The 144,179-nt window shown below is 40.2% G+C and overlaps 2 protein-coding genes, 1 long non-coding RNA gene and 1 pseudogene across 15 annotated transcripts; 2 read left to right on the top strand and 2 right to left on the bottom strand.

The window, feature by feature from the left end:
- The first annotated feature begins 3,117 nt into the window (after positions 1 to 3,117).
- Positions 3,118 to 25,863, top strand: TMEM243 (transmembrane protein 243). 3 transcript variants are annotated; one of them, XM_081536527.1, is made up of 5 exons: positions 3,118 to 3,315; positions 3,844 to 4,132; positions 22,761 to 22,811; positions 23,852 to 23,956; positions 25,270 to 25,863. In XM_081536527.1, exons 2-5 carry the CDS (start codon positions 4,055 to 4,057, stop codon positions 25,390 to 25,392), a joined length of 357 nt encoding a protein of 118 aa, XP_081392653.1. In that variant the 5' UTR covers positions 3,118 to 3,315; positions 3,844 to 4,054; the 3' UTR covers positions 25,393 to 25,863. The 3 variants fall into 3 exon arrangements, with proteins under 3 accessions (XP_081392653.1, XP_081392654.1, XP_081392652.1); XM_081536528.1 differs by having other exon boundaries at positions 3,118 to 4,132; XM_081536526.1 differs by lacking the exon at positions 25,270 to 25,863 and having other exon boundaries at positions 23,852 to 24,923.
- DMTF1 (cyclin D binding myb like transcription factor 1) lies at positions 25,692 to 73,589 on the bottom strand. 11 transcript variants are annotated; one of them, XM_081536518.1, is made up of 20 exons: positions 73,487 to 73,589; positions 71,575 to 71,714; positions 63,296 to 63,418; positions 62,675 to 62,958; positions 61,822 to 61,938; positions 60,116 to 60,238; positions 55,554 to 55,648; positions 50,865 to 50,979; positions 49,937 to 50,013; positions 42,576 to 42,733; positions 41,425 to 41,457; positions 40,439 to 40,548; positions 36,354 to 36,582; positions 34,716 to 34,867; positions 33,072 to 33,281; positions 30,205 to 30,290; positions 28,677 to 28,832; positions 27,799 to 28,173; positions 27,157 to 27,304; positions 25,692 to 26,993 (listed from the first exon to the last, which is right to left on the bottom strand). In XM_081536518.1, exons 5-20 carry the CDS (start codon positions 61,928 to 61,930, stop codon positions 26,884 to 26,886), a joined length of 2,286 nt encoding a protein of 761 aa, XP_081392644.1. In that variant the 5' UTR covers positions 61,931 to 61,938; positions 62,675 to 62,958; positions 63,296 to 63,418; positions 71,575 to 71,714; positions 73,487 to 73,589; the 3' UTR covers positions 25,692 to 26,883. The 11 variants fall into 11 exon arrangements, with proteins under 11 accessions (XP_081392644.1, XP_081392646.1, XP_081392645.1 ...); XM_081536520.1 differs by having other exon boundaries at positions 73,102 to 73,589; XM_081536519.1 differs by lacking the exon at positions 71,575 to 71,714.
- Positions 73,590 to 81,370: 7,781 nt separating this feature from the next.
- Positions 81,371 to 87,520, top strand: LOC145524394 (uncharacterized). Its single transcript, XR_014067462.1, has 2 exons — positions 81,371 to 83,043; positions 87,309 to 87,520. It is a non-coding gene; the product is annotated as an uncharacterized LOC145524394 (long non-coding RNA).
- A 25,828-nt stretch (positions 87,521 to 113,348) lies between these two features.
- Positions 113,349 to 114,376, bottom strand: LOC145522776 (methylosome protein WDR77-like; annotated as a pseudogene).
- Between the last annotated feature and the right edge of the window lie 29,803 nt (positions 114,377 to 144,179).

Here is a 144,179-nt window from a genome sequence, read left to right on the forward strand (position 1 = left end):
ATGCTGAAGCTGAAGCTCCAATACTTTGGTCAACTGATTCAAAAGAACTGACTCACTGGAAAAGACCCTGATGCTGGGAAAGATTGAAGGTGGGAGGAGAAGAGGATGACAAAGGATGAGATGGTTGGATGGCATCACCGACTTGATGGACATGAGTTTGAGCAAGCTCCAGGAGTTGGTGATGGACAGGGAAGCCTGGCATACTGCAGTCCATGGGGTCACAAAGAGTCAGACACGACTGAGCAACTGAACTGAACTGAACCATCCTCATGGGGGTGGTCCCTAGATAATGTGTTCTATGTGGTCCCACCTGTTGACTCTTGGGGATGGAGGACCTTATCCAACTAGAAATCAGTCTATAATCTGGACTGAGCCCATTGAAATTTCTCATGAGAATCTGAACTCAAAGAAGAGAGACTGAGCCCCCCAAGCAGTGGTGGGCACTGGAGCTATAAGATCCATTTTCTCTGAGTTTAGCACTAAAATCAAACTAAAGCCATTGGTTTATTGAAGTTTTGGGTGAGTAGCAGTCATGAGGAAACTGGGTTTTAGGAAAAGAAATGGAACAGAGGCACAGAAAATTGATGAGACAAGAGAATAAGCAGCTAAAGAGCCAGAGGGTCACTATTCCTGACTCAACCTTCCTCCTCAAATACACCCTACATGAATATCTAGTCTCTCTGGCCTGTCTTCTTGACTCTGCTCTTCACTTTGGCTAATGTATGCTCTTTTTGGGGGGTTTTGATTTAAAAGGCTCCTTGGGAAAGCTTTCTCTGCCACCAGAATAGGGTGAGTGCGCCTCCATAGTATGGGGTTTTCCTGATGGCTCAGTGGTTAAGAATCCACCTACTAATGCAGGAGATGCCAGAGACGCGGGTTTGATCCTTGGGTCAGGAAGATCCCCTGGAAAAGGAAATGGCAACCCACTCCAGTATTCTTGCTGGGATAATCCTATAGACAGAGGAGCATGGCAAGCTACAATCCATGGGATTGCAAATGTTGCAGGGAGGAAGCCAATTCTGACTCCGTGTTGGAAACTGTTTCTTTAACTTGCCTTTATTATTATAATCATACTCAATGGCTTGTTTAGAGGAACCTGCCCCTCTGCTTGACTGTAAACTAATGTGCCTTTGTTCAGGAGAGATTGTTTGTCCTTGCCCACCAGTGAATAGAAGAGATTAACACACCCCATCTGAAGGCTGGACATCCCTTTGGAGATGTTTTGCAAGACTGAAGAACCTTTCACTTTACTTCCCCACTGCCTCTCCCTCTCTATTCTGCCTTTTGACTTCAGTTCCTCATGGCTTCTTTCTGATCTGTAAAAGAGCCTGGCATCCAGACCCCAATAAGATGGCTATTTTGAGGCACTACTCTGCCGTCTTCTCAGTCTGCCAGCTCCCTGATTAAAGTCTCTTTCTTGCCGCCAACAGCTGTCTCTGGGATTCAGTGGCCTATCATGCAGTGAGCAGAGCAAGCCTGGACTCAGTAACAGAGTCAGACATGACTAAGGAAGCATTCAAGCAAGCAACCATTTGGAAACTTACTTGCCAGGTGTCTTAAATATTTTCTATTCAATTATTTTTTTAAAGGTTGAAGTTAGATATTGTAGTTCCATTTACTATTATCATCTTCACTTTTTACATCGGAAGGAGCTCAAGAGAGGTTAGATATTAGATAACTTTCCCAAGATTACATAGCTTGTAGATGGTGGCATCAAGGTTTGAGGGCAGATATAATCAACCTCAAAGCTTGTGCTATTAGTCACTCCACTGTGTCACATGTCTCTCTCTGCCACTCCAGCCTCAACACTATGACCATGACTGTCTCTTGATGACTGTATTACTCTATTTGGTGGTTGCCTGGTACTGAGCAGGTTCTCAGAAGTATTGTTGAATGAATGTGGCCGTCTGTGAGTGAATAAAATTACTCATTGGGTCAAACGTCTAACAGAACTGGGTGCAGGATTGTGTGGCATTCCTCTTAGAACAAAAAGTCCTGACAAAGAGATGATCCATAAAATACATAGCTGGTAGATCGATATGCTCCATACCTGATTCTACTGTAGCTTTGTGGTTCATAGTCCATCCCTTATCCTAATTCTTTGTTCTAAACTCTAGAGGGACCACGTGGAAATTTGTCTTGGATTCTAAGTGTTACAGTGCTACTGGAGAAGGCAATGGCACCCCACTCCAGCACTCTTGCCTGGAAAATCCCATGGACAGAGGAGCCTGGTAGGCTGCAGTCCATGGGGTCGCTGAGTCGGACACGACTGACGGACTTCATTTTCACTTTTCACTTTCATGCATTGGAGAAGGAAATGGCAACCCACTCCAGTGTTCTTGCCTGGAGAATCCCAGGGATGGTGGAGCCTGGTGGGCTGCCGTCTATGGGGTCGCACAGAGTCGGACACGACTGAAGAGACTTAGCAGCAGCAGCAGTGTTCCAACATGCGCTCTCCCTGCGAACAAACCTAAGTCACTGCACTCTTCAGTGTAGGAGCTGTAGTGTCCGGGTTACCTAGCGTGGTTATATTTGTTCTCTAATACTTACAAAGGCTCCCAAACGCAGAGTGACGCTGGGTTGCCTAGGGTGCCTGTCCACCTCCGGTTCTCCAGCTGCAAACCCGAAGAGGCTGACATAGGACGCATTTCTCCTCTTCGGCTACACACATGCTTCTCAGCAGCATCACCAGCAGGATGAGTGGACAAGTCGAAGAAATACCTAAGCATGGATTACCTCTTGACCGACTCTGCCCACGACATAGGTTCCCTATCACAGAACAAACCAGACACACACAAACATGATAAACAACTAATTTATCAACCACTCCCTTTCCACCCTAGTGGTGCAAAGACTGGGGTGGTTAGAGCAGGCTGGTTGTTTTTAAGAAGCTTTCAGCCTAATGCGAGGCTATCTTCCCGAGATGTGCTCTGCCCACGTGGGTGGCGCAAGCGCTAATTACTAGGAGCCAGAGAAAGCTAGGAGCCGGGAGATCCACTGCCTCGCGGGGAATAAACTGGCCCCTCTAGAAATAAAGCTCCGTAGCCAATGCGGCGCCCCGGCGTGCGGGATTGGCGGCCTCGGCCGTGACGTGGCCTGGGCGGGCCGAGTCGGTTTGCGACAGTGGCCGCGGGTCCCGGCCGTGGGAGCGGACCAGGGATCCGCCGCGCAGCACACTCTCGCCGCCCGCGCGGAAGGTCTCTCTCTCTTTCTCCCCGACGCCTGGCACCGCATCCCCGCGCCGGCGTGGACCGGGACCCGCGCTCCCCAGTGCGGCCAGGACTCCCGAGCGTGCGGGCGGCTGGAGACGCCGAGGTTTGGCCTGCGGGCGCGGGGCGGCTCCGGGAGGGTGGCCTGTCGGTGCGGGGCCGAGGCAGGATCCCCTTATTCCGCCGCGAGAGCGCGCCGGCCCGCGGGTGCCGGCAACACCTGAGCGGGGATCCGAGCTGCTCGGCGCGGCCGCGACCTGATCCTGCAGCGCCGCGGGAGGGACGGGTGGAGCGCTGGGCTCTGCTCCGACAGCTTCCCTGCTCCGGCCGCTGGCCGCGGGGGCGAGAGGGGCGGAGCAGTGCGGAGGGCTGGTAATGCCTTCTCCCGGGAAAACTTTTCCCCGCCTTCGAGCGTGGAGAGATCCGTGCTCACCAGAACATTTAGAAAGCTCGGGAAATGGTCGTGTCACGGAGCGGAGCGGCGAGGGCGGGGAAGCGGGGAGCCCCCGCCAAGCCGATTTGCATCGCGAGCTGCGGAGACAGCCGGGCGGCCCGGGGCGCTGAGATTGGGGGAAGCGGGAGCGCCCGGGCGGGGCGGCCACGCGGTGTTGTTTCTTTTCACTTCCTGCGGCAGCTGCTCACGATGAGGAGGGGAGCGAGGCTCGGGCGGAGCGGCCTCGTCCCGCGGGTCTGAGCGCTCACCCCCGCCGCCGGGACGCCGGCCTCCCTGGGCTTCGGCGATGAGCGCTCGGTGACCGGCGGCGCCGCGAGTCGTAGACCCGGGACTCCGGGAGGCAATGCTGGCTCGGCTTGGAGTGGCTCGGGGACAGTGAAGAAACCCTAAAATGGAGGACTTTTCCACCAGGACCTACGGCACAAGTGGCCTGGACAACAGACCTCTGTTCGGAGAGACGTCAGCCAAGGTGAGTGCGGCCCCGGACGCGGGGCCTGAGTGGCGTGTCTGTCCAACTCCCCGCCCCCGGGACCCCGAGCCTCGCTGGGTCCTTCTGCGGCCCCTGGAGGGCACTTGCAGCAAGAACCCCCTTCATCCCTCTAAGGATACTCGCCTTGCCCCTCGGCTCCCTCTTTGGGACTGGGTTGGCTAAGAGCCTTTGAAGATTGAGGGTGGAGAAAAGTTCAGAAAGTTCTGGGCTGTTAAGGACCCTAAACGGGAGTGCGGAAGCCCGCTCCCTGCCTCTCCTCCCAGCCGGGTGGTCAGGGTGTTTGCACATCCGCTGGTCTACCTGGCGTGCTGACTTCCAAGAGGCTTCTGAGGCTTCCGTAAGGGCCCAAAAGTGGTGCTTCTGATTTGTGTTTATCTAGAGCCCTTAAGGGTTTACTGCTGAGGCAACCAAGCAGAGAAAAAGAGGAGAGGCATGAAATTAAATTAGGGTTCCTTTGATGGGGCTCCATTCCGGGAAGTGATCAAAGGGTCTCAGACCCATACACGCTCTAGTGCCTTATTTCAGGCTTTTAAAAAGTATGATGTCCTCTTACAAGCTTAATCCTGTGATGTCCTGGGCCAGTAATTGAAGAGAGCTCTTTTCCTGTCCCCAGCATTAACTTTCTGAGTTGTTTGGGCAAGATTAGGCTGGTTTTTTTTTTTTTTTTTTCCAGTTAGAAAGTGACACTAGTGATCTTTGACCCCTGACAAAGTACTCTCAGCCTCTCATAGAAAGTAGGGCACATATGGAGTCCAGAGCTTCCTGGGTTTCTCGGCTGAGGCTGCTGCTGCTGCTAAGTCGCTTCAGTCGTGTCCGACTCTGTGCGACCCCATAGACGGCAGCCCACCGGGCTCCCCCGTCCCTGGGATTCTCCAGGCAAGAATACTGGAGTGGGTTGCCATTTCCTTCTCCAGTGCATGAAAGGGAAAAGTGAAAGTGAAGCCGCTCAGTCGTGTCCGACCCCTAGCGACCCCATAGACTGCAGCCTACTAGGCTCCTCCGTCCATGGGATTTTCCAGGCAAGAGTACTGGAGTGGGGTGCCATTGCCTTCTCCGCTCGGCTGAGGCAGGGACCTCTTTAGCAGAAAGGACAGAAAGTTTGTCCAGCCGACAACCTGGGGCATGACCCTGAATTTGGAAGCTTCCAGTCTGCCAGGAGACCACTACTTTGTTGTTTTTTTTTTTTTTTTACCTCCCTGTGGATTTTGCTTTTTCTTCTCAAAGTGTCTTTACAAGAAAATGTTTTAAGCTTGATGTATAGGAAGATGCTTCTTGTTTATTGTGTGGCTTTTGCATAATCCCAGAATCCAGTAGATATTCCTATTTCTGCTAATATTGTTTTTCTTTTCTTTTATTTTTGGCCGAATGGCTTGTGGGGTCTTAGTTCCCTGACCAGGCATTGAACTCAGGCTGTCACTCATCACTGAGCAGTCAACCACTGGACTGCCATGGAATTCCCATCTGCTGACAGTATTGTGATAGGCCTGGGGGGTGGGGGGGTGGGGTCCAAGGAATCTAGGTAGGTGGGGGAAATATGCAAGCACACGGTGAGGCAGCTGGATCTGTGCTATGACAGGGCATAGAGGGGACATGTTGGGGGACAGGGGAGAAAGTGGTCACTTTGTGAAGCTTGGGAAGATCTTAGAGGATGGATTCTCCATTCTGAGCATTTGGTAGCCTTCAGCTTTCAGATATGAAGGCCCCTACATTGGGGGTTGACTGGAAGAGGATTTGGGGCCTGGAGAGTAGAGGCAGCTGACTGCTTGAAGGGATAGATTGCCTCCCCATCTTTTTTTAATTATTTGCTTATTTGGCTGTGCGGGGTCTTAGTTGAAGCTCGCAGGATCTTTAGTTGCAGCATGTAAACTCTTAGTTGGGGCATGTGGGATCTAGTTTCCTGACCAGGGATCAAACCTAGGTCCCCTGCATCGGGAGCACAGAGTCTTAGCCACTGGGCTACCCAGTGGCTGCCCAGCTTGCCTGAGAATGAAGAGGTTCAGTTTCTCCTCCACATACCTTGGTGCACAAGGGGTTGTGGAGTTCTGGTGATGCAGACCTCTGACCTCCTTTAGCCCCTTAATACTGATGTAGATGAATTGATAAGGGACTTATTGATTTATAGAGACACTTAGAAATATTGATGTTTTCTGACTCACTTGGGCCTAAGTAGTCAATGACTATAAGTTTCCCTATTGCCTATGATCCATTTGAAATCCATCCAAGAATTTGACTATTCCAAATACATCTCTGTTTATCACAGATTTATTTAATCCAAGAGCGTATACTCCTAGCATTACTTAGGCAGTTTTAGACCTCATAACAGTAGGATCAGCTACTCAGAGAAAAAAAAATTAAGAATAATATATATTTCCAGATCTCTCAGAATTCCTCCCTTTAGCTTCTTCTGTAGGGCTGACAGGGTGATTGGACATACAGAAATTAAACAGAAAGAAGAGAGACTTTGGTCTTAGGATAGGAAGAAACATCACATTTCGTATAAATTGCTGTATCGGAGGAAGAGGAGGCATCCGTCTTTAATGACGGCAAATGATTTATTTGGGACGTGAGTGAGCAGGGCACAGGATGGGACCTCAGTAGTGAAAGGACAGGACATGTTACAGTGGAGCCATTTCCATGGAGGACAGTCACTGCCAGAGCCGGGTGGCTTCCTGGGGACCTTGGGAAACCGCTGATGGTCGCTGTGTGAGTTGGCTCCCAGAGATTCCCTGGAAACTGGACACAACAGCCAATTCATTAATGAAGTGTCGCCTTTGAGTAAAAAATCCAGAAAGGGGAAAGCCCACTTCCTGTCCTAGTCTGACAGATCTTCTGAGCTTTTAGTCCTCTTCATTGCCTTTTGATGGCTGACCATAGGTAGCCTCTCACTTTTAAGTCTAGAAAGGACCAGAGGTTGAGGTCCAATCTCTAACTCTATGGCCAAGATGACCAAAGCCCGCAGAGCAGAGTCAGGAGGGAAGTGGTGTTTCCTCCGTCCCAGGCAGCGTGCCCTGCATCCAGCATCACCTTGTTTGATGCCCCAGTTCCTTTGTGCGATGGATGTTGTCACTCCTCTTTCACAAGCAGGGAAGCTGAACTACAAAGCAGGCTATGTGTTCAGTCACACAATTGGTTCTCCTCTGGTGATGTTTCACGAGTTGACTAGGACAGTAAATGTTGATTTTCGCAGTCTGGGTCACATGCTCCAGGAAGCACTGTGGGCATTCACATACTTGGCCCTTTCATAGGAAATAGGTGAATTTATATGCCCAAAGTCATGGAGTATGTGGAAGATACTAGAATCTGCCATAGAACAAGAAATACACGACCCAGCAGGTCTGGAGCAGTGCCCTCATGGGCAGTCCCTAAAGGAACTTCTGTCTTTACGTACTGTTTTCAGTTACCAAACCCCGGATTTATTCAGTTGTTAGCATGATGTTTAGCAATAACTTGATAGATACAGCCTTGGAGTGAATGGTAAAGCGAAATAGTTCTCTGTTGTTACATAAATGTCTAAGGGATAATAGACAAAAGCAGAGATACTCATTCCTTGATACCTTTGGAATTATATATTGCTAGGTGGACTGTCTTACCTACCCTGGTCTGAATATCCAGGTACATTTCTCATCTGTTTTTATTTCATCCCCATTTCTGGGATGCAGTACATCTCTTTCAGGGAAAAAACAAATGTGGTACATACGATACGATAATATGATCTGTCTGAGGTTTCTGAGCATGTGCTGTTGCTTAGCATTTTCTGAATTTTGAGCACTACCCCAATAGAAATATAAGGTGAAGCATGTATGAGATTTTAAATGTCCTAATAGCCATATATTTAAAAAGGGTAAACAGATGCAGTTAATTTCAGTAATTACTTTATTTCCATACATCTAAAATACTGTCATTTCAGTACGTACTCAATATGAAAACTGGAGAGATTTTTACATCCTTTTTTGTACCAAGCCTTTGTAATCCAGTGTGCATTTTCACTTAGAACCCATCTCAGTTTGGACTAGCTGCGTTTCAGGTGCTCAGTAATCACACAGAGCTGGTACTTCAGACAGTGCAGTTCTAAAGTGAATTTTTAGTCATGGTAGTTCCATAGTCACGTTTGTGAAACATTTTTCTTTACTGAGGGACTTCTCAGAACCTTTAATGTGCTCATTTTCACTGAGAGTCTAGTTGGAGAAGGGGGATGGTAAGTAGTGCTCTTTTGGTGGCTGACCTCTTGTCACTGGCACAGTCAGTGCCTTACTGGAGTCTTACCCTGCATGCCTCCACCCACAGCAGATTTGAACTGAGTGTCTACAGAACTCCCTTCAGGAAATGTCACTCTAGGAATCTGTTCCTTGCTCCTCCCTTCCTGGTATGAACTATACCCTGGAGATATTTGTCCCTCTCTTGCCCACAGCTGCCTGTAAAAGTTTCCTTTGGGCCATCTTTCTGTCTGGGTAATGAAATGCTTTGAGTTATCCTCAGGGCTTGTGAGTTGATGTTGATTTCCTGATTTGCTAGCTGGCTGCAGAATCATCTGAAATCAATTTTAGCCAGTGGATTGGTGAACCTACGGGAACAAGGAGGATGGTTCTGTCTGGGGTGGAAGGTAAACCTGCCTCCCACAACCAGTGCAGTGGGCCGGGGTGGGAGGGTGACAGGGGGAAGGGAGGGGTAAGTGAAAATGCACACTGGATTACAAAGGCTTAGTACAAAAAAAAGATGTAAAAATCTCTCCACTTTTCATATTGAGTATGAACTGAAATGACAGTATTTTAGATGTATGGAAGTAAAGTATATTACTGAAATTAGCTGCATTCCCTCCATGGAATGCAGTGAAAGCCGGTTCCTGGACCAGCCTCTTCTGTTGGTTTTCACTAATAATAAATGATTCATCCTCTAAGAAGGGTGGTGACCATTCTGTCCCTTTGTTCCTGCTTGGACGTGATGTAAGAAGAGTGAGTGACACTGGAGGAAGGCGCATACACTGGACTCATAATATGGAGGGCCTCTCCATGTAGGGAGCAAATTAGTGGGTCCCGAGGCTCATATCTTTGGTACCAAAGGCAAAAAGTTTCATGTTCTATTGCATATTTCTGAATCCCTACCTCCCCTCCTTGCAAAAGAAGTCAAAAAACAAAAAGTGAAAAACAGGTCTTTTGGTGACCTGTAGTCGAATTCAGACAGTTCAGACTTGGAGCATTTGACTTTGCAAATAATTGTGTTGAGGTTAGAGTGCTACTTCTTGCCTTTTGCGGGGTAGGAGTGAGGATTGCTGCTTCCTTAAGGACAGAGCTGTGGTTAGGAGTGTTGGGTCTGCCTGCCTCCCCTCCCCCTGCCCAGAGCCCCAGGGCCTCTCACTCTTGCCTTTTGACACAGCCTCCCTCCTGGTGATTCTCTGATCTCTGAGCGCACCTGTCTCCTCTCCCTCAAAGTGGAGCTAGTCTCTCCCAGGACGGATCCTTTGTCCCTATGGCTCTCACCCAGCCTGCCAAACCACTTTTAGTTGCCATTTCTTGTGCTAGAGAGATGGTTCCAGATGATAGATGCCAGGACTGGGAAGTTTCTGAGGGATGGGCTCAGGCGATTGTATGTTGAGAAAGCTCTTCCAAGGATGCTGGTGCACAAGGAGGCTGACAGCCCTGGTCTTAACTGTGCTCTGTGATGCCCAGTCTGGGCTGACCCCTCTCCTTGGGCCTCTTTCTGTGCATGAGCTGCCTTCCTGCTCTGGGTAAATGCTCTTCTACTTTGTGTAGCACGCTCTTGTCTCCAAATACCTGAATCCTGGTTAGTCTGATTTTCCACCTTGGAGCCTTCCTTTCTGTCCAGCCTACATCCATGCTTCTCTCCTATGAGCCTGGTGGTCAGAGATGCCTCCTGGTATTCACTGCTTGTGCTGTGAGGGGTTCATATAAGTCTTGCCTTCCTGGTCAGAGTCTACACTCCTTGAGGGTAGCAGCCAATTGCTTTATTTCTCCAGCCTTTTTAGCACTTGGCACAATGCTTTACCTAGTTCTGGTTTTTATGTATTTTGTTGTTGTTGAAGTATAGTTGATGTGCAATATTATATGAGTTGCAGGTATGCAATAGAGAGATCTACAATTTTTATTTGCTTTTTTAAAAAATATTAACTTATTTATTTGGTTGTGTGAGGTCTTAGTTGCAGCATACAGGATCTAGTTCTCTGATCAGGGTTGGACCTCCGGCCCCCTGCATTGGGAGTGTGGAGTCTTAGCCACTGGACCACCAGGGAAGTCCTGAAATTTACAGTTTTAATGCTTATATTACATTTATAGTAATTGTAAAATATTTGCTATATTCCCCATGTTTTACAATATATCCCTTATTTTATACCTAATAGTTTGTACCTCTTTATCCCTTACTCCTGTCTTGCCCCTCCTTCCTTCCCTTTCCCCACCTGTAAGCGCTGGTTTGTTCTCTGAATCTATGTCTGCTTGTTATGTTCTTAGGTATGTTAAGTTTTAAGTGAAGTGAGCATCTAGCAGCACCAAAAAGTAACCTACTTTCTTGGGACCTCCTGAACCATCAGCAGAAGGTGGGGGCTGGTGTTCAGAAAACTGGGGTGCTGGGTACTAACAGGCTCTTGTGCAATTAAGGGCATCACTCTCTCCTCTCCTTGCTGAGCTTCATAAACATAATACAATACTGTGTAAAAACTTAAACTGAGGCCTGGTCTCTCAGAAGCTGGTGGTTTGCTGTGTTTTTCTTTCCATAGACAAGGTTTTTGCAGCTCTGTGGTAACAGACTAGGTCTACTAAATTAGTCTTTTTTTTTTCCCTTAGGTTCAGTCCATAGTTTGTGTGTAGGTATAATGACCATGGGGCTTCCCTGGTGGCTCAGTGGTGAAGAACCCACCTGCCAGTGCAGGAGACATAGAAGACGTGGGTTTGATTCCTGGGCCTGGAAGATCCCCTGAAGCAGGAAATGGCAACCCATTACAGTATTCTTACCTGGAAAATTCCATGGATGGAGGAGCCTGTCGGGCTAAGTCCATGGGGTCGCAAAGAGTTGGACACGACTGAATGACTGAGCACCCATAATGACCGTACTTTTTGTGCTGCCATGGAGACACTTGGTGTCTTAAGTGTCCCGGTGGGGATGATGGAATGCATTTGAAATTGGGCTGCTCTTGAAAGGGGGACCAGGCTCTGGGGCCCACTCAACTCACACTCATCTCTCAGGACCTAATCCCATTAGTGAATGACACCCGATTAGATGTGGTGGAAATAATACTAATAGCATGTGAGCAGCTGTTTAGTGACTCTTGTAAATGTCTCTCTGTTCTAGGGCTTTACTGTAATATATCTGAATCTTTATGGCATCCCCGCATGTTAGACTGTTGTACAAATATGGAAACTTTGGCTTCAGTGTTCCATGACGTACCTGAGGTCACAGGCAGGCGTGTGGCAGGAGAAAACACAGATGTTGGGTGTGTCATGATCCTGACGTCCTAGCCCTTGTTCTTGGTCTCCCAGTTCTGAAGGTGAGAGCACATGAAGACCTGGCATTTCTGGGACTTCTTTGGTGGTCCAGTGGTTTGGATTCCATGCTTCCAATTCTTGGGGTAGGGTGGGGTACAGGTTCCATCAGTGATCTGGGAAATAAGATCCTGCATGCTGTGTGGTGAGGCTAAAAAAAAGAGGAAGAAAAAAAAAGGATCCAGCACTTCCTATGGTACCAGCACTAGGGATCATTTTGTCCCCTAAACATGTGGAGTAGGTTTGTTTTCTATTTTTACTGTGATCTCATTTCCCTAAGTGATGCTTCAATGAAATAATATATTTCAAGTACGCCTCACTGTGAGGAGGAGAATCTGGCAGGAAGGGTATCATAGAAATATTCACAAGTGAAAAATGCTTCAGAATGTGAATCTGTGAAATAGGAGAGATGTTTCAAGGCATCCATAATGTCTGCTTTCTCTAGAAGGGTCTGAGGCAGAAGTGGGCGTTCAGAGCTATAGGCGGCTGTGGAGGCCCTGGTGTGTTTGAGACGGTGCTGTGCTCAGAGCATGAGAGCTGGCGAGTGTGGGTGTGTGTGAGTCTCATACGCCTTCTTCACGTGCCTCTGCCCCTGGGGTTCTCTCTGAAGCCTGGGGACAGCAGCCCTGTGATAAGAGCTCTCTTTCCCAGAGTTATCCGGGGAGGCCGACTGGCCCCTGGCTTCACCCCCAGGAATGCCAGTTGCTTCTGGCCACAGCTTTGGGGGACGCTCCTGTCTCCTCAGGACCGTGCAGCTCTGGGGGCTCCGAGGAGACCCACCGGCAGGGCTTGACTTTTCTTGCTTCCACCAAACCCAAACTTCCTCCCACATGTCGGGTCCTCTCAGCGTTTCTGTCCCTACATGGCTGCCCCTGGGGCTTCTTTCTGACTGGGCCACTGCCACAGCTTTCCTGACAAGGTGTTTTCCACTGCGACTTGGAAGAAGAAAAAGGAAAATCATTTCTGAGAATTGGCCTTTTGTTTCTGGTATCAGGACACTGAGATGTGATGAGAAATGTAAACCTTTGCACGTGGAATTGCAGGATGCGGCCTGCGGGCCTGAATCCCTCAGTCCCAGGTAACAGTGAGAGGAAGTGTGGGCTCCTGGTGTGTTTAATGCATGGTGACTGGTTTGCCTTTCTCCTCTCTCCCTCACAAGAAAAGATAATCCTTCTTACGGGACCTGAGGGTCTTGTGATCTAGGAGGACTGACGTTGGGTGGAGCCCTGTAATGACAGGAGGCATAGAGTTCCGGGGAGCACGGCAGAAGGGGATATTTATTCTACTGGGGGCATCAGGACAAAAGACTTCTAATTCTTAGGCCCAGGAACGTGAGTCAGATTTGACAGGAGGAGGTGACTGGGAATCCCAAGCAGGAGGTCCAGCTGGTTTGAAGGGGTGGGAGCAGGAAAATGCCAGAAAGGGGAGGGAACCGAGTGTCCCATTGTGAGCAGACGCTAGAACTTGGAGTTGCTATATGAAGTACACTTTTCCTCTGGAGGCTGTCAGTGGAGTGTGCATGTAATGTATGCTTTGTCAACACTTAGTTGTGTGCATACTGTGTCCCAGGGAGTGTGCTGTGTGCTACAGTGTATCTTTTCTTTTTTTTTTTTATTTTTTGCTGCACAGGGTCTTCGCTGTGGTGCATAGGCTTGGTAGCTGTGGCACATGGGCTTAGTTGCCCTACAGCATGTGGGATCTTAGTTCCCTGACTAGGGATTGAATCTGCATCCTCTGCATTGGCAGGCTGCTTCTTAACCACTGGACCACCAGGGAAGTCCCGAGAGTCTATCTTTTCTTATGGAGCATGTGTGTACTACATAGAGGAGAGAAAGGCGCTATACAAGCCCTTGTTCTTCCCTCTCTTCCTCTTGTTCAGCTTCAGTCATTCTAGCCTTCTTTGTTTTCTTCCAGTTTCTAAGCTCACGCCTGCCTCAGGGCCCTTGCAAGTGCTATACTGCCTTGTTTGCAGTACACACCTCCTAGATCCTTGGGTGTCTCCTTCCTTTTTCTTAGAAAGGTCCCTGCTCAAACAGGATTCCTTGACCTTCTTTTTTAAAAATAGCCCCTCAGCTCCACCCTAATCACTCTTCACTTACCCTGTTTTAATTCCTTCCTGACTTCCTCACACTTAGCATGTAAAAAGGGTGGAGAATGGATGATGAACTTCAGAATGGAGAGCAGGATGGACAGAAGGTTCCTCTGATGTTAGAGGAGTTGAGATTTGGGGGCCAGAGGTGGACTCCACAAGGGAGAGATTCAGCACAGAGAGGAGGACAGAGGTAACTGATAAGACCAGGGTTGGCAGAGGAGCCAGCTGCCCCCTGGTCCTCTGCATGCTGGAGGAATGGGGGGTCTTCTTTCTCTTGGTGTCTCTTATAAGAATCTCTGCTGATGGACAGGCTTCAAGAGTGAGATTGTAAACCTGAGATGAGGTGGAGCTTCAAACCGCTTCCTGGAGAGAGACAGGGACAATCAACTCAAAATGAAAGGCCATGAAAATACAGAGAAGGCCCAGCTGTGAACGTGTGAACTTGTAGTAAACCAGTTAGTTTGTTCTTTCAGCTAATATTTGAATATCTCATATATGCTGCTGCTGCTGCTGCTGCTGCTAAGTCGCTTCAGTCGTGTCCAACTCTGTGCGACCCCATAGACAGCAGCCCACCAGGCTCCGCTGTCCCTAGGATTCTCCAGGCAAGAACACTGGAGTGGGTTGCCATTTCCTTCTCCAGTGCATGAAAGGGAAAAGGGAAAGTGAAGTTGCTCAGTCGTGTCCAACTCTTAGCGACCCCATGGACTGTAGCCTACCAGGCTCCTCCATCCATGGATTTTCCCGGCAAGAGTCCTGGAGTGGGGTGCCATTGCCTTCTCCAGTGCATGAAAGGGAAAAGTGAAAGTGAAGTTGCTCAGTCGTGTCCGACTCTTAGCGACCCCATGGACTGTAGCCTACCAGGCTCCTCCGTCCATGGATTTTCCCGGCAAGAGGACTGGAGTGGCACAAAAGGGAAATGACCCGCGTCCCCGCCCACTTGTACAGTTAGAGGAATGTTCTCTCCACCCTGGCTGGTGGCAGCTCCCACAGCCACGTGGCTTGGCTTGGTCTGAGTTAGAGCTGCTCCCACCTCTGGGTGGGCACTGGCCCACGGAGGGGCACACAGTTTGGAGAGGGCACCGTGGAGCTGGAAGTCAGCCATGGGTAGTGGCCCAGAGCTTGGCTGTGAACAAGGCGGACATGGCCCTCAGCCTCCCAGGCCTTACAACGTAGAGAAGACAGACGAGTAAACAGTTACAGATAGGATTGTTGAAAGGCTCCACAGCAAGGCTTAGCCCCAGAGCCTGGAAGTGATTTGGGGGGGTTTGGGGGTGACTCAGGACTGGATTGTCAAAGCATCGAGAGCAGGGGGGTTCTGGATGCTCAAACTGCTGATTGCATGGTCCGGTCAGGGCTTTGGTGACACAGATTGGGAGTGATCTAGTTAGTGGATACAGATGAAGACTAGGCTCAGGGGCAGTGGAGGAGAGGGTTGGAGAAGAGGGATTTGGCAGAGCAAGTGCTGAAATAACTGTGAAGAGGAAGGGAAGAAGTTGGCATGAGACTGCCAGGGACATGCATCTTAAAAATAGAGGATGCTTTTGACTATCTGCTTCACAGATGGCTCAGTGGTAAAGAATCTGCCTGCCAATGCAGGAGATGCAGGATGCCGGAGTTCAATCCCTGGGTCAGGAAGACCCACTGGAGGAGGAAATGGCAACCCATTCCAGTATTCTTGCCTGGAAATCCCATGGACAGAGGAGTCTGGCTGGCTACAGTCCATAGGGTCACAAAGAGTTACACACGACTGAAGCGACTTAGCACGCATGCAGTCCCATTCATGAGGGCTCAACCCTCGTGACCTACATACGTCACAGAGGCCCCACCTCCTCCTGTTGTCACATTAGCCATTAGGATTTCAACCTATGAATTTTAGGGGGACACAAACATTCAGAACATAGAGGATATTACTGAAGTTGCCATCTCTCTCCAGCTTGGGAAGCAGGACGTGCCCTGTCCCGCCTCCTTCCTGGCCCAGTGAACCTGGGAGGAGTATGTGGGTGGCACAGGCTCTGTTGGGTAGAAAGTTGAAAGGCAGAGGCTGCAACGGAGATCCAGGGCTCATGAGAACTTTCTGTGTCCAGGTTGGCTCACATGGAACAGGTTTCGGTGGGTGTGAGGGGTGATGATGGAGCTGGAGCGCACCTGGGGAGGGATGAGGTCTGTAAGGCCGCCGGTGGTGATGTCTGAGGAGGACTTGGGTGGAGTCGCAGAGAAAGGGGGAAGTGACACAGAAGTGGGATTCTTAGCCTTCCCCTACCTCTGCCCCCTCCCTCCAGAGCATGTCAGGGAATGTTCTCCTGGCATTGTCCATCCAAGGTTTTCCTTTCCCTCAAGAGGCTTTCTGTGGCTTCTCCCTGGGAGTGCTAGGGAGCATGGCGTGCGGACCAGTTCCTGGGGAGGAGTTGCTGTCATGCCTCTGAAACCAGGGCCGGTGCTGCTCTGGCAGGAGATGAGTGACCAGGCTTTTATCCTCAGGCTTAGGAAGCCTGGACCTGGAGGCACCCGAGGCTCGCTCCTGGCATTTCCGTGGGGTTGCTGACACCTGGCCTGGGAGGCAGCATGAGGGCTCGGCCCCTGGAGCTGGGGAGAGCCTGACCTCGTGGGCTGCAGGGCCAACCTGTGGCTTCTATGGTGCGGCTGTGTCTGTCCTACAGCAGCGACCAGAAGCTGGGGTTTCTGATGAGTCAGGCCCCGGCTGAGTGGCCTCTCCTGGTGAGAGGCTCTAAGGAAAATGCCATCAGCCACTTCTGTTGATGATTCTGTTCTTTAAGCATCATTCACAGGGCACTGGCTGGCAGTGTACCAGGCTCCAGGCTACCTTCCCCATGGTTAATAAACTGCCAGTCCTAATGGAGGAGGTGACAGGCAATAAATACAGAAGTGTCACATGTGGACCATGTGACCCGGGAAACCTGAGACAGGGACAGCTCCCATCCTAAGGGGTGCCCGAGGAAGCTGTCTGGATGGGAGTTACAGTGGAGGCGATGTTTTGAGTTGAGCTGTGAAGGAAGAGCAGTTAAATTGGGTGTGTGGCATTTCAGCCGTCCCACTTCTTACCCCACAGCTCACTCTTCTGGGGACATTATGCCTTCATCTATTTTTACGTGTCAATATGAGAAATAATTATGTATGAAGATGTGCTTTCTGCATCTGGGTACCCCTGCAACAAACTCTCCTTAGACCCAGGAGATGCTTGCCTCTTCTCATCATGCAGAGTGCTTACTGTCATCAGTGAGAGCTTTGAAATCCACTGGACTTCTTTCTTGGCTGCTCGGAATCTTAGAACTAACATTTGAACTTAGAAAAGTTTTCTTCAGTCAGATATATATATATATATTTTTGACTGTGCTACTTGACTTGTGGAATCTTAGATCCCTGACCAGGAATTGAACCTGGGCCCTTGGCAGTGAGAGCTTGGAGTCCTAACCACTCGACCACCAGGAAAGTCCCATAGTCAGATTATTTCTCATAAATCCTTTTACTTCTTCTTTCTACTCCCCAAATCCCTTTAGAAATTTTGCCTTGCTTTTTTATTGTTGCTTGAATGGGTTATGATTTTGCTAAGATAGCACAAGCTTTAGGTCCATTTTGGAATAAGGCAAAGCATAAATTACTGTGGCAGTGGAAGCATGATTTTACCTGTCAGCATTCTGAGCAGGGTGTTTTGGGTTGCTGAGGACAAAGGCCGGCTTTTGGGATGTTCCCAGAACCTTACCACCTGAGCACTTGAAGTGAATTTGAGGTTCTCTGTTTTGTATCAGGATGCTGGTTAATGTGGAGAAGGCAGTGGCGACCCACTCCAGTACTCTTGCCTGGAAAATCCCATGGACGGGGGATCCTGGTGGGCTGTAGTCCATGGGATTGCTAAGAGTCGGACACGACTGAGCGACTTCACTTTCACTTTTCACTTTCATGCATTGGAGAAGGAAATGGCAACCCACTCCAGTGTTCTTGCCTGGAGAATCCCAGGGACGGGGGAGCCTGGTGGGCTGCTGTCTTTGGGGTCGCACAGAGTCGGACACGACTGAAGCGACTTAGCAGAAGCAGCAGCAGCTGGTTAATGATGGACCAAGGAATCGGGGGGGCTCCTGTGCTTTTTGATTGCTGAGGGATAGGCCTTCTCCTCTGGCCCGGGTGCTGACTAAAGCTGATGATGACCCAGAACCATAAATGGTTAACACTGGAAAGGACCAGATATCAGCCCAGTCCTCTCACTTGATAGACCCAAACAGGTTAAGGGGTCCTTTTGAAGCCATCCGGCTAGCCAGTGAGATGAGAACGTTGGTCTCAACTCTTATTTCAGGGCCGCCACAAACATGTCTAAGGATTCTTAGACCTTTTGAATTGCTTGTTAGCCTTGCATTTTGCAGACAGCTTTGGGGGAGACTTTCGCCACTACCTGGCTGTATGATCTTGGGCAAATAGGTTTGATTGAACCCAGTTCCCCACTGCTAAATGGAGATAGCATATTCCTTACTGCTGCACAGAGCTACCTTGTCTCACCCCAGATACAGACACTGCAGCCACAGCACTCTTTTCTCCTTCGTTATTTCAAAGGAAGATGTGCCTCTTTTGGACTGAGGCTGCTGTCTCCACCTGTGCATCGCAGCCCAGCTTCTTCCCTGTCATGATGTTTGCTCTCCCTGGGTCTCTATGGAGTCCCTTCATCCTGAGCTACGACGTAGAAGATACTTTTTTCCAGCTTTATTGAGATAACTGAGATAATGTTTAAGTGAATAAATGACTTGAGGGAATATGGGTTTCCCTGGAGGCTCAGTGGTAAAGAATCTGTTTGCCAGTGCAGGAGATGCAGGTTCAATACCTGGGTTGGGAAGATCCCCTGGAGGAGGGCATGGCGACCTACTCCAGTATTTTTGCCGGGGGGAATTCCTTGGGCAGAGGAGCCTGGTGGGCTACAGTCCTTGGGGCTGCAAAGAGTCTGACACGACTGAGCACACAAGAGGTAATAATATATGCAGATACGCAGTTGTTGTTTAGTCACTAAACTTAATCCGACTCTGTTGCGACCCCAGAGACTGTAGTCTGCCAGGCTCCTCTGTCCATGGAATTCTCCAGGCAAGAATACTGGAGTGGGTTGCCATTTCCTTCTCCAAAAGATCTTCCTGACCCAGAGATCGAACCTGTCTCCTGCATTGCAGGCAGATTCTTTACCACTGAGACACCAGGGAAGCCCAACATATGCAGAGTCCCAGTCAAAACTATACTATGTATGTTTGTATATGGTTATGTTTATGTGCTCATAAATTCATACATGAGTTAAGACAGTCTCGGCTATTGCTGAGTAGATGTCTGAGGAAGGGCTGTGCTGGGCTGTGAAGGAGAGAAAGAGTGCTGTGGCTGCAGTGTCTGTATCTGGGGTGAGACAAAGTAGCTCTGTGCAGCAGTAAGGAATATGCTGTCTCCATTTAGCAGTGGGGAACTGGGTTCAATCAAACCTATTTGCCCAAGATCATACAGCCAGGTAGTGGCGAAAGTCTCCTCACCAAAGCTGTCTGCAAAATGCAAGGCTAACAAGCAATTCAAAACGTCTAAGAATCCTTAGACATGTATGTGGCGGCCCTGAAATGAGAGCTGTGTCTGACCCTTTGCCCCATGGACTGTAGCCCGCCAGACTTCTCTGTCCATGCGGATTCTCCAGGCAAAATACTGCAGTGGGTTGCCATGCTCTCCTCCAGGGGATCTTCCCAACCCAGGGATCGAACCCAGTTCTCTGGGATTGCAGGCGGATTCTTGACCCTCTAATCCATGAGGGAAGCCCCTGAGGGAAGGGAAGACAACCTGTCCTGTCATCTCTGTGGGTAAAGATCAGGGCTGATTCTGATCCTGCTGAACTTTCTTGGGGAGTGAAAATAAGTAACAGTATAAAGTGTAAAGATCTGGTAGGGAGAATGGTTTTGTTAGATGGAAATACAGCAATAATAAAACTGAGGAAGAGACAGCTAGTTTTCGTGAAAAATAGAGTAGCTGAGTTAATAGAAACTAGCTTTTGATATGGAGATAACCTGAATTTCAATTCATTCCATAAACAGCAAATTTAAATGCAATATTCCCTTTTCTCCATGCACTCTGTTCTGACTTGGAACATATTAGCCCTAACACTGCCCTTTGAAATGCTAATTAAGGGCAATTTAATTATTCCCTATTGTTCTATCTTTGGAGACTGGGAGGGTGGGGGGAGCTGCTAAAGTTCTGAAAAATCATCTCTGGGCCTAGGGAGGGTCTCCACCCTAAGATTTGAACTTAGCAATGTTCAAAATGGTTTAGATTCTGACCTTGACAGTTGTGCACACAGATCATGTGAGGCTCTTGTTAAAATGTAGATTCTGATTCAGTAAGTCTGGGGCAAGGCATGAGATTCCACATTTCTTACAGGCTCTCATGAGACCAGTGCTGCAGGGCGAGAGCACTCTGCATAGCACGAGTTTAGACGGAAGTGGGAGGTCTTCCAAAGTTAACTTTGCTGTTTCTTTGGCCTGCATTCAAGGTTACTTCAATAGCCGAAGGCCTGAAGCCAAGACCTTGGCTTGGAGAAAGGAGACTGTAAGAAATAGTTCTGCTATATTCTAAATACTTTGTCCCATTTTGGGAGTCCTAGTTGTTCAGTCACTCGGTTGTGTCCGACTCTTTGCGACACCATGGACTGCAGCACACATGTCCACTGAGTCCCAGAGAGACTGCATTTTAATGATTGAATACCTGATGTTCATGAAGATGAGTTGGGATTCTAGACAGTAGATTGTCTAGAAGGCAAATAGGGAAGTAGTCATTAAAGTTTAGATGTATTTTCATGAATGACTGAAACCAGTTAGGCTTCTATGGTTAAGTTCACCAATCTAAAACAATCACTTATGAGGAAATCTTCATTCCTGAAAGATGAACACTTTACTGTAGTACTGTTGTACTTTGCTAATAGGCTTGTTCTTTGCAACTTGCTATCTTTGTCTAGGAATTCCCTGGTGGCTCAGATGTAAAGAATCTGCCTGCCAATGCAGTAGATGTGGGTTGGATCCCTGGGTCGAGAAGATCCCCTGGAGAAGGGAATGGCAACCTACTCCAGTATTCTTGCCTGGAGAATCCCATGGATAGAGGAAACTGGCAGGCTATAGTCCATGAGGTCACAAAGAGTTGGACACAACTGAGTGACTAACCAACAACAATCTTTGTCTAGACCAGCAGTTACATGCTACACTGCTGTTTCTGTGAAAAGGAGAAATGGAATCTCTACTCTGTTGCATTGAATCCTGTTTCCATTACTTATTGAGATTTGGGGCAAGCTCTCAATTTCCCTGAGCTTGTGTTTCCACTTGTAAAATAGTCATGCTAGCTTTTCATCCCGGGATTTTTTAGAAGACACAAAAAAGCTCTGGCATAGTTGCCATCTGTTCACCATTAGACTCCCCTCTTCTCCCTGTTTTGATCCTGGCTGGCAAACCTGCTGTACCATTTGGAGAATAGGGATTCTTGTTGGCTGCCTCTCACCTGAAGCTCTTCAGTGGCTTCTTTCTGTTGGTAAAAACTCTCGTGACATATGCAGACCTTCAAGAATCCCTGGAGTTTATAAAGAGATGGGAGCAAACATTCTTTACTTCTTAGAATAGACCAGAGTTTAGTTGAAACTTTTTCACAAGGCAGAAACAGTAGGGTTCTCAAAAATCGGCTGTCTGTAAACACATTTTACGTTAACTACACATCTGTCTTGTGCAGGACTGATAGTGACCAGTGCTTTATCCCTGGGTCACTTTCTTAACAAGAGGTTCTGGTTTCACTCTTGCGTGTGCAGTGTGGTCTTCTCTAGCTGGTAAGATCTGTTCCGAGTCCTCAGGTTTGGTCAGGGTACGGCTGGAGTTCAGTTTCCTTTGTTCTGTGTGACATTTAATTTGCAGTGGCCTTGGCCTGGGGTGTGAGGTCAGACACCCTGGAGAGAACACTCGGCTTTGCGCCACTCTTCCCTCCCAGCTTTGCCCGCCCTACTCTTCTTTGGGTTCTTATCTTCAGAAGCAGACAACTTTGTGCAAGTTCCCGTGCCCTTCCTACCTCTGAGCTTTTGTTTATTGGCTGCTCATATTCCATATCCTGCTGATCCTAAAGTGCTCAGACGTTACCAACACAGTTTTTAAAACTGATTCATTAAAGACTTCAGCTTTGACTTTTCCAGACTAAGATTACTTGATATTCCCATTGGCCATAAGGTAGTATTTCCTAATCAGGTCTTAAACCCTTACCACTTCATTCTGTAAGGTCTGTGAATAAGTGCTATCAACCTAATATACATATTAGTACATACTATTTTTATATATTACTTTAACTTTTCAGTTCCTTTAACTGAAACTATCTAACCAGTGACCCTGATTTGGATATCCTGTTTCAAGCTGATTCTAACTTGCTGTCTGACTTTAGGCAAATAGTTTAACTGCACTCACTGAATGAAAATTTACCTTTACCAGTAAAATGAGGATTGGATTAGATTAGTTTTTCAAAGCATTCTTTGGAGTTGGTTGGGGCCGGGATGGGTATAAAAAGAGATCTTGATAGGTAGAAACCCCAGGCTCCTCATGCAGGTGATTCTTAAGATTATTGAACAAGGATACCATCTGTATCACAAACAGGTTGAAACTCATGATGGGAACAGACATCATCTAAGTCTGGTTCCTGACTGTTTTCACCAAGGATCTGGACTGGCCACCCCCACACTCCTGTCCCTTTTGCTTCTGCTCATACTGTTTCTAGCAGCAAAAGTAGATTATTTGTAAGCCTCCCTTTCCCATCTTCAAAAGGCCCTAATGTAAAAATGCCAGGTCCCTTCAAGAGACTTTCTCTAAGCAGTTGTCCAACTTCCCCAAACACCTTTCTTTACCCTAGTGGCTCAGTACACTCTGCCTTTCTGGCAGTTGTTTGTGTGAAGCTCAGAGGGGCAGAGTACTGCTTTCTCCATTGTCTTGCATTGTTTCTTTCTAAAATGCCATGAGTTTATCATGTGGCTAAAAAACTCTTTCTTTTTCAGGATCGAATCATCAATTTAGTTGTTGGCAGCTTAACATCTTTATTGATCCTAGTAAGTATCTTTTGTGTGTCAGCCAGAGTCTTAGCCAAAGTTTTGAAAACCTTAATACTGCAGTTCAGTCAACTCTCCAAAAAAAAAAAAAAACTTAAGGGGCCAGTACATGAGCATGTGGAATATTCCAATTGTAATTAATGCTTTCAATCTTATTAACACTTGAATAAAACTGCATTTGGTATAAGTGGAGTAGCTATTTGATTTCCACTCTCACCCCCTAGTTGAATGTGGAATAGCACAAGTCAAATAAACTTGGTTTTCTGGGTTTGCCTAATAAATTTGTAGCATGTGAGTGGCTACTAGTAAATCCCTTCTGTATATAACCCACAGCTCTGCTAGTATCTTCACATTTATTTTGTTCCTTGAGTTTGTTCATTATCCTTTGGTTTTAAAAGATTGTTTTCTCATTCTGTATACTATAGCTTGATAGTATAGCTTTGATAGCTTGGTGCTACCAAAATAAAACAAAGCTACATTTCCCAGTCTGAGAATGACCTTTCTTTGGCACATTTTTATTAAATCTAAGAGAATTTTAGTGAAGTCTCTTTCTATGACTTCTTCATAAAAAGAATGGGTAACGTTATATTTAAGGTAGAAAGAGAACTATAGGGCATTAGAAACCTATTTTTTAGTATTTTTCATGTTAAACAAAAATAGTTTTTTTGCTGGTATACTCAAAATAACAAAAAGGTTAGAACTTTCCCCAGTATAATCATTAATCCTGGGGAATGAGGTTTAAATGCTTTCTAATCTTTGTTGATGAAGAGGTTTATTTTGAGGTTAGCTAGTTTTATTGCTTCATGGTGGTTTGTCTCCTTTCATAAAGGAGGAGGTCGGGAAGATTAAGTGGAAGTACTAATAGGAATAACACAATTGAAAAGATTTAAGTATTAAACATTAACATTGCAGAAGACAAAGTGGTAGATAAGATGCCATTTCACCATTTGGAGCATTTTATAATGTTACTTTGCCCAGATGCCAGTCTAACGAAGTCTTGGAATTACTCCTGAGGCCTGATACACTTTCTTTTCATACAGGTAACGCTGATCAGTGCTTTTGTTTTCCCTCAACTACCTCCAAAACCTTTGAATATATTTTTTGCTGTCTGCATCTCTTTGAGTAGTATCACTGCCTGCATACTTGTGAGTACTATTGAGAATTTAAATTCAGTATCCTTGAGGGCTGATGGTTGCAGTGCCTGGGACAGAATTCCCAGCCCTGGTAGAAATCTGTATGAAAAGGTGTCTCTAATTATACACCACTCCTCTCCCCCCAAAAAGGATGTCACAATTCTCATTGTTAAAATCCCAGGGTGATTTTTTTTTTTAATTTGTCTCCTTTTCTCTTAAATCCCAAAGTTGTAACCTTGTAACCCTAAAAGGCAACTCTGTTCCCTTGATACCAAAAAAAAAAAAAAAAAAAAGACTTAGGTCACCAAAGATACAATGTGATTTAATTTAACTCCTCTTCCTTCAAGGACTACACACAGAGCCCAGCAGTCTCTGGGAAATGGCATTACTCCTCTAATAATTACAGAGCTAGTCTATTTTAATCTTTGAGTATTATTTCCCCAAATGAAAGTAATTAACACCAAAACCTCTTGAGAAACCTAAAGCTACAGTTGTATCTTTTCCACAAGAATGTTCAGTTATTATACTACTCCTAAGAAGCCTTTCTGTTAGGTGAAGAAACCAAGGCAGTAGCCAGTCCTCAGTTGGGTGTTTGCCGAGTCATCATTAGTTGGCAGCTGTTTCATTTCCCTTGAGGAAAGCCAGAATCAAAACCCTTAAACATAATTGTTTTGACTCACATAGAGGTTAAATCATAAATAATAATGTGCTTATCTGAGTTAAAATTAAACCTGGGGACATTTCCCAGTTTCAAATTCACTGACTGTTGTATTCCTTTGGCCTGATGGAAGGACTGGCCCCTCGGACTTGGAGAGCCTGGGGAACACAGCTCCCAGAGCTGCTCCCTCCCACTCCCAGCCTAGAGCCGGAAGTGGCTGACAGTGATCTGTAATAGTTTAAACTAGAGGTATGCATGGGTAAAGCTCTGGTTTTGTTGGCAATTTGAATCAGTTAAAGGAATTTAAAAGTTGTCCTCCCTTCCAGTACTTTAAAAACCTGTACCTTTTACTTACATATAATTAAAATATCTCTAGAAGATAGATATATATTCTTGGATGACTCGCCAAATGATTGGTGGACTCTTGGTTTAAACATTGAACAAAATTAACTGAGAAAGCAAGAATATAGTATGATTTTGGATATAAACTCAGCTGGTACTACTTGAATTACAAAGAATAAAATTCTGGCTGCCTTAGCCTCATTTAGGGGGAAAAGTATGTATGGATGAACCTGGTCACAGTGGAAAAGAATTAGTTGTATTTTAAATTTTTAATATTCAGCCCAGTGCTATTATTTAAACTTCTATTTAATTCTTCTTCTTTTAGATCTACTGGTATCGACAAGGAGATTTAGAACCGAAATTTAGAAACCTTATTTACTATATCTTATTTTCTATCATCATGTTATGTATATGTGCGAATCTGTACTTCCATGATGTTGGAAAGTGAGGCTGCCAAGAGATACACTCACCAGGTCTCTTCAAAGCAATACATTTGGACTCGAATAAGAGCTGGACAAGGTATGCTGGAGAGTCTCCTGCAGAAGTCTGATACATGATTTTCATGTTAATTGTAAATCTAAATTCCCTCTTGCAGGGGAGACATATCTTAAATCACTTTGCTTTTTCTTTAAGGAGCTGATGTTGCACTTAAACATTACCCCTTAAAGCACAAGTCATTTTCACTTTTGAAATCTTTTTATATAAAGTAATTGCATGGCACAAGGCTATGTAACAAACAATCGTGCATTTTAAGACAAATATTCTTTTATTTCTGTTAAACTGAATATACAATTATTGTTCCCTAGGCAACCAACTTTTGCTTACAACTACAATTTCACATTAACAAAACACAGACGGTGAAAAGACAACTTTGATTGTGTAGATCTAATTACAATAATAAATAAAATAATTTATACAAGTTTTTTTTCCAACTTTTTCTATAGGGGTCATATTCATTAAAGCCCTAGAGGCTAATTTTGGCTTAACCTTCTCTAGTATAGGAATGACTCTTGGTTTGTTTCCTTTCATTAAAGAAGCAAAATTTTGTGTTTTTAAATTGCCTGAGAGGGAGAAATTATATCAAACCCCCACCAGTTAATGCACTAAGTGAACGGCAAACTCTGATACTCTGCTATTTCCTGGGTAATTTACATAGCAAAACATGTAATAAAAGGTCATGGTACAGGATAGGCAACTTAGTACTTCCTTTCCCATTTAATTTTACTTCAAAGTGCTAACTTTGTAAACTGGTGACAGTGGGTTCTGAGGGATGAAAATGCTTAGCTTCTGGTGAATTTTGTTTTACTACTCTCATCCATATTCCCTTTAAAAAGTAATAAAAAAAAAAAAACCTGTAGTGAATTTTCTAAACCCTTTTAATACTCTTCTCATTACCCAGCCCAAATCAGTTCCCACTGCCAGCAATGGGTAAACCCAAATAACTCCCACACAATCACCTCAAGTCTCAAACTACTTAGAAGATATCTCTGTGCAGAAGATCACTGGGAAGCTCTAGAGCATGTTAATGTGACTCCTCTGAAATATAAACAGGCCTACTTGAGACTGGACAGAGTGCCATGTCTGATCTGTAGAGATGAATATTACTGCTTTTAAAACAGTAGTTAAGCTTTGGCGATTTAAAAATTCTCTCAGCTAAAGTGAATCAAATTCCCTGCTGACAAGAAACACTAATCACTGGGATCTCTGCACTTAAGACCCTAGTGCTCCACTCAACTACACACTGTTGTAAGACTAGACCTCAGATGATATATTTAAAGAGGTAAAAAGTCATAGCAGCAACACTGTATGTGGCTTGAGCACTGTAGCTATTCAGAAGCCAGAGGAATGGTAAATTAAGCCTCTTGGGGGTTGCTCCTATCTCTTTGGAGATATAAAGAACAGTGTGGCTTTGCCTGAATGGCTTGTTTCTAAGAATTACCTAATGACAGTGTACCAAATCCTCAACATCTTTTGAGTCTTCTGAGACAGGACTGCCCAGAGATGATCCAATGATGTTTGATTCTTCTCGATGATGCTGGAGTATGGGATCTGTAATGAGATAAGTTTCAAGTTCATCCTAAATGTGTATATATCGTCTAATCCACGTCAAAGAATTTAGAATAAGTGTTTCTACCTAAGTGAAAATGTAACAGGACTCACTGCCTGATTTCCCCCTTAAGATTTTATCAGGCACACGATGGAGTTACAGTACCTGTTAGTGTTGTCAAAGGCAAGACGGATTCAGTATCTGTAACATCAGATGTCTGGATAAAGCCATGTGGTGAAGGAACAATAAGTATCGTCTCATCATCAATTGTTGTTTGATGAACTTGCTCTTCTATGGTAGGAGACCCTAAATCCTAAGTAATAACAACAACAAAACAAGATTCTGTCTTATACTCCTTGTTTCCCTTAAGTCCCCAAACACATTTAGGCTTGAAAGGACTTTCAAATATTATCCTACTTTAAAGTTAGAATATAAAGAAATCAAAGTTAAGGTCTTAAGACAGACAAAAAACAATAAGAACCAATTCAGTGACAGGTACTGCTGTTTCACTGTGGGATGAGGTTCCTAAGCTGAAGCACGAAGATTTGTTACAAACCACCCACAGGAAGATGGTTTCCACAAACATTTCTCAATCTATTGGGGGGTGGTGAGGGAAAGGCTTCAGTGAGGAACCACGGGAAGAGCACAGAACTGCTGGATGAATGACACCTGTCAGGGAGAGATGTGTACTTTGAGTGTGTGTCTAAAAGAAAATAGGAAGGTTCTGAGGACATCTTTCCATAAACAATTTCTAGGCTTTTCCCAAACTGCAGGTTTGAGGCTTAAGGCTGTTTAAGTACAACTTACCTCAGTAACATAAGCCCGGGCTAATGGGGAGGGTTCGTCCTCTTGTTTAAGGTGGGTGTCAGAGATTTCTTCTTCTGTTCTGACCATAATACTATTCATCAGTTCTGTGCTATTTTGGTCACTGAATTTGGATATGTGAGCATCATTAAATGACGGCTCTACTGTAATCTTAGGCTGATGAATTTCATCTGGGAAAGTGTCTGCTTCTAGGGCATCTGGAGGCTCAGGAAAATCAGATGAGTGAATATCACTATCCACTGTTAGTTCCGCTTGGGATATGGAAGAGGCGATGTCCTCTGTGGCAACTGTCTGAATGATGACTCTTGGGGCGTGACACTGCACTGTGACGTCACTTGTGTTCAACAAATGTTCTGGCTATAGAATGTTAGCAAAAACAATCAGTGGCAAGATGAAAAAGTACATACCAGCCTAAAGTTATAGACAACAAATGACATTTACATGTGGTACCCTGATGTCCCCCTCCATGCCTCTCACCTCTGGATCTGCAGTGTTCTTACCATGTTCCTCTAGAATTCCTGTTTCTTGACCTACTGGGGCCTCTGTGCTCCTAAGAGCCCCTTTCCCCTAATGTACGTCCATCTCATGTACAGGAATGAGGGAGGTACCCCAGTGAAGGTGTAAAACATGCTCCTGAGACAACAGTGGTAGAAGAATAGTTTAAATCCATGGATTACAGTAGTATTGGCTCTTAATACTATGTATCAACTAATTCTGGTCCCTAACAGGTCCTGAAGTCTTGGAGCTCAAAATTTATCTCCCCCACTCCCCTCAAGTATGAGTTCTATCTCTGGTGACAATTTAGCCAGTCTTTTCTATAGAAACTAGAAAAATCAAGGAATTTATGTAAGATGACATACAGATAAAGCATGAACAATGATCTGTTCAGGAGAAGCAGGAGCGGCAGTTGCCAGGGTGACCGTGGGACTAGCAGTCAGAGTGACGGGAAGGCCTTGGCTTGAGCTTGTCTGAAGCAGGTAGGTGCCTGGAGTGCCAGTGGGCTGTAAATGGAAAGACTAAAGGAAAAAGAAAAATAAGGTCAACACAGGTGCATCATATCACTGCTCACTACGTCTAGCTTTACATCCAAAATGGGGACTTTACTAGCCACAAATGTACTTGATACCAATCATGAAGGTGCAAATAATAAAAAGCATAATATTCTGGACTACTTATGTGTTGTAAGTCATTTCTCAGCCTGCAGGTTTAACAGAGAGGTAAGGCCTTGATCCTGCTCTTCACACCCTGTGTGTCGATGGTCTGGTTTCAGCTCAATTTCAGTACAAGACACTGCCTCATAAACCACTGTTTCCAACGCAGTAACCCAGCACACCCTCTTTATCCTTTCTCTGTAGCACATAAAACCTAGCTGTCTCCCAGTTAAAAAGCTTCACATCTTTAAAAAGGCACTATGGCAGTGTTTACTTACTTGAATAGTTTTTCATAGTATAATTTTAGAAAATTTTTATGTTAGGAGAAAATGTACAGAAATAGCTATTAGTCTTTTGCTGAAAGAAAAAATTTCTAATTGAAAACTGCTTAACTGATAGTATGTTGAGATGTTTTATGGAAGTGTAACAAAACTACTGAACAGCAACACACGTTTCACAACCATAAGCTTCTCCCTGGTAATGTGAGTTTGGTTTACCCTAAAACTCTGAAGGAAGAACGTGGAGGTGAAGGTCATATATCCTGGTCTCTAATCCGACGTGGTCTTGTGGACTTCCTCCACAGCAGCTCCACTGGCTCCTGACTCACTGAATCTAGGTTTCTTAAACACGAAAGCAGGGATAATAACTACTTCTCACAGAAACGTTTGTTGAGGATTAGAAATGATTGTGATGGTGCCTGGCACACACATTGGGGATTCAACTCACCTCTCCCTCTCCCTCTTCATAAAAGTGAAAGCTGACTTTTTCTAAAGGTTGTATTTATTCATCACATATCATCAGGTGATAGAGTAAATACTTTATATGTACATGTATAAGCATTAAATGTATTTAAGTATATTAAAATATGCATATATGATATACATGTACATAAACTTTTCTTTCCTCAACCAATAGGAACTTTTTAAGTATATATTTGTTTATAACTTGATAAAAATATATAGCATGTACCCTATGTGTTAGCATTGTCATTTTCATCTATATAAGAAAAAGATGTTATTGGTTTATATCAGGTTGAAAATGAAAGACTAAAATTAATTATAAAAAGTAGAAGTCTGATTTATGTTGTCTTCTAACCAGCTGGCTTCCAAAATCTTGGATATAGTTACATTTAATGACAATCAGGTTAATTTTTATATTTCATTTGTTTATGTAATATTGCTAAAACTGATACCAACTGATCTTATACGTAATATGGCTATTTAAAGTAGTTACTCACTGGAAGAATCTCAAATGTCTGTAGTGTTCCACTGTTTAGTGTTATTGTTTCCGAATCAACAGTAGCAGCAGTGGAGTCTGCTGAAGCTGTGTAAGAACAAGGACAATAAATAAAACACTTTCTAAATTTCAATTTCCTTAGTGTATTCAATTAACTAGGAGGGCAATCTCATATTGAATAATTGGCCTGGAAACCCACAATCATTTAAATTTAAGAGATAAGAAATCTAATGGATCTGTCTGGGATGGCATAGGTAAGGGTCAGCAAACCATGACCCACGGCCGGATCCAGTTTTTATAAATGAAGTATTATAGTCAAGCCTGCTTGGTTATTATTTTCTGTAGTTGCTTTTGCACTACAAGGGCAGTTGAGCAGCTATGACAGAGACAAAATTTGCTAACCCTGGCATAGATCATAAAATATTTCTAATGTTAGTAAGAAAGAGGAATACACTAAGGCTAACAAGAACTTGATAAAATGCTAAGTTTTCCTGTACCTTTTGGTAAGAAGGTATAGATGTCTGGAATATAGAGATATCTGAGAACATGAGGCTTTAGTTCTAGTGACATCACTTCTGGCAATGTAAATCCAGGCAAATAACTTACTTTAATCCAAACTAATGTTCAGAGACTTAACTTGCCCTGTCTCATACAGTAGTTGTGAGGATCAAAAACATTAAATACATACAGTATTGTTTCAGATGACTGTACTGGGTAAATGAATAGCACTTTAGAGATCAGAGAGGTATGTCAACTGAAGCTCAGACTTCGTCATGTCTGCTCAAGGTTATACAGAACTACAGCAAACTAGAAGAAATGTGAGCTCTTTTGGTGCTTTCAGTCCCACTTGTAGGTACATCCATGTGGAAAATGATTTGAAATTGACTTCTAATGTATAATGTTTATTGTTTATTATATTCTGACTATATTCTGACTTAAACTTCTCAGTTTAAGAGAAATGCACTTAATTCCTGTTATTTCTCTGACTAGTTCATGGATTCTTAAGATCATACTTAGAATAATTTGATTTCAGATAAATAACCTAAATCAAAGGTAAGCAAATTATGGCTGGGGACAAATGTGGCTCAAGGCTAAGAATGGTTTTTACATTTTTAGAGGATTATGTAGAAACAAAAATAGAAAATTCCATAGAGATCTATCTGGCCTTGGCCTGCAAAGCCTAACATGTTTACTGTTCTGGCCCTAAACAGTCTGCATCCTTGACCTCTAATAAAGAAAGAAACAATCATGAGATTTTAGCTCAAATGCCAAGAATAATGGGTGTCTTGTAAAACTCTTACTGTACCCGTATTTCTTACTGGATGAAATAAAATTATTCTAATACTTAAAAAAAGCATGCTGTGAATGAATATTAAGGCACCATTTATAAAATGTTTGCTATTTTCCCAATAAGTATTATCAACCCAGTAGCCAAGGAAAATTATAACTTTCTCCATGCATAAATAATTTTTAGCCAACAGAATCTCTCTTATTTATGGTGGATTAGTAATTTCAGTTGCTTTGCAATTCTCAAGACTATAAAACAAAACAAGCAGGGTTAAAGAAAATAAATTCTTCACGTTTTACTATACTGGTAGAAAGCTAAAGCTAATAAGCACATTTAAATTAGAACTTTAAGAATAAGACAAGCATAATTAAACATCTGCCATGGAATTTCCAGAAATACAGTATTAATAATGCCAATTAAGTGGTCCAGAGATTCTCAAATGGGATCATAAAGTACATACAAAAACCTGCAAGTTGCCTGTATCTGTCATACTGACTGGAAAGCACCGTTTGGCATTTTATGGCTGACGTCAGGGGACCCTACACATCCTGCAGTGTGTAGGAGGACATCCTGCCAACAGAGAACCATTCAAAATGCCAATAATCCCTGGACTGAGAATAACACCCAGTGATTGAAAAACTCTAAGCAATGGCCTTTCTGTAGGCAAATAACATTGTGTAGGGGGAAAAAGTGAGATGATAATGAAAAAATAATATGGTTCTGAGATTTTTATCCTCATTCTTACTTTTCTGTCCCTCTATAATAGAAAGAAAGGTAGATCAACTTGGCTTAGATCTTAGAAAATAAATTTCTCTCCCTGTAACTCACTGGGTTCTCATCTCATTAAAGCACAAGAAGATGTCAGTCAGAGGCTAAGGGAAAGAGAAAGCTGAAAGTCACTCAGTTGTGTCTGACTCTTTGTGACCCTATGGACTGTAGCCCACCAGGCTCTTTGGTCCATGGAATTCTCCAGGCCAGAGTACTGGAGTGGGTAGCCATTCCCTTCTCCAGGGGATCTTCGCAACCCAGGAATCAAACCCAGGTTTCCCAAATCACAGGCAGATTTGTTTACCAATTGAGCCACCAGGGAAGCCTCTCAGTTTACACCAGAGAGGTAAACAAAACAATCCCTGTAGGAAACTGGGTCTTTACTCCCTAAAGAAAATCTTTTTCAACCTCATCAAAACCCATTTCTTTTACATTTCGCCTCAAATCCATTCCTCATTTGTATGTCTTCTGATGAATTACTACAAATGATGTGCCATCCTAGGGACTCTATGTCCTTGCTTAGCTGACAGTATTTTAAGTAGTTTTCTATTAACCATTTATTCTTTATAATATCTAGAAAGTAAGATGATTTAAAATGGTTTATAATGGCTGGGCAGTTGGTTATCAGTCTTTCCTGTCACACATTCATCCTTTGCAAACATCTATCAAGCTAATAAACATAAAATGCCTTAGATCCCCTTTAATTCATCAACTTGGATAAATTTCTGTCAAAATTCTAGAAGACTGAAAGGTGTCAGAGCCATTCACTAAATCACACAGGTCAAAGAGCAAGGAGTGCTGAGGTTACTTACAGACGTGGGTGATCTGGACAGGAATCTGTAGGGCTGTCATGGGGCTTGGAGAGATGGCAGCATTGTCTTCCAAGCGGGCAACTCTGATCTGAACATGCTGTACACTGGAATTGGAATTACTGTTTGGAACTCCAGGTCCTGATTTATTCTCCAAAAGCGTTGGGTTGTTTTTTTGATTTTCATGTAACTGTTTAAGACCTTTTATCAAGACTGAAGGGAGATGGGTAGACAAAAAGAACATTGATTCTCCGACAGACCACCATCTAAGCAGCAAGGGAGGTGGGGGGTAAGGAGGGAAAGTATTTGGAATAAATAGTTGTATATAGGATATGACATCTTACCAAAATAATAATAAAAATATTTAAAAACCATAACCTGTCTGGAAATTTTTGGAAACTTTTATCTATCAAAACAGAGTTTTAAAAAAATTCACAACCGAATATTGTTCTTGCCATCAAAGCTACATTAATAGCTATTGTAAGGAACATGGAAATAGAACATTTTCTATGTCTTAGGGCTTCTTGATAAAATTCTTATTTAGGAAGAAAGTGAAAGTGAAGTTGCTCAGTCATGCCCGACTCTTTGCGATCCCATGGACTGTAGCCCACCGGGCTCCTCAATCCATGGAATTTTCTAGGTAAGAGTACTGGAGTGGGTTGCCATTTCCTTCTCCAGGGGATCTTCCCAATCGGGGGAAGAAAAGTAACTTATTTTTATTCAGTAATGAATGCTGTACCCACCCCCTGCCCTGACTCAAATGGCACTTGACTGTTTTAGCCACTGCAGGAACAGTTGGCTGTCATCTAACTTACAACCCCAGAGTGGCAGCTGAGCTTTTCCCAACAGCAGTATGCAAACAACTTGAGCTCTTGTAAAGCCAGCTCCTCTACTAATCATGATAAACTATATCAGTCATCCCAGGTGATGCTGCATATGGCTGGGTTCCTGTTACATTAGTATTCCTTCCCGGTTATACTATAATTTTTAAAATGCAAAATAAATTTGTAACTGGGTATTTAGGGAAAAAAAATGGACATTTTCATCAAGCCAAATTCCTCAGCATTTAATTTTCCTTTGCAAAAATGAAGCTGGAGGATTATATCAGAGTAAATTTGATTACCTAAATCAAAGACTGTACTACCTGGTTCAGTGCCTAAGTACAGAGCAGATAGTGAATGTGAAAGTAAGCTATACTTTTAAGCAAACCTAAGATCTCTAGATTTACACAATAAATGAAATTACAAACTTACCAGCCTTTGTTCTACAAAATAAATCTCCACAGAATTTCTCTAAATAATGCAGTTAAGTAATCGAAATTAATTCACAAAAGTTGATTTAAATGTAATTTCTTAAATCTTTGTATGCAATGAAAACACATGTGAAATTTATTTCCTCTTCACAGTTTATGTGAGAAGAATGTGTGTAAATATGTGTAATTCCATCCTTGGTGCTTTGAGAATCACAAATCATATTAACTCTGCTCAAGGAAAGTTTGTTACCCAAAGAAACAGGACAGAGGTTGAAGTAAAAATCTACCACGATTCATCTCTCTTCAGCTGAGGCAAAGAACTTCTAACTGCTAATTCCTTGAGTACTAAATATGGTAAGATAAGGTCAGGACTTAAGGAGCAAATAATACATTACCAGGGAACGAAACATCCTTATGGTTTGCGATTTGCCTTTTGATGGTCCACCATTTACTTCGAAGCCACTGTGGTGAACGGACGCTGCTCCATCCCTCCGCTAACAGATCCCAGTTTATGTCATTTTCATCAGCTACATCAAGCTCTGCTATCCTATAGGTTACAAAATAAGCATCTGTTAGATGTTTGTTTCTCTGCAAGAATCCTCCTGACTACAGGTGATGGCACCGGCAGTAAAGGGAATGGCAGGGTGTGTCACTGAGATGCTAGGTACATGGGAAAGGATGGACTGCGGGAGTGCAGGCCTGCTTCCTGAGCTAAGAGCAAAGATGCACCACAGTGATAGCCTTTCGTTAATGGTACTACCAATATGCTGAACCATAAATATGGTCAGAACCAGAACTGTGAAGGAAAGGGAAGAGCTAAAGGTTAGAACAGAATAAAAACAGGTTTAGTTGTATAGTGTTCTATAATGTTTTGTAGTGTGTTATATAATGCTATTTCCTAGATCTAAGCTCTTCCACTTGTAAAATAAAATAACTTAGAAAAGAATAGGGCTTCCCTCGTAGCTCTACTGGTAAAGAATCTGCCTGCAATGCAGGAGAACCCGGTTCAATTCCTGGGTCGGAAAATCTGCTGGAGAAGGGATAGGCTACACACTCCAGGTGGCTTGGGTTTCCCTGATGGCTCAGGCTGAAGTAAAGAATCAGCCTGCAATGTGGGAGACCTGTGTTTGATCCCTGGATTGGGAAGATCCCCTGGAGAAGGGAACGGCTACCCACTCCAGTATTCTGGCCTGGAAAATTCCATGGACTCTATAGTCCATGGGGTTGCAAAGAGTTGGACGCGACTGAGCGACTTCACTTTCAAAAAAGAACTATAAAGAGGACTAGCTGGGGAAAAGCTGTATTAAAAATAAAACAAAGCAAAATGATAAAAAGATAAAACAATGCTTGAGCAGCAATCCCAAACCCCACAATTAACACAAAATAGTACAGCTAAATCTAGGGTTTAAATGGTCTATATGTTTTCTAGTTAACTGTCAGGATTTTGATTTTCAGTAGGGAGTAGCCATAAAAGTTCTTGCTGGTATTTTTGGCCACTGAGTCACTGAGTCTTAAACCAACTAATTTAACAATAAGCTTAGGATTATTATCTAAAAGCTATCTTTGGATATGTATGAAATGGAAGTGTCTAATTTGGTCCAATTTGAAGGTGGGAGATAACTAATGTGGGTTATCATATTAGCACAGTAGCCAAAGATTGAAGGGCATGGAGACTGACAGCCCTCTTACCCTCAACACGGTCCCTCTCGGCCAGGACTGAGGCACAGTGGTGGGACAGTGGAAAAGCTGCACTGCCGCGGCCTGTGCCACACCTGTTCTGCGGACAGAGGGAGGACTTCAGTCTCCACGCCTTCAATCTGGTACTTTGCACGAGCACTAAATCCACTAAAAGAGGAACAAACACAAAACAAAAAAGAACTCAATATGAAATAGTTAGGATTTTAAACAGTGGCTCTCTATGGAAAAGATGCTTTTCCAACATTAGGCATCTATGGAAACCAAAAGAGGAAAGTCAATCTAGACAGCCACGGCAGTTCTGCAGCTTTTGTCATGAGAAGATTTAGGACACAAACCTGAGGATGAGATTGATTTCATCTTCCTTGGTCCACTCGGTACCTCCACTCTGCTTCCAGTTCAGGTAGTTGAGCCACTTAGAACGACACTGCTTTTCTGAGCGAGTACCCACTCGTTCTGCCACAGCTGCCCAAGACACACCCTGTGTGACTATGTCACCTGGCTCGGTGCTTGTCAATTCATGCACCACCTCTGCAAGTCTCTTTTCTTCTTCTTCTGTCCACTTCCCTGAAAGGAGAGCATCCAGATGACCACTGCTAACTTTTTCTTATTTTGCAAATCAGATTCAGCACTGTATTTCAAAGCACTGATCGGAAGTATGCAGTAGTTGTCAGAATTATTTCTGAATGACATACGGAAAACCTGTATGTACCTACTAAGACAGTTACTAGCCCAGTAAGGTCCTTAGTGGGCTTCCAGGTGGCTCGGTGGTAAAGAGTCTGCCTGCAACACAGGATTGATCCTGTGTTGATCCCAGGTTGATCCCTGGGTTGGAAAGATCCCCTAGAGTAGAAAATGGCAACCCACTCCAGTATTCTTGCCTGGGAAATCCCAGGGACAGAGGAGACTGGCAGGCTATAGTTCATGGGGTCACAAACAGTTGGACACGACTTGGCGACTAGACAACAAAGGTTCTTAGTACTACAAATGAAAATATAGAATCCTAATAGAAAGCACCAACTGACTCTTTAAGGAAAGAAAAACTATCTAAAACATAGCTAGAAAGAATTATATTCTCTCAAGTTATACTGAGTCCTAACTGGGAAGTGTTCCATTGATGGCTTGATGGACACAAAAACTCATACTTTTTTCTTAGTCCCACCAAAGATTCCCTGCTGTGCAGAAGCGAAGTAGTAAGCTCAACAGAGACCTTTACTCACAGGAATGAATGAAGATGGACAAATAGAACAACACCTATGGCTTCCCACCCATTTCAATAAAAACAAAAACTTGGTTTATACCATTTCTTTTCCCAACTCCAAGCTGTGATAAAATACAAGTCTGAGACTGGTATTCACACATATTTCTATTTCAGTTTTTTTGAATCCATAAATCCACTAACAATATCACATGTTCCCTTTGGTCTTTTTCTTTAAAAAAGCTTAAGCAGAAAAATAGGGAAAAAAAAAGAGAGACTCTTTTAAAACTGTCTTCCACTCTGTTTCTATTTTCTTACTAGTAGCTGCAAATTTCAGAAAGGCTATGTGCTTGCCTTTCCGGGATTCATTCATTCAACTGCTAAGCACAGTTCTGGATACCAGAGATTCAAGACAAAGTTCCTGCTCTCCTATTTTAGCACGGCAAAAGAGTAAGGGGAAACTCAGACTGCCATCTCATGGTGTGGTCAAAAGACAAAACTCCTGATCCAAAACAATACATAGCAACAAGGAAAGGTAACAGGTACAGCCTTCCTTGGCAATCAAGGAATGCCATAATGTTTTTCCATATGCTCACAAAAGGGCTTCTATGCTCAATGACTTACATGAACCTCTGGGGTCCCACTGTAAACCTAAAGCTCCCATTTCTGCTTCATTCACTCACTACACAATAAGAGTTGGTGAAATTTATGTTTTCACTGCCTTAGAGGTAATAGTGCTGGTGGAGTGGTTAAGCAGGAAACATCCCTGATTCCACTTTAGGGGGCGAGGTCAAAAATATATTCCCTGGAAGCTCAAGCCTAGCTTGAGAACTAACTGAATTTACTTCTAATTGAAAGACTGAGCACAGGTTGTGGATCCTTCAGATAATTTGAGGGCTAAAAAGGGAACTATGAGATCATTTATTCTACCTTCATCATTTTACAGAGGAAACAGGTTCAGAAAGTTAAGTGAGAGTTGGTGGTGGAGCCTACACATTGCTGTTGGTCACAAAAATTAGGTTTAACAGTATCACCAATCAGTAATTTATATACATGAACTGGGTATCTGTGGTCTGGCCTGGGGACTGAAACACCAATCACATTTTTTTTCTATGGAAAAAGTTCTTCAGGTTTGAAATAGGCAAAATATGTATAGCCTTTGGAACACAGCTTCTTCCTAAGTTGGCACATGCCTGAACTAAAGGTTTTCATAAATATGAGTTGATAAGCTGTTGCCAACATCAGTTCAATAGTCAGACGGACTTAAATTAAAATTACTTCCTGCACATATACCTTAAAAGTACCTGTATAGGGCAAAAGAAGAGGTGGCAAGAATACACAGAAGAACTGTACAAAAAAGATCTTCACGACCCAGATAATCATGATGGTGTGATCACTCACCTAGAGCCAGACTGCCTGGAATGTGAAGTCAAGTGGGCCTTGGAAAGCATCACTACGAACAAAGCTACTGGAGGTGATGGAATTCCAGTTGAGCTATTTCAAATCCTGAAAGGTGATGCCATGAAAGTGCTGCACTCAATATGCCAGCAAATCTGGAAAATGCAGCAGTGGCCACAGGACTGGAAAAGGTCAGTTTTCATTCCAATCCCAAAGAAAGGCAATGCCAAAGAATGCTCAAACTACGGCACAATTGCACTGATCTCACACGCTAGTAAAGTAATGCTCAAAATTCTCCAAGCCAGGCTTCAGCAATACGTGAACCGTGAACTTCAGATGTTCAAGCTGGTTTTAGAAAAGGCAGAGGAACCAGAGATCAAATTGCCAACATCCGCTGGATCATCGAAAAAGCAAGAGAGTACCAGAAAAACATCTATTTCTGCTTTATTGACTACGCCAAAGCCTTTGACTGTGTGGATCACAATAAACTATGGAAAATTCTTAAAGGGATGGGAATACCAGACCATCTGACCTGTCTCTTGAGAAACCTGTATGCAGGTCAGGAAGCAACAGTTAGACCTGGACATGGAACAACAGACTGGTTCCAAATAGGAAAAGGAGTACGCCAAGGCTGTATATTGTCACCCTGCTTATATAACTTATATGCAGAATACAACATGAGAAATGCTGGGCTGGAAGAAACACAAGCTGGAATCAAGATTGCCAGAAGAAATATCAATAACCTCAGATATGTAGATGATACCACCCTTATGGCAGAAAGCGAAGAAGAACTAAAGAGCCTCTTGATGAAAGTGAAAGAGGAGCATGAAAAAGTTGGCTTAAAGCTCAACGTTCAGAAAACTAAGATCATGGCATCTGGTCCCATCACTTCATGGGAAACAGATGGGGAAACAGTGGAAACAGTGTCAGACTTTATCTATTTCTGGGGCTCCAAAATCACTGCAGATGGTGATTGCAGCCATGAAATTAAAAGACGCTTACTCCTTGGAAGGAAGGTTATGACCAACCTAGATAGCATATTAAAAAGCAGAGACATTACTTTGCCAACAAAGGTCCGTCTAGTCAAGGCTATGGTTTTTCCAGTGGTCATGTATGGATGTGAGAGTCGGATGGTGAAGAAAGCTGAGCGCCGAAGAATTGATGCTTTTCAACTGTGGTGTTGGAGAAGACTCTTGAGAGTCCCTTGGACTGCAAGGAGATCCAACCAGTCCATCCTAAAGGAGATCAGTTCTGGGTGTTCATTGGAAGGACTGATATTGAAGCTGAAACTCCAATACTTTGGCCACCTCATGCGAAGAGTTGACTCATTGGAAAAGACCCTAATGCTGGGAAGGATTGGGAGCAGGAGGAGAAGGGGACGACAGAGGATGAGATGGCTGGATGGCATCACCGACTCGATGGACACGGGTTTGGGTGGACTCTGGGAGTTGGTGATGGACAGGGAGGCCTGGTTTGCTGCAATTCATGGGGTTGCAGAGTTGGACATGACTGAGCGACTGAACTGAACTGATAGGAGAAAAGTACTTTCCCACCTGGAGCAGTTTTGAATTGCTACAAAATGGAAACATGCTAGACCTAAATAAACCTTTGAAGCTGAGGAAATGTGTCCCTATGAAAATATCACCTTACTACACAAAGCTCAAAAATAAAGGATTAGTTGGGTCTAGTTGAAAAGAAAGGGCACTAGAAGAAAAAATCTAAACTTCAACGAGTAATAAAGCTCTTTCCACAACAGAAGATAAGGAAGTATGTGAAGGGGCAGGAAGGCTGAATGGTGACAAAGAACAACAGTGGTGCTCACAGTACCTGTGTTGCAAGTGTCCTTCATCAGTCGGCACCGATCTTTGACGGAAGAGGCACTCCTTCCTAGCGCCGCCCCTATTGTTGCCCAGTCATTGCCATGCTTTATCCGGAGCCTAAAACAAGAGTCTGCCAATCAGCATTTGGTTCAACTGTTTTCTCCCTTTAATTTCATCATTTATTCTTCATTCTTCTTCTTCCCATTTGACTGGTTTGGAAGTGGTGGGCAGCAATACTTTGAGAGCCAAAGTTTGAAAGTGTGGCCTTTTTTTGGGGTCCACAGTTGTCTGTGGGTGAAAAAAAACAGGCAGCAATTGCCTTTTTCCTGGGTCAGAGAAGAAATAAGTAACTTGGATATGTGTTCAAAAAAGATCAAATTTCCCCTCAGGTTACTGACACAATCTCCCAGGCAATCCCCAGATTTTTCCCTTTTGAGTACTCCTAACAAGCTCTTCTCAGACACCTGAAAAATTTCACAAGTTCTTATTATTATAAACTGGATCAGCCTTTTTTTTTTCCTTTTATGATCAACACAATCCGTTAACCCAAACTTTATGGTCCTCAAATTATGTTTCCTACAAAATAAGACTGTATATAGTAGTCAGTCCAGACAGTCAGTGAAACATCTGCCAATTGTCAATCATTCTAAACTAAGCCATTAGCACAACCTTGGTGTTGATCCTGGTATGTAAGTTCCCCCAATTGAGTCTTCAGGTTACCAAGAATGGCCATCTAATCTCTTTTGTAACCCCTATTAGTGGTCTAAGGACAACAAGAGAAGACTGAATTTATGGACATGGCTACTCTGTGCAAGTAGAGATTTGATAAGGTCTTTATATGGTCAACTTTGCTTAACAGCAGGATTAAGTTATATCAGTCTACCAATAATCTCTTGACATTTTCAAAGTAAAATTTTAGAAAACACAAAATATTTAAAAAAGAAAATTAAAACTCAACTATCAGAATTAATGGGGAAAAAAAGTCAAACTTACTCCTTGAGCTTTTCAATTTCTTCGGGTGTATATCTAGAAATTTAAAGAAATTTTTAAAAGATCAATTAAACAAAGAATGCTAAAAGCCTTAATCAGAATTTCACTTAGGGAGCCAAAAGTTAATCACTTGGCATATTCATAATATTTTTAAAGTAACCAATTTCTAAGTAGATTAATAAAAATTAATGCTTTTTTTCCTTAAAAAAAAAAAAAACCCAACAAATATTTTAAACTATTAATAAAAGCACTGTAACAATTTTCTCTAGGAAAATTCAACATTTAAAATGTATTTTCTCCTATGCTGCCTAACACTTGTGTTATTTCAAGTTAGATTCAGGTACTCTAATACCATAGCTATTCTGAAAGATGATGACATGGTAAACTGGAGCTAAAAAGAAAATCTATGGTCAACTCTTACAAGTCACTGAAAAAGTTCAAGTTCTCTTTCTCTACCCACGCATGGACAACTGATATATTCTTGCTCCAAAGTCAAGACTTTTTTTAGTAGGAAGTACTCAACGTAACCACTGCAATGTTCTTTTTAAAAGCAGTATCTAATACGCCACACTACTACCATCTAAAAGTTCCAAAAAGAAATTTAAAATGTCAATAACACTATTATTATCATTGCATTGAAGATATGAAGGCTTCCTTTGGATATTCTCTATGACAGAAATCCATGCATTATATCCAGAAATTTAGGTATTTTCTGTTCTTTTATTAAAAAAAAAAAAAAAAGTCACTGACTGCCCTAGGAAATGTTATACTATAAAACTGAATAGGAAAAACATTACCAATGAATTTAAGAGTTTTTTTTACATCTCCTAAATTTTTAACTACTTTTATAATTTCTTTAACACTACTTTACTCAAAAGCAGATTTTGGTATCTTAATATTAACTGAGCGAAGTCTTAAATCAAACCTATATACGGTATTTTAGATTCTAATTTCTAAAAGACACCTTATTGTAATGAGGTTTCACCATATTTACAACATGTACCTGGAGAATAAAAATACTAACATCGCTCAACAGTGATTTGTAACTGTCTCCAATTAGGCTTTGATCATAATTTTAGTTAAAAAAATGATAGTTCCTTAAATATTTCCCATCTAAGTTACATGAAAACATGCAGTATTACAAGTTTTCATACTTTCCCACATGGTTTCTGTCATCGTACATGCGAAGCACTCTTCTATAAACTGCAAACAAAGGCCGGTTCAGACCCCATGCTATAGTCCTGTAGAAATCTTTTCTTTCGTCTTTTGACATCTCAAAGATGATTTCTGTAGCATCTTTTATTCCGCGTGCCTAAATGGGTACATTTCTTTGATTTAGGGATTTCTGATAAAATGCATATGGATATACTATGCTTTTTTAAAGATTTTTTAATGTTAAAATCAATGGCATTTAGAAAAATAAGGTATTGCTAATTCATTAAGTCAAACAAGAAATAATGATACTTAAATATTCCAAAAATAAGTTGTATATAATTCAATAAAGTCCTGCAAACCACTTTTAAAATTATAAAAAATTATATCTAAATAAAGTAGAAAAGGAAGGAGTCTTAAGAACAAAATTAATATAATCAAAAATAGAAAAGATAAGCAATGCTAAAAACTGTTTCTTTGAAAAGATCCACAAGACTAAATAAAAGACAAAAAGATAAACTTACAACAAACCTTAAAAAAAGAGCTTAGAGCCTAGAGATTTGATAGTTGAACCTCATGAAAATTTTATGGCTATAAATCTGAAAACTTTACAAATTCCTAGAAAAAGTCAACTTACCAACTGACTCAGGAAGAGAAAGAAAATCTAATAAGCACAGACCATGAAGAAAATTTAACCAGTTATTAATAATTTTCCCACAATGAAAACAGTAGGCCAAGATGACTTCACAAATAAATCCTACCGAACAATTAGGAGAAACATAATTCTGCATAATTCTGATTTTAAACTATCCTAAATATAAAAAGGGGGATAATTCCCCACTCATTTTATTAGACTAGCATAATCTTAAAAGCAAAACCAGACAAGGAGAGTTTCAGAAAAGATTTTTCAGGCCATTTCAGTTGTCAAAATAGATCACCTGAATCCTCAAAATCTTTTAGCACACTGAACCCAGTAATATATAAAAAGGTTAATACTCAATGCAAAAAGTAAGCTTATTCTAGGAATGAGTTTGTATTAATTTCACAAAAACTAGTAATTAATTACACAAGTAGACTTACAGGGAAAAAAGTAAAATTTCAATATGCATGGAAAGAGCAATCATAAAATCCAACATTCAAAAAGCATAAAGACTGTAATAATCATAAATGGAGTATAACCTTTAAATATTGTAAATCGCTATGTATACCCTAAACTTATATAATATTGTACACAAACTACACCCCACTTTTACAAAAGCATAAAGATTAGAAAAGAATCATTTACAGATGTTATACATGTAGAAACCCAAAAATCTATGAAAAAATTATTTAAGAGTACTTACAAGAATGCTGGTTACAAAGTTAACAAAGTCATTTGGATTTCTAGACAATGCTGATAAAAATCTTTAAAACTGTTCACTAATAATGGCATCAAAATTAGGACTAAATCTTAGGTAAATTATACAATTCCTTTATAAGGAAACATAAAACTATCAAGTGAAATTAAAGAAAGTGAAAGTGAAAGTGAAAATGAAGTTGCTCAGTCATGTCTGACTCTTTGCAACCTCGTGGACTGTAGCCTACCACGCTCCTCCATCCATGGGATTTTCCAGGCAAGAGTACTGGAGTGGGTTGCCATTTCCTTCTCCAGGGGATCTTCCCAACCCAGGGATCGAACCCGGGTCTCCCGCATTGTAGGCAGACGCTTTACCATTTGAGCCACCACAACGAAATTAAAGAGGAACTAACTAAAACAGAGCTATAAAATGCTCTTCGGTAGGAAGTCAGAATATTAAAAAGATGTTACTTCCTTTCATAAGACTGTTCTATGCATCTGTGTCTCTTTTTCTGTCTCGCATATAGGGTTATCGTTACCATCTTTCTAAATTCCATATATATGCATTAGTATACTGTATTGGTGTTTTTCTTTCTGGCTTACTTCACTCTGTATAATGGGCTCCAGTTTCATCCACCTCAATAGAACTGATTCAAATGTATTCTTTTTAATGGCTGAGTAATATTCCATTGTGCATATGTACCACAGCTTCCTTATCCATTCATCTGCTGATGGACATCTAGGTTGCTTCCATGTCCTGGCTATTATAAACAGTGCTGCGATGAACATTGGGGTACACATGTCTCTTTCAATTCTGGTTTCCTCGGTGTGTATGCCCAGCAGTGGGAATGCTGGGTCATATGGCAGTTCTATTCCCAGTTTTTTAAGGAATCTCCACACTGTTCTCCATAGTGGCTGTACTAGTTTGCATTCCCACCAACAGTGTAAGAGGGTTCCCTTTTCTCTACACCCTCTCCAGCATTTATTGCTTGCAGACTTTTGGATAGCAGCCATTCTGACTGGCGTGAAATGGTACCTGATTGTGGTTTTGATTTACATTTCTCTAATAATGAGTGATGTTGAGCATCTTTTCATGTGTCTGTTAGCCATCTGTATGTCTTCTTTGGAGAAATGTCTGTTTAGTTCTTTGGTCCACGTTTTGATTGAGTCATTTATTTTTCTGGAATTGAGCTGCAGGAGCTGCTTGTATATTTTTGAGATTGTTTGTCTGTTGCTTCGTTTGCTATTATTTTCTCCCATTCTGAAGGCTGCCTTTTCACCTTGCTTATGGTTTCCTCTGTTGTGCAAAAGCTTTTACGTTTAATTAGGTCCCATTTGTTTATTTTTGCTTTTATTTCCAATATTCTGGGAGGTGGGTCATAGAGGATCCTGCTGTGATTTATGTCAGAGGGTGTTTTGCCTATGTTTTCCTCTAGGAGTTTTATAGTTTCTGGTCTTACGTTTAGATCTTTAATCCATTTTGAATTCATTTTTGTGTATGGTGTTAGAAAGTGTTCTAGTTTCATTCTTTTACAAGTGGTTGACCAGTTTTCCCAGCACCACTTGTTAAAGAGATTGTCTTCTCCATTGTATATTCTTGCCTCCTTTGTCGAAGATAAGGTGTCCATAGGTGCGTGGATTTATCTCTGGGCTTTCTATTTTCTTCCATATGAGTATACTACCCAAAGCAATCTATAGATTCAATGCACAGAACTAGAACAAACAATTTCACAATTTGTATGAAAATATAAAAAACCTTGAATAGCCAAAGCAATCTTGAGAAAGAAGAATGGAACTGGAGGAATCAACTTGCCTGACTTCAGGCTCTACTACAAAGCCACAGTCAAGACAGTATGGTACTGGCACAAAGACAGAAATATAGATCAATGGAACAAAATAGAAAGCCCAGAGATAATTCCTTTCAAACTGATTTCAGATTCAATGTCATGTCTGACTCTTTGTGACCCCATGGACTGAATTCTCCAGGCCAGAATACTGGTGTGTGTAGTAGCCTCTCCCTTCTAAAGTGGATCTTCCCAACTCAGGGATCGAACCCAGGTCTCCTGCATTGCAAGCAGATTCTTTATCAGCTGAATAGCCTATCCCTTCTCCAGTGGATCTTCCTGACCCAGAAAACGAACTGGGATCTCCTGCATTGCAGGCGGATTCTTTACAAACTGAGATATCTGGGAAGCCCAACTAAAACAGAGAGCTAAAAAATGCTCTTCAATAGGAAGTCAGAATATTAAAAAGATGTTAATTCCTTTCAAACTGATTCAGACTCAATGTAATCCCAATAAAAATTCCAACAGTTTTTCATTCTTTGCAAGCTGAATCTAAATTTATAATGGGAGAGCACATAGCCAAGAACAGCCAAGACATTGATGAAGAGACCTGCCTCATCAGATAGGTACTGAGGCTTCTGAGACAGTGCTGTACTGGTGTAGGTATCAAACAGAACCTAGGAACAAATTAGAAAAGCTAGAAACACATCTGTATAAGTTTGAGTTAAGACAGAATGGGTATTGTAGACTGTGAAAGGACAGACATTCCCTAATAATGCTGTAACAAGTGTCATCCATATAAAAAGAAAGCAAAAACCACCACAACCCAGTAACACTGAAACGATATCTCATAACCATAGTAAACAATGTGAGAGGCAAAACTATAATATATGAGAATATCTTTATGCCCTGAAACAGAGGAGGATTTCATAAACAAGCACACAAAAACACAAAAGTAAAAAGATGATAATTTTGACACTGAAATTAAGAAATTTTTTTCATCAAATGATACCTAGAGAGAAAAGACAGGACACTAACTTGGGACAAGATATCTGTAACATAACCAAAAAAACATCAGTATCTAGCATATAATAAGAACATCAAGAAAATTATAAAGATGAACAACTCCATAGAAAAAACTGACAAAAGACACAAACAGGAATTTCAAAGAGGAAACACAAATGCCCAACAAGCATATAACAATACATAATCAGATAAAACACAAATAAAACCCACCAGAATTAAACAAATTAACAGGAAAAAACTAAAAAGAACCCAAATGACTATTAACTGTGGAATGGATAATGTATATATTCACATGATGAAACACAGGTTTCAATTAAAAACAAAAACCAATAGGGGATGAATCTCAAAATCACAATACTGAACAAAAGAAGCCAGTCACAGAATACCCAGAGAATAAACCTACTTATGTAAATTTTAAAACAGGTAAAATTACACTGAAATGCATTATATACACTCTTTTGACTGTATTAAACTTTACAGTAAAATGTTTCTAAATTTTAGAATCTTTTTCAAAATTCTTTTATGCAATTTCAAGTCTGGAAACAATTAAACCTAAATATTTACAAGTACCTAGATGTAAGGCACTGTGTTGCAGGATGATAGTACAGTGAGATGAAAAGATTTTTCTTTTTCTTGGCTCCTTGTGACAGTATCTTATCTTTTTACCCAAAATATGGAATATATGACATCTAATTAATTGCTTTAAAAACAGCTCCAAAAAAATAAATAAATCAAACAAAAAATAAAAACAGCTCCATAATGTTCTTGCAAGAGCACCACATAATAAAAAATCATAGTCAAAAATCAAAATCAAACAAATTATATCTTCCCAAGATCAGTATATGTTTTTTGGACATTTCTTACTTCTGACAATTCTATCATCATCCTCCTAAACATCCTCAATTAAAAAAAACTCTTAAATTATTCCATCTCCTCACTTTCCTTCTTAGCCAGTATTCAGTCACCAGGCTTCCTCAGAAGACTACTTGCTTATCTGTCTTTTCTCTGCCAATTCTACTTCAACTACTGTAGTTTAAAGTTCTTACTACTCACAACCTGGTCAAATGAAATGGTCATCTAAAAGGTCTTAATCATAAAGCTGCCCTTTAACCAACAAGTTGGAAGAGTCCTTGGAAATCATCTACTCTAATTTCTTACATAAGAAATCAGCTTCTTAATTTCCCAAATTCACTGTTTTTTTTTTTTTTTTTTTTTTTACCAACTGGTTACTAAACCTGTAGCATTTCCCCAATTTTAACTAAAGTGTGTGTGATCAGTGGGCAACTTTTAATACACTTTTGGATATATTTCAATAGTCACTGAATTTCTGTTTCTTTTAAAACAATTAGCTTGGTGGGAAGGATCTTCCTTCCCTAATAAAGAAGTAAAGTTTTTTCTCTTTATAACTTATAAAGTGTAGTTTGGGAGGAGTGTAGCTTAAAATTAAGCTTAAGAATGTGGACATACTAGGCAGCAATGTATTTAAAATAGTGAAAAACTATACATAAACTACCAGAAAATAGGAGAATAATTAAACTTCAAAGCTCAAGTTCTAGCAGCCAATTATCTTGGTTCAAGTTAAAGGGGTTATGTTAATGTACTCTGGGTTTGAACTCTGAATCCTTAACACATATCATTAACTCATATGTTCCCTCCAGCCCTCAGTTCAGTTCACTCAGTTGTGTCCAACTCTTTGCGACCATGAACTGCAGCACGCCAGGCCTCCCTGTCCATCACCAACTCCCAGAGTTTACTCAAACTCATGTCCATTGAGTTGGTGATGCCATCCAACCATCTCATCCTCTGTCGTCCCCTTCTCCTCCTGCCCTCAATCTTTCCCACCATCAGGGTCTTTTCCAATGAGTCAGTTCTTTGCATCAGGTGGCCAAAGTATTGAAGTTTCAGTTTCAATATCAGTCCTTCCAATGAATACTCAGGACTGACCTCCTTTAGGATTGACTCGTTGGATCTTCCTGCAGTCCAAGGGACTGTCAAAAGTCTTCTCCAACACCACAGTTCAAAAGCATCAATTCTTTGGCTCTTAGCTTTCTTTTTAAGTCCAACTCTCACATCCATACACGACTACTGGAAAAACCATAGCCTTGACTAGATGGACTTTGTTGGCAAAGTAATGTCTCTGCTTTTTAATATGCTGTCTAGGTTGGCCATAACTTTCCAAGGAGTAAGCATCTTTTAATTTCATGGCTGCAGTCACCAACTGCAGCGATTTTGGAGCCCCACCCCCCCAAAAAAGTCTGCCACTGTTGCCCCATCTATCTGCCATGAAGTGATGGGACCGGATGCCATATTTGTTTTCTGAATGTTGAGTTTTAAGCCAACTTTTTCACTTTCCTTTTTCACTTTCATCAAGAGGGCTCTTTAGTTCTTCTTTGCTTTCTGCTGTAAGGGTGGTGTCATCTGCATATCTGAGGTTATTGATATTTCTCCTGGCAATCTTGATTCCAGCTTGTGCTTCATCCAGCCCAACATTTCTCATGATGTACTCTGCCCTACTCTACCCCTAAGTCTTACCCCTTTCTTTGAAACTCAGCTCAAATCCTTACTCTTGGTAAATATTTTCTGTACCTGTCCTAACCCTGAGAATAAACTCTTCCTTCTCTGTTCTCATGCAGAATTCACAATATGTTATCCCTCACATTGTGCAAACAAAGCCTTGTATCATTCTTCACATGTTTTCAGAATTACCACATGGACTGTTGGCACTTGAAAGGGCAACACTATATATTAAGGCAATTTCTATGTTTAGTGCTTTAAAAATTGTTTTCATCAGTCGTTTAATGAAAAGGATGACTAAGCCTGAATATGAAACAGGATATAAGCCTGAATATGAAAATGAACTAATTTTTTTTAAGGGAAAGGACTAGTGCAATGTCATAAAGTCAAAGACGCCGCATCTCTTAGGCTTTACACAGCATAAACTTAAATTCTAATTTATAGACTGCCTGAAAAGATAGAGCTTTAAGATTCTGAGAGACTATTAAAATTCTGTCTTAACTTTGGGGTGTTACCTAAAGCAATAAAGCTGTTACAAACTGAGAATTCAAAATGTGTAAATATACTATAATACAACTGAAATTATTAAGCTACAACATGTTAGCCAATTATCCATTACATAATTACTGAAAAGTGCTACTTTGGTATTTTTGCAACTGGCAATCAAAAAATTAGTGAAAGAAAAAAATATGCCATAAGATACCTTCAAATAGCGTTCAATATTGTTCATCAAAATATCAATTTCTTCCTTGGACCACATTCCCTGCTTCCATTTATGTCCTTTAAAAGAAAACAAGTAATGCTATTGATAATGTTATTCTTTGAGAGGAAAAGAATGTAGCTAATTTAATGTCTTATTCATCTGAAATCTGAAAAATCCCTAAAGTTGCTTCTGTGACCTCTAGTTTTTAAGAAAGAATACAACTGACCCTAGTAAACAGGGGTAGTAAGTAAACGAGTCATAAAAAATACTTCCTCTCAATTACATCTCTTACCCTTTCAGCAGGACAGGACTTATAAAAAGTGTAAAAGTCAAATCACACTCAAAACTTTCTGAAAAATTTCTACAGTGAAAAATAAGTTTTATGGGAAAAAACTACATATAAAAGATTCTAGGACAAGGTAAACATTAACATATAGAGAGTAATTCATTCTTATTGAGTAGTTACTGTACAGGGGTTGAAAACAATCTATTTATGTATTCTTTGTTTCCTTTCCTTACTTCAGAGTGGCATATACACAACCCCCACTTTCTTGAAGTAGCTTCCTAGCAATCCTTACAAGCGTGGTAGCACTATAAACACTTAAACTTCTAAGCAACTTATCAGATCAAAATTAGTAGAACTTTGAAAAGGTTTGACTTCCTTCTCCCATAAGCAATAACTGTATTGACTTAAATGGTAACACTGTGCATTTGTTTATAACCTACTTCATATGGGACAAGTGACCAATTATTATAAAATGAATATTAGTTCCCTAGTCCCATTCAGAGCCAAATTTAATTCAATTAGGTTCAAATTACTGTAACTATTCAACCATAATTATGAAGGCCCAAATTAGGATCCTTATGACTACAAGCTCTTTTTGACACTCACTTTTGCCACTGGTCACTGAAATTCAGTATATCTTACCTTTGTTAGTTAGAGAATCCTTATCTTCTTTAGTTGTAAACCATGCTTGGCTAACTGCTGAAACCTCCTCGTTACCCAAGGGAGATATTTCATCTAGTTGCTCATTCTGTAGAATCTTGAAAAGGCAAAAAAAAAAAAGTAGCAGCTTGATTTAACACCCAACCTGATTCATCTTTGTAATGCTAAGCATTATAAAACTCTGCTGTATCTAAAACAAATGAATTTCTAGTAACATGAAATTCATTTGTTTTAGATATAATAAAACTACACTGAATTCACAGAAAGACAAATATTTTCTTGCTTTTAAGACAGCATGAAAACAAAATTATCTTCAACAAAACAAAAAGCCATTTGTATATTTATATGTATAAAACATGGAGAAGGAAATGGCAACCCACCCCAGTATTCTTGCCTGGAGAATCCCACCGACAGAGGAACCTGGAGGGCTGTAGTCCATGGGGTCACAAGAGTCAGACATGACTTAGCGACTAAACTACTACTGCTACTACTATGTATAAAATAAGCTCATATAAAATAAAATGGAAATGCCGGGGTCAAGTGTCATGATATTCATGTTTTCACAGGTAGTCTGCTGCCTAAATATTAATATATGGTCATCTGTAATGTAACCTGTTGATCAAAAAGATCAACAGGCTAATTCAAAAGACGTTATTGCAAAATTGCAGTCTGCGTATTGTTTACTGACAACTTTATTTTTACATTTAGGAGGGTAGGTATTTAGAGCTGATATCTACCCTCCTAAAGGTATCCTCTTTTCAAAGAACCATATGGTACTAATTTATCATTATTGCAATAAAATAGCCTGTATTGAGAAACATAGTTAAATAAGCTTTATTAAGATACAAGTCACACATCATAAAATTCACCCTTTAAAGTACACAATTCAGTGGCTTTCAGTGTATTTATGTAGCTATCAGCAATTAAGGACATATCTAATCTAGAAAATTCTGCAGGAACAAAGCTGTTTTTAAGAAACTTGGCTGTGGGCTAGAGAGAGCTATGGTATAAGTGAGGATGATATGGCAACAGTGCTACTATATCAGGTATGATGAGCCTGTTATATGCAGACCAGGACAAGAGGAGAGTCACAGGCCTAGTGACCACTCAACCCAGCTGGGTCTCTGGCCTGGATCAACTACTAAGCTACGTCATTTTCTGGAGGTAGGTACTAACAAAGATTCACTGTTTCTTGAGTAGGTAGAAACTGGATCTCTATTTTCAAGAGGAAATGAAACATCTCACTTAGAAAAGAGAGACGCTGTCAATGAAGAATCAAGGCACAGTGAGGAGAAAAGCCATGCCTATTGTCACCTGTGATTTTTATACCTGGTGGTAGTATCTTGTATTTCTTAGAGTTTTTTTTTTTAAAAAAAACCATGGGCAAAAGCTAGAAATCACTAGAATAAACGAGAAAAGTTTTATAACCCGGCATTTATGTGTCATATACTTTAAATTTTTTCTTTTAAAGGTTAAGAGGACTTTATAAAGCTGAGAACTTAGACTAGTCAGACAATATCCAAGGTCTCATATTCTGAGGATCACAATTCTATAAGATTTGACATAGGAGTTACTTATCAAGGACAATACGGAGAGCTATCAAAAGATCTTGATACATACAATACTTTTAAGAAATGTAGAAAAATCTCCTGAGATGACTTTCTCTTATGTTAACTAGTTTGTTGAAAGAATAAAATCACCATTTTCCAAAGTAAGTCTAAATATATAGCAAAGCCCCCTCTATGAATCTCAGGAATAAACCTTTCATGATTAATTACTGTCTTTGGGTAAACACTTAATGCCTTATGGTGCAAAATTTCCTGAAGACTTATATTACTGAAACCATGTAATGTTAAACATGACAAAAATCATCAAATGAAGTAAATAATTACTAAATTCTAGCAGTAATACTCAACACAGTCAATCAAAGTGAGTATATCAGGAGACTTAGGTACCTAAGAGGCTATCTATCTATACTTAATATACAGATAGTGATTAAGTTTTTTGGTATTTTATCCCCATTTCTCACTACTTTAGAACTTCCCAGGTGGCACTAGTGGTAAAGAACTCACCTGCCAATGCAGGAGACATGAGACTTGTGTTCGATCTCTGGGTTGGGAAGATCCCTAGGAGGAAGAGGGCATGGCAACCTACTCCAGTATTCTTGCCTGGAGAATCCCATGGACAGAGGAGCCTGGCTGGCTACGATGTCTAGTGTTGCAAAGAGTTGGACATGGCTAAAGCAACTTAGCACCAGCCACCTTCCTACTTTATATATAAATCTTTTCAAGTTACTCAGGCTTTGTTTAACTTGCTGTTGCTTTTTCTAAATGAAGTCTTTGTGAATTGGTTGTTGGGTTTCTTATTTATCATATATACAGGTTTAGAAATCTTAAAATAAATATTTCACTTACTAAATACCTCTTGCAACCACAATGTACTACATACATGGAAAGTTTATTTTAGTTCCTAATTGTTTTTCAAGTTAGTCTCACCACTGGAATGGGATAAGAGGCATTAGCTACTAAACTAGGTGAAATAACTACATCTAGTTTGACACAAAGGGCACAGCAAAAATGACACTATTTCTGAACTTTAAACTGTGCTGACTCTCACTCCCAACCTAAGGCTAATCTTATTTAAAAAAACATTAGAAATTATTAAAAGTTTTTCATTCACTAAAATGGTAATTAACAAACCAAGAGGTTAGTATTAGATTGTAATTCATTAACTCTTCAGAAATAATCTAAACAAAACCACCCTAAAACTTGTGTACATTGCCACTGATCAATCTGATAATAACTAGGTTGTAAACCAAATCAGACCTATGTATATAGTTATTTTCAACACGCTAAAAATGGAAGTGAGACTACAATACAAATGAAATGAATTTGACAAGAACCATTTTTAAAACCTTTTTCTTTTTGGCTCTCTAGTGCAGTGCACAGGCTTCTTATTGCAGTGGCTTCTCTTGTCGCAGAGCATGGGCTCTAGGTTGTGAAGCTTCAGCAGTTGTGCTTCCCGGGCTCTAGAGCACAGGCTCAATAGTTGTGGTGCAATGGCTTATCTGCTCCACTGCATGTGGGATCTTCCTGGACCAGTGATCAAAGCCATGTTTACAGCACTGGCGGGTGGATTCTTAACCACTGGGCCACCAGGGAAGTCCTGCAAGATCCATTTTGAAGAAAGAATGTGCCCTATTGTTTCTGAGGATTTAGAAAAAATTTCTGTCCAAATCCCCCAGCCTGCCTCAAAGATGTCTGAAGCATTATTAGAGACATGCTTCTCTGGAAATCCTGTCATTCTGGGACTGCTCTGAAGCTCCTCACTGCAATTCACAGTACACCCTTCTGAAATGTCCTTAGTCCCGGATATGTATCAACTTGTACCTACTTCATAATGAAGAAGGGTCATTATGATGCTTCGCATAAGAAAAATAATGGTACAATGTCTCTACTGTCTGCTACAAAGTATTTTATCAAATGAAGAGACAGAGCAAAAGAACAATCAGCCAGAAATAAACTTACAAGTAAAATAGATTTAAGCTGCTGGCCACTGAAGAGAGCTAAGAATGATGATTTCTTTTGGCAGAAATAACACGAGACAATTAAAGAAGTTCATATAGGAAAACAGGCTAATTATTTAACCTCAACACATGGTAAAATCTATCTAGTCATACAGGTTATCAAAAGGAACTATGACTACCACTGTTATAGTTAAAATGTATTTGAGATGACCAGCTTTCATTCACATTAGGGCAGAGAACACATGGAACCTTTCTAAATCAGTCACTACAGATAACTGCTCGGTAAAGCTTACTTTTAAAAGTTTTATATCCCAATCAATATCTCATATAACTGGTAGATAAAATTTAAAGCTATTTAACAGCTCAAAAAAGATCACTCTAGGGAGATAAAGAATGCACATGCATTATCTAGTTCAACAGATGTGAACCACCCTACAAGGAATCAGCTTTAAAATTCTATCGTTGTTTACAATTCTGAGACTCATGTATGTGGATGAAACTTGGATGAATAATAAGTCTTACTTCCATTCTGTGATCAGAGAAGGCACTGGCGACCCACTCCAGTACTCTTGCCTGGAAAATCCCATGGATGGAGGAGCCTGGTGGGCTGCAGTCCATGGGGACACTAGGAGTTGGACACGACTGAGTGACTTCACTTTCACTTTTCACTTTCATGCACTGGAGAAGGAAATGGTAACCCACTCCACTGTTCTTGCCTGGAGAATCCCAGGGATGGGGAAGCCTGGTGGGCTGCTGTCTATGGGATCGCAGAGTTGGACACGACTGATGTGACTTAGCAGCAGCAGCCATTCTGTGATTGCTACTTTTTCAGACTCAGGGCTTCCCAGGTGGCACTAGAGGAAAAGAACCCACCAGACAATGTAGGAGGCATAAGAGATTGGTTCAATCCCTGGGTTGGGAAGATCTTCTGGAGAAGGGCATGGCAACCCACTCCAGTATTCTTGGCTGGAGAATCCCCTGGACAGAAAGCCTGGCAGGCTACAGTCTATGGAGTTGCAGAGTCAGATGTGAATGAAGAGATGTAGCACTCACGCATATTGTCAGACAGAATCTATTCTCATCACTTTATCACCTAAGGTTATGTACAAAGGATAATCTTCTTGCAGTACAAAGACTTACTATACCTGGATCTGTGTCACAGTTCCCTCAGTAATCTCATCATCTGCCACCTCTGTGGTTGCAGTCATGGTCACCTCAAAGCTCTGATCATTTTCTGAAACTTCAAGAAAAGGAACAGTTTATCTCCAGAGTAATAAAAGCAGGTCCTAATTATTAAAAAATATACCCAAAGAATTAGGATGTGAACATCTAATTTCTTAACATATTCCTTGCCAATACATCCACACACCTAAGTGTGTGTGATATACATATATACATACTTGCTTAACAAGTATCTGTTGTGCACCTAATACATGCGAGGTACTGTTCTGGGCAATGCAGAGACAACAATAAACAAAAAACCTCCAAAATTCTGCCTTCAAGGCACTTTAGAGTCTAGAGGGAAGACAAAATTAACACAGTATGTTGGAAAAGTGTTAAGGAGAAAAAATGAAGCATGGGAAATGTGTTGGGAGTGGGGACAAGTGTTTGAAATTTTAAATAGGACGCCAGAAAAAGTAACCAGGATTTGGAACAAAGTGAGGAAAAGGGCTAGTCATGAAGGTTATCTTGAGAGATAGCACTTAAGGCAGACAGAAAGCCAAGTGCAAAAAGGTTCTGAGGGCCTGCCTAGATTGTTCACAGGAACAGCAAGGATAGTGTGGCCAGAGTAGACCAAACAAGATATTGTGTGGGATTCGAAGGCTACTGTAAATGAAGACTTTGGCTTTAATTCTCTTCCACTGAGGTGACCATAGTTAAGATTTAGAGCAGAGGAGTGATATAAACTGAGTTTTATTTTAACAGGATCACCCTGGCTGCTAAGGGGAAAACAGCCTGAAGGACAGCCCTAGCTGGAAGGAGATCAGTGATGAAGCTAATTCAATAATCTATTACTAGGTAAGAGGTGTCGGTGACCTGGACTAGAGTGAAGGCAAGTGAGGGTGATAAGTAGTTCAAATTGTGGATATATTTTGATGGTAGAGCCAACAGGACATGCAGATAAACCAAATAAGAAAGAAAGTAAAAAGTCAAGAATGTAATTTAAAAAAGTTTTTTACCTGAGCTACTGGAAGAATGTACTTACCAACAATGAAATGGGGAGAAGAGCCTAGAAAGAAGCAAGTTTAAAAATGTAGCTCAGTTTTAAACATACTAGATGTTTAAACCCACTAAACATCTGGAGTTAAGAGAGGTATAGACTGGAATAACCCAGGGGATTTAAAAGCATGAATTCTAGGGAGTAAAAACAGAAAACAAAAGCAATTAAGACTGAATCCTGGGTACTCCTCATTTAGAGGCTAGGGAGATGTGGACATGTCAGCCTAAGAGACTAAGAAGAAATGGACAGAGAGAAAACTAGAGAAATACATTCCCTGGAAGTCAACTGACAAGTCTTTGAGAGGAGTGATAAAAAATGTAGGGAGATCAAGTAAGACAAAGACTAAAAAAAAAAATCACCACTGGATTTAGCAACAAGAAAGTCTATGGAAAAAAACTTAAAAAAGAAGAAAAAAGTCTCTGGAGACAACATTTATAGTACAGCGTTAAAAAGCTGAGAGACTGGAGTGGGCTTACGGAACAAAGGAATTAGAAATGAAGGCAAGTATAGGCAATTCTTTCAAGGTACTTTCTGTTCTAAAGGGAAGTAGAGAAACTGAATGGGAGCCCAAAGTGAGCTAACAGGACTTTTTATTTTAAAGAAGAAACTATAGTATTTTTGTAATGCTGATGGGAATGATCCAGAAGACAAAGAAAAAACTGTTGATTCAGAAGAGAAAGGAGAGAATTCCTGCAACTATGTCCTTAAGTAGGCAAAAGGGATGGGATCTGGTATATTGAAGGGTTGGCCTTAGCTGGGTGAAGACAAGAATACATGGACATAGATACAAGTGGGTTTGTAAATACATTGGTAGTAGTGGAAACTTACAGAAACCATCTTCTGGCCACTTAAATTTCTCAGTAAAGTAGGAAGCAAGACTATCAGTTGAGAGTTAAAAATGTGGAAGAAGTATTGGAGGTTTCAGAATGTTTGAAACAGTCATCTTAGAGTGGGAGAAAGAATACCAGATAAGTATGGTATGACTGAGAGGCAACATAAAGAACCCATTAAATGATCATAAATTTAAAGTGAGAGCAGTCAGCTTACTTGTGCTTTTCCCTCCAATCCTTTTCAATTAACTATACTGGTATAGTCATAAATAGGCAGACAAATTGAACCAGGGTTGTGGTTTCATCAAAGAAAGGTGAGGTGAGGGGAAGAAAAAAGGATCTCAGGGTAAATGCAAGACAGAGATTATAATGATTTACCATAAAAACTGAAACTAGGTAAGAAGGAAACACGTGAAGAAGCAATAACTGAAAAGTGCTAAGGTCAATGGGTCTCACTGGGGCAAAGGACTGCAGAAGTATTAGAGAAAGTGAACTGCAAAGATAGGAATTAGTAGCAGGAAAACAAAGTCTGAAGTAGGATACAAACAGACTCGTTATACATACAATAGCGACAGTGGTATGGGAATGACAAATAACGCAGCATGAAGAAAAAAGGAATCAGAGGCATAGTAACTACAACGATCATCTAAATGAATAATTACAAGAGTTTTATTTTTAAATAATTTTATTTATTTATGTCTGGCTGAGATGGGCCTTCATTGCTGCTCGGGGCTTTTCTCTAGTTGTGGTGTGCAGGCTTCTCACTGCAGTGGTCTCTCCTGTCGGGGAGCACAGACTCCAGGGCACACGGGCTTTAGCAGTTGGTGGCATGTGGGCACAGTGGTTGTTGCGCACAGGCTTAGTTGCCCCATGGTATGTGGGATCTTCCTGGACCAGGGATCGAGCCCGTGTCTCCTGCATTGGCAGGCAGATTACCACTGAGCCACCAGGGAAACTCCACCAAGAGTTATAATGATGAATAGGTAATGGTGTAAATGTGTGCAAATGACTGCAAAAAGTTGCAGCAAGTGATCTACACTGATTAATATGAGAGTTAAGAGAACTTTTAAGGGTCAGAGAGATAAATGTTAATCAGTTTTATAAAGCATCTAAAGAAAACCTCAATATTAAAATTAAAGTTAAAACTTTAAAATTAATATTCATCTTCACAAAGTCCAGCATAAATGACTTGCCCATTTAATTGGTCCCAGATGGTGATAGATATAGCACTTCATGCTTTTGGGGACTTTTTAAATGTAAAAACTTTCCTAAGTTGATTTTATCAACATAGTTCTTACAAGTCCAGGGAACTTTAAAGCCACTCCTCATAAATTCAGTCTTACTATAAATTAGGCTCCAGACTGTCCTCTTTACACAGTGATGCTATGATCCAACATCAAACAGTTCATGGCCTTTAATGTCAACACATTCATATTATCTTTTCCAGGTAAGTGAATGAGTGTGTGAAGGATTTAGTCTTACCCCATAAAATAGAACAAAATATCTAGTGTAGATCAAACCTACACTCACATTCAAGGCACTCTAACCAAATCAATTAACAGGTCAAAATTTACATCAAGATAATCACACAGAAATTCTTACTTAATTAAACATTTTTATTTTATATCTTGGGGATGTGATGTTCAGCATGGTGACTACAGTTAATACTATACTTTTCTGCTCAGTTTAATAAGCAATTAACTCCAAATACAAAGTACATATCTGCTTATGAAGACATGATTTTCGACAATTAAAACCCAGTCTTAGTTCTCTTCCACTGGAAGTTCTTGGATATGGCAATATCCTCCTCTGTGCAGGTCTGTGTCACCAACAGCCCTGGGCCCGAACCCCACTGTCGGGGACTGAGGTATCTACTCCAGCCTTGGAGGGCCACTACAGTTCAATAGATTCCATATTCTTTGCTTAACAAATGAGAAATATACTACAACATTACAGTGGGTGTGCTGTAGTCTTTCGCCAACAGTATTTCATCCAAAATACTACATCTGCTTAGAAGCCAGTGTATTCTAAATAATCTTGGAATATAAACATTTTAAGAACTTTCTTAGTGAGAATAAACTTATCAGGCTTCTACTTCCCATTTAGCCATATAACACATAAAAAGAACATAACCTACAAGAACCAGAATGCCTGGGTAAGACCTTAGACAAGTTATTAACCTCTCCATTTATAACATAAGGATAAAAATACCTACTCTAGAAGAGTGCCTTCTCAATGAGGGTGAATATGCCTTTTAGGAGAGGAGGTGAAAAAACCTTATTCTCTTTATTAAGAAAGCAAGAACATACATACATACATACAGTACATTAAAAACAAAACAACAATGATACTGAAATTATTATTTCATGTGGGAGAGAATGATTATGAAAAAAATGTCTAAAAAGATTCTCAGATTGGGGGGGTCAATTAAAATAAAAGGTTGTGATATTAAACTTGGCAATATAGCAAAAGTATATAGAGACATTCCTGGCACATAAATAAGCACTCATTAAGAGGTGATTAAAGGAGGTTTTTTGACTAAACGAGGAGAAAAATAATGGGTCCAACTGATGGGTTAAATGGAAATGCCAGTTTAATCTCTTGCAATGTGAATTTTGATCCAGAATGGAAGTTCTATGTTAACACAGTGACTTACGTGGAAGTGCAACAACGGATATGCAAGGAGTGGAATCATCAATACTTTGATCATCCTCAGAAGACAGGCAAAGCCTTTTATGTGGAGGTTCAGTACTATCTTCTGAGTCTACTTCATCAGCTTCTAATGAAATAAAACAAGAACAAAAAAATCTCAAAAATCTTCAAATCAAAAAGGAGGAAACAAAATCTTCCACAAGTAATGAATGTAAAATAATCTTATTAATTTACTAAGTCAGAAAAAGATAGCTGTGCAATGAGACTCACTGCCCTTAACACACCTACCTCCGCTCCACTTCTTATGACAAGGAACCAGGAACCCAGGTGGCACTTTTTAAAACATCATACTTTTGTGCTGTGACTACCTGGCTTTCCAGATATTTCACGTGTAAAGATAAAGATTGGTTATTTAATCACTCACAAATATTTACTGATTGCCTACCATCAGCTAAGTTTGAGAAACAAAACAATGAGAGACACCCTGCCTGTCAAGGAGCTCACAGTACAGTGGAGATGACTACAATTTCTAAACAGTTTAATAAGAACGATAAAGGTGGAATGAAGAGGCTGTTATATGAGCAGAGAAGCATTTAATTTAGACTGGAGGTGAAGGGAGGTTTCTAGAAAAGGTGTCTTGAATTTCAAAAAGAAACAGAAGCCAGGGGAAAATGATTATCACTGGCAGTAGGAATAATACGTGGAGTGATTCTGAGGTATGAAAAGCTTACAGTAAGTTAGGAAAATAATAACAGTTGTGAACTGCTGGAACACAGATATACGAAATGTGGCAGGAAATGAAGCTGGAAAGAAAGCTGAGATGATGGGAGGCCTATGTGCCAAATTAAAGAACTTGAATTATATTCTAAAGATCCTGGGAAGCTTATTTAAAAAAAAAAAAGCTTTCTTGTACTATTGAATCATGAGCACCATCATTAGCAGTTTGAAGGATAAATTAGAGGTGAGAGATCAGCTAAAGGGCTACTCAGGTGAGAAATGAGAATCTGAACAAAGGAAAGGGGACTTGAGACATAGTTTGAGACACACGAAATTTAAGGTGCCTATGAGAAAAAGAATTCAGAATAAAGTGAGGTTTAAATCATTGTAGTAGCTATGCAGAAGTTAAAATCACAAATTTGAATGAAATAACCCAGGCATTAAGTACTAAGTGAAAAGAGAACACAGAACCTAGGTTGAACAAGGATAAACTTAAAAAGCAAAATAAATATAAATACAGAACAGGTAGAGAAATAACAAAACCATAAGCCTCAAGTCAACTGAATCTTAGTTCATTACAGATGATATTAAGGCCTATTCAAACAGTCATGTAAAATTCTCTAACACAGGTTCTAGAGAAAAAAAATTCTTCTATGTTCATTGGCAGGATTATTTCTACCTTTTCTAATGTACTATATATACTGCTGGTATCAAATGGTGTCAAAGAGGAAGTGTATTATAGTTAATCCATCATCATTAGAAATTCAACAAATTCTACTTATAAAATAGCTACAAGATTCATAAAGATTGAAATTTATGGTAAATTCAAAAAATATACAAAGTATATTTTAAAAATATAAACATGAATTAAGGTTATCTAAGAAATAACCTCCTTTTCTACTGTTCTAGCCTAAACTGTCTGAGTAATAAGGTTTAAAGGTGACATGAAATCCAGAAATCCAAAAAGATTTATACGTCAGCAAGTGCTCCTACCATTATGAGGGCAATGAAGAATGAGGTTCCCGTCTGTGTCCCGAGTCAAAGTCACAGAGTCCACAGTTTCTACTGTTACTGTGTCAGAATCCTCTTCAACTGTGCTCATACTCAAATCTGTAAAAGAACAGGTTTCAGATTAGGGTTCAAAAAATCATTTCCAAATATGAACATAAAACAGCCCTCTCCAAATATATCTACCTACAGTACTCTTTGTGTGAAACTGCAATGATGGTTCAAGTTTCAAAACTTGTTTTTCAAAAGTTTATACCAATTACTTAGAATTAGTTATAATAATCTGCAACAATCTAAATGCAATGATTAATTAAAAACTTAAAGCATTTACTTTTTTTTGAAGAGTTGTTTTTATAACATCCAGTGAAAAACATTCTATTCCAAGTTGTCTGACACATGAGCAAAAACTCTTACCACTTTTTTTAATTGGCAGCTCTGTGATATACTCAGACAGGTGTTCAACTTTTGATTCTTTAGCAGAAGATCCATCACAACTTTTCTCTTAATCTAAGAATTATTTCTCTAAAACATTTTTTACAAATATTTAAGCTTATTATTACCTGAAAAATATGAACACTAAATAATTCTTTGTTTCTTTTTTAATAATATTGAACAAGTACATATATCTATCATTGACTAAACTGTTTTCCTAATAGACATGGAGCTAGGCCTTCTTTTGAAATAGAGAACTGAGTCTTTACCTATTATTTTACACTTAAATTATTTTCTCTGTTTAGACAAACTGAATGATCAGTGCTTTAATTGCAGTATGTCATGGCTGACAGGCGGAAATGCACTGAATTGTAATCAATGGCCTAACTGAAGTCTTTTGGCTTACCTTGTAATGTTCAATGAAGTTCTTGTCTCAACACTCAATTTTGGTCTGGTCCACATAGTCTAGTCTAGTAGTCTAGTATTAGTCGCTCAGTCATGTCCGACTCTTTGCGACCCCATGGACTGTAGCCCGCCAGGCTCCTCTGTCCATGGAATTCTCCAGGCAAGAAATCTGGAGTGGGTTGCCATTCCCTTCTCCAGGGGATCTTCCCGACTCAGGGATCGATCCCTGGTCTCCCGCATTGCAGGCAGATTCTTTACCAGCTGAGCCATCAGGGAAGCCTCCAACTAAATAATACAGAGGACATAAGCCTTGATGTGTTTCAAATTAATCATTCAATATTTATTTGGTTCCTATATGTAAGATATTAGTCTATACATATAATTGCCACTTACACAAATGTATTTTTCCTTGGCAGAAAAACTTAAGAACTGTTAACATTTACATGGTGAAGATCTAGTGATTTATTCAAGTTTTACTATACAAATTACTGTTTTAGAAGGACATCATTCATTTTGTAATGGTAAAGATGTCATTTCCAAATTAAAGATAGAGACCATGATTTAGTTATAACTAAAATTTGCAAATCATGAGGTGAGGTACCCAGAACAAAGGAATGCTTACCTAGAAAACAGATGGGTCAGCTATAGCCCTTCCCACAGAATCCAGATGCCTTCCCTTAGCCACCAGCATCACTTTCATGTTATCCAGATTGTTTCTCCTCCATGTTCCTACCTCTGCAACACTCTGAAAAAGTAACAGCATTACACAATAACGCTTACTGAGAACAAATAACTGTCTGCTAGCAGTATGCTGATGACAATTTAGCCTCTAGCCTCTGTGATGTCTCAAGTAGAAGAGGGAGGACCAACCCAGAATTCTTTAAATAGGGCTTTTGGAAATCAGCCTCTAAAACTATTCTCCAATGAAGAACAGAAATGATAGGATCCTATGCCTACTAAGTCAGTTTACACGTGGTTTCTCAACCTAAGCTGTCCCTCATTAGGCAGTCAAGCTTTCTCGGAAAAAAGAAGTTGAACTATACCAGTGGTTCTATCAACTGTAGACATGGGTACATGTAACTCGATCCAGGGTGTATACTAACCACCAGTACCACAAGTATTACCAATATCTGTATTTTTTCTTTGTAATAATTAGCACCTCTCTTTATATGTAGTACTGTATTTCATCTTAAAGTATTAAAAACCATACACTATCTGTTACCTCTGCCTAGGGATTTGTGAGAAAAAGAAATCCTAAACAATCAGGCCAGAAAATGTAAATTATAAACACGCTTTTCAATGTGATGTGAAATTTACAAAATTTGATCGATTTTTAAAGGATTTTTTAATAAGTTTCTCATCTTCATCCCAAAGGATCAACCAGAAATTAAAAAGCACAGTAAGATTTTAGGCTTAAGGGGATGCAAAACCAATAATTAAACTTCTCATTTTTGCAGTATTCTAATTAGAACTCCTCTCCAGGATGGGTATCTTTGAGAACTGCTATATATAAATGAGTCTGCGGTGCAACAGGTACAGATCCTGCTAGAAACATTCAGTTAATAGATTTCATGTCGTTCTCACTTCTGAATCCATTAAAAACTTCTTAAAAGCTGGTTTGTACCTACTCCAGAAGACGGAAAAATGAAATGTTAAAAAAAGAAAAAGTTAAAATCATCCATAAACTTTCCAAAATTATAGTTCACTCTCAACGTGTTTATGAGACTATACCATAGAAGCACTTTTATATCCTGCATTGAAAACTGTGAAGGAAGCCAAGCTAGGTATTTAACTGAGGTTTTTCTGTACTCTTTAAAAAGTTATTAGATCAAAGAATATGACAAAATAAACTCTTAAGTCATACTGCAGTCTATTTTACAGAAAGGTGTGCAAATTTATATTCCAACCATTTAGGTGTAAACTCTACACCTGGTAACCTTGCCGGTATTTTTATTAAAAAAGAAACACAGTAAAAACAAACAAAAAAGCACAATTGTTTATTTGATAAGTGCAAATTTGTTACTGGCTTAGCATTTTAATGAATATATTCGATCTCAGGACCCAGGTTAATCTAAAACTCTGAGAAAAAGAAAAAAAAGTGACACTAGTACATGGAAAAGGGAGTCTGAAATAGCCAGATAGGAGCTTTATCATTCTTGATAATCTGTATTATCAAAATTGAGGTGATCCCAACAGTGTACTAGCTCTAAAGCAGGAATCTAAGTTCATTTTTTAAAGTTTGGTAATTCATGTTGGAGATGAGTAAACGGGTCTACATTGCTTTACAAATTAATTAGCATATGTGTTCAATCAACAAATATCTATCACATTCCCAATGTGCAAGACACTCTCAAGGACAGTCGCTACTTTTTTAAAACCCCAAAATATAAGCTCTTGACTCATTTTCCTGGGGTTTTCCCCTTCTTATAGTTAGGGCTGCATGGTCTGTATTTGTTAGTATTTAAGAAACTCCTCTAATTTTCTTTTTTAGGTAACAGATTTACATGGTTCAAAATTTAAAGCTAATGGTGAAGCCTACTTTCCCCTCTAGTTCCCCAGTCACCTAGATCCATTTCATGGAGGTAAAGAATGCTGTTGATTTATCATGCCTCCTTCCAGTTACTTTATGTATTTGTAAGAAAATATATATTCCTCCCTGGGGCTTCAGACAGTAAAGAATCTGCCTGCAATGCAGGAGACCTGGGTTGGATTCCTGGGTTGGGAAGATCCACTGGAGAAGGAAATGACAACCAACTCTAGTATTCTTGCCTGGAGAATTCCACCCACCGAGGAGCCTGGAGGGCTACAGTTCATGGGGTTACAAAGAGTTGAACACAACTGAGTGACTTAACACAGATCACTCCCTGTTACATAGATTTTACAGAAATACTATCATACTACAAATACTGAATCTTATCTCAGTGGCTCCTTTACATTGCCGCAACAGCAAGATGAAGAGATACCATTTCAAGTGCATGACTGCAAGCCAGCCAACAGATAATAGCCAAGTCTTCAAGATGGGACCTGAGTTGGCTGGGTGGGAGTGGGGTAAAAAAGAAAGCCACTAGGCAGAGGCTTTTGTGCAAGAGGGAGAGTGGCTGAATTTAAGACTAGAGGAAAAGGCAAGGGCACATTTCACAAGGCCTTACAAATTCTTGGACTGTTTTAAATTGGGAAATGTAATTTACATTTTAAAAAGATCATTCAGATTGCAACATGGAGGACAGATAAGGGAGTAAGTCATGAGACAAGCAGTTGTCCAAGAAATGACTGTCACTTAGAATAGGTGGCAGAAATGAAAGGAAGGAGTCTGGACAGAGGATTTATTTTGGAGGCAGTGTTGACAGGATTTGCTGAAAGGAGATTAAGAAATGAGGAGCTATTTCGAGATGATTCCTAGGCTTCTGGCTTGAATAGCTGAGTTTTGGGGTACTAAAATATATTTTATTAAGTATTTTATTACTGTTAATATTAACAAATTAAGATATAAGGCACCCAAATAAAGATGTCAAGGTACCAGTTGGAAGCTGTTATTCAACAGGCAAGAATTAGATAATGATAAATGAATTAGTGGCATGCAAACTGTAAAGATAAGATTGACTAGAGAAGTTAAAAATAGCCCAGTATTACTGGAAAGTCAAGCAATACACAAACAAGTAAAGGAGACTGAGAAAGACCAGCCAGGATATAGGAGGAAAACAGATGTTTCAAGGAGCATTAAGTAGCAGACTGTTAAATACTGCTGTGAGGATAAGATGGAGAAGTGACTACTTGATTTGGCAATGCTTAGACACTGGTCATCTACTGGGATACAGAGAACTTTAAGTATAGAAGGTAATGCAAAACAGGTCTACAAGGTTCAGCTTTCAAGTTAAGTAGAGTGAACAGATACTACCGATGCTAGAGTCAAGATAGCTGTTATTTATAGGAGGAATACATCTGTATCTTAGCATGACTATTACACTAAGTGAAAAATACTGGTGAATAAATCAACTTATGAAAGTAAGGCACAAAGCTGAGTAATGTAGTGCTTTGTATTGTAATTCATTATGCATGAAACTATGCCTAAATTGAAAACCCATTCTCCATTTGGTTTATCAGGGAAATGTATCAGCAATACATCTAATATCAAATTCTGGGGGCAAATAAACACACACCATCATCCCATTTAGATCTTCCCTTCTTTCTCTAAAATGGGTTATACCATATATACTGTTTCATTTTACCAACTGTAAGTGAGAACTTGAAAGCAAAAAAATGTTTTCATTTTTAATTGGTGAAATGGCATTTTGGCATGCTTCCATCATTTGGGTGGCATCTGAAACAATACTTCAGTAAAATCAAGAGTACCTGAAATGTGGTACAAAACATTTATAATACTTACATGTACTTTACATTTAAATAAGAAATGTATTTGTTTACATTTATAGCTCCCAATGAACATGACCCTACTCAACGTAAAACCAAAAAACCCCCACTACTCTTGGATCTGTTATTTAACATACAATTTATGGAAATGACTCCTTCATTCTACTCCATTTCTGTATCCATGTCAAGTTTTTATTCATTGGATTATCTTAAACTAGTATTTCCATCAATTAAACCTAGGTAATTGTCCTGATTTACTAGGCAATTAAGTATCAAATCACTCTCTTGTGGGGACACACTGCTCCCTTCTCCTGGTGTGCACAAGGTTTTGTTCGTGCCCTCTAAGAATCTGTTTCCGCAGTTCTGTGGAAGTCCTTTAATCTAATCCCACTGGCCTCCAAAGTCAAATTCCCTGGGGGTTCTCAGATCCCCAGGTTGGGAAATCTGTTGTGGGTCCTAGAGCTTTCTTAACAGTGCAAGAATTTCTTTGGTATAATTGCTCTGCAGTTTGCGGGTCGTCTGCTCAGTGGCTCTGTGGTGGGACTGATGGCGACCTCCTGTAAGTGGATTTAAGCAACAGGCTGTGACTTGCCTGTGTGTCCAGGAGTCTAGGTCGACAGTTTGGCCTTAGGCCAAACAACAGGAAGGGAACACAGCCCTGCCCATCAACAGAAAATTGCATTAAAGATTTACTGAGCATGGAAAAGACCCTGATCCTGGGAAAGATTGAAGGCAGGAGGAGACAGGGAAAACAGAGGATGAGATGGGTTGGATGGCATCACCAACTCAATGGACATAAGTTTGAGCAAGCTCCAGTAGTTAGTGATGGACAGGGAAGTCTGGTGTGCTGCAGTCCATAGGGTCGCAAAGAGATGAACACAGCTGAGCAACTTAACTGAACTAAGTATCAAATCTTCTAAAAACTAGATCAAACCAAGAAAAGTGGCATTTCTTCCTAGTTTTGGGACGAGTTCTGCAGAAAAATGTCATTGATTCCCAAGCACACTACTCGAGTTTAAGGTGGGAAGGGCATCAAATAATAGCATAGATCACGAGAAGCAGAGCTAACACTTGCTGCCCCTTGAATCCTGGAGTTGTGATTCCACATTACAAGATGGGATGAGACTACATGGCATGAAAAATACTACAATAGTTTTATGGCGGGAAATCAGGCGAGCTACAGAACATAAAAGCACCAGAATTTTATTGGATGAGGCAAAGACTGAGAAACACTAGCTGAGACAAAGTTTCTGGCATAATCCAACTAGTAAGGCAGGTAAGGACACAGTTCGTTTTCAAATCTCTTTTCCTGTCCCAACATAAGAAAATCACTCATTTTACTCTTCTCTGTGTGATCTTCCAAACTTTTTGTGATGTTTATTGTTTTAAATAATACCTATTATATCTTTTGTAACTTTTTTGCACTTACTTTCCAATACTACTAGTTAACTTTTTCATAGCACTTTATTTGGGTAGAGTACCCACACTTATCTAAGCATTAACCTATTACTGAATATTTTTGTTTTCAAGGTCTTGCTCTTATAGATTCTGTATTGGCCACCATCAGACCTGGTGATAGATAACTAACACCTTAGGAAATGCTTATATGAGGATTTGCTTAGTAACATATAATAATTTGAAAAATGTTTTAAAATTTTTATTTTGAAAGAATGGAAAACCTGCTAAATACAAAGTCTTAGTGGAAGAGAATAGGTAACAAATTCCTACATCCTGAACACGGGTACAAAGAAGGATGTCAGAAAACAGACAACACCACAGAATAACATCTTAAATAATGATTTTATTAAAAATAGGAATGGGGAACACTTCATGGTTGATGTTGAGTGCTTTGAACTATGGTCCCAGGCCCCTGGGGATTTGTTCTTTATACTTTGTAGAAAGTGTGAGAAGCAGAGCTGTAAATGAACATAAGACATACTGAATTATGGTAGCTAACTAATGTTCATTATGGCTTTGTTTTAAGGTAATATAACTATATACCATAAAATGTCAATAAAGACATTACTGAGATTTATTATAATAGGCTTTAATTGTTTAAGATGTTGACTTCAATTACCAACCACTGGAAACAGTGACATTAGAGTAAAAGAAAATTACTTGGTAGTATCATTCATTTCATGGTGCACCACTTCATACCTCGTTTGGCAATATAATCATACCATTTATTAAAAAGCAAAAACATCTTTCACCCAGCGCATGATTTAAGAGCTAATATAATGTGTATTTGGCTACATTTTAAGATTTCGTCCATTCAAAACTGAGCCCTTTATGTAAAGCATCATGAGAAGCTCTTTAAAGGGAATATATTACATTATCACTTTAGAGTGTATCTAAATATAAATATCTAACCCTCCAGGTTTCTCTGTCCATGGGGATTCTCCAGGCAAGAATACTAAATATCATGGCTCAGCTCGTAAAGAATCTGCCTGCAATGCTGGAGACCTGGGTTCAATCCCTGGGTTGGGAAGATCTCCTGGAGAAGGGAAATGTACCCACTCCAGTATCCTGGCATGGAGAATTCCATGGGTATAGTCCATGGGGTCGAAAAGAGTAGGACACGACTGAGTAACTTTCAGGCTTCCCTGGTGGCTCAGAGTGTAAAGAGTCTGCCTGCAACGAGGGAGACCTGGGTTTAATCCCTGGGTTGGGAAGATCCCCTGGAGGAGGGCATGGCAACCCACTCCAGCATTCTTGCCTGAAGAATCCCGATGAACAGATGAGCCTGGAGTGTTAGGCCATGGGGTTGCAGAGCCAGTTTTGGGTTTCCCTTGTGGCTCAGCTGGTAAAGAATCCACATGCAATGTGGGAGGACCTAGGTTTGATCCCTCAGTTGGGAAGATCCCCTGGAGAAGGGAAAGGCTACCCACTGCAGTATTCTGGCCTGGAGAATTCCACGGACTTTTGCTTTCACTTAGATTAAGTATATCAGTACACTGAAGCTGATTTTTAAACCACACTTCAACAGATACAAAACTACATGGATAGTAAATAAGTCTAATAAGCATTTCATTTGCTGCATTAACACCTAATGGTCAAAAAAGATTCTATTGACAATCAGGTGCTTGAAAGAATGGCCTGACGACAGGGTGCACACAACTAAAATGACAGCTTAAAAAAATGGGATAAGGTTAACATCCCTCCCATATACCCACCAAAAAACAAAAAAAACAAGTTAAATTGCTCATAAAGGGCTCTCCAGTGTGCTTTCTCATGACACCTTTCTGCTATTCAGTCATGGAATGGGATCTTTTCATAAACTTGAAAAAGAAGACACGATAATCAGGCTCCTTTTAAGTTTACCATTTACCTTTCTGAAATCAAAACAAAAACAAAGCTATTTGTGACTTCTATTACAAACATCCTCTTCACGAAAGGAAAAAAAAAATGGGAAATGATAGGAAAGCAAACAAATACCACATACATTTCATAACTCTATGTTATTAATCATACTTAAGACTCTTGGCAATAGGTTTTTCATTTTCTCAGGTCACTGCATATCATTTGAGGACAGAAAAGTCTTTGGAACTCAAAGCATTTAGAAGCATACCAATTCCTAAGGAATCCTTTTATATGAGGGGGGGATAAGTGCTAAAAATGCTGATGTTAAGAGAAACCTATTAAAAAAGAAAATTCCACTTTGAGAAAGCAGGCTAAGGCTGCTGCTGCTAAGTTGCTTCAGTTGTGTCCGACTCTGTGCGCCTCCATAGATGGCAGCCCACCAGGCTCCCCCGTCCACGGGATTTTCCAGGCAAGAGTACTGGAGGGGTTGCCACTGCCTTCTCCAAACAGATGCTACATATGATATTAAAAAACTAGAACTCTTCCTAATCACTGTTTTAAAGTTTTGATGTTTTTACAAGAAGACACACTTCCCAATCCCCTCAAAATTTTAACACCTACGTACCAGGCTGTAAAGTTCCAGACACTGGGTTCACATTAACTGATTCACTGTCACAAATGTTAACTTAAGCCAACGTTCTCAATGGAGCATGAAGAAAACAACTTTAAAACAATATTATTTTCAGGAAACACGTTTATTACAACATTAATAAAAATTAGGGTCTATAGTTGTTAGATAAAGTGAGCAGAAAGGCAAACATGCGGGAAAGGTAAGGTCTACTTTTGTTGTTTTCACTTCAATATTAATTACTAACATCTAGCTAACAAGTATCTCTCCTGCTGCGGTGGAGGTGAAATGAGATAAATTTTCTTCATCTTAAAAAAGCCTGTAAAAAGAAGAAAACTTGGCGGGGTGAGGGGGGAGACTATAAAGAGGACAACTACCTTTTTGGGGGGGGATAGAATTCTCTACCAGTAACCATTTCCCCAGCCATACTCGGCTTTCAAAGCTCAAATTCTAACCCCAATACTCATTTGTGACTGCTTCCCCTCAGATAATTCTAAAACCTGAACATTCAGAGAAAAATGTTTATATAGCATATATTTATTCATATAATTGCTTAAACTATGGACTTAGAAGTTCTATATAGGTATGCAATGCCCAGTACTTACTGATTAACTGTTGATGAAGACAGGGCAATAGCATTTTGGCTCCACCATCTAGCTCAACTGCAATCAATTTAAGAGATTCACGGAGAATATGCTGGTTCTAGATCAGTCTCAAAAAGCATATTTTGGGGTGAGCCTATCAACTAAAATAGTAAAAAAAAAAAAAAAAAATTAGCTTGTTTGGTGGCACATTAAAGTACTTAGTATATGGGGGTTCAAATAAGATTATCACAAAACAAGAAATGCACTTCTTCATTACACGTAATTTCAGAAAGGATCAAGGTATTTTCTGTCCCTTGTGAATGGGACAAATTTTACAGTCTGACAACTTTTGTAACGATAAGGAACGTAAACAATATTTTCCTGAACCTTAACTAAGCCTCTAAATCTTAACCTAATAAATGAATCTTACCACTACAGCCATCATAGTAAAAAAGCTAAGTTTTTGCTGTAACATCACCACAGTTTTCAAACGTTCAAGTGATGGTAAACTATTCACATCACTAAATAAATATTTTAAAAATGCAGTGGTACTCCGTTATTTGAAACACAAATTTAAGACCACAGCTCAAAGGAAAAAAATCGGAAGTAATGGGAAAATATGAAAATCCTTCACTAAAACATTTTTCTGTTTGTAAAACTTTCAACACAATGCAAGAAATGTTCTACTTCAACTGGAGTTTAAAAGCTATAAATGGTTCTTTCGTGAATTCGAAGCAAAGGTAAAATCAGTGAAGATAAAACATTTCCAAATGGTATTATTCTAAGTTTAAAATACTGAATATTAGAAAGTAATCCTACAGACTTCGCATTTTGTCAAATATCCCAACGAGTAGCCTCACCTACTGTCAGAAAGAAGGTGCACAACAATGAATCAAAGTTACGAGAAAATAGCCATTGGATTTGAATTTCTAAATTCAATCAGGGAAACAAAGTCCTTTTACATTTCATGGACTTATGACCTCTCCTTATTTACACCAAATTATTTTTATTATAAAAGCATATGCTCTATCGTTCAACTGCATTAAACAGCATTTCGTCACTTATACCCTCAAATCTACGCCGCAGATTCACTTAAGATTCTCAAAGTCTATTTCAAAGGACGAAGATTACAAATTTTAAAAAACTTCCTCGAATCTCGGCAAAACACAATTCCTATTTCGCAGGCGCATTTTCCTGTTTTCCGTCGGTTTAGGATTGTCTCCCCGCACTCCAGGTCCCATCTTTCCCTTTTCTAAAAGACTCAGGCTGACAACCTGAGTTGTTCGGCCAGCAACCCCGATTCCCTCCGCCTGGGCCATCAACAGCTGAGCGAGAGAGAACCCCAAAAGATGGGAGATTTGAAGACACAAAAAGGTACGAGGAAAAAACGAGGTACGGTGGGGTGGGGCGAGACCCGCCCCAATTCTCTGAATCTCATCCAAGCCCACCTCTCCTTCACTGGACCCAAAAACCCCGAAAAAATAACAAAAACGTAAGAAAGGAACCCCCCCCCACCCCGCCCCCAGAAAGCTAGGAAGGCTTCCTTACTTTCCGTGTTCCCGGGCCCGATTCTCTAGCCAAGCTCTCGGCCCACCCCACCCCCAGGGGTCCCGGCGCCATTTAGCTCCTCCAAAGCCGCCATTTTCCGCCCCCGCCGGATCGCTAGCTGTGCCTCGGCGGCAACTCGCTATCCTGTTCTGCAGCCCACGCTACCGCCGCAGGCCCTGCCCCGAAAAGGAGGCCCTGGCCTGAGCTTGCGGGAATGGCAGCTTCGGCGTCACGAAGGCCCAGCTCCTACCCCGCCCGCGGTGCCCGAGCGCCGGCAGCTGGTGCCGGCCGGCGGGAGCAGGCAGGCAACAAGGGGGCCGGACAGACTCCACTGGGCGGAGCGGCCCTGGCGGCGGTTGGGACCTGAAGGTTCTATCGCACTTACTTCCTGTTTTGGGTCCGGGCACTTTGGAAGAACCAGGATGGAGGCTCCAAAAAATACCAGGATGGAGGAAGCAGCCACGGGCAAGAGTGGCTGCAGCTGGAGTGAGCGAGCGCGACGAGCCACCGGAAACGGAGCTACGGCCGCGCCCCGCCCCAAGTCCCCGCACGCTCCCCCGCCCGGCCTCCTCTCCCTGGGGTTGGCCCTGAGCGCCGGCTGTTGCGTCACTTCCGGCCAAGTCGTCGCGCCAAAAAGGGTCTCTGGATATTGGAGCTTCGGTCTCTGTCAGAGTAGGGGTTGTTGTCTGCTGTTTTCCTTACCTCCCACTAGGAAATTTAAGTACTGACTTTCTCGTTACTGATACTGTGTAGGAGGACCGTCTTTCTTCGGCGCAGCTGTGATTCTTTTGGCCCGGGGACCGTTGCCCCTCGCGAGCCGACTTTCGTAATTACCTAGGGCTACAGAACGGAGGGAGCCGCGGTGTGGAACTGCTTGAAAGTGGGCTCTGGATGCAGAGGAAGGCCGGGAATTGTGTGTGTGGTTCTTCTGACGGGGTCTGCCCTGCTTTAGGCGCGTAGACACGTTACCTGTTGAGCATGTAATGCAATTCTTGGTTAAATGTATGTGAGTGTAGGAAGATGGTGGTCTGCAATGCACAGTACGCCTTATAAAGCCCGGCCCTGACACGCTGGTTGCTCGTTAGCCGGGGAGCTCTCGGAGTCATTAACCTGCCAGAGAACCGACCCGGCAGAAATTTTTGTTTTGAAAAAATTTCGAAGATGAGTGGTCGGAACCCTGTTACAACTTGTGATTCTGACCTCATTCTACTTGTTTATAAAACTGTTTTATTGTGCCCTGCTTTTCTCTCACTAGGGGTATGAGAGGAGTTCAGAAATGAGATTTGAGAAATTTCTTGCGTCCAATAAGTATATGTGGACTTCCACTACATGGTCACAGTGGAAATGTGGTCAGCATCAGTTGTAAAGGTCAAATGAAAGCTGTCAAGATGTGAATATATACGTCTTGAATTGAACTTAACTAATCAAGTCAATACTTACTTTCTTTTCCTCTATTTTTCGCTTTTTAAAAAAATTTGTTTTATACAACTCTGGTTTCTTTTGAATACAAGATATAGTTGAAAGACTTCGTGGAAGTGACACTAATTCTTTGATGAAAGGGGAAGAAACTATACACAGAAATGGGTTTAGATAGATAAATATTTATTTAGATTTTAAGCCAAAGATACATAAGTTTTACCAGTAGTCCACATTATCTTTTCTTTGGGATAACGTTCTCACTCATAAATGTTGCATTTCATAAAAAAAGTGGAAAACGAGATACCGTCGTACACCGATTAGAAGTGCTAACATCCAAAACACCAAGTGCTGATGAGACTTTGGAATACTAGGGAACTCTCATTCATTGATTGAATGCAAAAATGGTACAGCTACTATGGAAATCTTTTTGGTGGCTTCTACAGAACAAAGCATATTCTTACCCTGTGACCATTAATTACTTCTTGATATTTACCCGGAATAGTTGAAACTTTATGTCCTCATAAAAACCTGCATATGAACATTTATACCAACTTCGTTGTAACTGCCAAACTTATAAGCAACCAGGGTATGCGTCAGTAAGTAAATGGATAAACTGGTACATTCGTACAATGGAATATTATTTAGTGCTAGAAAGAAATGAGCTGCCCATGTAAAGACACAGGAATGAAGAGACATGGGGGAATCTTAAATGTATACCTCTAAGTGAAAGAAGTCTATCTGAAAAGACTACATATTGAATGATTCCAACTATCTGACATTCTGAAAAGGGGGAAACTATGGAGTTAAAAAGATCAGTAGTTGCCAGGATTTGAGGGCAGAGGAAGTGAAATAGGCCGAGCACAAGAGGATTTTTTTAAGGCAGCAAAATGATTCTGTTTAATGCTATAGCAGTAGATACATTGTGTTACGCATCTATTAAAACCCATAAAATGCGTAACACTTAGAATGTAGTAGTAGATACATCGTGTTATACATTTATCAAAACCCATAGAACATAACCTGTGGACTTAGGTTGTTAATGGCATGTCAGTGTTGGTTCATCCTTTGCAATAAATGTACCACTCCCATGGGGGATGTTGATAATGGGGGAGACTATTCATGTATAACGTAAGGAATGTGTGGGAAGTGTCTGTACCTTCCCCTCAATTTTGCTGTGAATCTTAAATGGTACCACACAAAAATAAGGTCTAGTTTAGAAGTTTAAAAAAAAAAAAAACGAACTGAGTTTGGACAAGGTTAGATAACATTTTTTGAGTGCTTATGTATCATTTAAGTGATTTCCATATATCAAATGCATTTAACATTCACCAGTGCCAAAGCTTCAGTATAGTTATTGTAAATGATTCCTATTTTGGAGAAGGATCAAATAAGTGAAGGAATGTGTCCAAGGACACACAGTACATAAGTGGCAGAGTCAGAATAGAAGCCTCAGCTCCAAGCCCATGCTCTTAACTATCCTCTTGCAGCTCAAAAAGTACATGTTGGCAAGTCTTTTTATAATGAAAAACTATTAAAACCAGTTTCCAGATTCTTTACTAAACTGGAAGAAGGATATGTTTGACCATTTTTCAAAAATAAGTGTCAGGAGCAGCATTTTATTGCCTCTAACTTTATTACCAATTTGTGGTAATCTCTGCATTCCCTGTGGTTATGGCAGGTGTCAGTTTTTAAATGAGTACATAACTGTAGGTAACCAACACCGTGAGGCAGGCTCTTGTGGTACAGATGTTGAAGTCAGATCCAAGTGTGAATCTTGACTATACTGTTTAGTAGTGGATATGGTACTACACATCTCTAAGCTTCACTGAGCTTTTGAAACGTGGAGATACTAAAATCTACCAGAATGATGTAGGTAGAATGCTTTGCACAGAGCCTGTCATATGTTTTAAGCACTTAAAATGGAAGATAATAAACCTCTGAATCAGAAAAGCAATTAAATTACTGAAAGTAGAGTTCTAATGAGATAATAATTGTGTGTATAAAATTGTTAACATTATCATTTAGGAATCGGTTCTTAATTAGCTACATTTTCCACAAAGCATAACCATATAGGATTCGTTTAGGCTGAGGCATAAGACAGTGGTATCTAAATTATAATTGCTGCCCATTCTCTCCTGAAAAATGTTAGGTTAGTCTGCATTTAGCTGTTAAGTCCCTAAAAAAGTCAAGTTCATTCTCGTAATTTTTCCTTTCTGGGCGAGTTTCCTTCCTAACTACCTTTCCTCAAGGTCAATTGGTATTTACTTTGGGAAAACAAGTGTATTTTAGTATCAGTTTAACCCATAGCTTTAAAAGTAAATCTATAGTAGTAACATCTCTTTAACTTGCCTTATCAATGTAAGATTATCCATAACATAATTTTAAACCTGGAGAAACTTTCTGCAATTAGAATTCTAGATGTTTCATACCTCACTATTTAGTAGTACCTAGAGAATGCATGAGAGTTTTACTATTATCCTGCTGCTGCTGCTGCTGCTAAGTCGCTTCAGTCGTGTCCTACTCTTAGCAACCCCATGGACTACAGCCCACCAGGCTCCTCCATCCATGGGATTTTCCAGGCAAGAGTACTGGAGTGGGGTCCCATTGCCTTCTCCGTTACTATTATCCTAGTATTTACCTAATTAGAAATTTTTGTAGAAAAATCTGGAGAAATAGTTTTTTCACAAACAGAAGGTATTATAAAAGTATAGGACACTTATGGTATTTACTGCATTTGCTAGTTATGATTAACTCTGTTGGACTCCATATTTTTTATAACACTTTCATGAACCTCATCAGCCATAGAATATTGATGAAATGACCTTTCCTTTTTGAAAGGTTAGTAGGTTGGTATGTTAATACAAAAATGGTTCAAATACTGAGAAGCAAATTCTACTGTTTCATGATTATCTTGTGTTCTGGATGTCATGATTCAGGAAAGACATGTTTGCAATAACTTTTGTTTAAATGAAAAATATTATTACTGAGTAGCCCATTTTCTTTCTACACAGTCTCTTGAGGTCTGCTAATACAACTGATGTATATACATTGGAAGGCCTTCAAGAATTTCTGGTGAGCTGATGGGAATGCCTATGCTAATAGAGAAATGAGCAAACTGTCCCTAGGCCCACACATCAGACCCTTCCAAGTCCTCTTCTGTCTCAGATTTTGTCGTCTAGGTCTTTCTGTGGGGCTTAGGGCACTCTGTCTCATAACTCCTTCCTAACCTCCAGTTGTGGCAGTGTCTCATCTCTATACTTTTAATCTCTCAGCCTGGTTACCACCACTCCATATCCTCTTCACTTCATTTTCTTTTGCAGTAGGTCTTTACTGAGGCCTTTTAATGGGACATTAGCAAAAATTCAGGAGAAGGCAATGGCACCCCACTCCAGTACTCTTGCCTGGAAAATCCCATGGATGGAGGAGCCTGGTAGGCTACAGTCCATGGGGTCGCTAAGAGTCGGACATGACTGAGCGACTTCACTTTCTTTTTTTTTTTTTTTAATAAATTTATTTATTTTACTTGGGGGCTAATTACTTTACAATATTGTAATAGTTTTTGCCATACATTGACAAGAATCAGCCATGGGTTTACATGTGTTCCCCTTCCCGAACCCCCCACCCACCTCCCTCCCCCTCCCATCCCTCTGGATCATCCCACTGCCCCGGCCCCGAGCCCTTGTCACATGCATCGAACATGGAATGGTGCTCTGTTTCACATATGACAATACACATGTCTCAATGCCATTCTCCCAGAACGTCCCACCCTCACCTTCTCCCTCAGAGTCCATAAAATTGTTCCATGCATCTGTGTCTCTCATTCTGTCCCGCATATAGGGTTATCGTTACCATCTTTCAGATTCCATATATATGCATTAGTATACTGTATTGTTGTTTTTCTTTCTGGCTTACTTCACTCTGTATAATGGGCTCCAGTTTCATCCATCTCAGTAGACGGACATGACTGAGCGACTTCACTTTCACTTTTCCCTTTCAGGCACTGGAGAAGGAAATGGCAACCCACTCCAGTATTCTTGCCTGGAGAATCCCAGGGACGGCGGAGCCTGGTGGGCTGCCGTCTATGGGGTCGCACAGAGTGGGACACGACTGAAGCGACTTAGCAGCAGCAAAAATTCATTCCTCTTCCACTTAGGAGAATGGAGAACTTCAGATCCTCCCAGCAAATGAGAATAAAAGTTTTCATTCTGTCCTTGAGAATTCTGTGGGGAAAACAAAACAGAAACAATTAAATTACTTTACTAAAACTGGGAGAGTGTTTGTACCCAGATTCAAGTATCTGTTCCTTTATAGTCTGGCTTTGAAGGGAGAGGGACAATATATTGGCAAACTAATCAGCAATTTCCAGTTTGGTAAATTCTAAAAAGGATACAAATGGAGTGCTCTGAAGGTGAACTTCATGTAGGGAGTTCCAGGTTGGCCTTTCTCAGGAGACATTTCAGCAGAGACTGGAGAGGTGAGAAGGGGACAGGAGGGAGGAAGGCATCTGTCCAGCTAGTGTGGGAAAGAATGTATTTGTAAGGAAGCAGCTGGCCTATAATGTTTATAAGATGGTGAGAGCACAGTGCTGGTAAGTAATAGATTTGGTCTCTCACAGATGTTAACTAAGTTTAACCCCCTTCCTCTAAGGCTGGAGCTGGGCATGTGCCCAGAGGTAGCTGGACCATCTGCTGCCTCTGCTTTGTGTTACAGCTTCAGTTTTACAACACCTAGTACAGTACTTTAACTTAGCTGCTGCTGCTGCTAAGTCGCTTCAGTCGTGTCCCACTCTGTGCAGCCCCATAGACGGCAGCCCACCAGGCTCCGCTGTCCCTGGGATTCTCCAGGCAAGAATACTGGAGTGGGTTGCCATTTCCTTCTCCAATGCATGAAAGTGAAAAGTGAAAGTGAAGTGGCTCAGTCGTGTCCGACTCTTAGCGACCCCATGGACTGCAGCCTACCAGGCTCCTCCGTCCATGGGATTTTCCAGGCAAGAGTACTGGAGTGGGTTGCCATTGCCTTCTCCACCCTTAACTTAGCAGACACTTAAAATGTTTGATGTGTTCAGAGATACTTGTATCTTAAACCTGAAGATCAGAAATCAGATCAGAAATCTAGCCATTTCTGTTCTTTGGCACATGCTAGCCATTTTATGCTCAAACTTCTTCAAATGAGGCTTCAGCAGTACGTGAACCAAGAACTTCTAGATGTACAAGCTGGATTTAGAAAAGGCAGAGGAATCAGAGATCAAATTGCCAACATTTGTTGGATCATAGGGAAAGCAAGGGAAATCCAGAAAAACATCGGGTTCATTGACTGTGCTAAAGCCGTTGACTGTGTGGATCACAACAAACTGTGCAAAGTTCTTAAAGAGATGGGAATACCAGACCATCTTACCTGTATCCTGAGAAACCTGTATGCAGGTCAAGAAGCAACAGTGAGAACTAGACATAGAACAACAGACTGGTTCCAGATTGGGAGAGAAGTACCATAAGGCTGTATGTTGAATGAGAGTCACTCAGTTGTGTCCGACTCTTCGTTACCCCATGGACTGTACAGTCCACGGAATTCTCCAGGCCACAATGCGGGAGTGGATAGCCATTCCCTTCTCCAGGGGATCTTCCCAACCCAGGGATTGAACCTGGGTCTTCCCGCATTGCAGGAGGATTCTTTACCAGCTAAGCCACAAGGGAAACCCAAGAATACTGGAGTGGGTAGCCTATCCCTTCTCCAGTGTATCTTCCCGACCCAGGAATTGAACCAGGGTTTCCTGCATTGCAGACGGATTCTTTACCAACTGAGCTATCAGGGAAGCCTGTCACCCTGATTATTTAACTTATATGCAGAGTACATAATGTGAAATGGAGGGCTGGATGAATCACAAGCTGGAATCAAGATTGCCTGGAGAAATAACAACCTCAGATATGCATATGATATCACTTTAATGGCAGAAAGTGAAGAGGAACTAAAGAGCCTCTTGAGGGTAAAAGGGAAGAGTGAAAAGGCTGGCTTACAACTCAACATTCAAAAAACTAAGATCATGGCATCTGGATGGCAAGTAGATGGGGAAATAGTGGAAGCAGTAACATTTTATTTTCTTGGGCTCCAAAATCACTGCGGCTGGTGACTGCAACCATGAAATGAAAAGACACTTTCTCCTTGAAAGGAAAGCTATGACAAACTTAGCATATTAAAAAGCAAAGACATCACTTTGCCAACAAAGGCCAGTATAGTCAAAGCTATGGTTTTCCCAGTAGTCATGTACAGATGTGAGAATTGGACCATGAAGTTCAGTTCAGTTCAGCTGAGTTGCTCAGTCATGTCCGACTCTTTGTGACTCCATAGACTGCTGCATGCCAGGCTTCCTTGTCCATCACCAACTCCCAGAGTTTACTCAAACTCATGTCCATTGAGTTGGTGATGCTGTCCAACAATCTCTTCCTCTGTCTTCCCCTTCTCCTCCTGCCTTCAGTCTTTCCCAGCATCAGGGTCTTTTCCAGTGAGTCAGTTCTTCGCATCAGGTAGCCAAAGTATTGTAGTTTCAGCTTCAGCATCAGTCCTTCCAATGAATATTCAGGACTGATCTCCTTTAGGATGGACTGGTTGGATTTCCTTGCTGTCCAAGGGACCCTCAAGAGTCTTTTCCAACACCACAGTTCAAAAGCATTAATTCTTTGGCACTCAGCTTTCTTTATAGTCCAACTCTCACATCCATACATGACTACTAGAAAAGCCATAGCTTTGAGTAGGTGGACTTTCGCTGGCAAAGTAATGTCTCTGCTTTTTAATATTCTGTCTAGGTTGGTCATAACTTTTCTTCCAAGGAGCAAGCGTCTTTTAATTTCATGGCCGTAGTCACCATCTGCAGTGATTTTGGAGCCCCAAAAGACAAAGTCAGTCACTGTTTCCACTGTTTCCCCATCTATTTGCCATGAAGTGATGGGACTGGATGCCATGATCTTCGCTTTCTGAATGTTGAGCTTTAAGCCAACTTTTTCACTCTCCTCTTTCACTTTTATCAAGGGGCTCTTCAGTTCTTCTTTGCCTTCTGCCATAAGGGTGGTGTCATCTGCATATCTGAGGTTATTGATATTTTTCCTGGCAATCTGGATTCCAGGTTGTGCTTCCTCCAGCCCAACGTTTCTCATGATGTACTCTGCATACAAGTTAAATAAGTAGCATAACAATATACAGCCTTGACGTACTCCTTTCCTGGTTTGGAACCAGTCTGTTGTTCCATGTTCAGTTCTAACTGTTGCTTCTTGACCTGTATACAGATTTCTCAGGAGGCATGTCAGGTGGTCGGGTATTCCCATCTCTAAGAATTTTCCACAGTTTGTGGTTATCCACACAGTCAAAGGCTTTGGCAGAGTCAATAAAGCAAAAGTAGATGTTTTTCTGGAATTCTCTTGCTTTTTCGATGATCCAGCGGATGTTGGCAATTTGATCTCTGGTTCCTCTGCCTTTTTGAAATCCAGCTTGATTGTGAAGGCTGAGTGCTAAAGCATTGATGCTTTCAAATTGTGGTGCTGACGAAGACTCTTGAGAATCCCTTGGACTACAAGGACATCAACCCAGTCAATCCTAAAGGAAATCAACCCTGAATATTCATTGGAAGGATTCAGCTGAAGCTGAATCTCCAATACTTTGGCCACCTGATGCAAAGAGCTGACTTATTGGAAATAAGACCCTGATACTGGGAAAGATTGAAGACAAAAAAAGAAGACGGGCAGCAGAGGATGAAATGGTTAGATAGCATCACCATTTCAATGGGCATTAATCTGAGCAAACTCCAGGAGATAGCAAAGGACAGGGAAGTCTGGCGTACTACAGTCCCTGGGATCACAGAGTCAGACATTTAGTGACTGAACAACAACAACAATTCTTTGGTGGGAGAGCTCAGTCTTTTTTCAGATAGTGTCACTACTTAGACAACTCTGGAATAAAACAAATGTTACCTTTATAATTACTTACTTAGAAAGAGGTTATTTGAACAAGATATCACATGTTTGGCATTATTCTAAACTTTATTACCCAAATCTTGTCCATCTAGTTGCAGCATTTCAAGGATAGGAGTGTTCCATTTTAACCAGCAGATGTCCTTATTGTTCAGCAAGATTTTTTTTTTCTCCTTTCCAGACAAGTAGCTACAAGAGTAGATGGAAATTCTGTGGCTTGAATTTGTTAGTGATAAGCTGTGGTAGACAATTGACAAGCCTCAAGAATAATGAAACCAAAGGGATTATGCTTTGAAATTCAAATGTGAAAGGCCCTCTAGCATTTGAGGACTAATTGATTAATTCTCTTCTCTTTTATTCAATGTATCTCTAATTCCCTTGCACAGAATGTGCAATGACAGAAGGAAATAGGGAACTTGCGTAACCTTTATAGCTTTCAAGAGTTTGCATGTTTGTGATACACCCATTCCTTCCTTTCATTGAGCCGACCTTCGTGAGCCTGTCCTTTGTGATGAGCCCTATCCAAGGCATAGAGAACAGGAATGTGGCAGAGATCAAGAGAGACAAGGTATTAAGGGGCTTACAAAATACTAAGTTTTTTTTTTCAATGTGTCTTTGTACAAAACAAATTTACTAAATTATTTCAATTGCCCATGGAACTTGCTCATAATTATCAACTTAATGAAAGATTGAGACAAAATATGAATCAAATCACTTGGTATCCTCAGATTGCTCTAAATTGCAGATATTAGGAAAGATGGACCGTTCTTCATTGGTCTTGCTTAGTCAAAGCACTCTGAAAAATATCTGACAAATAGTAGATTTTCAGAAGTGTCAGATATTATTATTTGTGTTTATCCATTATAACAGAAAAGGATAAAAAGCAGAAAGAGATTTTTTGCCTTATTTGAATGTTGAGTAGGATTTGTTAGAACAACAATTCTATTTCAATGAATACCTTTTAAAACTTTGTGTTTCATAATGGCAGTCTATTGCTGAAAGGTATGAAAAGGGATATTTTAAGTTCCATTGTTTTAAGTCTTTTGTTTTTTTTAAACTCCTTCTTGGAATTTGGTCTGTTTTCATGTTTCTGGGCAAAGTGTTTTAAGCACTAGAAAAAGTGATATGGCTTCTTACTTAAGGGTTCACTGGATACCTTTAATATACATGTAACAGAAATGTATAGATACATGCAAGCTAAAGGTTTTCCTTGACCTGAAATTGTTACAGGCAAAGTCTAAACCCAATAGGAAACACTATTTCTTAAGTAAGCTATTTCTTTTCCCAATTACCTGAACTATCAGCCTAGTCTTATAATATGTACTTAATTTAAGAAAATCTACATTATATATATATTTAAATTTTACTTTATTGAAATATAGTTGATTTACAATGTTGTATTCTGTTGTATTTCTGTTGTGTATTTCAGCAAAATGATTCACACATTCTTTTTCATATTTTTTTCCATTATGGTTTATTGCAAGATGTTGAGTATAGTTCCCTGTGCTATATAGTGTCCTACTCTTTGCGACCCTATGGACTGTAGCCTGCCAGGCTCCTCTGTCCATGCTATACAGTAGAACTTTGTTTATTCATTCAATTAATAATAGTTTGCATTTGCTAATCCCAAAATCTCAATCCTTTCCCCACTTCCCCTCTCCCCTTTGGTGAATGCAAGTCTGTTCTCTATGTCTGTGAATCTGTTTCTGTTTCATAAACAATGTCTACCTTATATTAAATAAACCATAGTAAATTAAATTCCAGAGCATAATAACGTTTGTTATAACAATTGCACCTTAAGTGGACAGACCTGGTGAAGACATGTAATATATAATAGTTAATTTAATGAAATTGGGAATAACAGGATTCTGTGTTCAGACTTGAGAATATTATTATTATATATAATCATATAATTGTAGCCTCTACAGCTCTATTTATTTTAGCAAACCTAGGGTAAGAAAGATATGTGGCTGCGGCAGGAGAGTATCACTAAAATCTTTTTCCTGTGTCTATGTTTCTTACCAGAAGTTTACATTTATGCTGAATTTTGGTCTGTGTTGGTTCAACCTGGTGTAGCAAGACATAAGTTTCTTACAGCCATTGTCCAGAGGTGAAACTCCTTTCTCTATTTCCATTGTAATTGGATAAGCTCATTTTTGTTGAACAAGAGCCCATTTTCACGTGATACTGCAGTCTTTTCTTTTTTTTTTTCCTTTGCCAAAGAGCCATCTGCTGTGGAGTCATTCTCTATTGAGAACACTCTTGATCGTGAGTCTGTAATAAATTTTCACACGAGTCTTGGCTGAGAAGGAACCCATGCTGCTTTACCATTGTAGACCAACTGCAGGAGGAATATATGATACAACAGTGTCTCATATATAATGTTATAAATAGCTTTGTTATTTGAAAAGATCATAGTAGGTATAGTATAAGCGGTATGTCTCTTGCAATGGGTAAAAATGAAAATAAGCCTAAAATTTCCTGCTTTTAGACCTTTCTTATGTCTCTCCTCACTGCAACTACAATTTTATAAAGTAATAAATCAAATGAAGCATTTAAAAATTAGATTTCCCTAGCATAGGAGGCTTATACCTGAAGGTAGAATAAAAAAAGTGACCAGGGTTTTCCTACCATTTCCATATTCACTTGGTAGGAAAATCTGATATTATATAGATAATTTATTTTTATTAAGTTTAAAGTAGAAATCAACATAGTTGACTTAACTTCTTTTTATTATTATTTAAACAAAAAGTTAAATTCAAGTCAATGAACTTTTTAAAAGTCATAGATTATTCACTATAGGTTTGCAATGAGTAAATCTATCATTTCCTCAGCAACAGGCCTTCAGAGACCTTCTCAGACTCTTAAGAGCTGTTCCTTCTACCCCCTCTTCAACAAATGACCTTTACCAGAGACTTTTAAGCATTAACTTCCTTGATAGCCTGCTGCCCCTACTCTGCCCCTTCTTATGTGCTCATCCGAGCTCATCCTAAACTCCTTTCCTCCAATCCTACAGATGTTCCTTCTCTTATTCAAGGCTAATCCATTCTTTTGTGCTTTATGATCTCATCTCCCTCCTGGGACTACGCTTATTCCTTCTTTTATGTTTTCAACCATTTTAGTCTAGCTTGTGCCTCCAAAAATGCCCCTGAAAATCATTAACAACCTCCACATTGCTAAATCCCTTGAAAATATTCTATCATTTAGCTTAATTTTCAGCAGCATTTGCTCCTGAAATGACTGCATTGTTCTTTGAGTACTCCTCGTTTCTTGACTTTGACATAAAATACTCTGAAATTCCTGCTACCTCTCAATTTGCTTCTTAGCTGGCCTGGCTGTTAAATTTCAGAGTTCTTCATGGTGACCTCATTCCCAGTGGCTACAGTTGCTCTCTATACACTGATGACTCTGCTCATCTGTTATTCAAATGCCTTTTTTTTTGGATGTGGTACTTGGCTTAAAATGTGGAAGGCTTACAATGTGGAAAATTGCATTTTCTAAAGATGGCTGTAATAGTATTTCCTATCCAAAATGTTCTTCATACAATACAATTTGCCACTCCTTTCATTAAGAGATGGAGGTGCATGACTCTTCCCTTTGACACTGGACAGGTTTTGTGGCTACTTTTTTGTGTGTGTTAAGACATAGCTTTTATTTCATCAGATATTTTATGCTTTTTCCTTAGTCTCTAATTGTCCTCCCACTGTTGTGTGACTACTTTTAACTGATAAAGAGTGCAGAAAGTGGTGCTATGTGACTTATAAAGATAGATTATAAAAGGCCTATCAGCCAACAAGTATTCAGCCATCATATGTTCAGTCCAGCTGCTATACAGTGATGGAGCCCAAACTAGCCCAGATAAACCACATAGAGAAGTACTGAGAACATAAAAAATGAAGGATGATTGGAGAGCCCCTAGCTGCTACAGCCTCCCCTCTTAACTAGTTATCTATTGCTGTGTAACAAATTAATTACCGCCAAAATGTAGTGGCTTAAAACAGCAAGCATTTATTATCTCCCAGTTTCTATGGGTCAGGAATTCAAGAGTGGCTTAGATGGGTGATTTTCTTAGGGATTCTCACGAGGTTACTATCAAGATGTTGACTGGGGCTTCAGTCCTCTGAAGGCTTCACTGAGACTAAAAGATCTAGTTCCAAGCAAGAGACTTCATTCCTGGCTGTTGGCTGGAGGCTTCAATTCCTACCATATTGACCTTTCCATAGAGCTGCTTAAGTGACCTCAAGCACAGGCCAACTGGCTTCCTGAAGAGCAAGTGACCCAAGAGTAAGGAAGCTGCAATGCTTTTAATGACCTAATTTCAGAGGTTACACATTGTCACTTCTATTTTGTTCCATTTATTAGAAGTGAGTCACTAAGGTAAACCCACACTTAAGGGGATAAGGATTGGGCTCCACATTTTGAAGGAATTTGTGGGCACCTTCCCACCATTATCTGACTGCAAAGGCATGCAACACCTGCAAGATGGAGCTGCATAGCCAACCTTTCCTAGAATTCTGATCCATAGAAGCTATGCTGCTGCTGCTGCTGCTAAGTCGCTTCAGTCATGCCCGACTCTGCGTGACCCCATAGAGGGCAGCCCACCAGGCTCCGCCATCCCTGGGATTCTCGAGGCAAGAACACTGGAGTGGGTTGCCATTTCCTTCTCCAATAGAAGCTATGAATAATAATAAAATGATGACTGTTGTTTGAAGCCTCAAAATCCCTTTTTTTCCTTCATATTCTTGGCTCTTAAATTCTGGATTTCAGTATTGTCTTGTAAATTTGTAAAAATCCATTCAAAAATTTAATTGACTTCTTTGTTCTCACCTGTAGGCATATTCTTCCTCTGAATCAGAGCATGGAAAACTATCAAAGCTGCCCTTATGATAAGGGAAGGATTAACAGGTGCAAGAAAGTGCAGGAAGGAACAGCAACCCACTAATAGTGCAAAGATATGATTATACTGAGGGATAATTAACCTTGATTTATATGTTGATAGTAAGCGGTATTTGATTTTACCTATCAATAAAAGTTTGCACAAAATATGTGTATATGTTATAGTTAATTATCTTTTTAGCTCTTTATTTGTGATAGATTTTGAAATTTGGGGGATGTGGAATGGATACCCAGGACTGGAATTCCAATTTGCACACTTGTACCATAGAAAATAGAGACTGAAGGAAAAATGTACCTGGGAATTACCAGTATTTTCAGGAGACAGGCAACTCAACAGAGTACATCCAAAGACTACAGAGATGCTTCTGGGTTTTAAAAGGCTGGAAGTAGAGTATCCACCTGACTCCTTTCCAGTGACAGGAAGAAAAGATAGTGGCATGAGGGCATGGAAGTGTTGGTAGAGCACAATTCAGAGATACTGAGTCCTTTCACAGAAGATTAAGGATTAAAAGGATTAGGATTTTGAAAATCCTATAGGTTAGAAACTAAAAAAATGTTGTTATATGTTACTTTCAACATATTTTAAAATATAGCCGATGCAAGCACTTGCAAGACATGGTGGTGCAGAAAAGGAATGTTGATGCAATAGATATTCCCATATTTGTTATATTACTAATAATATGAAATATTCATAGAACTTACCTGAATTCTACATGTCATTAATCAATAACAAAAAGGTTACCTGAATCTAAAATCCCCAGTAGCTCATAGAGGGAAGAGTCATGTTTTGTGTTTCCTGATTGGCCAGACATTTTTGAACAGCTGTTCTCCCACAGCTTACATCAGAAGGATGAGAGTAACTTGTTCCAGGAATTTTTTTTCTGAGAGAGCCTTCTTATATTGTACCTGGTTAACATCTGGAAAATGACACATGGAGGCTCACATAATGCTCCCTGATGACTCTTGCTTTATGTTTATTTGGTTTTAAAGAAACTTTCTCCATGAGAACTTCTGCTGGTGATGAGGCCTATTCAGCAACGAATTATTTTGTAATCAGGCATGTTGCAATCTGTCATAAGTGCAGTTGTCCATCTGCTATGTCATTTCCACTGACATTATAAACTATAGTCCATTTGGACTCATTTGGAAAGACAGAAATTGGCTTGTTCATCCTGTTTACTGATGTCTCAGTGTCATTATGCAAAATGTGGCTAACAAGAAATTTAGGTGAAATTCTTAAAATCTTTGATGGATACATTTAGCCTACATTTCTGTTAAGAAAGTGATTCATACTTCATGTCTATTTCCAGTAGCTAAAACTAACACCATGTTATGCCTAATTAAAAGCTCTCTCAAATTGCTAACTTTATAGTTGCTATAAGCAGCACAATTAGAAAGTCTACACTGATTTTTTTTTTTTTTAAAGAAACCGTGTATTTTCAACCATGCTTTATCCTGCTCCTAGCACCCTTGTTTTCTTAAAAGTTACAGACTTTAAAAGGAGCTGTGATACTTGCAGCTTTATTGTACTTTCTCAAGATTGCATTGGTTATTCAAGGTTTTTTGTGCATCCATACAAATTTTAGGTTTATTTGTTCTAGCTCTGTGAAAAATGCCACCAGTATTTTGGTAGGAATTGCATTAAATATGTAGATTGCTCTGTGTAGTATGGAAATTTTAACTATTAACTGTTCGAATCTATGAGCAGTGTATTTTCCCATTTCTGTCATCTTTAATTTTATCAATTGCTTTGTAATTTTCAGAGTGTAAGTCTTTCACCTCCTTGATTAAATTTATTCTTTTTCATGCAATTGCAAATGGGTTTTCTTAATTTCTCTATCAGATAGTATTTTTAAAGTTCCTTCTTTCTTCTTGTTTCTTTTTTTGTCTTCCATTATGGAGATGTTCTTAAAATACCTGGCCTTTTCAATTTTGCTTTCCTCAGGGTATATGCCTAGGAGTAAAATTGCTGGGTCATATGGTGGTTTTATTTCCATACCATCTTCCATAGTGGCTGTATCAGTTTACATTCCCACCAACAGCGCAAGAGGGTTCCCTTTTCTCCACACCCTCTCCAGCATTTATTGTTTGTGGACTTTTTGATGATGGCCATTCTGACTGGAGTGAGGTGATGATATCTCATTGTAGCTTTGATTTGCATTTCTCTAATAATGAGCGATATTGAGCACGTTACCATGTGTAAAATAGATAGCCAATGGGAATTTGCTGTATGTCTCAGGGAACTCAAACAGGGGCTCTGTATCAACCTAGAGGGGTGGGATGGGGAGGGGGTCGGGAGGGAGGTTCAAGAGGGAGGGGACATATGTATACCTATGGCAGATTCATATTGATATTTGACAGAAAACAACAAAATTCTGTGAAGTAATTATCCTTCAATTAAAAACTAAATTAATTAAAAAAAAAAAACCCTGGCCTTCCTTGGTTGTCTGTCTCACGAGAGTGAGGCACTGAAAACCTATGTTTAGAAGCTATGGAGAGGAAGTGGAGGGAGAGATTGTTGACTAATAGATTTTACTGTAGGACTTATGGTTAATCTGTCCAGGCTTGGTCAGTTTTTTAAATTTAATTTTTATTGTATATTGGAGTATGGTTGACTTACAATGTTGTATTAGTTTCCAGTGTACAGCAAAGTGAGTCATTTATACATATACATATATCTATTCTTTTTCAGATTGTTTTCCCATATAGTTTATTATAGAATATTGAGCAGAGTTCCTAATGCTATACAGTAGATCCTTGTTGATTATCTATTTTATATATAGCAGTGTATATATGTGATAGCATGGTTGTTAGTGTATATAAATGTAACAGATTTTTGTGTATTTTGTATACTGCAACTTTACTGAATTCATTTATTAGTTCTAGTAGTTTATTGTGGGATCTTTAGTGTTTTTTTATATATAGTATCATTTCTTCTAAAAATAGTGACAGTTGTACTTCTTCCTTTATTTCAAACTATACCACAAAGCTATAATAATCAAAATAATATGGTACTGGCACAAAAACAGACACATAGATCAATGACAAAATAGAGGGTCCAGAAATAAATCCACACTTACATGTTAATCTATAACAAAGGAGGCAAGAATATACAATAGGAAGAAGACAGTGTCTTTAATAAATGGTGTTGCTAAAGTTAGAGAGCTACTTGCAAAAGAATAAAACTAGACCGTTTTCTTACACTGTATAAAATAATAAACTCAAAATGGATGAAAGACTTAAATGTAAGGTCTGAAACCATAAGACTCCTAGAAGAAAACATAGGCAGGATGCTCTTTGACATTGGTCTTAGCAATATTTTTTTGGATCTGTCTCATCAGGTAAGGGCAACAAAAGAAAAATAAACAGGACTTTGTCCAACAACAAAGCTTCTGCTCAGTGAAGATAGCAATCAACAAAATGAAATGGCAGCCTGCCAAATGGGAGAAGATATTTGCAAATGATATGTATAATGAGGGGTTAATATCCAAAATATATAAAGAATGCATATAATGCAATATCAAAAACCCCAAACAATCTGATTTAAAAATGGACAGAGGACCTGAATAGACACTTTTCCAAAGAAGACATGCAGATGGCCAACAGGCAGATGAAAAATTGCTCAACATCACTAATCAGGGAAATGCAAATCAGAACCACACTGAGATATCAGTGTGAGATATCACCTCACACCTATCAGAATGGCTGTTATCAAAAAAGACAAGAAAAAGCAAATGTTGGCGAGAATGTGGAGAAAAAAGGAAGGCTTGTGCACTATTTGAATGTAAATCAGTACAACCATTATGGAAAAACAATATGGAAGTTCCTCAAAAAATTAAAAAATCAATAGAACTACTATATAATCCAGTAATTTCACTCTGGGTATTTATCCAATGAAAATGAAACACTAATTTGAAAAGATATATGCACCCAGTGGGGCTTCCCTGGTAGCTCAGCTGGTAAAGAATCTGCCTGCAATGCTGGAGGGAGAAGGCAATGGCACCCCACTCCAGTCCTCTTGCCTGGAAAATCCCATGGACGGAGGAGCCTAGTAGGCTGCAGTCTATGGGGTCGCTAGGAGTCGGACACGACTGAGCGACTTCACTTTCACTTTTCACTTTCATGCATTGGAGAAGGACATGGCAACCCACTCCAGTATTCTTGCCTGGAGAATCCCAGGGATGGGGGAGCCCAGTGGGCTGCCGTCTATGGGGTCACACAGAGTTGGACATGACTGAAGCGACTTAGCAGCAGCAACAATGCAGGAGACCCCAGTTCACTTCCTGGGTCAGGAAGATCCCCTGGAGAAGGGATAGGCTACTCCAGTATTCTTGGGGCTTTCCTGGTGGCTCAGTCGGTAAAGAATCTGCCTGCAAAGTGGGAGACATGGGTCCGATCACTGGGTTGGGAAGATCCCTGGAGGAGGGCATGGCAACCCACTCCATGCCTGGAGAATCCCCATGGACAGAGGAGTCTGGCGGGCTGCATTCCATGGGGTTGCAAAGAGTCAGACATGACTGAGCAACTAAGCACCGCACAGCACATGCACCCAGTATTCACTACAGCATTAATTATAGGAGCCAAGATATGGAAGCAAGCTCAGTGTCCACTGATGGATTATGGATAAAGAAGATGTATATATATAAAATACACGTATATATGTATGTATATAAACATATATGCTTTATATATGTAAAATATTACTTAACCATAAAAGAGAATGAAATCTTGCCATCTGTAACAACATGAATGGACCTAGAGGGTATTATGCTAAGTGAAATAAGTCAGACATCAAGAGACAAATAAATACCTTATGACCTTTCATATGAAAAATCTAAAAAACAAACAAGCAAACATAACAAAATAGAAACAGACTTATTGATACAGAGAGTAAACTAGTAGTTGCCAGAATGGAGGAGGTGGGAGGATGGGTGAAATATGTAAAAGGGAAATAAGAAGTACTGCTTATTTAACTTATATGCAGAGTACATCATGAGAAACGCTGGGCTGGAAGAAACACAAGCTGGAATCAAGATTGCTGGGAGAATATCAATAACCTCAGATATGCAGATGACACCACCCTTATGGCAGAAAGTGAAGAAGAACTAAAGAGCCTCTTGATGAAAGTGAAAGAGGAGAGTGAAAAAGTTGGCTTAAAATTCAACGTTTGGAAAACTAAGATCATGGCATCTGGTCCCATCACTTCATGGGAAATAGATGGGGAAACAGTGGAAGCAGTGTCAGACTTTATTTTTTGGGGCTCCCAAATCACTGCTGATGGTGATTGCAGCCATGAAACTAAAAGACGCCTACTCCTTGGAAGGAAGGTTATGGCCAACCTAGATAGCATATTTAAAAGCAGAGACATTACTTTGCCAACAAAAGTCTGTCTCGTCAAAGCTATGGTTTTTCCAGTAGTCATGTATGGATGTGAGAGTTGGACGGTGAAGAAAGCTGAGCGCCGCAGAATTGATGCTTTTGAACTGTGGTGTTGGAGAAGACTCTTGAGAGTCCCTTGGACTGCAAGGAGATCCAATCAATCCATCCTAAAAGAGATCAATCCTGGGTGTTCATTGGAAGGACTGATGTTGAAGCTGAAACTCCAATACTTTGGCCACCTCATGTGAAGAGTTGACTCATTGGAAAAGACCCTAATGCTGGGAAGGATTGGGGGCAGGAGGAGAAGGGGACGACAGAGGATGAGATGGCTGGATGGCATCACCAACTCGATGGACATGGGTTTGGGTAGACTCCGGGAGTTGGTGATGGACAGAGAGGCCTGGCGTGCTGCAATTCATGGGATCGCAAAGAGTCGGACATGACTGAGTGACTGAACTGAACTGAACTGAAGAAGTACAAAATTCCAGTTATAAGTAAATCATGGGGACATAATATACAACACAGGAAATATGGTCAATAATAGTGTAATAGCTTTGCATGGTGACAACTTGTAACTAGACTTATAGTGGTGATCGTTTCATAAGGTATAAAAATATTGAATCACTATTTTATACACCTGAAACTAATAAATATTGCAAGGCAATTATACTTTACTAAGAAAAAGAAAAAATGCTGGCATGTATTTTAACCCGCGTTGCACATCTCCAAATAAATAGTGTTTCTATATTTCAGAAATGATAAAATAAAAAGGAGCTTTGGCAATCCTCACATGTCAGCTAGGGTCTTTTGTTTCCTATATCATGAAGTCAGTGTTAGATTGCCTCAAATGCCCAATTCCAAACTCCAGTTACATTCAAAGCTTTCCATAGTTTTCTGCAGGTTCTCAGTTTTGTGCTATCATGGTTCACTCTTTCTGTAATTCTTGAATTTATTTTACCTTGAAGAATCTAGTCTCTTTACCAGTTGTCACGGGGCTTGTCATTCCAAGAATTGAGAGGTTTTAAGAGGATTCATAGCCTTCCAACATTTGCCTGGCTTTTTCTCTTGTCTTACTCTCTCTTACCTCAGAACAGAGGCAGTTCTTCTTGCCTCAGACATTAGATACAGCATTTGGCAGGCTAATATTCTTGATCTTACTTGTGATGAAATCTACTACTGATCCCCATATTTGTTCTTCCCTTGTTCAGTAATAGTAAAATATTTGAGTGCCAAGTTAATAATTCCTGGTAATAATTTCCTAACCTGTGTATCTAGGTTTAGTTGTATGACTGTCACTCTGGCCAAGTATTATATGTAGAACTGATGTGTACAATATCTGGATATTTTCCCTAAAGGAATGAGCCTGCTCTCCTTTTTGCTTTCTTCTTTTACTTCTGGCTGGAATGTGGGTGTAGTGGTAATGAATCATTTTAACTACACAGATAAAGGCTATAGGAAAAGTGGAGGGACAAGATAGATTGACAGGATTTAATTCCCCACACCTGATTTTTCCCACACCTGTCCTTGAGTGATTATGCCTTGTTACATGAGAGAGAGGTAAACCTCTGTTTTCTCAATCTATGTATATTTTGAGTTCCTGTTTCTGCAGCTGAGTCTATATACTAATCCATACAATGTCTTCTAGCTCTTACCTTTCACACCAAGACATTTCTTAGACTCTAAGAACTCTGATGAACCAAATTTCCTTCCCTCTTAGTATTTCTATATTAAACTTTCTGTAGAAATGTAAAATGAGTGACATTTCCTTAGACAGAGATATGAGAGTATCTGTCTAAGGAAATGTCACTCTACTTTAGGTAGAGGGGGGTAAGATTTTATGAGCTAATATTCAGAAAAGTATAAAGAATTACAAGGAATAAACCCCCAGCAATTTGAGTGAAACATAGAATAATTCTGGAAAACAAAGTTGGACTGACTTCAGTGAGGTAAGGTAATGAAGGAGTGTATCAGTGAGCTTTGGCTAATTTGCTGTGTAACAAAACACCCAATCTTATAGTGTCTAACAAAGACAATCATTAGTTCACTATGAATGGTTGGCAGTTGGGGCTGGCAGCAGTTGGCCAGTTTCACCTGGGCTTACTCATGCAGGTGAAGTCAGCTGGAAGATCAACTGGGATTGGGTGGCCTCATCTACATGTCTAGTTGATAGGTTGATGATTGGTGTGGCTTAGTCCTCCTCCATGTTGTCACTTCAGGTATCTGGCTTCAGATTGTCTATATGGCAGCAATATTCCAAGAGTAGCAAAGAAAGCAAACGTCAATGCTCAACCACTTTCTAAGCCTCTAGTTGTTTCATATTAGCAAGTCACGGTCCAAGGCCACGTGTATAGATAATACTTCACCTCTTGGTAGGAAGAATTGCAAATAATCAGAGGACAGTATTTTGTAATCTTCTAGGTCCTTGAATACTAAACTAAGAAATTTGGAATTTTAATTGATGGACAGAAAGGAAGGGCACAGATTTGATGACTAGCCTTAAATGTAGCCAGAAAACTGTCTTTTTAGAAGAGTTTTAGATTTATAGAAAAATGGAAAAGATGGTACAGAATCCTCATACACCATACATTTAGTATTCACTTGTTATTAAGATCTTACATTATGGTATATTTGTTACAAGTAAGGAACCAATACTGATATAGTATTATTAATTAAAACCCATGCTTTATTTAGATTTCTTTAGTGTTTACTAATGTCCTTTTTCTGTTCCAGGAACCCAGAATACCATATTACATGTAGTTGTAATGTCTCCTCTTGGTTGTGATAGTTTCTAGACTTTCCTTGTTTTTGGTGACCTTGACAGTTTTGAGGATCAATGACCAGATAATCTGTAGGATGTACCTCTATTGGAATTTGACTATTTTTCTCAGAGTTAGATTTGGTTCATGAGGTTTTGGAAGGAAGACCCCAGAGGCAGAGTGCCAGTTTCAACATATCAAAGGTACATGCTATCCTCATGACTTCCCACTGTTAATGTGAGTCTTGATCACCTGGCTAAGGTAGTTTTGTCAGGTTCCTCCATTGTAAAGCCACCCTCCTGCCAATGCCCCTGCCCCCAACCATGAGCTCTTTGGAAGGAAGTCACTATGCTCAGCCCACACTTAAGCAGTAGGGTGTCATTCTCCCTTTTCTTAAGGATGGAATAGCTACACAAATTATTTGGAATTGCTCTACATGGGAGATTTATTTCTTCTTCTCCATTTATTAATTTATTCAGTGATTTATTTATATCAGTATGAACTGGGCACTTAATATGCTTTGGGTTATAACCTGATACTAATTTTTATTTTATTGCTCAAATTGTTCCAGATTTAGGTTGGCTCCTATGCCCCTTTGACATTCCTTTGTCAATCATAGGCCAGTGTAGCCTGAAAGTCAGGCTGCACAAGTATAGGGAGAAGGTGGCATAAGGCATGAAAAACAGAGAAGGGAAGTTGGATGAAGACAACTGAAGGGCAGTGGGAATTAAGAAAAGGATTAACTTTTTTCCCTATAAATTGGAGAAAAAAAGAATAATTATCCCACTATAACAGATTTTAAGGTTAAAGATATCATAAGGGAAAAGCCAGATGTTCACTGTGTGAAAGAAAAAATACTTCTGGAAGAATATGAGGGTGCAGAAAGCTTTGAGAATTGGACATAGATGCCATAGAATGCAGTGAAAGGAGCTAGTAAAGTGCTCAGCTGATGTGGGAGACTGTGGAAGAGGGAGGGGAAGAGGTGGAGATTTAGCTTCCTGAATCAAAAGGGTACTTATAAGATAAGATGTTATAGTATGTCAGTGTAAGCCCCAGACTAGGGATTTGGTAGTTAAATACATGAATAAAAATATCTCTGACAAATGGCAAATTAGTGACTAATAATTGTTTGCTCAAATAATTATTTGAGATAAGAATGAATGAAGAGCATATGCTGCTTGTTTGAGCTGTCAGTACTTAGATGAACTGTTGACAAAAAAGGAAGAATATTAAATTAGAACCATGGTCTCATGGAAATCCTGGCACTTTAAATATTCACATGAAAATGTGATGCGAATGACTTTTACAACATGTGGAAAAGTTATAGAATGATATATGGACTATGTCATTATACTTTTTTAGATTGGGGAGAAGGAAAGATAATGGTTCTCTCTCCCACAATATTCTACATTCCCAAAACATTTTGGTACACAGCCCCTTGGGAAGAAATGGAAGGTGGAAAGAATGCCCTGAAAAAGCAGAGATAGAATTAAATTGAAGAAAAAGCATACCTCTCCTTACTTCTTATCTCTTACTTCCCTATCCCCAACCCCAACCTTACCATCACTGGAGAACTGGTAGGATGACCTTAACCCAAAGACATCTCCATGTGTCTGCTTTGAGCAACACAAAGAGAACGGAATCAGAAACTGGATTTAAACTGAACTTTGAAGACAGAAATATCTGAAATTTTTGATATGAAGAACTGGACAATTTAAAATGACCCAAAATAACATAACAGAATTGTCTCCAGCAGGGAAAAATCTTTTTAAATCTAGGCCAAAAGTTTGTATCTGTTATTTCATGCTATCTTCAATCATTGACCAGTTACCTGTCCTTGAGCAAGTTAATTCATTCTAGAAAGTTTCTTTATAAACAACAAGGACTTACTGTAGAGCACAGGCAACTATGGTCAGTATCTTGTAATAACCTATAGTGAAAAGGAATCTAAAAAAGAATATACATACACACACACACATATATACACACACGTGTGTGTAGGATGGTGGTTTAGTTGCTCAGTTGTGTCCAACTCTGCAACCCCACAGACTGTAGCTCACCAGGCTCCTCTGTCCATGGGATTTTCCAAGAAAGAATACTGGAGTGGGTTGCCATTCCCTTCTCCAGAGGATCTTCCCAACACAGGGATCAAACCCAGGTCTCCTGCTTTGCAGGCAGATTCTTCATTGTATGAACTACAGAGAAGTCCTTATGTGTGTATATGTACACATATATAACTGATCACTTTCTGTATACCTGAAACATTGTAAATCAACTGTATCTCAATTAAAAATATCCTCCTCCTTTAAAAGAAAAGTTTCTTTATTCATAGGATTCTGAACATTTAATCTATTGGTAAAGAGATTTCTCCATAGTTTTGTTTTAGTTTCTATTTGAAACAGTCAATCTCAAACTTACAGGAAAGTTGCATGTGCAGTATAATTAATTTTTTTTCCTAAGCCATTTGAGAATAAACTGCTGTCATAATGCACCGTCACCCGTGAATACTTTTGTGTGTATATCCTATAGTGACATTTCCCCTATATAATCATAATAAATGAGCTGTGCTACCCTGGAGAAGGAAATGGCAATCGACTTCAGTGTTATTGCCTGGAGAATCCCATGGACAGAGGAGCCTGGCAGGCTGCAGTCCATACGGTCACACAGAGTCGGACATGACTGAAGCGACTTAGCACAATCATAATAAATAGATTACTACCATCTAATCCTCAAACTTCACCTACTGTCTTAATATATCCCTTATAGAAAAAAGAATCCAGTTCAAACCATGTGCTGCATTTATTGTCTTTGTTCTTTACTCTCCATCAGTATGGAAGAGTTCTTTGGTCTTTCCTTCATTTTCTTTTTTTTTTTTTAATTTTAATTTTAATTTTTTATTTTATTTTTTTTACCTCTTCTTTTTTTTTTATTAATTTATTTATTTTAGTTGGAGGCTAATTACTTTACAATATTGTAGTGGTTTTTGCCATACATTGACATGAATCAGCCATGGGTTTACATGTGTTCCCCATCCTGAACCCCCCTCCCACCTCCCTCCCCATCCCATCCCTCTGGGTCATCCCATTGCACCAGCCCTGAGCACTTGTCTCATGCATTGAACCTGGACTGGTGTTCTGTTTCACATATGATAATATACATGTTTCAATGCTATTCTCTCAGATCGTCCACCCTCACCTTCTCCCACAGAGTCCATAAGACTGTTCTATGCATCTGTGTCTCTTTTTCTATCTCGCATATAGGGTTATCATTACCATCTTTCAAATTCCATATGTATGCATTAGTATACTGTATTGGTGTTTTTCTTTCTGGCTTACTTCACTCTGTATAATGGGCTCCAGTTTCATTTTCCTTCATTTTCTTTACCTTGACATTTATGAAGTTTCAGTTCACTTCAGTCGCTCAGTCATGTCCAACTCTTTGTGACCCCATGAACTGCAGCATGCCAGGCCTGCCTGTCCATCACAAACTCCCGGAGTCCACCCAAACCCACGTCCATTGAGTCAGCGATGCCATCCAACCATCTCATCCTCTGTTGTCCCCCTCTCCTCCTGTCTTCAATCTTTCCCAGCATCAGGGTCCTTTCAGATGAGTCAGCTCTTCGCATGAGGTGGCCAAAGTATTGGAGTTTCAGCTTCAACATCAGTCCTTCCAGTGAACACCCAGGACTGATCTCCTTTAGGATGGACTGGTTGGATCTCCTTGCAGTCCAAGGGACTCTCAAGAGTCTTCTCCAACACCACAGTTCGAAAGCATCAATTCTTCGGTGCTCAGCTTTCTTTATGAAGTTTACAGACCAGTTTTTAAAAAATATTTTAAAATTTTATTAAAGTATAGTTGACTTACAGTGTTGTGTTGATTTCTGCTGTAGAGCAAAGTGAGTCAGTTATATGTATATGTATATATCCTTTTTTTTATATTCTTTTCCACAATGGTTTGTCACAGGATATTGAATGTAGTTCCCTGTGCTGTACAACAGGACATGATCATCTCAATAGATGCAGAAAAAGCATTTGATAAGATTCAACATTCATTCATGATAAAACCCCTTACAAAAGTGAGTATAGAGGGAACATATCTCAACATCATAAAAGCTGTTTATGACAAACCTATGGCTCAGATAATACTCAATGGTGAAAAGCTGAAAGCCGTCTTGTTAAAATCTGAAACAGGACAAGAATGCTCACTCTGGCCACTTCTATTCAATATTGTATTGGAAGTCCTAAACACAGCAATCAGACCAGTTACTTTATAAAATGTCTCACCATTTGCATTTGTCTAATGTATCCTCACCATTAAATTTAGATTCTGTGCCTTTCTCAGAAGTATCACAGAAGTAATGCCAGGTTCCTCTCATTGCATCTTATCAGATGACACAAAACTTTGATTTATCTCATTGCATTCATTTCCTTTGTTGCTGTATCAACATTTTACAGCACAAATTGGGTGGATTGAAACCACACAAATTTATTTTATACTCCTAGAGATCAGAAACCTGAAATGGGTTCACTGGGCTAAAATGGATGTATCAGCAGGGCTGAATTTGTCCTGGAGGCCCTGGGGAAAATCTCTGTTTCCCTTTTTTAGCTTCTAGAGGCTGCCTGCATTCCTCAGCTTGTGGCTCCCTTCCATCTTCAAAGATAATAATCACATCACTCTGAACTCTGCTTTCATCATATCTTCTTCTCTGACTCCATCTCCTGCCGTACTTTTCCACTTTTAAGGATCATTTTATTACATTGGATTCACTGGCATAAGCCGGAATATTCTTCCCACCTCAATGTCCTTAACCTTAATCTGTAAAGTTCTGTTTTCTATCTAGAGGAATATAATCACAGGTCTGGAAATTAGGATGTGGAGTTTTATGTGGGGGTACATTATTCTACCTACCTGACTTATTTTTGATAATGTTCACTTTTATCACTTGATAAAAGTGGTGACTGCCAATTTTCTCACTGTTTCTTTCCTTCTTCTTTCCTCTTCTTTCCTCATGGGTTTTTATGGATTATAAACTAAAATTTAAAATTGTTATTCTAAAAATTATAAAGTCAGTAAACAAACAAACAGACCTCATTCGGACTCATTTTGTACTTCCCATTCCCCACTTTATGAATTAGCCATTTCTACAAGAAGCTCTGGTTCTCTTTTAGTGGAGGGTAGTATTTAGAAATCAAGAACTGGGCACTAAGTGTGGTTATTACTATTGGAACATTGCTGTTCCCAGGCCTTTCAGTGGACAGAAATTTATAAGGTCATCACAAAGAGACTTGTATAAAAATAGTTATGAAGCTTTATTCCTAAAAGCTCAAAGCTGGAAGCAGCACAGATGCATACCTACAGGAGAGTGCATGAGAATTGAGGTATATTCACACAGTGGAATATTGCTTAGCAAAAATTTTAAAAAAATGAACAAATGATGCATGCTATCACATGGATAAATCTCAAAATAATTATGTTGAGTGAAAGAATCCAGACACAGATAAAAACACCCTGGATGAATCCATTTATATGAATTTCAAAAGCAGGCAAAAGTAAACTATGAAAAAATAGACCAGAACAGTGGCTCCCTGTGAGGACCATAGTAATCTTCTGAGTGGAAGAAGAGTACCACTCATCTTCCTGAGTGGAAGATGACACAAAGTAATTTACTACTGTTATGAAAATATTTTCTCTTAATTGGGGTGTTGGTTATATGGTACATCCATTGAATTGTGCATGTAAGATTTGTATATTTCACTGTATGTAAAACAAGTGGTGGGCTGACTCAGCTCGGCAGAGAGCCTTTTATACCTTGTCTTGCCCTTTCTTCCTGGCAACAATTATGTAGCTTTGATGTGGAACCCATGACATAAGGATGGCACAATAAAAAAATGGAGTGTAAGTTCCTCATAACCTTGTAGGACCACATAGCATACATTTGTGTGTATGTGTGTGTGTGTGACAGAGAGACTGAGAGAGAGACAGTGAAACACAAAGAGACAGAGAGAGAGAAAAAAGAGATTGAGATCTTAATGGGTTTTAACCATTATAATTGAGCCTCAGTTCTAGCAGCCCAAACCATTTCCCAGTGGATACACCTCCCATGATCTCTTCTCTCTTGTTTGTTTAGGAGTACAGTATTTCTAAACGTAAATGTACTGTAAATCTTGAGGGAGAATTAAGCAGTTATCTCACATGACAGTAATTGCCTGCTCCTAAAGCATCATCCACAGAATGTTAATGTTACCAAGAAAAAAAGATATTTCATATTCAAATAAACTAGATTGGCCTTTTATATATGAGTCATTATAAATTATTGAGAGTTGTAAATTCCCATTAGGGAAATACATTCTACTCATTTCTGAAATGTTTCTTGGCCACTGAAGCCTTTTTCCAGTGGTGCATTGAGCTGGATCAGAATATGTGTTTGGAAAAACCATCCTAGACCCAGTGTGAAACACAGAATAAAATGCTAGCTGTAAACAACATTTCTTGGGATTAGCCATCTCCCCCACCTCCCCTTCCTCACTTAATAGATTATGTAGCTGGCTTTAATTTACTGTCATAGATCAGTCATATTTAAAGAATGTGTCTCTTTCCTTAGCAGAACTATGGGAAAGCTCTCCAAGACAGAGAGTATTTAAAATTTTTAAATCGTCTGAGTGTGGTGGCCTCACATCTTCTGCCTGTTTTGTTCTTCCCTTTCAGTTCCTTATTCCTGCAGATCTGGACTTCTGATCTTACCCTTATATCCAGGGCCTCTGTAAACAGTGAGCATGCACATGACAAAACTCTAGCAAGCACTGTTCATGTAGATGGTGATCTGAAAGGCACACCCTGGAATCTGTTCATGTAGACAGTGATGTGAAAGGCACCCCCTGGAATCTGTTCATATAGATGGTGATGTGAAAGGCACACCATGGAATGTCAAGTGGGACAGCCCCAGCCCCGACTCTTGGTTCCTGCCTGCACCGTTTTCTGACCGACTCCATGTTTTAGGTTTCCCTGTTTGTGAATTATGACTTCTGTTTGCATTTCTAGTTTCTCACTCTTTTTGGTTTTCTTATCCTTACTTTCATTTTGTATACATTTTTGAGCTTCTGATATGTTCATCTGGGAACAGACAATGGCTAAGTTTTATCCCATATCTAGGTACTAACCTTTCTCCATCATTTCCCTTTTTCTTACAAATTCTCTTCTGCTTAAAATGGTATTTTTCCCAGGTGACAGTTTAGAGATGTATGCGGGAAGACTAGAGGAGGAGGAATTTTTGAAATTCAAGATTCCTATATGTTGTGAATACTTAGCAGGGAGGTGAGCTCCCTTTCTTCTCCATGAGACTTTAGATTGTTTGTTGGGAATTAAAGTTTTAAAAGGATCATAGGACAGTATAGCAAACTCTTCTCTAAAAAGGAAGAATGGTTGCTCACCAGGTGACATTGAACTGTGTAACCTAATTGAATATATTTAGTAGCTAAAGAAAAACACATGACAATCAGATGGTGTGGGGGCTTGGTCAGCCCTGAAATTTCAGAAAAAGGGCAGATTGACTGTGTGTAGGGACAGAAAACTTGGCCCAGAGAGTGCATAGAATTGACACCACTCATTCCAAGGTTATGATTACGAAGAAACATTTTGACTGCAATTTGGCTTTTTGTGTGGTGTTCCTGTAGGTAAAGAATGTGTAGGCCATACCAACCAGAGGCAGTAAACACTTTACTTTGCAAATTAGTAACTTGAAATTGAGTTTATGTGTCAGTCTTTGTGAGCTGGATTAGTGAGATGCTGTGTGGTGTATTGGCAAATCAGTTTTTTTTAAAAAATTGAAATATAGTTGTTCTATAATATGTTAATTTCTGCTGTACAGCAAAGTGATTCAGTTGTGTATATATATGTGTATATGTGTGTGTGTGTGTGTGTGTATACACATTATTTTTATATTCTTTTCCACTTTGATCTATCTCAAGTTATTGAATATGGTTCCCTGTGTTATACAGTAAAATCTTGTTGTTTATTCATTCTTTAAGTAATAGTTTTCATCTGGCTAACTCCAACCTCCCACTCCATCTTTTCTCCAGCCCCCTCCTCCTTGGCAATCGCAAGTCTGTTCTCTCTGTCTGTGAATCTGTTTCTGTTTTGTAGATAGGTTCATTTGTGTTGTATTTTATATTCCACAGATAAGTGATATATGGTACTTGTCTTTCTCTATGTGACTTACTTCACTTCATATGATAATCTCTAGGTTCAACTGTGTTGCTGCCAATGGCATTATTTCAATCTTTTTTATGACTGAGTAGTATTTCTTTGTATATATATGTACCACATTTCCTTATCCATTCATCCATTGATGGACATTTAGGTTATTTCCATGTCTTGGCAATTGTGAATAGTGTGCTGTAAACATAGATATGCAGGTATCTTTTTGAATTATAGTTTTGTCTGTCAACTTGCCACATTCTTTATAGCTGAGTGGCCAATAATTTTTGAAGGAAGTGGGGTTTGAACAGTATTTTCAGTGTCTGCCACAATCATGCAGTAGGAACACTGAGTTCAGGGCTCAGATGACTTCTCTGGGCCAAGGATACAGCTTTGTGATCTGCATTGCTAGGGCTGGTGCAATAGACTGTCATCAAAACACTGTGTGTATGTGAAATTTCCTAGGAAAAAAGTGAGGAGTGAGATGAAGACAGCAACTAAGAGTGATATTGAAGGACTCCAACATTTAATGGCCACATAGAAGAGAATAAGCCTGCAATGGAGACACAAGAGGGGTGATTAGAAAGGTAGGAGGCTCATAGGAGAGGGCAGACTCAAAGAATCCAAGAAAGGAGAGTGTAGTTGGCCCAGCTGTTGAAGACTTTGAAAGATCAAGTAATGTAATCCAAGAACTGAAAAATATCAGTTGAAATGAGTGACATGGAGCCTACTGGTAATGATAATGATGGGGCAGAAGCCAAATTCCAGGAGTTTGGAAAATGTAGGGGGGAGGTGAGAAGGTGGAGATGGGAAGCGTAGATAAACTTCTTGAGAAATATATGCTTTAAAGATTTATTTTAATATTTTTTAAAAGTCCAAATATATTTGTAGCTCTAGGTAACTAGTCAAAAATGTGAACAGGGATACAAGTTATGTTACTACTTTTAAGGGAATTGCATTTCTTTCAAATTCTATTCTATATTATCATAGTTACTTTGAAAACTATTTCAGAACTTTTAACTGAATTTTAACTGAAGTATTTACCTAATAGATGAAAATCAGTTGGAAAAACAAATGCATAACATAAATGATAAAAACAACAAAGAAAAAGCATTCTCTTTCAGCATTTTTTAACATAGCAGTAAATGTAGCATTATCTGTATGTAGCCTTTACCTTTCAGAGCAAAATAAAAATTAATTAAATGAGACATTGCTGAAACTATGCGTGTGTGCTCAATCACTTCAGTCGTGTCCGACTCTTTGTGACCCTATGGACGATAGCCCGCCAGCCGCCTCTGTCCATGGGATTTTCCCAGCAAGAATATGTGGGTTGCCATGCCCTTCTCCAGGGGATCTTCCTGATCCACGGATCGAACCCATGTCTCCTGCACTGCAGGTGGATTCTTTTCTAGTGAGCCACCAAGGAAGCCTCATTCTAGAACTATAGATAATCAATTTGTAGCTATTTAATAGTTTAATATTAATTGAGACAATTAGATTGAAGTTAGAGCATTTAGTACATTAGAAGGGTTCTATCTCTGTAAGACAAATGACCAATCTATGTATTCTATCCTTCTGATCACAGTGATTGTTTCAGGCATGGGTGCATAACCAGATCAGAACAATGATATTTTGTGTGACAATTGCTATCTTGTTAAAAGAAAGGTAAATAAAAATTCACATGTGAGAAATGGCAGAGGAGACATCTTTTTGGTACTGGATGTGAGGTATAACAAATGTAAAGTTGGTTGTACTGCCACCAGCAAGGAAACTGTGAAGCTTCCCAGGAAGGCCAGTCTAAAGATATATTATGTAAGGCAGAATGGAGACATAGTGTGAAACTGACCCTTTGATGTCATATATTCCTTTATTGTTAAAGTCAGTTTCAGTTGATTTTCCTCTCAAATATAATGATTGTCAGTGGATCCAACATTTTAATTATTTTTAATGAAATTTTTCATAAATGAACTTATTTACAAAACAGGATAGTCACAGATATAGAAAACACACTTATGGTTACCAAGGGTAAAAGGGGTGGAGGGGTGAATTGGGAGATTGGGGTTGGCATATACACATTACTAAATATAAAATAGATAACTAATAAGAACCTACTGTATAGCACAGAGAACTCTACTTAGTATTCTGTAATGATCAATATGGGAAAAGAGTCTAAAAAAGAGTGGATATATGTATATATATAACTAATTCACTTTACATCTAAAATTAACACAACATCTGAAACTAACACGACATTGAAAATCAACTATCAGTTCAGTCAGTTCAGTTCAGTCGCTTAGTCGTGTCTGACTCTTTGCGACCCCATGAATCGCAGCACGCCAGGCCTCCCTGTCCATCACCAACTCCCAGAGTTTACCCAAACCCATGTCCATCGAGTCGGTGATGGCATCCAAGCATCTCATCCTCTGTCGTCCCCTTCTCCTCCTGCCCCCAATCCTTCCCAGCATTAGGGTCTTTTCCAATGAGTCAACTCTTCGCATGAGGTGGCCAAAGTACTGGAGTTTCAGCTTCAACATCAGTCCTTCCAATGAACACCCAGAACTGATCTCCTTTAGGATGGACTGGTTGGATCTCCTTGTAGTCCAAGGGACTCTCAAGAGTCTTCTCCAACACCACAGTTCAAAAACATCAATTCTGCGGTGCTCAGCTTTCTTCACCGTCCAACTCTCACATCCATACATGACTACTGGAAAAACCATAGCCTTAACTAGATGGACCTTTGTTGGCAAAGTAATGTCTCTGCTTTTTAATATGCTATCTAGGTTGGTCATAACCTTCCTTCCAAGGAGTAAGCGTCTTTTAATTTCATGGCTGCAATCACCATCAGCAGTGATTTTGGAGCCCCCCAAAATAAAGTCAGCTGCTGTTTCCACTGTTTCCCCATCTATTTCCCATGAAGTGATGGGACCAGATGCCATGATCTTAGTTTTCTGAACGTTGAGCTTTAAGCCAACTTTTTCACTCTCCTCTTTCACTTTCATCAAGAGGCTCTTTAGTTCTTCGCTTTCTGCTATAAGGGTGGTGTCATCTGCATATCTGAGGTTATTGATATTTCTCCCAGCAATCTTGATTCCAGCTTGTATTTCTTCCAGCCCAGAGTTTAAAATTAATCAAAAAAGAGTGCATGTAATGTAATTTTACTTGACTTCACCTGTATATAAATGTTGATAGTGGAAGGAACCCCATAAAATGATTCCTTAACCTCCATAAGTAGTTCTGGTTTCATCTCTCCCTAACTTGTATCTCTTCCTCCAGTTAGTTTTGAAGGACTTCCTGAGATTATTGTGTCCTTACATGTAATTTATTCTTGTATGAGACCTACCATACTTCTTTCACATAGGGAACAAGGCAAAAATTTGGTTAATAAAATGTTGAACAATGATTATTTATTTTAAATAGATCTTATATTTTTACAATTATAGGAAGAGATGACTTCTTGTAATTACTTCTTGAGAATCCATAACTTGGAAATCTGTCATCCCTAGATTCTAACTGTATTAACAGAGAACATGAAAGGTGATTTCTGCTGAGCAGCATGAAAGTCATTAATAGTTTTGGCTTGTCTCCATTCTTCATTCAATACTTCCATAACCTCCCTCATTCTATTTCCAGTATGTTCATGTTTTCCCAGAATAGCTATGAAATCACATAATTAGTCTCCAAATCAGTAATGCTGACACAGCCATTGGCATTAAGTACAAAATAATTGATCAGCATATTTTAAAGAATATATTCCAAAGGAATCAGGTCTATTTCAAAGACCAGAGAGAGCCTGAACATTACTACAATGTTTCTGTCCTTAGAACATGAAATGGCTCTTGAGAACTGTCCCCACACTGCCTCTAAGAATGTGTACTCCAGATGCAGTAAACACCTGCCTTGGTCCAGATTTCTGCACATATACCATGGTGTGACTATCTATCATGGGGCCAAAGGACTCGGATCCAGGGAGGTCAGGAAAAGTCTATAAAATAACATATTTAAAGGGGAAAATAATCAAGAGTAAGGTAGGTGGTATATGGAGGCAACAGTGTGTTGCTACCCAAGATATTTTAAAGTAAGAGAAATGGGGTTTTCCTTTGAGATTTAATCTATAAAATAAATATATATTGGATATATAAGATATATAAAATATTACTCAGGAAGGCAGAAAACTCACAAATAAAAGTAAAAAATAATGATATTTGTGTCTTTGTGTGTATAGAAATAAAGTGAGTTAACCCATTTTTTTTCATCTAAAAAATGCAGATAAAATTGAAAGTGTTAGTTTCTCAGTCATGTCTGACTCTTTGCAACCTCATGGACTATAGCCTGGTAGGCTCCTCTGTCCATGGGGTTCTCCTGGCAAGAATACTGGAGTGGGTTGCCATGCCTTTCTTCGGGGGATCTTCCCAACACAGGGATCAAACTTGGGTCTCTTGCATGGCAGGCAGATTCTTTACCATTTGAGCCACCATCCTATTTCACAGTGGCATTGTGAAGATTAAATGGAATGAAGCGTGTAAAGCATTTAGTACAGTGCCTGCTACATAATAAGAGCTTAGAGGGGGTGGAGAAAGAAGGAGCAGGCACATAGGGCACACAGGAAATGCTATCCATTTGTTTTCTGCACAAAAATATACCCAGGAACTACTCTAAGTGTTTTAACCCTGTAAATCCTCACAACAAGTACTTTTAAGTACCTTTAAGGCAAGTGCCATTATGTCCATTTTGCTAATTAAGAAACTGGCACTAAGAAGTTACCTCAATGTAGCTTTGTCAAAGTTTCAGAGTCGGCAAATGTGCTGAAGCCAGTCTGGAGCTGAGTCAGTCTGTACTGTTGGCGTCTATGGAGGGTGAATGTAGCCAGAGCCCAATTTGAGGGTCTGATGATTTCTAGGGGTTCCTACCATACGCCTTGAAGCTTCCTTATTCAAAATTAGTCTTCTCGTGGCTTAAGTCTTTCTTAGTTTGTGAAACTGCTTATATAGTCAAGTATATTTGCATAATTATAGGTTTATAGGAGACCTCTATATTCTTTAACATTTCTACCTGCTTCCAGGGATCTGGTGATTGCACTCTCTTTTAAGAGCTGTTGAGCTGCTAAACAGCTAAAGAGAGCTAAGAGAGCTGTTCAGCTCTCTTAAGAGCTGATTGTCTTGGTTCTTTGAATGCCTAGTAATTTTGGATTTTATCCTGAACATTTTGAACATTATGCTGTGAACCTCTGGGTTGTGTAAAAATCATCTGGAAATTGTTGATTTTGTTGTTGTTGTTGTTTTAGCAGCAGTCAGCCTAGTTAGGTTCACACTACAAATTCTGACTGTCTTCTGTGGTAAGTGGTTCAGTCTTTAAAGTCTTTCCAGCTCCTGGGATCCCATCTCATGTGTATCCCACTGGATGTGGGTCTGGGACCTGGGTGGAGTCTACACTGTAGTTCAGTTCTAAAGCCTTCATTATGCTGTTTGGGTCTGTTTTGTGCATTCACATCTTGGAGGTGAGCTAGGACTTGTGTGGGTTCATACAGAGATACCCAGATTGAGAGAGTCTCCTTGAGCTCCTCCCCTGTTATTTCCCCAGTGTCTAAGGTTCATTATCCCAGTCCCCTGACTGGAAAACTGCAGTTTCACTCAGAGTTTAGCTGCTTCACACTGTTGCATTTCCCATACCTGGGGCATGGAGGAAGGAGGAAAAAGAAAGAAATGCCCTGGGTTTCCCCCATACATTTTTGAGGGTGGGGAGCAGGCTCTTTCCTGGATCTTCTGACTGAAGGTAAAGGCTTTCTCTCAGAGTTTTAGGAGCCCATCCAAGCATAATTGTCACTGCCCTCATAGGGGTTTGCTCTGGGGAAGGCTGGAATACAGGAAAATAAAACAAAGCAGAAAGATTTCACTAAAGCACACAGGCACGTCACTACCCCATCCTCTGATCAGTAAAAGGATTTCTTTTGGAGATTTCCATGTCCACACTTGCTGCACAGTTCCAGGATTTGGGTTGCCATTGGTCCAGGCTGGGAAACTGCTGTTCAGGTTGTTCTTTGAGTTTTGGTTGCCTTCTTCAATGTGCTTGCTCTTATTTATTTCCAAAATCCTCAGATAGTTGCTTTTCTGTATTCTGTTGCAGGGGTTTTATTTGTAATTACCAGGAGAGTTAGGGTATAGTGGGCTTACACCATCTTAAATGGAAACAGAAATTCCTTGGTTAGCTCTTAAACTGAGCTGATATGTATGTGATCTGATATGTTCACTGTGTATTGTGAAATAAAGATCTTTAATCCCTAGAGTTACTTATTTGTTGATCTACTTATTCAGTAAATACTTGAATACCTACTGTGTTCTACATCTTAAAAATGTGTTAGAATATGTTTATAAATAAGTCCTAGTTTCTACCCAAGTTTCTCATTGTCAGGTACAGAAGACAGATATACCAGTAATTGCAGTACAGAATAAATGCTATCGTGGATCTTGGATTTTCTTTTATGGGAGTGGGTGGAAACCCCAAGAAGTGAACTTTTTCAAAGGCTAAGCTCTTTGGAACGGATGTCTCCTTGGTCTTTCTTTTCTTCTGGTAGCTTCCCATTGCTCTCTCTGCTTTTTATTAAATATAGTCCAGAATAGTTCATTCCAAGGTACAGCTAGACATTTCTATTTTACAAAGAGATTTAATGACATATCTTTTAAGCAAAATTAAAAGTAAATTCTTACTTAACTGGGTTAGTTGAGACAAATTTATTTAGAAACCAGGAATCTTTTCCAATTTCCTCTGCCGTCATTACACCTTGGTCTCAGGATCTTATCTCTTGACCAAGAATCAATCCCCTCCATTGCGCATTTTGAAAATACATTCTTTTTACCATGGAGCCAGTTCCAAGCTGTAGGTATGAGTTCTATTTTAGCTTCTTTTCAGGGCTTCAAACCACTCCTGATTTTAGTTATCTATCACTGCTTAAAAAATTATCCCTAAAACTTAGTAGCTCAAAATAACAAATATCTATGATCTCACATTTTATGTGAGTCAGATGTTAGATGCCGCTGGTTCTTAGTCCCTTGTGAGGTTTCAGTTAAGCTATCAGGTGAGACCACAGTCTCATCTGGGGCTTAGCTGGGGAAACATGTACTTTCGAGTTTGTTCAGTTCCTCTTAGGATGTTGGACTGAGGGCTTCTGTTCTTTGCTGGCTGTTAATGGGTTCTGTGTCTTGTATCTACAGTTCCTTGCTATGTCTCTTCAGAGGGCTGCTCTTGACATGACGGCTGACTTCTCTCAGAATGAATGTGTGAGAGAGTGAGAGATGACATCAAAGACGGAAGCCGTGATCTTTATGGAACCTAACCTCAGTAATAAGCCATCACTTTTTGTCATACTCTGTTAAGAGGAAGCCACTAATCCAGCCCACACTCAAAACAAAAGGACTGCAAAACTGGACTGCTTGGGTCAATGCATTTCTTATTTGCTCTGCCCCGGATTTCTCTATTTTAAGTCATGGGCTAAAACAACCTTCAAATGCTGACTCAAAGCATCTCAAATTTCATAGATATTTGTTTCTGTCCTTTGAATTTTGTTTATTTATCTTACCTTTGAACTATTTCTTTTCTAGTTTGGATTCAGTCAAATTAGATCCCCCTTTAAAATATCCTTTAAGAAGTCATGTGCTTCCCAGGTGTTGCTGGTGGTAAAGAACCTGCCTGCCAATGAAGGAGACATAAGAGACACAGGTTTGATCCCTAGGTTGGGAAGATCCCCTGGAGAAGGGCATGGCAACCCACTCCAGTATTCTTGCTGGGAGAATCCCATGGACAAAGGAGCTGGAAGGTTATGGGGTCGCCAAGAGTCAAGACAGGACTGAAGTGACTTAGCATGCATGCATAAGTCATGATGCATATTTAAATATTAATTAAAATAATCATCTTCCTAAAGAAGTCTCTTCTGACTTTCAAAAGATGTGTAAAATGTTTAAGACAACATATTTACATTTGGTTTAGACATGCCTTGTCTGCCTTCTGTTCGATTGTTACTGTTCATTACCCAGTTACTTTGGAGAGAGGGAGGAAATTCTTTTAACAGTGGAAAAAGTCTTTTTTCATTCAGGTCACTTTGAATATAATTTTTCAGGACATGTGATATTTTTAGAGGAGCTCTATAAATTCAAAATTGTATTATTATTTATCTATTAATGCATAACTAAAGATGCGCTTATCAAAATCACAGAAAGGACATTACTGCTATGGAAAATATACATATTCTATCATATGATCTGCTCCAATAGGACTATTACTAATAGAACTAATAATCCTAACATTTTTGCATCATATGAATTAGAATGGGAATGCCACTTATAATCTTCTACTTAGTAAATCTGTGTCTACTTCAGATTTTAATATCTCATGTCGTATGAAATATATTATTTTTCTTTTTCTTGTGATTTAAATTTTCCCCAATTCTTAAAAGTTTTTAGCTTAACAAAACTAATTCTGGACTGCCCTCTTTCATCTTCTCAAACAATAATTCACTTGCTGCTAAAGCTAATTGAGCATTAATTACCATATTATCATCACAGTGTTACAGCAGCACATGATATAATGTTGAGAGCCATGTGAAATGAGGGCATGAATATTTTGTGCTGAGGGGTTTATGAGTCCAGAGACAGACTCTAAAGACCAGAAAATTGAAGTATAATCACTGGACATAGGTAATGCAGAAGTGCAAAAGTCAATTTCACTTACATCTTAGAACAAGATGTATATTTCATTATCTTTTGTCAAAAGCTTTATTCATTGAATCCACCTGCAATGCAGGAGACCCCGTTTCAATTCCTGGGTGGGGAAGATCCCCTGGAGAAGGGATAGGCTACCCACTCCAATATTCTTGGGCTTCCCTGGTAGCTCAGACGGTAAAGAATCTGCTTGCAATGCGGGAGACCTGAGTTCGATCCCTGGGTTAGGAAGATCCCCTGGAGGAGGGCATGACAACCCACTCCAGTATTCTTGTCTGGAGAATCCCATGGACAGAGGAGCCTGGCAGGCTATAGTTCATGGGGTCACAAAAAGTCGGACATGACTGAGTAACTAAGTACAGCAACAGCAGCAGCAGCAGCAGAAGCACCCATTTATGTCAGTTCTGAGCTGAGAAATAGTCACTTTCTTCAGAGCTCATAGTATGAGAGAAAAAACAGTAGTGAATGTTAAAAATCTCCTTTTTTAAAAACTTAAAAATTAAGAGCTTTTTAAGAAAAAGATTTTAGTATGAAATGTTTTATATGGGATTTCCCTGGTGGCTCAGACGGGAAAGAATCTGCCTGCAATGCAGGAGACCTAGGTTCGAGCCCTGGATTGGGAAGATTCCTTGGAGAAGTGAATGGCTACCCACTCTAGTATTCTTTCCTGGAGAATTCCATAAACTTTTGTCCAAAAAACATTCACCACCCTCTAGCTGATGTAGAGAAAACTTTTTTTCACGTTCAAGGAAATTGTTCTTCCTTGACTATAGGACTTCAGAATCCAGCCTCCCCCAGCCTGAGAGACAATGCCTACTAACTGAACAGATCTGGTGTACTGACACAATGTATAAGGCTCCTGTGTTGTCTCACACAAGGAGAGGGCAGGAGCAAAGGGAGTGGATACTCTCAGGGGATTTGCTTTTTGTCTGAAATCCAACTTACTCAGCAACACTCTTAGGTTCAGGCTCTGGGAGAGGTTCTGTGGGCATGAAATGGTGGAGGACCTCACGGTCCCAGCCCGCTGTGGTAAGAAGGGAGTGATTCAGTGTGGTCCAAGTAGCATCTCTCACAAAGTTTCCGTGGGCTTGGCTTCTAAACCTCTGAAAGGTCTAAGTCCAGTACAGCAAGTGAGTAGTTGTCACGGACAAAGCCAGGAGGGGAGCACTGTGTAGAGAGACCACTGGCCCAGTGATGCACTAGGACTGCACCACTGAGCTGAGGGCACAGCTCGCACTCTCGGTGTCCACGGGGGGACAGTCCCATTCTCATCACCAAAGACAAAGACTTCAGTCTGCTGAGGATATAAAGCCAGGGAGGCAAGAAGGTAGCCAGAGGCGCCATGGCCCATCTGTGAGGCTGGCTTGGGATGGCAGATATCCTCCAATAAGATTCTATTGTCCTCGCCACATGAAAGAAACACAGGATCCTTGTGGAGAAAGGCAGCAACACAGGTGGCCTGTCCAGAATGAGCTCGGTAGGAATTTTGAACCATCTGCTGAGCAAGGTCTCAAACCTTGATCCAGAAGTCTTAGCTACCAGCTCACAGCTTGTGTGCCAGAGCTCAGGACACTGACTGTAGACACAATGTCATTGTGCTTATACTTGCAGAACTTGTTGTCAATGAATGTCTCATTCTCAGCCAGCTCCCACAATTCAACAGCACCTGGATCAGAAGCCACTAGGATACCTCTGTCTCCTACCCAAGTGAGGTTAGCCACTCTGGCCTCCATCTGGACTCCAGCGAAGCAGAAACCTTCCTTGAGGGTGGCACAAAAAGGCCTTGAAAAGCCTGAGGGGGCCAGCCTAGCAGGGCCACTCAGGTTAGAAGCCTGGAGCAGGAACATCCCATCAAACAGGTACAGTGCAGCCTCCAATACCTGCTCCAATAGGCAGGTGTGTTAGGGGGAAGTTTCCACTTTTGGCCACAGGGTGTGGGCACTAGGAAGGATGGGGCTTCCTTCTGCATCTCCACGATTCTAACTCCAGCCTAGACACAAACTGGATGCCCGCTTGAGATTCAGCTCAGCGAGCCCCCATATGGTGCCTCTCTGGGCCTCTGGTCTTTTAAACAGGCTGCAGCCTCTCTATCTCTTGAAGAAAAAAATATTGAATGTTAATGGTCAAACTATGGAGCAGTCCTTTAAAATCTTCTCCCCAAAGAAGGACATTGAGCAGTCATTTTAGTTCTCTCTAAACAGCATTATCCACAAATCTTAGTGCTCTTAAGCTGTACTTCTAGATCAAAGACCTTTGGTATTTCCTCTTTGTTTACAAGGTCTACTCCAAACTTTAAACTTGAAAGTATGATGCCTTGTGGGGCTTCCCTGGCGGCTCAGATGGTAAAGAATCTGCCTACGATGTGAGTGACCCAGGTTCAATCCCTGAGTCAAGAAGATCCCCTGGAGAAGGGAATGGCTACCCACTCCAGTATTCTTGCCTGGAAAATTCCTCGGACAGAGGAGCCTGATGGGCTACTGTCCATGGGGTCACAAAGAGTTGGACTCAACTGAGCGACTAAAACTTTCACTTTTCATGAAAACTTGTGGTCCCAGAAGACTTTTCCAGCCCCACCATTCATTACTTTATTACACTCCAGCTTTGACTTTCATAGTGAATAGTTTTTACAACACTGTATTTTAACCGAACCATTCTCCTTGCCTTTCCAACTGCTGTTCCTTTCACCTGGCTCTTCATCTGATTCTTAACCATGTGTGACATTGCTCTTTCCCTCCTCTTACTGCCAGGGATATTTGGCAGCATCTGGAGACTTTCTGGTTGGCCCAACTGGAGGATGCTACTGGTGTCTAGTGGATAGAGGCTAGGGATGCTGCTAAGCATTCTACAATGCACAAGACAGACACCATGACAAAGAATGAGCTCTTCGAAAACATTCCGAGTGCCAAGGTTGAGAATCTCAAGATAGAGAGTCCTGTCCTTTGCTCTTTGTTCAAATTCTAGCTGTTCTTTATAGCTTCATTTAATGATTACTTCCTCCATGAAAGCTGGTCTTGATCTTTCCATCCACATAATCACTCTTTTGACTTTCAACCTTCCCAGGCAAAGTACTTTTTTCTATTTAATATTTTATTTTTTATTTATTTAAGGAAAATTTTAAAGGAGTAGTTTTAGATCCACAGCAAAATTAAGAGAGGCATGGGGATTTCCCATATGCTTTCTGCTCCCATATGTGTATAATTTCTACCACATCAACATCCCTCACCAGAGTGGTACATTTGTTACAATTGCTAAACCTCCGTTGGCACATCGTAACCATCCAAAGCCCATAATTTACACTAGGGTTCACTCTTGATGTTGTATGTTATATGAGTTTGGAAAATGCCTAATGACATGTATCCACCATTATATTATCATACAAAGTATTTTCACTGCCCTAAAAATCTCTTTGCTCCATCTCTCAGAGTCCCCATTCCCTGGTATCCAGTGATCTTTTTACTGCCTCCAGGGTTTTACATTTTCCAGAATGTCATATAGTCAGAGTCATCAACTACAAGTAAGTAGACTTTTCAGATTGGTTTCTTTTGCCTATTAATATGCATCTAAATTTCCTCTACTGTACAATTGCATGTTCAAATTACTGTACAATTGTACTCATTTCATGTGCTAGCAAGGTTATTCTCAAAATCCTTCAAGCTAGGCTTCAGCAGCACTTGAGGTGAGAACTTCCACATCTACAAGCTGGGTTTCAAAGAGTCAGAGGAACAGAGATCAAATTGCCAACATACACTGGATCATGGAGAAAGCAAGGGAGTTCCAGAAAAGCATTTACTTCTGCTTCATTAACTATGCTGAAGCCTTTGATTGTGTGGATCACAACAAACTGTGGAAAATTCTTCAAGAGATGGGAGCACCAAACCACCTTACCTGTCTCCTGAGAGACCTGTATGTGGGTCAAGAAGCAACAGAACTGAACATGGAACAATTCACTGGTTCCAAACTGGGAAAGAAGTACTATAAGGCTGTACATTGTTACCTTATTTATTTAACTTACGTGCAGTGTATGTCATGTGAAATGCTAGGCTGGATGAATCACAGGCTGGAATCAAGACTGCAGGAAGAAATATCAACAACTTCATATATGCAGAAGATACCACTCTAATGACAGAAAGTGAAGAGGAACTAAAGAGCCTCTTGATGAGAGTGAAAAAAACAGCTTGAAATTCAGCATTAAAAAAACTTAGGTCATGGCATCTGGTCCCATCACTTCATGGCAAAAAGAAGGGTAAAAAGTGGAAGCAGTGATAGACTTTGCTTTTGGGCCTCCAAAATCACTGCAGATGGTGACTGCAACCACGAAATTAAAAGACACTTGCTCCTTGGAAGGAAAGCCATGACAAACCTAGACAGCTTATTAAAAAGCAGAGACATCACTTTGCTGACAAAGGTTCATATAGTTAAAGCTATGATTTTTCCAGTAGTCATGTACGGATATGAGAGTTGGACCTTAAAGAAGGTTGAGCATTGGAGAATTGATGTCTTTGAATTGTAGTGCTGGAGAAGACTCTTGAGAGTCCCTTGGACTGCAAGGAGATCAAACCAGTCAACCCTAAAGAAAATCAATCCTGAATATTCATTGGAAGTACTGAGGCTGAAGCTGAAACTCTAAGACTTTGGCCACCTGATGCAAAGAGCCGGCTTGTTGAAAAAAACCTTGATGCTGGGAAAGATTAAAGGCAAAAAGAGAAGGGGGGGCAGAGGATGAGATGGTTAGATGGCATCACTGACTCAATGGACATGAATTTGAGCAAACTCTGGGAGATAGTGGAGGACAGAGGAACATGGCATGCTGCAGTCCATGGGTCACAAAGAGTTGCATGTGACTTAGCAACTGACTAAACAACAATAGCCGATTTCCTTAATTTTTTTTTTTATGACTTAGTAGCTAATTTCTTTTTTGCACTGAATAAAATTCCACTGTATAGATATACCACAGTTTATTTATCCATTTATCTACTATAGGACATCTTGGTTGCTTCCAAGATTTTGCAATTCTGGATAAACCTGCTGTAAATATCCATGTGCTACATTTTGTGTGCACATGTTTTCAACTGCTTTGGGTAAATAACGGAGGATGCAGTTTCTGGGTCATTTGGTTGAAAGTGAAAGTGAAGTCGCTCAGTCATGTCCGACTCTTTGTGACCCCATGGACCGTAGCCTACCAGGGTCTTCTGTCCATGGGATTTTCCAGGCAAGAGTACTGGTGTGGGTTGCCATTTCCTTCTCCAGGGTATCTTCCCGATCCAGGAATCGAACCCAGGTCTCCTGCATTGCAGGCAGACGCTTTACCATCTGAGCCATCAGGAAAGTTCATTTGGTTAGTGTATGTTTAATTTTTGCTGTCTCCTTTTTATACCCACTTTCATTCTCTCCATCCTCTAAAGCTCAACTTATAGTCTTTAGGAAGACTTTCAGATCATTTCTGCTCACAGAATTTATTCCTGCCTTTAAAACTATTTTGTAGAGGTAGTATGGTCTAGGGCAGTGGTTCTGAAACTTAAGCAGGCATCAAAATCCTGGTGAGGAGAGCTTGTTAAAATGTGGACTTTTTGTCCCTTTCTCAGAGTTTCTGATTCTGTAGGTCTGGGTAGGACCCAAGAATTTCTAAGAAGTTCTCAGGTGGTGCTGATGTGCTAATCTGAGGACCACACTTTGAGAACCATTGCTATAGACTATTCTGGGAGCCAGACAGGTCTGATTTTGTATCCCAGTTCTACTTCCATGCTATATGACAATGAACTGGTTATTTTACTTCTCTAAACCTCAGTTTCCTCACCTGTAAAAAGAAAATAATAATGCTAACTACCTCACAGATTAATTCATTAGGATTTAACAAAATGACATATATATGTTAATTATAGGGTATCTTTGGTATTATTTTTGTTGCTTGGTAAATACTAAAATATACCAGCTATTATTTTGTTGTTGGAAAATAAAAGAAAGTACAGATCTGTTGACATTCATAGGCTAAACCCAAGAGAATAGCCAACATTTCCAAAACTGGCCTGGAAGCAAACTATGTGGAGTAGTGGAGCAATTGTTTATCACACAATGGCTATACTGACCCTTTTCTGTGTACATATTACTTCATCCTTAGCAAGAGGAATGAAGTTTGTTGATTTGTTACCATTTGATACACGGTATCCCTGTTGGGCAGGGTTTTATTCTAAGCTTCTCAAAGGATTAGCTCTTCCTAATGTTCAGGTAACCATATGTGCTTTTAGCATAGATAAGAATAACTGGTCCAATCTTCTGTGGTCAAAATGGCAGTCTTGGTTGTATTCGATGTACATAGTACAAGTCACAACAGAGACAGCAAGAGCACAATGGGAATGACAAACAGGATCTTGGCATGGACACCCTGACAGGTATTTTCATCCATATTTCTTGTCTGAACTTGGCTGAGTGGCTTTGCTTTAAGGTTTGTCTCTAGGTTGAAGGGGCAGTGGCTATAGAGAAAAAACTATAGAGAAAGCTCTTTTCACGGCTATGGGAAAGGTGCAAGAGAACAAGCAGGAATATGCAAGGCATATTGAGACCTAGGCTTGAAACTAGCATTCTGCCCTCTTCTTTAGGCCAAAGCAAGTTACATGAGGTGGGGAAAGGTAGTTGCCTCTACAATGTCACTAATGCCATCAATTTATGCTCCAAATTAACAAAACAGATGAAGGCTCCACATGAAAAAAACTATCACATTGTCATATAAAATCAAGGTCTGAACAAACTGAAGCGCATAGTATATTCTTAGATGAGAAGATGTAATTGTAAAGAGCTAATTATTCCCAAATCAATTTATAAATATCATACAATTCCAATTAGAATACCAACTTGGATTTGTTTTGGAACTGGACACGATAACATGAAAGTTCAGTTGCAAGAAAAAAAAATCTTAAAAATAAAATATATCTAAAAGAATAGTGAGGGGGACTTCCTATATATTAGAACATAGTATAAAGCCATTACAACCCAAGTGATATGAAACTGGCACAGGAGTAGACAAATTGTTCATTCAGACATATAGGGAACATCAAAATTTAACACACGAAGAGAATATTTTAATTCATGGAGAAACAATTTATTTTACGATTGGTGCTGGTACAACTTGTTCATCTATAAGAAAATAAAGTTGGATTCTTATGTTTCACATATACGAAAGTAAATTTCAGTTTAAAGACTTACTTTTAAAAATTAAAATGTTAAGAATTTTAGAAAAAAGTCTAAGAGACAAAGCATACAGTCTATGGGGAAAGAAAGACCTTAATGGTGATGATAATAAAATAATAAAAAGCCTAGCATCTATTTAAAAAATTTTTATGATAAATTTTTTTCTAGCATCAATTTAAAAATTGATATATCTGAGCACTAAATACTAAAATTTTTATGCAAAATAAAGTATAAGCAATGCTTGTAGACAGTCATTAAATTTGGAACAAATATTTGCAAAGCAGACGATGGATTTAGCAAAGGTTAATAACTATAATACACAGAGAGCTGTTACAATTTGACAAAGAAGACAAACAACTCAACGGAAAAACAAACAAGGGATATGATGATGCAATTCACAAGAGCAAATCCAAACAACCAATAAATATATTACAAGATGCTCTAATGAGCTAGTAGTCATAAAAATGCAAACTAAATTAACATCAACGTTTCACTTTACACCTCTCAGACTAGAAAATGCTAAAGAAAAAAAAAGAAAAGATATAAAAAGCAATAAAAGCTATTGAAAGCAGGGATGCAGAAGCCAAGGGTATACTCATCATGCTAGTAGAAGTGAATTTTCATAGTCCAGCTCTTTGGTACTCAGTATCACATTTTTCTTTCCACTTATATAACCCTCTTTATAGTTATATAAAGTCTTCTTTAAAGTCTATGGTCTCTGAGTGATGTTCATTCCTTTCCGTCCGGTCTCCTTGTGTTTCCCCAGCGTCAAATGATATAAAAACTTAAATACAAGTTATTGGTTTTCAACACAAACATATGCAGTAATTAAACTTTAGCAGGAAAAATTGCAAAACAAATTTCCATTTGAAAAGGGACAGAGTAAAAATATCTGGCTGTCATTGGTGCACAGCACGCATTCAGACTCTGGTGGGTGGGAGTGGCAAGGACTCTGTGGTGTCATGAAAGTTCTGTCAATCTAGTGGACAATGTTTCTGTTTTCTGGGAAATTCCTCTGTCCTCCCATTCATACCTCTGGTTCTTCCTGAGGTGGGAGTAGGGGGTCCTCCCTGTCCATCATATTTTATGAAGAGGAGTGAGGTCAGCTGCCTAGTTTTAACATCTTACTTTTAGTTGCTATGTGTTTGGGGGCCTGACGATGGCTTTAGGGACTGATTCATGGAAGTATCAATTTGATATAGGGATAGAGCTTGGGGAATAGGGGTACAACATGGATAGGGGAGTAGGGAGAGGACCCAGAAGAGCAAGTCTCCTTTATCTGCTGGCTCCTTTTTCTGTCTCATCTCTCAGAAGAAGTAACCTCCTCCATACTCTTGAATTGTGTTTATCTGGCCCCTCCACTGGGAGACCCAGAGTTCATGCAGCTCTTCTGAGGTGAGACTGTGGGAAGAGTCAGAATCTCAAGGGGTACCTCCAGGAACTTCAGTGGCTCCATTATGGTGGGCATAGCTGCAGCCTTGTCAGTGCCTGACCTTTACTTCCTGGGAGGCTGAGTCAGTCAGTGGTGTCTGGAGATATTACCAACAGTGTGGATGAGTCTGGATGCAAATGAATCACTCTCTCATGTTGGGGAAGTTCAGGGGGCTGGAGCAAACCATTACCATCAACTGTCACTCATTGAGAGGGACAGGTCCCACACTATTCCCACCCATCTCATACATATGCAAATTCTCTAAAGTGGACAAAAAAGTGTCTGTAATTGCAGGGCACATAAAACTTAACATTTGCACACAGGACTTTTATTATTTGTGCAGAATAGCACAAAATCACTGCAGACGGTGGCTACAGCCGTGAAATTAAAAGATACTTGCTCCTCGGAAGGAAAGCTATGACAAACCTAGATAGTATATTAAAAAGCAGACATCACTTTGTCAACAAAGGTCCTTATAGTCAAATCTATGATTTTTCCAGTAGTTATGTACAGACGTGAGAGTTGGACCATAAAGAAGGCTAAGAACTAAATAATCGATGCTTTCAAATTGTTCTGGAGAAGATTCATGAGAGTCCCTTGGACTGCAAGGAGATCAAACTAGTCAACCCTAGGGGAAATCAACCCTGAATATTCATTGGAAAGACTGATGCTGTAGCTGAAGCTCCAGTACTTTGGCCACCTGATTCGAAGAGCTGACTCACTGGAAAAGACCCCGATGCTGGGAAAGATTGAAGTCAAAAGGAGAAGGGAGAGCAGAGGATGAGATGGTTAGCTAGCATACTGATTCAATGGACATGAATCTGAGCAAACTCTGGGAGATAGTGAAAGACAGGGGAGCTTGGCATGCTGCAGTCCATGGGTCACAAATAGTCAGACACGACTTAGCAACTGAACAACAAGAAGGGTCATACATTTTCTCTCTTTTAGTTTTCATTTTGTTAACCTCACTGAAGAGTTGGTGAGACAGATGATAGAAGGGAAACCAGCTACTCTGTAGTTCAGGCAGAAGAAGGAAGAGTGAGGAGCAAACATTTTTTTATTAGGGTTTGCTATGCCAGGAATTGCACTAGATTAGGCACATATGTTAACTTGCTGGTTCTCAAGCTTGGGTGCGTATCAATCACCTGGAAACTTTGAATAAAATGCAGATATGCAGATTTTATCCTATGGCAGTGATCCTCTGTAACCTGTACTAATTTTCTGGGTAGTTCCAATGTGAACCTAACTTTAAGTTCTTCCTGCATTGACTCATTAAATCTGAGTTAGACATCATTTCTTTCTTTAAAGAAGCCCAAGCTAGGATCTAAAGAGGTTAAATAATTGGTTTGAACTGGCTAGAAGAGAGGACGAACCTAAAAAGTAATTTTTTTTCCCCTTAATTTGTGGGGAGTTCAGAAGTTTGGAGGTCTTAGTTAATGCAAGTATGACATTGTCCTTGCTCACAGTCTGATGAAGACTGATGCTTAGAAAAAGGTATCGCATGTTAAACCAAAAAACCAGAAAACATTCTCAGCGTTCGTTTGCCATCTTACATTATTAACCCATTTTTTCATTAAACATTTCAAATATTATTTGCACATAGTTAAAAAAACAGTGGAGAAACAGTTTCTGTCTCAATTTTGGATGCCTCTAGTGCATCCTAAGGACTGGCATGGGGAGTGCTTATGCAATTTTTAAGGTTTGTAAATCATCTTGGATCATCTCCCTCATCACTCAATCCCAGCTTCCTTAGTTTCCCACTGCATATAGAATAAAATGTAAACTCCTTTAAATAAGCTAGAAGATTTTTCTTGATCTGGCTTTGCCTGCTTCTTCAATTATTTCTACCATCTTCTTTAGCCCTGTTTCACCTCACTGGCTTTGTTCTGTCTGAGGGTCTTGCATCAGAAGGTTTTTCTGCCTGAAAGACTCCCCTGATCTATTCTGGCTTTCAGGTGTTACCTCAGCCTATCTTATGCAGTTTGTTGTTAGTCAGTTTTATTTTTTCATAGTGTTGGTCACTATCTAAAAGTATCGTGTTTATTTATTTACTTGCTTACTGTTTTTCTCCTCCATTCACAAATAAGCTTCTTAAGAATAAGGACTTTGTCTTGTTCCTCTTTGTTTCCATAATATCTTAAAAAACAAAACAAAACCCAGCACCTGGTCCATAACAGGGCATAATACATATTTTATTGAATGAATGACTCTACCTTTCATACAGAGGAACAGACACAGACACACAGAGGCACACGCTCTAAGAAAGTTACACCAATGGGATCATGCTATCATTTAAAAAAATTATATGTCTCAGAGATTTTCCCAGGAAAACACACATAAATTTACCTAGTTCCTTTTTATGGCTTAAAGACCTCCAGATATAAAATTTCGTTAAAAATAAAAAAGCAAATGGCAGAATGTACTACTATTTTGTGGATGTACTGTGATTCATTTATTTAGACCCCCATAAATAGATATTTTTATCCATTCCAGGAGTTTGCCATTTCAAAAATTCAACAATGAATATAATTATACTAGTATTTTGAAGTACTTTTGTTTATCACTCACTTTTAAAATTTTAATACTTCTGATTCATACATACTTAAATGATATTTTATCAGAATCACATGTGACATTGCTGTTGGGAGGGAAATATTAAATATAGTTAATACCTAAAGATTTTCAGAGATTGATAGGATGAGTAGGGAGAAAAGTTTTTTTACTTTAGCTCCAGACTTATTGTAAGTGATATTATTATGTGTGAGATGCCAATTTTGAAATGAATTTCTCGGAAATGAAAGAAGTATTTTCCCTATTACTCTGACCTTTGAAATAAAATCAAGAATTGGTTAATTTCTCAAGTGTAAAATTCATTCGGCAGGGCCCATGCCTGCTGACCCAGGAGGAATTTCAAAAGACTGGCTAATGCATTATTGATTGTACTTTTTCTAATTAGTTCTAGGAAGTGGGCAGTCCTTGGGGTGGGGTGAAGGGTGCAAGGCCTGGGGTGGATCAGGCAATGTGTCCCCTTCTCTGTTCCATTTGTTTTGTTAATCAGATGCTATCAAGTCACGAGGAACACAGGGAGCCTTGGTAGGGAAAGTGAAAGTATTAGTCACTCAGTTGTGTCGGACTCTTTGTGACCCTTTGCACTGTAGCCTGCCAGGCTCCTCTGTCCATGGGATTCTCCAGGCAAGAATACTGGAGTGGGTTGCCATTTCCTCCTCCAGAGATGGAACCCACACCTCCTGTGTCTTCTGCATTGCAGATGGATTCTTAACCTGAGGGGGTGGGTTAGGAAAAGAGTTTTTAAAAGGGCTATGGCCTGCAAGGAAGTGAGGAGAGGAGCTCCTCCTGCTGAGCTTTGTGAGTGCAAGTAAGATGCATTTTTATAGGCTGAATGTTCATATCAGATTGGCATGTCTGATGTCACCACTTGGCATGTCACCACTCTCTGGGAAACCACAAGTTACCACAGTAAGAAGCAATAACCAGTTCCCTAAGATCTGGAAGGATTTGCTTTTGCTTGGTGGCAATTCTAGGCCTATTTACACACTTAACCCCAAGAATAAAGAAGGCAAAGAGGTCACCTGTATCTACCTTTTGCATTTAAATGCATGGTGAATGGTTATATTTTATATGTGGCCAGATGAGTATTTTGAGCCTTATCAGTCTGGTTAAGCAATTCCTGCTTCCTTGGGGAGAACATAGTGGTTGGCAGAAGGTGGTCGGAGTGGCAGATGTGTTTTAAGTTTTAAAAGGAATTTTTTCCAAGTAGAAATGCTAGAACTCAGTTTAAGGAACAGAAGTCTGAAGATAGGGAATATTTTGAGCTCACCGTGGTCTATGTTCCTCCCTCTTTTGTCTTTCTGTATTGCTTTTAGTTACTGTTAGTCACTCAGTTGTGTCCAACTCTTTGCAACCCCATGGACTGTAGCCTCTGTCCATGGAATTCTCCAGGCAAGAATACTGGAGAGCATAGCCATTCCCTGCTTCAAGGGATCTTCCTGACCCAGGGATCAAGCCCGAGTTTCTCACTTTGTGGGCAGATTCTTTATCATCTGAGCCACCAGGGAAGCCCCATTGCTTTTATGTAGTTATATAAATTATATAGAAAATATGTATATATGTTTATAATATAAATATATATGCAATATATAATACAAATATGCAAATAGGTGGGGAATAAGTGGAAACAGTGACAGATTTTATTTTCTTGGGCTCCAAAATCACTGTGGATAGTGACTGCAGCCACAAAATTAAAAGACTCTTGCTCCTTGGAAGAAAAGCCATGACAAACCTAGACAGCTTATTAAAAAGCAGAGACATCACTTTGCCAACCAAGGTCTATATTGTCAAAGCTATGGTTTTTCCAGTAGTCATGTATGGATGTGAGAGTTGGACCTTAAAGAAGGCTGAGCACTGAAGAATTGATTCTTTTGAGTTGTGGTGCTGGAGAAGACTCTTGGAGAGTCCCTTGGACTGCAAGGACATCAAACCAGTCAATCCTAAAGGAAATCAACCCTGAATATTCGTTGGAAGGATTGATGCTGAAGCTGAAGCTCCAATACTTTGGCCACTTGATGTGAAGAGCCGATTCATTGGAAAAAATCCTGATTCTGGGAAAGATTGAGGGCAGGGGGAGAAGGTGGTGACAGAGGATGAGATGGTTGGATGGCATCATCAATAGAATGGACATGAATTTGAGCAAACTCCAGGAGACAGTGAAGGTCAGGGGACCTGACTTTCTGTAGTTCATGGGGGTCACAAAGAGTTAGACATGACTTAGCGACTGAACAACAACAGCAATATATATATATATTTTTTTTTTTTCTTTTTTTTCTTTAACTAGATTGTGGGAAGTCCACATATAGATCTAAGTGACACCCTCCATAATGTCAGGAGCATTCTGATCTACCTTGGGTTTTTTTACTCATTAAATGATAATGAAGTGTTTTCTCTTCAAAATAGGAAGAATGAATATAATTTTTTCTAAAGAACTTACTGTTAATATTAATGATTTGTAGGTCACTTATTGGGCCTCCCAGGTGGCGCTAGTGGTGAAGAACCTGCCTGCCAATGCAGGAGCCATAAGAGACATGGGTTTGATCCCTGGGTTAGGAAGATTCCCAGGAGGCGGGCATGGCAACCCACTCCAGTATTCTTGCCTGGAGAATCCCATAAACAGGGGAGGCTGGCAGTCCATAGGGTCACAAGAAATCAGACATGACTGAAACAACTTAGCATGCATGCAGACATAGAACTAATAGTCAGCAAGTCATAGTATTTGAGTCAAAAAGAAGTCAGAGGCTGTAAGTCAACCCTGCTCATCACTGAATGCAGAACAGAAATTCTGAGCTTAACTGTGTTAAGACTTCTAAAGAATACTAGACTAAAGCAGATAGAAAATTTACTAAACATGGTGTTACAGGTTGAATTGTGTCCCCCCTCCAAAATTCATTTTTTGAAGTCCTAAATCTCCAGTACTGAAGAATATGACTTTACATGGCAATAGGGTGATTGTAGATGTAACTACTTAAAATAAGATGAGGTCATATTGGAGTGAGGTGGGCCCCTAATCCTGTATGACCAGTGTCTTTAAAAAAGGGAAAATTTTGAGGCAGACACAGGCACAGGGAGAACACCATGAAAACAAGTATTGGGGTCAAGCATCTATAGATCAAAGATCACCAAAGATTTCCTGAAACCACCAGAGGCTAGGAGAAAGGCATGGAACAGATTCTGTAGCACAGCCCTCAAAGGAACCAAACCTACTAACACCTTGATCTTGGACTTACAACTTCCAGAATTGTGATACAATAAAGTTCATTTAAGCCAGCCTGTTTGTAGTACTCTGTTATGACAGCCCTAGTAAATTAATACACATAGGTAATATTTTCTCCATTTCTCTTAAACAGGTCTGGGACTAGGGCAAAGAAAACAAAGGACTTGCCTCAGGCACAACATTTAAGGGGCACTAAAAATACCCTTCAGTAATGAATATAGATAATATCTTCATTTAATATTTAAGGAATGGAAATTAATGCAAAAAATTAGTGCCAAACAAAATATAAAAAGTTTAAATAAGGATAGGATAAGTGGTAGCTTCGTGCTGAGCATATTGGAGCCTGGGGCAAAAGGAGTGAAAAATTAGTAATATTGATCTTGGCTTTATTTTGTTCATTGTGGATATTTTCTTTGCATTTGATGTGCTAAAATACTGCATAAAATATTACGTATCTTGATCTGAGATTTTTGGCACTCCTTCAATTTTATATCTCACTTTAACTCAGCTTAGTCCTTGCTTGCCTCAAAACCATCCACTGAGGATAGAATCCTAATTTCAACACAGAGTAGGCTGAAACCTGTGTGATTCCCACATTCATCATTTTGTTTTTGGTCAGAGAAATGAAGAAAGAGTGCTTGCCAGATATTTCTGCTTGTCTTTCATGTCATCTCAGACACAAAGATTAACATGAAACTCAATTTCTCAACTTCAAAGTGATTCCCTTGCTGTCATCCTTTCTTCAGTTCCAGTATTATTCTTACATTAATCGTGGGTCTGAACTTCAGTGCTATAATTAATTCTCCTATCTCTCTTGTCACCCATATCCAGTTGTTAAGTCAGGCTAGCCTATCTCCTTGGAGAAGGTAATGACACCCCACTCCAGTACTCTTGCCAGGAAAATCCCATGGATGGAGGAGCCTGGTAGGCTGCAGTCCATGGGGTTGCGAAGAGTCGGACACGACTGAGCGACTCACTTTCACTTTTCACTTGCACATATTAGAGAAGGAAATGGCAACCCACTCCAGTGTTCTTGCCTGGAGAATCCCAGGGACGAGGAAGCCTGGTGGGCTGCTGTCTATGGGGTCGCACATAGTCAGACACGACTGAAGCAACTTAGCAGCAGCAGCCTATCTCCTAAGTAGAAATGACTTTATTATGCCTTTGTAAAATAAACATTAAAGAGTTCATTGATATGTAAGATCTCATATATTTTAGCAAGTATAGAGAAGAGAGTAAAAGATTATCAGTCATCTCACCATTCAGAGATACCTTTTCTCAATATTGTAACATACATTCTTCCGGACACTGTACATTTATGCTTGCCATATATTTTAAAATCCCATGTATTTTAAAAAATGAGATTATACTATATATATTTTTGGGTTGTCTTCTTAACTTGTTAATTGCCTAGTGAATTGTGTACATCTTTTCATGTTAATAAAGCTATGTCTACAAAACAATTTTAATGGTTTCATAGCATCCAAATAAATGGATATATCTTCATGTATTTAACTGATATCCTCTTATAAAATATTAACCTTATACCTACTCTTTACTACTACATACAACACCACAATGAATATCTCTATTGTTGTTTAGTTGCTAAGCCATGTCCAACTCTTCTGCAACCTCATGGACTATAGCCCACCAGGTTCCGTTCTGTCTATGGAATTTTCCAGGCAAGAAAACTGGAATTTGCTGCCTTTTCCTTTTCCATGGGCTCTTTCCTACCGAGGGATGGAACCCGTGTCTGAATTGGCAGGCAGATTCTTTATCATTGAGCCACCTAGGAAGCCCAAATATCTCTACACATATACACATACTTGATGATTTCTTTTTTAAAATAATTTTTAAAAATATATTGTTTTTGGCTGTGCTGGGTCTTCATTGCATTCTATGGGCTTTCTCTGGTTGTGGTGAGCAGGGGCTACTCTTTCTTGTGGTGAGCAGGCTTCTCATTGGAGTGACTTCTCTTGTTGTGGTGCACAGGCTCTAGGTTGCGTGGGCTTCAGTACTTATGGTACGCGGGTATATTTGCTCTGTGGCATGTGGAATCTTCCCAGACCAGGGATCAAATCCATGTTCCCTGCCTTGGCAGGTGGATTCTTATCCACTATGCCACCAGGGAAGTCCCTACCTGATTATTTCTTTAGGCTAAATTATTAGAAGTAAAGTTATTGGGACAGAAATGTACAGATTTTATTATTTTTTCTTATTGCTAAATTAACAAAATTTTGCTTTTACCAATGGTTTATCGAATTGCCACTTCATGGCAAATAGATGGGGAAACAGTGGAAACAGTGGCTGACTTTATCTTTTTGGGCTCCAAAATCACTGCAGATGGTGATTGCAGCCATGAAATTAAAAGACGCTTACTCCTTGGAAGGAAAGTTATGACCAACCTAGACAGCATATTAAAAAACAGAGACATTACTTTGTCAACAAAGGTCCATCTAGTCAAGGCTATGGTTTTTCCAGTAGTCATGTATGGATGTGAGAGTTGGACTATAAAGAAAGCTGAGCACAGAAGAGTTGATGCTTTTGAATTGCGGTGTTGCAGAAGACTCTTGAGAGTGCCTTGGACTGCAAGGAGATCCAACCAGTCCATCCTAAAGGAGATCAGTCCTGGGTGTTCATTGGAAGGACTGATGTTAAAGCTGAAACTCCAATACTTTGGCCACCTGATGCGAAGAGCTGACTCATTTGAAAAGACCCTGATGCTGGGAAAGATTGAGGGCAGGAGGAGAAGGGGACAACAGAGGATGAGATGGTTGGATGGCATCACCAACTCAACAGGCATGAGTTTGGGTAAACTCCAGGAGTTGGTGATGGACAGGGAGGCCTGGCGTGCTGCAGTTCATGGGGTTGCAAAGAGTTGGACATGACTGAGCGTCTGAACTGAACTGAACTGAACTATCGAATTGCCTCTTTCTTCTAGATTTCATTCAATGTTTTGAATATACCCCTTATTTTGTGAATTACTTATTCATGTACTTTAAATATTCTCAATTTTGGATTGCTCATCTCTTTCAAAGCAGTCTTTTAAACACTTTTATTAAGGATATTATCTGGATATTAAATCCTAGTAATGTTATATACAAATTGCTAATATTTTTCCAGGTTATCAGTTGTTTTTTTAACCTATGCTGTGTTTTATGCTACCAGAAATATTAACTTTTATGTAATCAAAAATGTCAATATTTTCCTTTATTTCCTACTTTGGAATCTTGCTTAGAAAATCTTTCTTCATCTCAAGACTATAAAAGCTGCTACTGCTGCTGCTAAGTCGCGTCAGTCGTGTCCGACTCTGTGCGACCCCATAGACGGCAGCCCACCAGGCTCCCCCGTCCCTGGGATTCTCCAGGCAAGAGTACTGGAGTGGGTTGCCATTTCCTTCTCCAGGGCATGAAAGTGAAAAGTGAAAGTGGAGTCACTCAGTCGTGTCCGACTCAGTGACCCCATGGACTGCAGCCCGCCAGGCTCCTCCGTTCATGGGATTTTCCAGGCAAGAGTACTGGAGTAGGGTGCCACTGCCTTCTCCACAAGACTATAAAAGAGGTTACCTAAATTTTCTTCTAGTACAGTCATAGTTTCATTTTTACAAGTACATTTTTGACCCATTTAAAATTCATGTAAATGTTTTGATGATTCTTGTCTCTTTCTTTTTAATCCTCTTGCTGCTGACCAATTTGGGCCCTGTATAATTATAGCCGTCTTCTATTTACTGTTCTCGTCTTTTTAAAATATATATATTATTTATATGACCCCTTGGGAAAAAAATTCTAAGACTATCTACTCTTAAGAGAAAAACAAAAACCAAAAAACACCTTCAGAGCTACTGGGCTTTCCCGGTGGCTCAGCAATAAAGAATCTGCCTGCAGATTCATTGCAGGAGATGCAGGTTCTATCACTGGGTCATCAAAATCCCCTGGAGGAGGGCATGGCAAGCCACTCCAGTACTCTTGCCTGGAGAATCCCATGAACAGAGGAGCCTGGCAGACTACAGTCCATGGGGTCACAAAGAGTCAGACATGACTGAAGTGACTGAGCATACCTGAAACCAATTCTAATTTTCTAATCCTATTGCTCAATCTTACCCCCTATATGTGCGCTTTCTACCCAAGATAGGCTGAGACAATTGTTGTCCCCCAAACACATCTCCTTGCCTCTGTGCTTCTGTATGTGTTATTCCCTCCTCTTGAAATGTCCTGCCCGCACCCAAACCATTCTTTAAGGCAGGGATCCCCAACCTCTGGTATCTAATGCCTGATGATCTGAGGTGGAGCTGATGTAATAACAATAGAAATAAAGTGCACAATAAATGTAATGTGCTTGAATCACTCTGAAACTATCCTCCCATCCTGATCCATGGAAAAATTGTCTTCCACGAAACTGGTCCCTGGTACCAAAAAGTTTGGGGACCACTGCTTTAAGGCACCTCCAGGAGGTCGCTTATGGGCACACTGTTAACAGAACCCTTGCCTGTTTGTGAAACTCCTACATCATTCATATGTTTGGGTCCTAGCTGTATGCGGGCTTGCTTTGTTATTTAACATTCTACTTGTGTATTTAAAGTCATAAATTTAAGGGTTTCAGAGCTGGGAGAGCCTCAAAATATGTCATCTAATGTGTTATCTGATGTCAAAACCCTTCTACAATATTCTTGCTAAATAGTCACTAAACTTCTATGTGATTACCCCTAATAATGGAGAACTCACTATATCCCATGACTGACCATGCCGTTCCCAGGTACATCCTAATGATCAGAAAAAATTTTCTTGTTAAAAGCCCTCAAATCTGCCTTCTTGTGTCTTTCACTCTTGGAGAGAGTTATGGAATCAACAGTAAATGTAGGGTCTGGAAAAAACTAGTTTTGAATCATGACTCCATTCGCTAATCGTTTTATGGTCCTGGGCAAAACACTCTACTTCTGTTCACTTCACTTGTAAAAGAGGACTGATACCTACTTCTTATTGTGGCAAGAATGGCATTAACTGAGAATTAAAATAATTAAATGAAGACATATATGAAAGTCCTTGGCATAGACCTTGGCACTAAGAGAGTGCTTGGGGGCTTTGCTGGTGGCTCAGTGGTAAAGAGTCTGCCTGCCCACGCAGAAGACACGGGTTTGATCCCTGATCCAGGAGTATCCCACATACCTTGGAGCAACTAAGCCTGTTTGCCGCAACTATTGAGCCTGTGCTCGAGCCCAGGAGCCACAGCTACTGAAGCCTGCACACCATAGAGCCATGCTCCACAACAAGAGAAGCCACTGCAACGAGAAGCCCTTGCACTGACCACAACTACAGAGTGGCCCCTGCTTACCAAAACTAGAGAAAAGCCCACGCAGCAATGAAGATCCAGCAAAGCCAAACGTAAATAAAGAAATAAAAGTGTCTGATAGATATTTATTGAATTAGAATTTGATTTATCCTCTGGAGCTATGCAAACAAAATCAAGTTCTACAGGCTGGTATTACATGCATTTTGCTTAAGTCTCTTCTTCTCCATCTAATTTCCAATTATTTGAGTTATTTTCTGATATCATGATTTCTTATGTCATAGTGTCCACCCCCTATGCTCCTGGCCACTCTCGTCTCAACATACTGCATTTTTTTCAGCACACTCATGAAAGGATGGGATTCTGAACTCAGGCAGGCACTCCCAAAGTCACCTAATCAGTATCCTGTCATTCTATATGTCAATTACTGTGACTCTCGAACCTGGAGGTATATTAGAATCACCTGAGAAGTTTTAAAAAGTACTGATGCTATCCCCAGCTGCTACTACTGCTAAGTCGCTTCAGTCATGTCCGACTCTGCGCGACCCCATAGACGGCAGCCCAACAGGCTCCCCCATCCCTGGGATTCTCCAGGCAAGAACACTGGAGTGGGTTGCCATTTCCTTCTCCAATGCATGAAAGTGAAAAGTGAAAGTGAAGTCGCTCAGTCGTCTCCGACTCCTAGCAACCCCATGGACTGCAGCCCACCAGGCTCCTCCATCCATGGGTTTTCCAGGCAAGAGTACTGGAGTAGGGTGCCATTGCCTTCTCCGCTATCCCCAGCACTTCTGCTTTAAAAGATCTTGAGTGAACACTGAGCACTAGCATGATTTAACAGCTGGTCAGGTGATTCTTATGTGCATAGGTCTATAAATTCTTTGGGAACAGATTTGCAGTCCCTATTTGAAATGTTTGTAGTCAGAAATGTTTCAGAATCAGATTCCCACCCCCACCCCCATCTTTTGAAAAGGCAAAATGGTGCATAAATCATTAAGATGAAATACTCTTGGTGGGTCTGGATCTTTATCCTGAGGTCAAATACATAAATATTTTGTCAGTGATATACCTAAACATTAAAGTTGAGTGGAAACAGTATAGATCATAAATATTCTTGTATTAGCTGAGATCTAGTTTTGCAGCCAAATGAATTTTGTTAAACAAATTTCAGAAGAAAATTGCAGTTTTGAGAATTTCCCAATTGTAGATAAGGGATTGTGGGCCAGCCTTTAGTGATATCTTTTCAGCATTTAGCCAGGTGCATTGCCCAAACCTGTGAACTTAACAATATTTGGTGAACGAATGAATGAGACAAACTTTTCTATGTGTTAACTTTAGAAGTATTGGTATATTTCCTAAAGTCAGTTCTCCTCCAACAAATATACCTTTGGACCCTAAAACTGGAAGGTAACTAATTTGAAAGTCACTGAAGGAGAATAAGAAAGTTTGTTCTGTTTTTTGTCATCTCAGGATTTCTATACTGGAAATATATATATATATATATATATACACACATATATATATATATATATATCAAATGACTGAAGAGAAATGGAGAGCTTTTCTTATATTGGACTGAAATAAGTGAACCAATACGTGTTTTTTTGCCTATTATGTGCAAAGTATTATAACATATTCTGTAATAATTGAGAAAAGGATTAGAGCACAGCTGGAAAAATCTAAATTGCACTGAGAATCACAATGAAGGGATCTGAAGAATATTTTGATTTTGAATAACCAACATTGTAAGTCTAAAGTTTAATCAACATTAAATAAGGTAGAATGACAGGAGTTTACACATATAAACAGAAGTGAATTGTCAAGAGTCAGCAAGCATCAATCAATCCTCAATCAATCAAGCCTCCAGTTTGTTTTACTTTCAAAGTAGAAAGTCTCCCAAGAAATGAGATCTATGTAGACATTTAATGCAGACCAAGGTGCGCTTAGCCATTTAAGAGGATGCACTGGCATGACATTAAGATGGTGGTCTTTGCTCAGTGGTTCCCTGAAATCTTTTTTATCACAAGGAATCTATTTCTGAACTTAGACATTATGTTAATCAGAGTTCTCCAGAGAAACACAGCTGATAGGATGCATATATAGTCTGTACATGTGTGGACAGAGATTTATTATAAGGATTTGGCTCACATGGTTATGGAGGCTAGCAAGTTAAAAAGCCTGCAATGTGGGCTGGCACATGGAAGACCAGGAGAGCCAGTGGTTCAGATAAAGTCTAAACTCAATCTGCTGGAGGATTCCCTCTTCCTTGGGAGGGCAGTGTTTTTATTCTATTCAGTCTTCAGGTGATTGGATAAGATAAGACACAGAAGATATTTAGAAGAAGTGGCAAGAATACATAGAAGAACTATACAAGAAAGATATTCATGACCCAGATAACCATGATGGTGCCATCACTCACCTAGAGCCAGACATCTTGGAGTGCGAAGTCAAGTGGGCCTTAGGAAGTATCACTACAAAGAAAGCTAGTGGAGGTGATGGGGATATTTCAAATCCTAAAATATGATACTGTTAAAGTGCTGCACTCAATATGCCAACAAATTTGGAAAACTCAGCAGTGGCCACAGGACTGGAAAAGGTCAGTTTTCATTCCAATCCCAAGGAAAGGCAATGCCAAAGGATGTTCAAACTACCACACAATTACACTCACCTCACACGCTAGCAAAATAATGCTCAAAATTCTCCAAGCCAGGCTTCAACAGTATATGAACTGAGAACTTCCAGATGTTCAAGCTGGATTTAGAAAAGGCAGAGGAACCAGAGATCAAATTGCCAACATTGACTAGATCACAAAGAAAGCAAGAGAATTCCAGGAAAACATCTACTTCTGCTTCATTAACTACACTAAATCCTTTATATGCAGAGTACATCATGCGAAATGCTGGGCTGGATGAAGCACAAGCTGGAATCCAGATTGCCGGGAGAAGTATTAGTAACCTCAGATATGCAGATGACACCACCCTTATAGCAGAAAATGAAGAGGAACTAAAGAGCCTCTTGATGAAGGTGAAAAAGGAGAGTGAAAAAGCTGGGTTAAAACTCAACATTCAAAAAACTAAGATCGTGGCATCCAGTCCCATCACTTCATGGCAAATAGATGGGGAAACAATGGAAACAGTGACAGATTTTATTTCCTTGGGCTGCAAAATCACTGCAAATGGTGACTGCAGCCATGAAATTAAAAGATGCCTGCTCCTTGGAAGAAAAGCTATGACCAACCTAGATAGCAGAGACATTACTCTGCCAACAAAGGTCCATCTGGTGAAAGCTATGGTTTTTCCAGTAGTCATGTATGGATGTGAAAGTTGGAGTATAAGGAAAGCTGAGCATCGAAGAATTGATGCTTTTGAACTGTGGTGTTGGAGAAGACTCTTGAGAGTCCCTTGGACTGCAAGGAGATCAAACCAGTCAATCCTAAAGGAAATCAGTCCTGAATATTCATTGGAAGGACTGATAATGAAGCTGAAGCTCCAATACTTTGGCCACTTGATGCGAAGAGCTGATTCATTAGAAAAGACCCTGATTCTGGGAAAGATGGAAGGCAGGAGGAGAAGGGAATGACAGACAATGTGATGATTTGATGTCACCACCGACCCAATGGACATGAGATTGAGCAAGCTCCCGGAGATGATGAAGGACAGGGAAGCCTGGTTTGCTGCAGTCCATGGGGTCGCAAAGAGTCAGACACGACTGAGTGACTGAACAACAACAATGACACTATGGAGGGCCATCTGCTTTACTCAAAGTTCACCAATTTAAATGTGAATCACATTCAAAAATACTCTTCAAGGTGATACATAAAATTAACCATCACAGATATTAATGCAAAACAACCTCCCTTATCTCAATATTTAATTTTAAGTGATTATAGTTAGATTTGACTATACTTAGATTTTCTTCAGAGTCCCATATGCATATTCTTTTATTTCATAGATTTAATTTTTCTCTATATCTGCACATGTCTAGCATGTTTTTTTTTTTTTTTAATTTTCTATATCTGCACATCTCTAATAAGCTCTCAGGAGATGCCAATGCTGCTGGTCTGAGGACCACTCTTCGAGGACCCATGGCACTATTTTAGAGGACCACACTTCGAGGACCCAGGGACACTATTTCAGAGGGAAATAGTGTTGAGCAGAGACAAAGGAATCTTATCCTGTTTTCTGAGTTTCAAAAACTTAGGTCTTTGGGGGGAAAGGGAAGGACTTGGGGAAAAAATGTAAAGATTGGAGAGAAGTCATGACATAATTGGCTGGATTGCAAAAAAAATCAGTGTCCCTAAGAAGACCTCTTCTTCTTCCAACCCTCCCTTGACCCCCACCGCTGGGAGAAGAAGAACCCCAAGAGAAATGTGGGAAATCTGTAGGAAGTTATAAGAATCATTTGTGTAAGAGAAGTGGGGATTTCAAAAGGGAATTAATCAGCCAGTGTAATGCATGTTTGATAAGTTTTTTAACTTTCCTATTGATTTGTTCTGTGCTTACTCTGTTCCAGACAGGAGCCAGCCAAGTGCATCATGTATTTTATTATTTCTTCATCACAACAACCCCATGAGCCTTGGGGTAGCTACTTCTATTACCCACATTTTCAGCAGAGGTTCAGTGAAGTAAAGAGTTTCCTGCTTATCCCACCATTAGTAAGTAAAGGACCCAGGATTTCTGATGCACTTTTTCTGGGGATTAAGTGAATTGATATTTATAATGTACTTACGACTGTGCCTGGTCCATAGTAAATGTTATATGTGAAAGTCGCTAAGTCATGTCTGACTCTTTGCAACTCCATGGACTTTAGTTGGCCAGGCTCCTCTGTCCATGGGGATTCTCCAGGCAAGAATACTTTAGAAAGACGGTAATGATGACCCTATATGCGAGACAGCAAAAGAGACACAGATGTAAAGAATAGACTTTTGGACTCTGTCAGAGAAGATGAGGGTGGGATGATTTGAGAGAATAGCACTGAAACATATATATTACCATATGTGAAATAGATCGCCAGTCCAGGTTCGATGCATGAGACAGGGTGCTCAGGGCTGGTGCACTCGGATGACCCTGAGGGATAGGATGGGGAGGGAGGTGAGAGGGGGCTTCAGGATGAGGGACACATGTACACCCATGGCTGATTCGTGTCAATGTATGGCAAAAACCACTACAATATTGTAAAGTAATTAGCCTCAAATTAAAAAAAAAAGAATACTGGAGTGGGTTGCCATGTCCTCCTCCAGGGGATCTTCCCAAACCAGGGATCAAACCCAGGTTTCCCTCATTGCAGGCAGATTCTTTACTGTCTGAGCCACTAGGGAAGCCCAAATGTTATATAAATGTTAGCAATTATTGTTAAGATGGATGGGTCATGGTGGAGAGGTCTGACAGAATGTGGTCCACTGGAGAAGGGCATGGCAAACCACTTCAGTATTCTTGCCTTGAGAACCCCATGAACAGTATGAAAAGGCAAAAAGATAGGACACTGAACAATGAACTTCCCAGGTCAGGAGGTGCCCAATGTGCTACTGGAGTTCAGTGGAGAAATAACTCCAGAAAGAATGATGGGATGGAGCCAAAGCAAAAACGATACCCAGCTGTGGAGGTGACTGGTGATAGATGCAAAGTCCGATGCTGTAAAGAGCAATATTGCATAGGAACCTGGAATGTTAGGTCCATGAATCAAGGCAAATTGGAAGTGGTCAAACAGGAAATGGCAAGAGTGAACGTCAACGTTCTAGGAATCAGCGAACTAAGATGGACTGGAATGGGTGAATTTAACTCAGATGACCATTATATCTACTACTGTGGGCAAGAATCCCTTAGAAGAAATGTAGTAGCCATCATGGTCAACGAAAGAGTCCAAAAGGCAGTACTTGGATGCAATCTCAAAAACGATAGAATGATCTCTGTTCGTTTCCAACGCAAACCATTCAATATCACAATAATCCAAGTCTATGCCCCGACCAGTAACGCTGAAGAAGCTGAAGTTGAACGGTTCTATGAAGACCTACAAGACCTTCTAGAACTAACACCCAAAAAATATGTCCTTTTCATTATAGGGGACTGGAATGCAAAAGTAGGAAGTCAAGAAACACCTGGAGTAACAGGCAAATTTGGCCTTGGAGTACAGAATGAAGCAGGGCAAAGGCTAATAGAGTTTTGCCAAGAGAACACACTGGTAATAGCAAACACCCTATTCCAACAACACAAGAGAAGACTCTACACGTGGACATCACCAGATGGTCAACACCGAAATCAGATTGATTATATTCTTTGCAGCCAAAGATGGAGAAGCTCTATACAGTCAGCAAAAACAAGACCAGGAGCAGACTGTGGCTCAGATCATGAACTGCTTATTGCCAAATTCAGACTTAAATTGAAGAAAGTAGGGAAAACCACTAGTCCATTCAGGTATGACCTAGATCAAATCCCTTATGAGTATAGAGTAGAAGTGACAAATAGATTTAAGGGACTAGATCTGATAGACAGAATGCCTGATGAATTATGGACAGAGGTTCGTGACATTGTACAGGAGACAGGGATCAAGACAATCCCCATGGAAAAGAAATGCAAAAAAGCAAAATGGCTGTCTGAGGAGGCCTTACAGATAGCTGGGAAGAGAAGAGAAGCAAAAAGCAAAGGAGAAAAGGAAAGATATTCCCATCTGAATGCAGAGTTCCAAAGAATAGCAAGGAGAGATAAGAAAGCCTTCCTCAGTGATCAGTGCAAAGAAATAGAGGAAAACAACAGATTGGGAAAGACTAGAGATCTCTTCAAGAAAATTAGAGATACCAAAGGAACATTTCATGCAAAGATGGGCTCTATAAAGGACAGAGATGGTATGGACCTAACAGAGGCAGAAGATATTAAGAAGAGGTGGCAAGAATACACAGAAGAACTGTACAAAAAGATCTTCATGACCCAGATAGTCATGATGGTGTGATCACTCACCTAGAGCCAGACATCCTGGAATGTGAAGTCAAGTGGGCCTTAGAAAGCATCACTACGAACAAAGCTAGTGGAGGTGATGGAATTCCAGTTGAGCTATTTCAAATCCTGAAAGATGATGCTGTGAAAGTGCTGCACTCGATATGCCAGCAAATTTGGAAAACTCAGCAGTGGCCACAGGACTGGAAAAGGTCAGTTTTCATTCCAATCCCAAAGAAAGGCAATGCCAAAGAATGCTCAAACTACCACACAATTGCACTCATCTCACATGCTAGTAAAGTAATGCTCAAAATTCTCCAAGCCAGGCTTCAGCAATACGTGAACCGTGAACTTCCAGATGTTCAAGCTGGTTTTAGAAAAGGCAGAGGAACCAGAGATCAAATTGCCAACATCCGCTGGATCATCGAAAAAGCAAGAGAGTTCCAGAAAAACATCTATTTCTGCTTTATTGACTATGCCAAAGCCTTTGACTGTGTGAATCACAATAAACTGTGGAAAATTCTGAAAGAGATGGGAATACCAGACCATCTGACCTGTCTCTTGAGAAACCTGTATGCAGGTCAGGAAGCAACAGTTAGAACTGGACATGGAACAACAGACTGGTTCCAAATAGGAAAAGGAGTATGTCAAGGCTGTATATTGTCACCCTGCTTATTTAACTTATATGCAGAGTACATCATGAGAAATGCTGGGCTGGAAGAAACACAAGCTGGAATCAAGACTGCTGGGAGAAATATCAATAACCTCAGATATGCGGATGACACCACCCTTATGGCAGAAAATGAAGAAGAACTAAAGAGCCTCTTGATGAAAGTGAAAGAGGAGAGTAAAAAAGTTGGCTTAAAGCTCAACGTTCGGAAAACTAAGATCATGGCATCTGGTCCCATCACTTCATGGGAAATAGATGGGGAAACAGTGGAAACAGTATCAGACTTTATTTTTGGGGGCTCCAAAATCCCTGCTGATGGTGATTGCAGCCATGAAATTAAAAGACGCTTACTCCTTGGAAGGAAGGTTATGGCCAACCTAGATAGCATATTTAAAAGCAGAGACATTACTTTGCCAACAAAAGTCCGTCTGGTCAAGGCCCCCTTTTTCCAGTGGTCATGTATGGATATGTGAGAGTTGGATGGTGAAGAAAGCTGAGCACCGCAGAATTGATGCTTTTGAACTGTGGTGTTGGAGAAGACTCTTGAGAGTCCCTTGGACTGCAAGGAGATCCAATCAATCCATCCTAAAAGAGATCAATCCTGGGTGTTCATTGGAAGGACTGATGTTGAAGCTGAAACTCCAATACTTTGGCCACCTCATGCGAAGAGTTGACTCATTGGAAAAGACCCTAATGCTGGGTGGGATTGGGGGCAGGAGGAGAAGGGGATGACAGAGGATGAGATGGCTGGATGGCATCACCAACTCGATGGACATGGGGTTGGGGAGACTCCGGGAGTTGGTGATGGACAGAGAGGCCTGGCATGCTGCAGTTCATGGGGTCACAAAGAGTCGGACACGACTGAGCGACTGAACTGAACTGAACTGAATTATTGTTATGATTCCTCAGTTTTAGATTTTAGGAGATCACCTTCCAACTCTTTCTCTTTTACTGATAGAGGTAGAGTTTTCACCTCTTTCTACCCCTACTTCCCACAGACCCCTGTTCACTTCCTCTCTAGCAGAACCAATAGACTCTGGTAGAGAAAAGCATCTATATTCAACATGATTTGTAGGAAATAAGAAGACAAAGGAAGCAACTTTTCAGAATATAGAGAGAATTGGTGACACCAGTAGGTGAAAAGGGGACTGTAGGAATTACTGGAGAGAAGGCAGAGAGCAGGGAAAGTTGAGCCCTGTGCTTGGCTTCCTTCCTCCAGAGGCCCCAGATAGCAAAGAGGCCTCCCTACTCCAAGTACAGCCATCCCTTTGTGCCCCCTGGGGATTAGTTCCAAGACCCCATGGATACCGAAGTCCGCTGATGCTCAGGCCCCTTATATAAAATGGCATTGTATTTGCATGTAACCTACACTTATCCTAGCATGTATACTTTAAATCATCTCTAGATAACTTATAATGTCTAATACAATGTGAATGCAAAGTAAAAAGTTTCTGGTGCAGCAAATTCAAGTTTTGCTTTTTGGAACTTTCTGGAATGTGTTTTCCCAATTATTTTCAATTCATGGCTGGTTGAATCTGTGCTTGTGAACTCTCAGATATGGAAGGCTGACTATAGTAGAAAGGAATGAAGTGGTTGGAGGCTCAGTGGTTAATCCTATATTCTTTACTCCCTGGTTCTCTACAATTGGCACTGTTCTGTCGAACCACTGAATAAAGAACTGCTGAAACTGCCCTTAGGTTCTAGTGGTTGTATGCAATTGACCCCTGAACATTATGGGTTTTAACTTCGTGGGTCCTCTTATATGTAGATTTTTTCAAGAATAAACGCTACAGTTCTATTCCATCTGAGGTTGGCTGAATCCTCAAATGTGGAACTGGGGATATGTACGAACTGCAGATAATGGAGTTATATAAGTTTTACTTGGCTAATGCAGTGCGCCTAAACCTTTGTTGTTCAGGGGACAACTGTGTTTTGCTTGAGCATAGGTAAAAGAAGAGGGAACTGGAATATAGGAGGTGATAAGTCCTTTGTATAGTTGCAGACTATTAAGCAAGAAGAGTGGGCACCTGCAGTCAACTCCAGGCCAGAACAATGAGGGGAGCTTTTCACCTATATCCCCCACCTGGATAACTGAACTTAGTATACCTGGTAAACACATATGGACAGATTTGCATGAGCTAATGAATTCTACTTTTTGCATAAGCCACTTTGTGTTAGGCTTCTGTCATTTGTAGCCACAAAGAATCCTAATTGGTTATGCCACATAGTTTGAGAAGTTAATTTTTTTTCTGTTAAATACAAGGGAACCTGAAGAATACAATGGCCGGAAGAACTGAAGAAGTAGTAGTTTTCATTTCCGAATTTAGTAGGCAAAGCCTCAGGTGGTATTCTGGATGGAGTAATTAAAATGAGAGGATGAATTTTGACACAGAATTTGTCAGAATTTTGACACAGGAATCATGGAGGGTATTAGTATTTACATATATCTAAAGCTCTAAGTGTGAGGCTTTCCCACAGGCTTAGTGGTAAAGAATCCACCTGCAATGCAGGTGCCACAGGAGACATGGATTTGATCCCTGGGTCGGGAAAATCCCTGGAAAGAGGGCATGGCAACCCACTCTAGTATTCTTGCCTGGAGAATCCCCATGGACAGAGGAGCCTGGCAGGTTACAGTCCATGGGGTCACAAAGAGTTGGACACAACTGAAGCGACTTAGCTCACATGCAATGCTCTAAATGTGAAGGTTGAATTGGAGCTGAAGGTCCAAGCTTCTTGTCTTTACCCTCATGGAAGTCTGCCTCTAAAGAGAGAGAGAATGTGCTGATCCTATTGGCTTTGGGCATTCTAGTTGTATGGCAATTTAAAAAAACTGTATAATATTAAGTGGGCATTTGGTTTTTGAAGCTTCAGTTTCCTGAATTGAGATGAGTCTACGTTTGGGAGATGGCAATGTACCAGTTACTTAGACATGTTTATTTCACTTTACATTTAACCTATTTTAGTCTACTCTGTAATGTTAGAGCTAGGGCTTTGTAAACTATATTTCCCAGAAAACTTTGCCTGCCAGTTTCCTCGAATAGCAGGTTTTTCAAAGAAATTGGGTATTAGGAGGAGGAGAGAAAAACTTTTCATCCTGTTGGCTTGTTATTCCCATTAGTAAGGCACCTACATGAGCATTTTGTTCCAGGCTCCATCTTCTTCTGGTAGTTTGCTCCTTTGTCTGCTCAGAGGTACCTGGAGCAGCCAGGTCTCCCTCCTCTGAGCTTCCGGGCTCTGATAATCTAAACTCTCTTTTGTGTTTCCCTGGCATAAGGGGTGATAGCTACACTTATTATTAGTATTATTGGCTGTGCCATACATCATGCAAGATCTTAGTTCCCTGACCAGGGATGGAACCTGTGCCCGCTGCATTGTGGTGGTGGAATCTTAACCCCTGGACTCCCGGGGAATTCCCTGTGCACTTATCTCTGGCCTACCCCAGTATCTCTATTTTTCCCTTTCAGCCCACTACCACCTGTATAACCAATTCCTTATATTTAATTCCCTCTTGAAATACTTACATTGGTGTCTGTTTTCCTGACTAGATCCTGATGTGTAGTAACAGAAATGGTCCCAGGAAACATATCCTAAAAGATGGATTTCTGGATTTGGTTCAGTTATATTCTTGGCCTTGTATTACTGCTTAATGCCTTAGCAATAAAAAATGAGTTGTTAATAGTCCATAACATGTACTAGTATCATGATTAATTAAATAATCTCTTGTGGTTGATTGTGATGAAGTATTTGCTGAAACAAATATCTTAGAGACCAAGTGGCTGTCATGCGTATCTTTTTTTGGTTGTAGTAAAAACTATAAAATGTAAAAGGCAGGGTAACTCCTTGATTGAACTGATGAGCTTACTGAGAGAAAATGACCAATTCATACCTTTTAGCTCTCAGCCGAAGACACTCTTGGCTATTCAGAGAGTTTCTGTAGCAGCCCAAAAAGAATCTTTTACTTTCTGTAGCCCCTGGATGGACTTTGCTGAAGAGCAGGCCACAATTTAGTTGTGTAGATTGCAGAATTACAATACAAGTTGGACTTATACACTGTCAATCTTTTACTTGAAAGTTAAGACATCAATTGGGAAGGAGTTGGACTTGGAATGGAGTAACTGTGCAAATTCAGACAAAGTTGAGAGTCTGGAACCCCTGGGTTTTTTGAGCCTCCTTTGTCTCCTGCTGTCACTGAGGAAACTGGCTTTCACTTACAAGATCCTGTAATAACCTCATGCCTATCCTTGTCACGACCCACCAGCACCATCTGTCCTGACCTCTACAACTCAAGTCAGAACATGTACAGGTCATAAGTACAAGTAACTCAGGTCTGGCTGCTCACTACTTGACAATCAATACTGGTGAGAGAGGCAAATGTTGGTAGTAAGGAAAATTCCTTTTAAGCAGAATGCCTGCAATCTGGATAGATGGTGGACTCCCGTGTCCCCTAAAAACCGTCTCCAAAGATTTTGTTCAGCCATGAAAGCTTTGAAAGGGAAA

The sequence above is a fragment of the Giraffa tippelskirchi genome, chromosome 10 (genome assembly GCF_054371585.1).
Source record: "Giraffa tippelskirchi isolate mGirTip1 chromosome 10, T2T-mGirTip1v1.2.pri, whole genome shotgun sequence".
NCBI classification, from domain to species: Eukaryota; Metazoa; Chordata; class Mammalia; order Artiodactyla; family Giraffidae; genus Giraffa; species Giraffa tippelskirchi.

Coding starts and splice junctions, on each gene's coding strand:
- TMEM243 (XM_081536526.1), top strand. CDS start 4,055: ATGGAGGACTTTTCCACCAGGACCTACGGCACAAGTGGCCTGGACAAC. Junction 4,133..22,760: donor TCGGAGAGACGTCAGCCAAG/GTGAGTGCGGCC, acceptor TTTCTTTTTCAG/GATCGAATCATCAATTTAGT. Junction 22,812..23,851: donor TAACATCTTTATTGATCCTA/GTAAGTATCTTT, acceptor CTTTTCATACAG/GTAACGCTGATCAGTGCTTT.
- DMTF1 (XM_081536515.1), bottom strand. CDS start 61,930: ATGAGCACAGTTGAAGAGGATTCTGACACAGTAACAGTAGAAACTGTG. Junction 50,980..55,553: donor GAACTGTGACACAGATCCAG/GTATAGTAAGTC, acceptor TGCCTTTTCAAG/ATTCTACAGAATGAGCAACT. Junction 34,868..36,353: donor GAAATCAATCTCATCCTCAG/GTTTGTGTCCTA, acceptor TGTAACCTATAG/GATAGCAGAGCTTGATGTAG.